Below are 144,179 nucleotides of genomic sequence, written 5' to 3' on the forward strand. Positions count from 1 at the left end.
AAATTATTAAAGATTTCAAGCATTTCTTTATCACTTGGCATGAATATACAGTAAAATTGAGACAAAGGAAAAATTGGTGTTCTGTATTGCAATGATTTCGCAATATTTGGACAGCAACTGGCAGATCAGATGAATGAAATAAGTTATCTCAGAACGACAAGTTGCATTAACACAGATTTATAGTGCCTAGATGAAAGAGCTCCTAAAAGTGATCCAAAATAGCCATGTATATTAAAATTTGAAATCTTACCATCTGACTTACTCTGTATTTTAACTCTGGAAATGCAAAACAAAACTTTTCACACGCACATACACAATAATTGTGAATTTACGACACAATGTTATGTCATTGCATGGTCACAATAAGAAGCTTCCATTAAGAACAACTTACATGTTTCTAAATTGTATTTAATTATCCAAAACGAAGAAAGAACAACTACCAACATCACTGTACCCTTCAGTCTTCACATTCTATATCGTATCCATCATTAAATTAAAATATTCAACGCCTGGTATAAGTTCACTATTATTACTGTTTATTTTTTCTGCAAAGAATAAGATAACATGTGAATGCGTTTCATAACCTTCACATATTATGTAAAAAGTATGATTTAAAATGCATACTAACAATCAATTTATTAATAATGCCTTTTGAAACGTGAACGAAATTCTTTATTTATGATCAAATTGTGAAATGTGAACTTAAAACAATTATCTCTGCTTTCTGATTATGTATTCATTTTTTCAAATACTTGTAACTTCTGCTCTCATGGATTATAATAATTATAGTCTTTCTCTAATAAATCCTAGTTTAAGATAAGGTTCCCTCATTTCCCTAAACAGTCGACATTGAATTTATTGTTACTCCTTCAAAACAAAACCACTAGAAATAAACACTGAAGAATATGATATGGACACTTTAAAATTTATACAATATATGAAATCTAATAATACATCACAAATTTGTTTAAATCCATTCTAACAACATTAATTTGATTAATTTTTATAATTAAATTGCGTTATTTGATTGTAGTGTAAATTTTACATCACAAAATGTCAGCATTGAGATCCGGTCTCCCCCAAAAATACAAATACTGTTGTGTTAGCAGTGAATATGTTCCAAAAATTTTGTTGCTGAACATAAATCTTCCAAGAAGCAACCAGAAATTCTATGTGGAAATGAGAGCAGGAAATGTCATTTTATTGGTCTTTCTTTGCTGTTGCTGCCTGGTATGTCGGGGGGGACTCCTGAAAGAAATCATAATATTTACGTTAAATTACATACAAGCATTACTGAATTCAAATAACATCTTTAGTCTCAAAAGTAAGCAAAATAGTGGAATGAAATTACAGCATCAGAATACTTAAACACAGTACCTACATTATATGTAGAAGAAAGCACTATGAAGATTATCTAGCTTAAGACTGAGCAACACACTAGGTATACTTCTGTACAGTGAGGTCACAAAGTGGGCGTACCCTCATGTATAGTCCGGATCAGCTTACTTCATACCCTAAGGGTGAAACCTATCCATTTTCCCCCCATTACTACATATGTTAGTGGATTGTGGTGATTTCCTAGTTTGCAGGTTGAATTTTCTTTTGCAAACTTCGTTTCGAATTTCGACACTGACGAATATTACAAATGGTAGTGATTTTGTAACTCGTATGTTGGCAGCTGAGACAAATGTCGACATTATTTGTCAGTACTGGAGTTCCACGAAATTAAAATTGTACTAGATTTCTGAGCCGATTACTGGAAGCTAGTGAAATTTGAACATACTAATAATTAATTAATATCAGTATTAATATTAATACGTAATAGTTATTTTATGTGTTGCGTTGTGGTTATAATTCAAGACTATAGTCAGGTAAGTTTTCGGAGTTAGTACTAATAATTTCATGTGGTCAAACAAAATACATTTTTAGGTTAGGTCTCGTGAGTCAATTGTTTAGTCAAACCAATGAATTTCGTACTGCCAGAAAAAATACTTGACATGTTGATTCCTTTCTCGTATAGTTTGCCTATGAAAATATGTTACAAATTATTACATTATTTAGAATAACCTTCCAACATAAAATACAGTAAGTAAATAAGTCATTTAGTACATAGGATCGTGTGATATCTGGTAACCGTTGGCAACACTGACAAGATGGCAGTATTTGCTGTTTAGGAACTGTTCTTATGTGACCCTCACTATATTACAATACTACGATGGGTATGGTTGATTGGATGATATGGACATGTACCTGGTAGTTTATTGATACAAGACATCAGTATGAAGATCTTCATTTTCACAGCACAGTTGAATTCTGCGCCATATCCTGGCAGATGTTTTGCGGACATAATCAAGGGTCACTTCGTTCAAGGCATCTTCCACAGCTGCTCGTAATTGTGCCGTTGGGTTATAGCGGTGATTTCGCACTTTGTCTTTAATGAACCCCCGGAGAGCATTATCAGGTGTTGTGAGGTCGGGACTTCGTGAAGGCCAGGCAAAAGGAGCTTGATCATCTCCAGATCCTCTTTCAATCCACCAGTTGGGAAAGGTCGTATTCAGGTATTGGCACACTTGCAATGCGAAGTGTGCTGGCGCTCCGTCTTGTTGCAGAATCACAGTGTCTTCGATACCAGCTTGTTGCAATTGTGGTAGAGCCAGGACAAGAAGTTATGGCACCGGCGCGAGGGACGCATTTTAGTTCGTTTGCTTGGACTCGCCCTCACACTCAACTGGAGGGGTGTTGGGTTAGTTGGTTACTAGCATTCCGAGTGTTCAGATCGTTCTGCTACTACCGCTATTGCTAATACTGAAAACATTGTCCTTCTGACCACCCTCATTATGGCATTGTCTAAGGTGTAAAATCATAGAGCAATTCATAATCAAGGACATGAAATAGCATACAATGTATGGAAATTCATGTCAGAAGAGGCTGTAAATGGAATACCAATTCCATTGAAAAGCGTGTGTGCAAGAGTACTGGCTGCCACTGGTATTTCAAAGCGAAACTTGGCAAGAATCAGGAAAGAAGGGAAAAATATTGAGACAGGAACAGCAGATTCTTTCTCCAGTCCGGAAAAATCACAGCCGAAGAAGAAGATTGTTGCAGCTGTAGACAGTTTTGATGAGGAAGTCATAAGAAGACTCCTCTATTATTTCTACGCTACGCATAAGCAGAGGCCGACTCTGCAATCGCTTCTTCCAAAAATGGATATCAGTGTATGATTATGTGAAGAAAGTAGAGAACAATTACATTGAAAGTGAGCACGTGATGGACAGTATTTTGGAGAACATTTCCATAAACTTAGGGACATCTGATTCCAGCACAGATCAGTCGTCTGATTTGGACGGAGAATAAGAATATAAAGCTGGAATAGCGGGCGTAATTCCATTAGGTACCTTCATACTCTTGAGTAGGAAAGTGGTGATACTAAGGTAAGACGAATGTTTTTAGAAAGAGATGAAACGCATATGCCTGCTGCTCTGAGCTTGAGAACCGTAACCCAAACAACCCCCACTCCTCTACCCTGCTGGCCGGCAATTTGAAACTTCACGCAGGTTGGTGCCATAACATCTCGTGTCAGCTCTAGCAACCATTCACTAAACATCTCCTGGTAGGCTGACTCATTAACAGAACCTTGAAAGAAGAAAGGGCCTTGTTGTCGGCCTTCCATTTATGGAACAGTCTTCCACAATACCCGTTGCAAATGCTCGTTTTTCCCACCCCAACACTGTTCCACACCAAAGCAGTCACGAAATTTCATCTTCACCGTTTCCATGGTGTCACTGGTATGACGTCCTTCATGAAGCAAAACCGCTGTCACTAATCTTTGTTCGATTGTAAATGGACTATGGGCAGCCATGTTTGTTTATAACTGTATGGTTACCAACATAAACATGGGGGTACCAACATTCACAAAGTGAAATAAGCACACATGGAGGGGTACACCCACTTTGCGATCTCCCAGTACTGCGAAATACCGGTATTACACTACAGTGTATACTTACATAATATGCTGGAGGTGGCACATAGGCGCACTGAGGTCGATTCGGATCGTAATATGCACTTTGAGCTGCTTCAGCTGCTTTTGCATCTGAAATATGCACCAGTAACTGTCATATCTAAAGAACACTAATATGTATTAGTTAGTAAACAAAAGCGGAGGTATTCAGAAGGAAAAAATTTAACAAAAAAATTGAGAATATAACTGTAACTACATTTGTTTCATTCCATTTATTTGGCATTCACTCTTGAGCCAAGGCCATAATTTTTCCATTCTTGTTACCATGTGGAAAAAATGTTGCAATGCTGCAAAAATCATTTTCCAGATAAAGTTTTTTAGCATCATTTAGTATTAAATATTGCATATTACAAGATGCACATCCATTTGTCCATCTGTTAGTCCACACATACGTACATAAGTAAAAAAAAAAATGACAAGTAGAATAAAAATAATGGTATTTATGCTCGACCATGCCGAAATGTAGTAATTATACACCTGGTAGCAGCCCTTTAATGGACCTCATTAAAGTACACCTATTCATTAAAGTTCAGGTCTTCCACCAATCAGAATTGTAGAAATATGAAAGCGCAAGTATCGATTTCACCAATTGCACAATAAATGACCTACATTTGAAATAAAGTCAGTTCTGTTACTATAATAATTAGCGTTAATTGTAAATAATATTAAAATAAATTCATTTTGTCATCTCGTTTTTCAATGTCGAATTCAATTTCAAGGTTATATCAAGATTAATGTTTATCTTACTCTCTAGATTATATCAAGGTCGTCGACATTCGTTTCTCGGAAAAAATCAATACTTTCGCGTCTGCGCACATCTCACAATTTATGAGGTAGGCTAATGCACAAGGTCAGTTCCGCTCCTCACTCACATAACAATAACATGAATACTTATGAATAATTTCAAGTTAGAAATATGGTCGAGCATAAAAAAATCGTATGAAATTTGCCTATAATGGTAATTAAGACGCTTGTATGAAAATTATGAAACTCTCTTGCGCTCGTTTCATAAACATACTCGCATCTTAATTACTACCATTACAGGCTCGTTGCATAATGTACTATTACGTAATTGAAACATTTATAAACACATTTTAACTGAATGCTTATCGTCGTACCTCAAAAAACCCCTATGTACACAAACCAAAACTTTTTAGGAGAAACAAAAAAACATTACAAATTTCCGAAGTGACTGTAGAAAGTGTTTTTTATTTTTCCATTATACAAGTGAAACCATTGAGCACTCACATTCGTGATTATAAACGATTCAGCTTTCTAATCTTTTATAACCACAAAACTCGTTTTTCATCAAAATGTCACAGTGGTTTTTTGAGGTGTAATGACGTTACGCTGCTGACAATACAATTTGGCAAACATTTTTGTTTTAATTGTCTTACCACTCTACAAAATGTATGGAGAATTAGCACAATTAACATTGTTCTGTTCAAGTAAAATTATGGAAAAGTACTTCATGCTGAAAACTGGATTTATTGTATCCCAACTCTCCCTGAAGGTAAAATTAGTAGTTGTTATTAACTAATGTTGAGTTCTTGGCAATAAAACCATGAATTCTCTCGTGCTCCAATATTTCTCACACACAGTGGGTTTAGAGGAAAGGGCTGGACAAAGCTGAAGATGATTCTGGTCCATTTCTTCCTGAAGACTGCACAATGGACAAAGTGGTGAAGAAATAAAGTAATTCCAATTTTGTTCATATGTTTTGACAAACAGTCATACCTTGTGAGTAAAGTATGTATGTGTGTGTATTTATTCACACTGCAAATGGGTATATACCCGGTGGCAGTGGTAACTAATTACACTCAATAGTGACAATTAATAATAAACACAACTAATAAAAAACAATAATAATAATAATAATAGTAATAATAATAATAATAATAATAATAATAATAATAATAATAATAATAATAATAACAACAACAACAACAATAACAACAACAACAACAACAACAACAACAACAACAACAAGGAGCATCCTAAATTAAATGAAGCATGATCACTTAAAACAACATTTAAAGTAAATCTAATTTGTATCTTAACCCTAAGTTCGAACTAAGACCCACGAGTGTGACAGGTTCATACCTGCACAAGTACCTTTCGGCACTACACTTATTTCGCTGTCAACTCACTCACTGCACCGATTCTACCTGATTTCACTAACACTTCTAACCATTTCATTGTTCAAATACTTTGCACAGCCACTTCACTGACACCAACACACTTCACTTACACAATAGACTTCACTGACACAACACACTTCCTCACTGATAGAACACTTCAAATAACAATATATCAATTACACCCTTTAAGTAGTGTGTATAATATACTACTGTCTATTAGTAAAGTCCTTAAGTAATCGAAAAGATGCAATTGCACTTTTCCTTGGATACTCAGAAATTATATTTTATTGCACAGACACTCCCATCTTCTATTATTTGAAATTTCGTGGAAATGGTATAATATTATATATCGATAAATTCTTTAATTCTTACACACTAACATAACAGAAATGGCTTAAATGGTTATATTTCTAAAAACGACGAAGTCTTCTGCAATCTTGCAGAATTACTGTTTCTTTTTTCTCCCCAGATAATAACAAGAATAGAAGAAAAAATGTCATGGCTGAAAAGTAAATATCAAACAAATGAAATTAAAACCGATGCAGTTACAGTTAAAACTCAATGTGTTCGAGCTCATAAAACAAGTGAAATGAAAATAAATTTTGTTTTGCTTTAAAAAATGCGTTTTTACATTAAAAACGTGACAAAAACAAAACGAAACAAAATGGTACACTATGCACAAAAGAATTTTTGACACATGGCAAACATTCCAAAAATCAGAGAACAGTTTCTTATTGGAGCAGTCAACCCTATGTCACTAGTATGTGGTTACTTGTAAACCCTTTCCATTCACAACTTAAGTAAATAAATAAATATGGAAATAATGCAATGATTTTTATTCCACGAAATTTATACAACTGTGTGTGGCATTGAAGTACCAGTTAATATTGCGGTCAGAAACTGGTACCTACGTTATTATCATTCCTAATAAAACTAATTTACACACCGGTATTAAATACACAAAATTATAGGCCTACTGTAAAAGCTTACAAGCGTCTTATAAATAAATACCAGTATGTCAAAACTACAAACAAGAAAAGCATGAAATCAGGATCATACTATTCTGCATTTATCTTATTCCAAAACTACCGAAGGAAGCACATCCTTGAAGCATAATATACCCTACTTCTGTTTATTCTTTTATATTCATTTAGTCTGTAGTAACTTATACATACTTGTGATATACTCGTAATATTATAATATGTAGCCTACACAAGTATTATTTTAGTAATAATACCGTAAATTGAATGAGTAAACATATTTCATTGTTTAGGGTAAGAATAATAATGAGTATATAGTATATGCTGGACTTTTTTTAGTATGTTAGTAAGAATAAAAACATTTGAGTACCTACTCATTTTTGATTACATATTCATAACCTGGAAGCATAGTAGAATATACTCAAATGTTCATCTTTTACAGAATATATACAATACTCATGCTTGATAAGAATAAAAGCTAGTATATTCTCATATTTATAAGTTCGTTCTCATGTTATTCTGAGTATGGTTTGTAGCAGGCTCAATTTTGATTATTGATTTGTGTTCAGTTTAAAGTTAAATAAAAAAAAGGCAGAATTTATGAACGATGTAGTACCTCATGGAAAAATATAGAAAAAGACGTGAACTTCAGAAGCCTTTAATGCTTCACAAAAGTGAACGTGAAAAAAGTTAAACACGTATTTGTTCTTCATAAAAAAACATAACCTATAACAATATGAATGGCTATCAAATTATAAGGTTAGATTGTACTGTTAAATATAATTAACAGGGAAAGGATTTATATGTAAATACATATTTACTTATAAAGCTAATATAATTTATATTTTGCATTATCTTTATGTTTCACAATGTGTAGGGTTGAAAAATCCTACTTTTATTTTCCATATTTTTCCATATTTTAGAGTTTAGTACATATTTTCGTTAATTTCCATATATTTTCCATATTTCATATAAAACAGTCCATATTATATTAGGTTTAACAATAAAACCAAACAAAATTCCATTAACTTTTAAAAATACATTTCAACAATAGAGATTTAAACACATGTTCAGTAATCCCTTTAACATCAGAGTTATTTGAAAATTAGCAGTCCTATCAACAATGGGAAAGTAAGTTACAAAACTGTATTAATTTAATTTAAAATTTTTAACAGACTTCAGTTGTGCAGCTCAACAGTTAAATGCCAGTCAGAGTACACATAGGTTCAGTTTTGTAAATCATACTATAAAGACGGTAAATATGCCAAAAGTACGTCATTCAGTCAATTTAAAATCAAAACTAACAAGTTACATTTCAGAATTTAAAGAAGATGGTTTATCAACTGACAATAAAATATTATTTTGTAATTTGTGTCAGTGTGCAGTATCATCTACACAAAAGTTCCTGGTGCAACAACACATTACAACTAGTAAACATCAGGCCAACAAACAACTAAATTCCAAGCAGAGACAATTGTTTTTAACACAACCAACAACATCGAATGTAAGATCTGAGTTTAACATCGACCTGTGCCGTTCTCTCATCTCTGCTGATATTCCTCTCTACAAACTAAAGAATAAGGTCTTCAGGGAATTCCTTGAAAAATATACTCAACATACAATCCCGGATGAGTCAACACTTAGGAAGACGTATGCTCCATCCATCTACGATGAGACAATACAGAAGATAAGAGATGAAATTAAAGATAGTTCAATTTGGGTTTCCATTGATGAGACTCCCGACAAAGAAGGTAGACTTGTTGGTAATGTAGTTATCGGTTTGTTAAGTGAACAATATTCTGAACGAATTCTTTTACATTGTGATGTTCTAGAAAAGTGCAATAACAAAACTATAGTTAAACTGTTCAACGAAGCTATGGGTATCCTGTGGCCAAAGGGTATTATGTACGATAATGTGTTATTCTTTATTAGCGATGCTGCCCCTTATATGGTCAAAGCTGGACAAGCATTATCTGTTGTATATCCTAAATTGACTCATTTTACTTGTGTGGCGCATGCATTTCATCGTGTGGCAGAAGTGGTCAGAGACAATTTCCCTAAAGTAGATTTGTTGATTTCATCAGTGAAAAAAGTATTTCTCAAAGCTCCCAGTAGAGTTAACGTGTTGAAAGAAATGTACCCTGAAATTCCATTGCCACCAAAGCCAATTTTAACTAGATGGGGTACATGGCTAGAAGCAGTTGAATATTATGCCGAACATATAGACTCTATTAACAATGTTCTCCTTGCATTGGACTCTGAAGATGCAGTCTCAATTGATACTGCGAAAACAGTTACCTGTGACATAAGTGTGAAGAATGACTTAGCTCACATTCAGCATACATTTTCATGCATCATAAAAACGCTCAAAAGTCTCCAAAATAGGCACCTTTCACTATCTGAAAGTTTTGAAATTATAAATAGTACTGTGGAACAACTGAATCGTGGTAGAGGTAAAGTTGCAGATGCAGTAAGAGCTAAGGTGGACACTGTACTTTCAAAAAACCCTGGATATGAAGAACTACAAAAGGTTGTTGCTGTGATGAGTGGTGAATCAACAGTGAAGATTAACTTGGACTTATCCCCAGCAGACATTGTGAAATTGAATTATGTACCAGTTACTTCTTGTGACGTCGAACGCTCTTTTAGTCAGTATAAATCTATCCTCAGAGACAATAGAAGAAGATTCACTTTTCAGCACTTGAAAGAAATGTTTGTAACCTATTGTTATGGTAACAGACAATAAAAATTGTGTTTTGTTGAAACTACATTGGAAGATAAGGTACGTCCATTATATTTTTTGTTTAGTTTGATTAAAATGTACCAATATTTAACGTACATAGTCATTTTTTTATAATTTTAAGTCCATATTTAATTCCATATTTTGGTAAAAATCCATATTTAATTCCATATTTTGGTAAAAATAACTACATATATATTTACATATTTCATATATTTTTAGTCCATATAAATCCGTTCCCTGATAATTAACAATTACAGTTTATTTTGTAAAATTTTAATTACAAAATGCAATTACTTGTAACTTTAAATTATATATATAACTCTCCATAATAAAAAATAGAATTAGCATAACTGGAATTCTAGAAATGGATTGTAATTTCTATCCAACATCCGGTAATGACGATTTCCCAGTGCTATTTTCTTGTTTCCTGTTTATTAACGTCACTTATCTGATCCACTCTCTCTTTCATGTTTATTTATTTATTCATTTACTTATTTATTTGTTTATTTAATTAATTTATTTAATTAATTAATTAGTTTATTTATTTATTTACTTATTTATTTATTTATAAAAAACAAAACACAAACCACTACAGCATGAGGATCAAGGCTTCTCATGTGGATAGCATGTGAAAGTCTATTAAAAAAAACTGAGCATCACGGTGCAATGTGGTCAAAGAGGATAGGTAACACAAGTACATACTAACTTTTAAACGATCAAGAAGGCTGTAGAGATGAGTTATTATATTCGCGTTAGGTAGAATGTCTTTATTCTTACGAAAATGAGTATGTTCCAGTGGTTACGAGTATATAATCACAGGAAGTGCTCATACTCAAAAGTATAAACCTTGAGAAAGTACTTAAGCTTTATTCTTACTTATTGCATGTATTCTATGAGAGCATATCAGAGGATAATGAGGAAGGGGTCTCGTGTTTCCATTATTCTGATACTAGATGAGGTAACAATCAACATCATGACTCACCTATTTAAATTGTCTTCCAAAATTTAGAACAGAAAACCGGTTTTTTTTGGGGGGGGGGAGGAAAGAGGGAAGGAAGTAAATCCTTTTAACAGAGATAATAAGATTTTGCTCACCAGCTGCAGACTGTGTTCCGGGTTGTGGGTGAGTGAAACCTACGGCTCCAGCTGGTGGTGCAGATGCAGCAGCGTAGCCATTGTAACCATTGATACCAGGATATGGAGGTGGCATGTCAGTCATGAACACTGAATTTGCTGTAATGAACAAAAATATATCAAACTCTGCAATTTACCAGTACGTTCTGGTTTACTGTTGCTAGAACTTTAACAGGACAGCTGTACTTACGAGGTGGCGCATCAGGAAATGCATGTGTTGGTGGTACCCAACCATAATAACCAGCTGGTGGTGGTGCATATGCTGGAGGTGGGGCAGCGTACCAAGGTCCCATTGGTGGGGCATATGGTGGAGGAGCGTCCCGTGGTGGGCCACTTCTGGATGCTGAAAAGAAAAGAAGTACAACAGTTTTACACATTGCCAAATTCGACAATACAAAGTATTGAATATGGTATACTATTTTTTTTTAACTGCCTCCCATTGGAGGTAGCCCAGAAGGACTCAGTATACTCTCCTACAAGAATTTTACAATATTAAATGTTTACATAAATTCTGTTGACAAAAATTTTAAAATAAACATATATGAATTATAAAGTGAAGGAAAAAAAATTAAACAGAGTGAATATGATGACTCAAAATTTGGCAAGAGCATTTCAAAACTGAAGTTATGATGTCAGTAGTAAGTGTCTGTGGTAGTTCAAAAGTCTTCCTGAAGCTTTCAAAGAACTTGGGAATCACACCACGAGCTCCAATAAGAAGACCAATCACCTCAATGTTTTCAAGCTGGCATTTTGCCTTGAAGTAATCAATAAATGTTGATCTTTTCTTGATTGACATCCTCCGGCTGGCTACTCCCCGTTTCAATCCTTATGGTAGGATCAATTATATATCCTTTCTTGGTAGTCTGGGAATACGCTATGATGTCAATACGTCTAGAGGAGCCATTAGTAGCAAGGCAAAAAACTTCCTCTTCTACAATCCAAGACTTTTTTCTTAAAGCAGTTGCAATTAAGGATCGAACATGATGGTGTCTGGCATTTCGGAGGAGTAAACCTCTGTTACACTGACCTTGGACATGGGCAAGGGTTTCAGTCTCGGGGCAGCCATGTTTGCACCGGGATCCGTCCAAAGAGCGACCAGGTACTCCTCTAACTGCTGCTAAATTGGCATTCATTTTGAGGCAGGTTACCCATTCAGATGTAGATAGTCCAGACTTATTAAAAATCCAGGCATTGGCTTTAGGTACTTGGCTGTACAATTCTACACCTCTGCCTCTTCCAGGGACAAGTTATAATAAAATGAAACTGATAACGGACTTGATACTTTTGTTTTCTTTATCAATAAATAACATACAATTCTTTTGCATAACGCATTATGACCATTAATTGAAACCTGATTAGTTTGTGATAGCAGTAGCATCAACAGGTTCTATTTTCGAGGACTTGGCCACTTTTCCCAGATTGTTGCCAGATGTATGATAGATATCGCAGTGGGGAATCTCAAAATGTTGCAGCCAGTTCAGCCACACTTGTAGACCCCCTAACCGACCACCCAACAAATCGTTCATAATCAAAATTACGTTTTATGCATCCTTAATTACAATCACGAATGGGCTTTTTCATAACTTTAAAAACAGTGAGTGGAAAAGAAGTATGTTAGTTGCTCTCAAATAAAACTAGTAACTTAATATAGAATCAACAACAATAATTACACTATGTCCACAAATTACTAGATGATTATATACAGAGCAAACCAGAAGTAATGTCATTTCAGGGGGTTATTCGGTAATTTCCTAGAAGACGGGCAAATCCAACATGGCTGACGAAAACTACCAAAACGTTCTGCCAACTATGAAGCTCAAATGTCACGAAACATGACAAAGTCAAAGATGGAAAATCAAACATATATTCATATTTTTAAGGAAGAACAAGCCTTTCAAAAAATGAAAACATGTTTAATTTTTCATCTTTGATTTTTATGGTGTTTGGTGGCATTCGAACTTCATAGTTGGTAGTACTTTTCTGGCAGTTTTCGTCCGCACTTTACCCCCACAAATCACTAAAACACAAAACAAAACAATAATTTATCACCTCATCAAACAAAATTCAATCCTCATTGAAGTCTTCAATGACAACCACTTCACTTGCATTATGACACAGGCTTCAAGGCAATCTAAACTTAAACCATGCAGCCAACAAAGAACTAAACCAACGCTTTGTCGTACAGTCAACTTCACATACTAAACCATGTATTTACACAAAATGAAATTCTCTTTGAACTCTTATTACACTTTAACTTGTACGGAAAATTCAGTAAATAATTCCTTGAAACCATAGGAACAGTTTCCTCGTCAACAATCGACACAATTTGTATTCACCAGCGATAGAATAAACCATAATCGACATAAAATCTAATACTCTGTTCTATGTTCACACATCTTTCACAAATATCATAAAATGACAAACTTTCAATAGCTTTACCCATCAGACACAATATAACACCACTCACGTCAAACAACCAAGAACAACTGACAACGTCATTACCCAATAAAAATTAACGAAAATTCTGGAACAAATGACAACTATAACCAATCAAATTGAAACAACATCACGGCGACACCTCGTATAAAAACCTAGAACTAAAGTCACTAAAAATCACTGACATTTAACTCTAAAGTAAAAAAGTTAGTCATACTTAGTACATCCAACCAGGTGCCCGTCTTCTATGAAATTACCGGTTATTCTTTGAGATATTTCAAACAAAAAAAAATTAATACAATTTTGCTAGTTTTTGCTTCCTTTTCAAGATAAGTCGGCCTCGTTGGCGCAGTTGGTATAGTGCTGGCCTTCTATGCTCGAGGTTGCAGGTTTGATTCAGGATGAGATCGATGGCATGTAAGTGTGCCTGAATGCGACAGGCTCATGTCAGTAGATTTACTGGCATGTAAAAGAACTCCTGCGGGACAAAATTCTGGCACACCGGGGACGCTGATATAACCTCGGCAGTTGCAAGTGTCGTTAAATAAAACATAACATTTTCGAGATAAAAATAGGCCTAGTTTTATATCAAACATTTCATAGCGTGTTTTGGATTTAATTCCCAATATGCTCAGCAATTTAAAAGAGCAGTGTATTAAAATATATGATTGAAAGAATTTTAGTTGTCCTTTAAATGTACAGAAACACAGATGCATTAGGGGTTATCACGCACAGAAAGATTCTTACCATTACAATATTAGTAACTTCACGTGGGAAAATTTACAGCAATTTCGGGATTCACCCTAAGTTATGGCCATATAAACCACCCCCATTTTCCGCCATGCTCTCTAATGATTAATCTGCTACTGATTATTGTATAATACTATTTATATCTCTGAAACTACCACTGAAATTCGTTTAAGTGAAATACAGACGACAATTTCCAAGTAAGTCCTAAATCTCTTATAATACACAATATCAAGCAACATTTTATCGTGTAACAATGGATATATAATAATGTTCCTGGAACTACCTTATAATCACAATAAAACTAAAAATTCAAGAAATATATATATGGTCTAAAATTTACGAACATAAATGTACCAAAAATCTTCAAACTACTGTTTCAGAGCAAAAGAACATGATCAAAATTTGCTCAGAATCAACAAAATCGAATTCTAAAGACTCTTCACTAAGGGTCTGAGGCTTATGAGTTTGATGATATCAATATTCATTCATTCGACCAGCCTCGTGTGCTAGTGGTCAGAGTTATTGACTACAGTTCATGAGGTCCCGGGTTCGATTCCCGGTCAGAATACAGGAATTTTTCCTCAAAGGGGAATGTTACTGTGTTCGTCCATGGTCTGGAAATTAGGTTAGGCTTAGATTTAAGATCCTGGCACTTCATCATCATCATCATCATCATCATCATCATCATCATCATCATCATCATCATCATCAGGGCAGCGTAATTCCGCCTTCTAGGTGCCCCAACCTCAGAAGTGGGTTATTAATAAGCCATTGCCAGGAGAGACCAGAAATATCAGATGACAACCAAGTGGCATTGGATAAAAAAAATATATATTCATTCATAGTGTTCTGCAACAGGACAGGTCTTTCACTGCAAATCCAGCATTCTTCAATCTTTTCTACTTTCTGCCCTCCTCTTTGTCTCCTCATATGACCCCTATATCTTAATGCCGTCTATCACCTGATATCTTCTTCTGCCCCAAACACTTCTCCCATTCACCATTCCTTCCAGTGCATCCTTCAAAAGACAGTTTCTTCTCAACCAGTCACCCAGCCAATTCCTTTTCCTCTTTCTTACCAGTTTTAGCATCATTCTTTCTTCATCCACTCTTTCCAACACAGCTTCGTTTCTTATTCTGTCTGTCCACTTCACACACTCCCTCCTTCTTCATATCCACATTTCAAATGCTTCTAGTCACTTCTCTTCACTACGTTGTAATGTCCATGTTTCTGTCCCCATACAATGTCACACTCCACATAAAGCACTTCACTAATCTCTTCCTTAGTTCTTTCTTCAGAGGTCTGCAGAAGATGCTCCTTTTTCTATTAAAAGCTTTCTTTGCCATTGCTATTCTCCTTTCGACTTCTTGGCAGCAGCTCATGTTACTGCTTATAGTACATCCCAAATATATCAATATTAACGCAATTAAATTCTTAAAATTAGGCATTTGAGTACAAATATTACTACCTAGATCTTCACAAAAATTCGTAAACGTAAGTATGGAGTCTAAAATTTGCTCAGTAACAATACAACACAGATCTTCAAGTTCAAAACTGGAGCAAAATATTATCTACCTACACCTTTAAAAGATTTGATTTTTTTTTTTTTTTGGAATACCTTTCAGAAGTATTGAGTACAGTATACTATATACTAATTTGATTCTATAAAGTAAGTTCAGAAACGGTTATATTACCGATAATAAAAGAAGAAATGCATTAGCGAACAATTAATAGCTGGCACAACTTTCGGGAACAATTAAGAAAAATTTAGTAGACATTACTACAGACGTGGACAAATTATTAACAAAATTCTTACAATTTTGCATATTTCTATCATTACAGTAGATATAAATTTGCAAAAATGTCAACTGTAGTCTAAATTGAAGAGTCAAATTTTGTAAAAATATATAATAAAAATCTTAAATTTTACTAATAAGTGTAAATATGCAAAATGTCAACTGTAGTCCAAATTAAAGACTCAAATTTTGTAAAAATATGTAATAAAAATCTTCAGTTTTGCTAATAATTTGTAAATGTGCAAAAATATAAATTGTAGTCTAAATTGAAGAGTCAAATTTTGTAAAAATATATAATAAAAATCTTCAATTTTACTAATATGTGTAAATATGCAAAATGTCAACTGTAGTCCAAATTGAAGAGTCAAATTTGTAAAAATATATAATAAAAATCTTCAATTTTGCTAATAATTTGTAAATATGCAAAATGTCAACTGTAGTCCAAATTGAAGAGTCTGATTTTGTAAAAATATATAATAAAAATCTTCAATTTTGCTAATAATTTGTAAATATGCAAAATGTCAACTGTAGTCCAAATTGAAGAGTCAAATTTTGTAAAAATATATAATAAAAATCTTCAATTTTGCTAATAATTTGTAAATATGCAAAATGTCAACTGTAGTCCAAATTGAAGAGTCTGATTTTGTAAAAATATATAATAAAAATCTTCAATTTTGCTAATAATTTGTAAATATGCAAAATGTCAACTGTAGTCCAAATTGAAGAGTCTAATTTTGTAAAAATATATAATAAAAATCTTCAATTTTACTAGTAAGTGTAAATATGCAAAATGTCAACTGTAGTCCAAATTGAAGAGTCTAATTTTGTAAAAACATGTAATAAAAAATCTTCACTTTTGCTAATAATTTGTCCACGTCTGTAGATATTCAATAAAAATAATGGATAACATAATATCTTTCTTCAGTTTAATATGCTGGCATGCACACAATCAAGAAAATAAGTTATAGCCTTCTTTTACACTTCAGAACTCAAGAGGAATATAAAATGACTTGACAGTAGTGTACATTTCTGGACTTTAATACCGACGTAAAATCACAACACACTTCCTCCAATCTCTGTTGAAGTCCCATGCTGACAGAGTTTAAATTAAGCTTTGTAACCCTCCACTTATAATTAGTGCTTACATTCCATATGCTAGACACAATAAGAAAATAACTACAATATTTCGCTTGGTAACATGCTCAAACGAAGTTCTGTTGCACAGACTTATACTTTCTCTCTGTGTGACTCAACAGGGAATGCTTCTCATGCACGACAGCCATCTCCTTACTGAACAAACATCAGAGAAAGTGAAAGTTCCTCTTTCCGGCTTGTTTTTAGCAATGACTGGCAACATTTATAAAGCCAGTTCATTATACTGGATGTACCATTATACTAGGTTTTTAGAGGGGAAAAAAAGTTGCTTACTATAATAAAAACCTGTAAGATGAGAAAGTAGACTTGACTTTACACGGAATACAATATAAGAACCAAAAAAAAGGAATTAGAAGGATATGTAAGATTTTACATACATCAAATGATGGCTATTCAAATAACTATACTCCAATCTTTAATATATTTTCACAAGGTAATGTTTTATTAACCATCAACCAGTGGTCCCCAAACATTGGAGCGTGGTCCAATTGAGGGGTTTGCCGGAAAAAGAGCATATACTTCAATATGGCGAATTGAGATGCATGAAATCTAAGATTTTAAAACGCACCTGAATAAAATGTTATACACGCACGCAGCCCTGTCCTACAGGTATATACAGTACAATCAAAACAAAATTTCACTACTATAATTATTCACTACATTTTAAACAGTTTTCCCGAAGAAGGGTGTATAGGTCTATCCGCCTTTCTTCCGGCAAAGCCCTCAATTGCTGATCATGGGGCTTTTCTGACCTTACAATATAAAGATACAAGATAGCTTACACAGAGAAATAAAAAACAACATTTACAAAGGATAAATAATACAACTACGCGAAATTAAATAACAATTAGTTCTCGGGTCCCTTCTTCTTTACGTCTTTCTTTGCCCTACAGACGAACATATTAATCCAAATAGCTACCACTAATATCACAAATTTCTAACGCAAGGATCGGATCGCAAGATGTGGAGAGAGACGACAATCATAAACATGAGCTTTTAGGCTTTCTTCACAACCGAATGTATACGTTACACCTAACAGGTCCCTAATCAGCTGATATACTTCGTTGGATGGATGTAGTGAGTGTCTGACTTACGCCGTTCATAAATTATTTTAGGCATCACGCACAACACGACTAAGGGTGGATACTTTTCGTCATTGAAATTCTCTAATTCACAGAGCTTGCATTTTAGTTTCAATAATGACTGAAAACAGCTAAAATAACAAATAAACATAGACGGGTGGACTGATTAATATATTGATTCATATGATGCGTTTGAGTAAAGAGACACTAATTTCTAATACGCGGATCTCTCAACGTAAGTTCATGGCTCTCAGCTAGAGTAATGGGTTCGATCCCCGATTATTCTTTTCGTACTTTATAATTTCGAACTCCGATTCCAGGTGATATAGAATGTTCTAGTTAAAACTACTTTGAAACGGAAATATGTAATCGATCGAATCATTACATGAACGAGAATGTCCAACAGAAATACCTATAAACCTCTAATCCTGCCTTCGGTAATCATTCACGGTTCGAATCTCTGAAACAGCAAAAGTGAAAAATAGCGAGAGAAGAATGAATATAACATGTTCCAACAAGCAGAATACATTAATATGACCCAACTCCACGCGGGTTAGCGATCTGGTTAATCTTAGACCATATGGTCCGTCATGGACTGAATCCATCATTTTTAGTCTGCCCAGGTTGTGACGTTCTCATGACAGTATCCTAAGAAGAAGTGACATACTCGTATCTTTAAATGAATTAATTATGTTACAGCTCTACACTGTCTCATTAACTTTTTATTTTTACTTATTAATGGAGAAAAATACGTTTTGGGACCGGGAATCGAACCCAGGACCCACATCTTGGCGCGCTGAGTGCTCTTTCCATCTTAACTACGCTGAGACCCGATTCCCAGCACCAGCCGAACTCTATATGCTGTCATTGGCATACTATAGCTCGCGCAAGGAACGATTACCGAAAAGCAATGGTGGCGTTGCTGTTTTGACGTGTGTATGTAGACACGCCGATGGGGCGAGAGATCGGGCCGATGGAAGTACCGTCCCTTCAAAGAAGATGAACAAATAAGGACATCGCTGTGGAAATAAAGAACGTAGCAAGAGAAAAATTCGAAGCTAATTAAAAGCGCAACATATGTTTACGAATGAAATAATAATAATACCGCGCGATACAAGACACGTATTCACATGCAATGGAACAAACTAAAGTCGTAATGTAACTATCACAACGCAAGACTGATTCTATTGATGTCATTTCGCTTCCGACTGTACTCTTGAATATCATTCAAGCTATCTCGTGACCTTTCCTGTCGCCCTCTCTTCCTTATCGCATTGTTTCATTCGAATTCCTTCCGTCGGTATTCCCTGCTTGCGAGACCTATAATATATGTGTGTGTGTGTGTGTATATATATATATATATATATATATATATATATATATATAGTGAATTTTATTTCCACTCAACAATAGGATTTTATTCTTCCAACAATAATTCCTTTCTACAATTCACCTTAACGCTCTCGTCAACAATAGGATTTTCACTTAACACAGTATTCGTTATGGCACTCCACTGACGGCAATGTCAATTTACTTGGACTATTACGAACAATGAACTGTTAATCTTAACTAATATTTACAAAGCACTATTTACAAATCAGAACTATCAGTTCTCAGTTCACAGTTCTTCTATCTAAGTCACTCGAGTTCACAGTATCTCGAACCAAAGACCTTCAGAGACAGTTCACTGTACTCGAACTCAGGTCCCTCCAACTGCGGTCCACTGCACTCGAACTCAGGCCTTCGGATGCTGGCACAGTTGCGGACGCACACTCGAGTCGAACTCCGGTACACAAGACTGGCTTGCTTGCTCTGGCTTATTCACTGACTGAATAACTGAAAACTGCCTCGCGTTCACTTGCGCGCGCAATTTATACTCACACCACAGTTTCTGGAAAGTACGACTTCTGGATAGATCGCGATATTTCGACGCGTGCCTCCATTCTCGAATCATCTCGCATGCTGCTGCTCCCCTCCTTCACCGCGCGTAGCCATGCCCCAGGAGGCAGATGCGCGCGCACCCCGCCCAACACAAGGCCGACTTAGCCTCTCCTCCGTCGGTCGTGAGATCGAATCTCATGTGGGCGTCACTATATATATTTTGTATGCAGGAGTGCATATTTTAATGACTTTATGGCCATTTCAATCACAGTTCTAGAGAACCGTTAACACTGATATACGTATGTGTATTATATTCTAATCAGAGGACCTCGCCATCCTCTATTGAATACGTTATAATCAGTGACTAAGTGTAGTATTACGTAGATACTTATTATGGAGAAAAAATAGTATATATTATTATGTTACAGTATATTTATTTACATTATATTCAAGCATTTCAAGATGTGGAGAAAAAGTGAGCAATATGCAGCTGAATGACACTCTAAAGAAATAATATGGAATAAAACTGAATAGAAAGTCAAAGAAACGTGGAGTGCAATTCAATATGAGGTTATTAGCGAAGAAGAAGAGTGCTAAAAAGTGAGTGCAAGAAAGTTAGGAGTGGCAAAAGTGTAAGGAAAGGAACAGAGAAGAAAGTGTTAAGTGTAAGAAGATAAGATTATCAAACAGTGAATACAAGAGAATTAAAGTGAAAAAAAAAAAAAGATCTGAACAAATGAGAAGTGGAATGAGAGAGAAATTGCAAGTGTAATTAAGTGAATTAGATATTTCATGTTTTTCAATGTTATGGGTTGGGAGTAGTATCAGGGGTACTACAACTGTAGGAGTATGATAGAAATAAATTTATGGAAAGAGATAATAAAATAGGAAATTTAGGAGTGAGGCGAAAAGAATGGGATCAATACATAAATAAACAGAGGATAGAAAAAAAAATAAGTGATTTAAGTGTTGTAAAATAGAGTAAACGGAAAAGTTAGCAAGTAATGTAGGAGAAAATAGCTGGAAAATAATGATTAAGAGTAGGCAGGATGTGAGGGTAGAGAAGAAAATAAATAAAAAATGCAAATTATTAAGGAAGGAATATGCAATATTTAATAGGTGAGCGAGAAATGGAAAGGAGACAGTCTAGGTAGGAGGGAGAGGATAGAGAGGGAAGGACATAGAGCAATTCAGTTATAACAGAACATTAGAAAGTAATCAAGAAATACTCGGCAAAGAATACATTAATAGAAAAGAGTTGTATGTATAAAGGGATGGTGGATCGAAAAACAGAAATGTGAAGGTCCACCATAACTGTGAATTGTAAAGTTGACTGACAAATAAATATATATCATATATCATATATAATTCAATATGAAACATTCATACAACGAGGCAATATAGACACTGCCCCATTATGTAAAACGTGTGTACGGAAATGTGCCGAATAAGAAATGCCTATGGACTGAATGCTTTGCACACTTGAAGGGTGGTTGGTGGGCAGGTCGGAATTCGATATGCAGCCACTTTCCCGTGGTGAGTTCTGGGTTGTTTCAGTTCACAGTGACAGAAACAAGCGAAAAGCTCCATAAAAACAATTTACTATGCTATCAGTTTTAAAAGAATTTCAAATAATATATTTTATCATCACTCATATTGATTATTTACAATGAATGCAAGTCGCACATCACTAACACTGCTTTTAATTTTCGAAACTCGCCGTAAGTGTATGTGTTTGTCCATTATAAACATGACATAATTTTGTTGTCTTCAGCCTCATGGAGACCTTGCATCTGGAGTGTTCTGCCATGGTTTCGTCTAGTTTAATGTACAAAAAAACAACACGGCAAAGAATGTAAAGAATCTTTATTGATATGTTGGATTCGATGTTACTGATTAAAGCTGATAAACGTTTTGTTAGAACCGTCTATAACTTATCACACACGTTAGAAACATAATATCGTGATGGAGCTCAATCTTGCCAATAACCTTTCCTCAATGACGACGCGGTTTCTACCCCTATTTGAGTGAAAATTGCAAATTATGATGAATATGGCAGGTGCTGCAATGTTTTCATCTGAGTTCTCCCCTTTTCCTTCACCATTATGATTTTATCAACATTCCATAATCACAGCACTCTGCGAGTTGTCTAATTTCCGGCAGCCAATTACGTTGCAGGTCGGCTACATTTAAACGTGTGCGTCTTGCGATTCGCTGATGACGTTATGAAGTTCCTAAGGCTCGATAAATACTTAATATAATCGCCCGCCATTTTGGCTCTTTCGTTGGCGTTCGCAGAAAGCATACGAGGACGTTATTTGCCGCTTAATTATTTGCTGAATTACAGTGTGTTTGATTTATTATCATAGGACCTACGACATGATAATGTTTAACGGTGTGGCAAACAGATTCCTCGTATGGTAGCTGCGCAACGAAAGAACAAAAATGGCGAACGATACTATCTACTTAGACCTTACAGAGCCTTCACTTCCTAAGACGTAAGCAAAGAGAAGGAGTCACGCCGGGAATAACAGCGTCGCGACTATAGTACCACAGTTTAGTACAGTAGAACCTCTATTATCCGTGGTAATGAAGGGGGTGGAGTGAACGGTTAATCGAAAAAATCGGATAATCCGTACCATAAACAGTTTTCATAAACTAACTACATAATATTTTCCTAATTTCCTCCATGGTCTTTTCTTTTAATACGCTAGGTAGTGGATCAAAAGTTCAATAATTTAAGTCTTTTATTTTTTTTTTATTTTTTACAATTCATGTTTGATTTTCCGATAAGTCAGTTATTAAAATATTATTTTATTTATTGTACATAAGTCTGGTTGTCAACGACGGGTTTTTAATGGCTAAGGAAACTCCTTATGACGACTGTCTGTGGAAACATAGGAATAGTAGAGGTCTCATGTTGTAGATTTACAAATTTTATACAGTTTATATTTTATTTTTCATTAGCCTAAATCGTGTACAGTTGTAATTCCTATTTCGTATTGTGATGTGAAATGAACCAAATTTTCTCTTTTCCCAAACCACTCAATTACTTGCAATTTTTGCCGTAGTGCAACACGTTTTCTTTTGCCGCTTGTAGAAGATATTTTGCATAAACGTTAAACAGTACGGCCATAATGCGTAAGGGTAAAGATTTATAAAAAAACACTCTGTAGGAAAAATTCGTACTAATATAATGTACAGTACTTCATATTTTTTCTACGAGCGAGAAAGACAGTCGGATAATCCACCAATTGGTTAATAGGGTAATGGATAATCGGGGTTTTACTGTATATACAGTCACGAAGCTTGAGTTGTGAGGGTGCTAGGAAGAACAATAGACTGTGCCGGTACTATTTTGCATTGCCTGTAATGAGGCAATATTAGCGATCCTAGTAGTTAGCAACTATCTATGGACGCATATTTACTATGTATTGAGCTTCGTGACTGTATATACTAGACTGTGCTAGTACCATTAAGTAGGATTTTAAGAATAAGTTCCAACATACATCATTTCCCCACAAAAATAACCGATAAAAAAACAGTGCCTTACAGTTCCATGATTAGCTCGTCAGTTGGGACAGTTTTGCCAGATTGAACACTATCCAAATGCATATAGATGTACACCAGTACACGTAAGAGCACTGAGTGAGACATCATTATATCGAGATGTGTTCTCCCAAACACCAAGCGATCGACATCGTTACATCAGTTGTCTACAGACATCGAATGATGCTAGATATTCATTTTGCCTTGAAGTCCCCATCCGACGACATAGTTACAAGTGATATTTCGAGATTGTTCGTGAAATATAGTCAATTCTGGATATGTTGTTGTTTTCTAATGCCAGGCCATTTGACCTCTTGCACTCCAATATTTTTTCAAATATATTATCATGGTCAGCCACTGAAGCACAGATTTTGAGGTGTTCCAAATCCATTTCTTGGTTTGAGTTGCACAATGGGCAGTTAGGGGACTGATATATTCCAATTCTATGCAGGTGTTTTGCCAAACAATTATGGCCTGTTGCCAATCTAAATGCAGCTACAGACGATTTTCGTGGTAAATCGGGAATTAACTGTGGATTTTGATGCAGAGAGTTCCATTTTTTCCCCTTGAGATTGTGTTATCAAATTTTGTTTGTTGAAGTCTAAGTATGTAGATTTAATAAATCTATTCACAGATTAATATGTAGATTTAGTAACAGGTCTGTAAGTAGCAGTGCTGCCCTTCTTTGCTAAAGCATCCGCATTCTCATTTCCCAGGATTCCACAATGGGATGGTATCCATTGGAATACAATTCTTTTATTGAGTGATATTAATTGAGAGAGCATTTTAGTTATTTCTACTGTTTGAGATGAAGGTGTGTGTTTAGAGACGATTGATAGAATAGCTGCTTTGGAGTCTGACAATATAACTGCATTCTTAAATTTATTGATGTGGCATAGAAGATTCCTGAGACTTTCCCTTATTGCAATGATTTCTCCATCAAAACTTGTTGTTCCATATCCAAGAGATCTATAAAATGAGAAGAGACAGCACGTAACACCTGCACCGGCACCTTGTTCCCTGGAGATCAAGGATCCGTCGGTGTATAAATTAAGCCAGTTTTGCGGAGGGTACCTAATATTAATTGTCTCTAAAGACAATTGTTTCATTATTTCAGTGTTTACTTCTGATTTCAGTATTTCTTCTGTTAAATTTAGATTATATTCTATATTTAATAGAGTTAAAGGGTTTGGTCAACTTTGGATATAGTGAACTCTGTTACAGTGAACATTCAGCTATAGTGAACCTAAATCGTTGGTCCCAACTCATATACATTAAAAAGTACATTAATATTTCCGTTTATAATGAACCCTCGCTTTGGTTATAGTAAACCTTGTATCCTGACAAATTCTTATTTGAAGTCAGATCTTCTTGTATAAAATTGAAAGAATGTGTTGAGAACAACATTCTAAGTTTCTTATTCCTTTAGTCAAAGAACAAAGGTAGGATTAGTGATTCCTAGACAATGAGCTGTACTGTAAATCCAGGCAACGTGTGATGACCTTGCCTCACTCCACCATAGAAGGGTTATGCTCAGAAACATTTCCATTATGATGGACAGCATCGAAACAATGGAAAATGAAATTGCCTTCTTTTATTAAAAGGAGACGGACATAATGTCCAGAGCATAAATGAAGGTAAGATTCCAATGGCTTTTAAACTCCATCAACTCCCTCCCAGTTTCCATTAAGTGACCCAGGAAATTCCAAGGCTGAGTCACACCATAACGTTTGTCATATCTACGTGGCCAGTCTGTTTCTAGTGTTCCAACAGTGAATGTGTTGTATAAAAATGTTGAAGCATAAAATGTTTTCTTTGGAAGATAAGGCGAATATTATATATATTTATAAGTGACACTGAACTTGGTCTTTTGCAAGCGGACATGGGTCGACAGCATAGTTTAAGTAAATCAACTGTGAGTAACAGTATACAGTGTAATCCATTCTACAAAAATGAACTATTTTATTTTCTTGTTCACAATTTCATTCATTTCTTCTGTTATTTAAGGTTAGGAGAGAGACACTTCAGATTTAGTGAACCTTGGATATAGTGAACGAAATATGCAAGTCCGCAGAGGTTCACTATATCCGGAGTTGACTGTATTGCTACATAGAGTTGGGTTGGAGATGCCCTGTCACAGACCTTGCAACGAGCAGTGAGTTACTACCCACCTCCCTTGTAGAACATCAGTGTTTGCTTTGGGACTTAGTGGTGCAACCAGCGACAGAGGACGTGTCACTGGTGGTGAAGTTGTTTGTATTTTTCATGGTGTCCACCTTTCCCGTCAAGTATTATTTTGAATATCTACACTAAGGAATCATGCAAACAATCTTGTATGCATGTATGGTGTACTTTGCTGGGCCCTTCAGATGGACATGAATTTTGTATGGTGAGCATAGTTTGTCAGCGACTGGCCATGATACAGACTGTTTTGAATGTCTATGGGAATTGTGACAGATTATTGAAGGACACGCATATGGCGTGATGGGTGTAAACCATGGGTGTTTTCAGAGTGCTTGTATTCCAGTTTTATTGTAACAGTTGAGAGTTATATGCTCATTTTAAAATATTTATTGTAGATGACATTATTGGGGATCATCAGTGTGGTTTTAGGCGTCTATTGATCAGATATTTTGTATTCGACAGATAACGGAGAAAAAATGGGAGTATAAGGGTACAGTGCATCAGTTATTCATAGATTTCAAAAAGGCATATGGCTCGGTTCAGAGAGAAGTTTTATATGATATTCTTATTGAATTTGGTATTCCCAAGAAACTAGTTCGATTAATTGAAATGTGTCTCAGTGAAACGTACAGCAGAGTCAGTATAGGTCAATTTCTGTCAGATGCGTTTCCAATTCACTGTGGGCTAAAGCAAGGAGATGCACTATCACCTTTATTTTTTAACTCTGCTCTAGAGTATGCCATTAGGAAAGTCCAGGATAACAGAGTGGGTTTGGAATTGAACGGGTTACATCAGCTGCTTGTCTATGCGGATGACGTGAATATATTAGGAGAAAATCCACCAACGATTAGGGAAAACATGGGAATTTTACTTGAAACAAGTAAAGAGATAGGTTTGGAAGTAAATCCCGAAAAGACAATGTATATCGTCGGTTTCTTGGTAAAAGTGACCAAGTCCAAAATTGAAAATTGTTGGGAAAAGGCATTTAAAGGTTTAATGATCCATCCAAAGATAACTGTTCTTGTTTAGATGTTAGTAACAAGTTATTTTGAAGGTAAATGTGCTATATTATTAGTTTTTAATATATAATTATGTCTTAAATTTTCATAAAGGTTGGATGCCTTGGAATGTGACTTGGTCACTTTTACCAAGAAACCAACGATATGATTATGTCTCGTGACCAGAATATTGTACGAGATGGAAATGTAAAAATTGGAAATTTACCTTTTGAAGAGGTGGAAAAATTCAAATACCTGGTATTTGTTACAAAGTAACAAATATAAATGATACTCAGGAGGAAATTAAACACAGAATAAATATGGGAAATGCGAGTTATTATTCGGTTGAGAAGCTTTTATCATCCAGTCTGCTGTCAAAAAATCTGAAGGTTAGAATTTATAAAACAGTTACATTACCGGTTGTTCTTTATGGTTGTGAAACTTGGACTCTCATTTTGAGAAAGGAACATAGGTTAAGGGTGTTTGAGAATAAGGTGCTTAGGAAAATATTTGAGGCTAAGAGGGATGAAGTTACAGGAGAATGGAGAAAGTTACACAACACAGAACTGCACGCATTGTATTCTTCACCTGACATAATTGGGAACATTAAATCCAGACGTTTGAGATGGGCAGGGCATATAGCACATATGGGCGAATCCAGAAATGCATATAGAGTGTTAGTTGGGAGGCCGGAGGGAAAAAGACCTTTGGGGAGGCCGAGATGTAGATGGGAAGATAATATTAAAATGGATTTGAGGGAGATGGGATATGATAGAGACTGGATTAATCTTGCTCAAGATAGGGACCAATGGCGGGCTTATGTGAGGGCGGCAATGAACCTCCGGGTTCCTTAAAAGCCAGTAAGTATTAAACTTAAATGTTCATAGTGAAAGTATTATATCTCATGTTTTGTTCTAATGAGATAACCAGATGGTCATTACTAAAAGATCCATTGAAAGATCCGAAAAAGGATTGGAACACAGCAGCCTTAACAATATACAGAAACAAAAATAACATTTGTCTACCCTACCAAGTGGTTCACATATTGTGGTTTGTTAACAATAACAGTGTATTAGTGTTATGAAGTTCCTCTTCAGCCTCAAAAGTAGATGTGTGGTTTGCCATTGCCCATTACTGATTACTGCATACAGGGTAATAGGCCCCATTTATTTTATGATACAGTCAAGTCACAAAGTTTTGTCCAAGATATACTGCTAGATTTGTTTTGTTTTTAATTTTTTTTAATATTGACTGAAGGTGAAAAACAGTATGCTTACTTCCAGGAGGAAAACTCCACTGCATATACAGTGCTATATCATTAGAAGCATTAGAAAATTCTCGTGTAATTAGTCGTGGATGTTTGCAAGCTCATTCCCCGGATTTAAATGTTTGTGATTTTTATATGTGGGGGAATTTAAAACAGGAAGTTTATGTGAATAATCCAACACACTTAAAAAGCTAGAGAATGAAATCAGGCAAGTCAGTAGCGGCCGGTGATCGAAATCCTCGGTGAGGCCAGATGCAACTAGTTTAAGTGCCTCCGATAGGAAATGTTTGTTTATGATATTAATTATTATTGTTATTATATTATTAACTAGCCACACCCGTGCGCTCCGCTGCACCCATTAGAAATAAAAATAAAGTAATTACATAATTAAAATAGGACATTTGATCCAGGGAACATTCGTGTTTGATATAAGGATAAATCGTTTATTATGTTACTTAATTTAAATTGTATTTGCATAATTAAAATGCGATAATTTTTATCCAGAGACCACTCATTTGGTCATAAAAATTATTTTAGGAAATACAGGAAACGAATGTACAGAATAGCCTATCAAGTTTTCTGTGCATAAGAAGCTATTTTAATCTTACCTGTCCTCGATTCACTCAGAAGTTACTGTAATAACATTATAGCATTATGTCCATCTAGAGAAACTACACTTTCCAATGGTGAATTAATAATTAATTATACAAATCGGTTAATTTAGCTTCTGATATTACTTCATACAAACACAGAAACATTATCTGTAGGCTATCTTTCATAGCTTTCGATTGTTGCTGTCCAAGGCCCCTTATAGACGAAGTCATTTGTTTTTTAATTCATTACACGACCTTAGATGGCAGTTATTTTAATTTTAAAACTCATTTATCTCATTAAATATCAGTCCTATCAAACTTTTTCAAAGAATAAACCTTATAGCAAATTATTTTTAAAGAAACTTTTGTTATGTAACATTTTTCACAAAAATCAATAATAAGCGAGATATTTCGATTTATTTAATTCAGGCCCCCTAATAACCCCCCCTTTTAAATAATGTATTTTGAATGCCATATAGCCTAAAATCTAAGTTACAACGAACTTAATTTATATTCCAATTTTCATCGAAATCCGTTCAGCCATTATCGCATGACAAGGTAAGAACAGACAGACAGACATACAAACAAAAATTTCAAAAAAGCGATTTTCGGTTTCAGGGTGATTAATTGTATATGTTAGGACCAATTATTTTTGGAAAATAGAAAATTACCAGAAAAATTTCGGCTACAGATTTATTATTAGCAGGGAAAGGATTTATATGTAAATATATATTTACTTATAAAGCTAATATAATTTATATTTTGCATTATCTTTATGTTTCACAATGTGTAGGGTTGAAAAATCCTACTTTTATTTTCCATATTTTTCCATATTTTAGAGTTTAGTACATATTTTCGTTAATTTCCATATATTTTCCATATTTCATATAAAACAGTCCATATTATATTAGGTTTAACAATAAAACAAAACAAAATTCCATTAACTTTTAAAAATACATTATTTCAACAATAGAGATTTAAACACATGTTCAGTAATCCCTTTAACATCAGAGTTATTTGAAAATTAGCAGTCCTATCAACAATGGGAAAGTAAGTTACAAAACTGTATTAATTTAATTTAAAATTTTTAACAGACTTCAGTTGTGCAGCTCAACAGTTAAATGCCAGTCAGAGTACACATAGGTTCAGTTTTGTAAATCATACTATAAAGACGGTAAATATGCCAAAAGTACGTCATTCAGTCAATTTAAAATCAAAACTAACAAGTTACATTTCAGAATTTAAAGAAGATGGTTTATCAACTGACAATAAAATATTATTTTGTAATTTGTGTCAGTGTGCAGTATCATCTACACAAAAGTTCCTGGTGCAACAACACATTACAACTAGTAAACATCAGGCCAACAAACAACTAAATTCCAAGCAGAGACAATTGTTTTTAACACAACCAACAACATCGAATGTAAGATCTGAGTTTAACATCGACCTGTGCCGTTCTCTCATCTCTGCTGATATTCCTCTCTACAAACTAAAGAATAAGGTCTTCAGGGAATTCCTTGAAAAATATACTCAACATACAATCCCGGATGAGTCAACACTTAGGAAGACGTATGCTCCATCCATCTACGATGAGACAATACAGAAGATAAGAGATGAAATTAAAGATAGTTCAATTTGGGTTTCCATTGATGAGACTCCCGACAAAGAAGGTAGACTTGTTGGTAATGTAGTTATCGGTTTGTTAAGTGAACAATATTCTGAACGAATTCTTTTACATTGTGATGTTCTAGAAAAGTGCAATAACAAAACTATAGTTAAACTGTTCAACGAAGCTATGGGTATCCTGTGGCCAAAGGGTATTATGTACGATAATGTGTTATTCTTTATTAGCGATGCTGCCCCTTATATGGTCAAAGCTGGACAAGCATTATCTGTTGTATATCCTAAATTGACTCATTTTACTTGTGTGGCGCATGCATTTCATCGTGTGGCAGAAGTGGTCAGAGACAATTTCCCTAAAGTAGATTTGTTGATTTCATCAGTGAAAAAAGTATTTCTCAAAGCTCCCAGTAGAGTTAACGTGTTGAAAGAAATGTACCCTGAAATTCCATTGCCACCAAAGCCAATTTTAACTAGATGGGGTACATGGCTAGAAGCAGTTGAATATTATGCCGAACATATAGACTCTATTAACAATGTTCTCCTTGCATTGGACTCTGAAGATGCAGTCTCAATTGATACTGCGAAAACAGTTACCTGTGACATAAGTGTGAAGAATGACTTAGCTCACATTCAGCATACATTTTCATGCATCATAAAAACGCTCAAAAGTCTCCAAAATAGGCACCTTTCACTATCTGAAAGTTTTGAAATTATAAATAGTACTGTGGAACAACTGAATCGTGGTAGAGGTAAAGTTGCAGATGCAGTAAGAGCTAAGGTGGACACTGTACTTTCAAAAAACCCTGGATATGAAGAACTACAAAAGGTTGTTGCTGTGATGAGTGGTGAATCAACAGTGAAGATTAACTTGGACTTATCCCCAGCAGACATTGTGAAATTGAATTATGTACCAGTTACTTCTTGTGACGTCGAACGCTCTTTTAGTCAGTATAAATCTATCCTCAGAGACAATAGAAGAAGATTCACTTTTCAGCACTTGAAAGAAATGTTTGTAACCTATTGTTATGGTAACAGACAATAAAAATTGTGTTTTGTTGAAACTACATTGGAAGATAAGGTACGTCCATTATATTTTTTGTTTAGTTTGATTAAAATGTACCAATATTTAACGTACATAGTCATTTTTTTATAATTTTAAGTCCATATTTAATTCCATATTTTGGTAAAAATCCATATTTAATTCCATATTTTGGTAAAAATAACTACATATATATTTACATATTTCATATATTTTTAGTCCATATAAATCCGTTCCCTGATTATTAGTATAGATATCATTATTACTGTATTATTATTATTATTATTATTATTATTATTATTATTACTATTACTATTATTAGTCTATTCTTATTACTATCAAGAAAAATAATAATTTCACTCACCAAATAAGCTGTTATGCTCTGAGTTTCAGTGATTGTTTCAGTGTGATGAAGCAACCCATATTATGTGTTGAAATTCCCCTTTCTTTCTTTTCTTTTTATTTTTTTCCTTTGACAGCAACAAACAAGGTCAAGAGAAGTTTATTTTGCATCACATTACCACATAACCATTTATGTTGCCCATACCAGGATGCAATAGAAACTCGCGTTTTAAGATTATGTGTCAGAAAAATTATCTGCGATGTCGCAGGTAGTCTCTCTCTTTATTTAAAACTTCCTTTCTTTCAGTATTATTTCTTCTCGAAAAAGGACACTCTAACAATGAATTAACTTCTCCAGCATTATTTCTCTCATTTGTTTCTGTTTATATTTTCCCAAAATACATAACAACATTGGCCCAGATTCACTACTGTACTACGAATTACAATAGTACAACACCCTCACTTAAGTCATAAACTGAGACATAAGGGGAGAGAATCGAGACTCTGCCTGCCAAAGAGCTGGAATTTTGTTATTTATGGCCTAGTTAGGAAAACAAGTCACCACTGCTATTCCCACCCCACTCTACCCTTGAGGCCGGCCCATGGATGGGAAGAGTGAAACATGACCAGGCCAGACGAATTGTGCCTCAGCTACAACGTTTTAAGCGTAAACTCAAAGCCTGCGAAAGGACATGAAATGCATTAAGCCAGACCCGGCATGAACGATCCCAGCCGTAGGAACAAATTTTACTGCAAAACAGGTCTATATACATCACAAGCCAGACCCGGCACGAGCGATCCCGGCCTCAGGAACAAATTTTACTGCAAAACAGGTCTACAGACATCAAAGTTTTCAAATGCTTCTACAGCGATATATGCTTCATTCAAATAACTAATATATTATATAAAAACACAAAATTTGATTTCAGTTAAGCCAAGTGACTGAGGCCCGGCCTCACTTGCCTCAGTCAATCAGCCGCCACTGAGGCAAGTGCTGGGTGAAATTACAAACAGGCTTAGAGAGTTGGAGAAGGTGTTTCAGAATTTTCTACACTGATATTATTCCTCCATCCAGAAAAGTAAACATCATTTTCAACATATGGTTTGCTAAAAAGTAAGATCAACGTAACATTTTCTTATTACCTCTTACTGGTGCATTATTTATATAACCCTAATTAACCACCATTCACGGTCAATTAGCTTTCCTCCCGTGTGAGAGTGTATTTAGATCTCCCTACTAAACACTAGTGGTGGGCAAAGTTGTTTTTTCCCAAAATAGTTCCGGTTCCAGAAAAATACTACCGGTATGTTTTAAATAACATTTCTGAAAACAACTGCAAACTAGTAATGTGGAAACATGTCATGCACAACTTTCATACTAATTTCTAAAATATAATTATTATAGGCCTACATACTAATGGTTAATGAGCGCTTTCCTTGCACAAATGCAACTGTGTTATTTATTACCACATATCAATTAAAGTTTACATACTTACAAATGGCTTTTAAGAAACCCGGAGGCACAAGAGCTCTTTACCAGAACTATTTTGGAATGCCGATGAGCTGCTTACTGTCCCCAAATGTAACAATGATTGGGAGTCTTTCTTCTTTTGGGTCTCTGACATTTAATGCGGGCAACAGTTTACCATCCCAATGAACAGTAAGAATTGCAGACATATTATTTTAAAAGTGGATTTAATTATTTCAGAAAGTTCTCTTCTCATCTTCTGTCTGATTCGATGAATAGAAGAATAGGAATATCCTGAACTAGCACCAACAGATAGCGCACGTGTACTTTGAGGGATGCACTTTGCGTGTGCATTTGTTTTTCGGTATATAAACATTGAGTATATACATAGTGTATTAGTATATTAAATACTCTTAAAAACAACTAAAAATGGCAAATTTTTGTTATGCTCCTATATGTAAAAACCAGGGAAAGCTTTTTGTCTTCAATCAGGTCCCGAAATATTCTGAATATATGCTTTAAACCTTAAAAATATATAAGTAATTAAATTGAGCCTCGAAAGTAACTACTTCAAATAAGGAATTGTTGACTACAGTTTCATTTTGGAAGAGGAAAAAGAAAAATTAATAAAAACATATGCAACCTCGACAGCGAACTATGTTAGCTTAGATTATATGCAGTAGTTGTAGAAGTTTACACCTGTAGTAAACTCTCGATAAACTGGGATGTTTATTATCCAGGACGATCTATAGTGAAATCCATTTCGTGAATAATATTTTAAATGTACTGTACCCTAATTATTAAAACCATGTTTTAACTTCGAATTTACAAAATCATCCCAAAATTGTATGTATTCAAAACTACATGTCCTTGACCTACAAAACGCACTACTAATCGTGATACTACTGCGATCATATTATATCATCCTATTAAAAATTGCATTTGATCTTTCTGCAACTACAGAAAAAAATACAAGGAATTCAATTTCCATAGTCCCATCCCTATATAAAAAAAACACATTGGTGGCTGCATATCCTGTTTTTAGCGTACGGTTCTTAATTTACTCGTACCCATAGTATATTCTGCATACTGCAGATTTCCCCACCCATCTCATGGAATCACTCAATATTATACAGGCTTACAGTATTATTTATCATCATCATCATCTGCATTACGGTATGGACCATAAGATCCGTTCCACTCCAATCAAATCAAAACTGGTCCCGCCATCTTTTTGTGGGTCTTCCTGGGTTTCTTCTCCCACGGGGGTCGTGACTGTATATTGTTCTGGTAATTGAAGTTTCTGGCATGCGCTGTATATGCTCCCTCCAATTGTTTTGATGTCTTCTTATTATTTATTATTATTATTATTATTTATTTATTATTTATTATTTATTGTAAATTTAATTAAATTATGAGGTAAGAAAATTAAATTATACCAGGTTATACAAATTAAGTGTAAATATAATTCTGACATGCACAGAAAACCAACAAGCAGGGAAAATGTAATCAACTGTAGCATAAAACATAACATCAAACAAAATTTGATAACACAATCCCATGGGAAAAAATGGAACTCTCTGCATCAAAATCCACAGTTAATTCCCGATTTACCACGAAAATCGTCTGTAGCTGCATTTAGATTGGCAACAGGCCATGATTGTTTGGCCAAACACCTGCATAGAATTGGAATATATCAGTCACCTAACTGTCCATTGTGCAACTCAAACCAAGAAATGGATTCGGAACACCTCAAAATCTGTGCTTCAGTGGCTGACCATGATAATATCTTTGAAAAATATTGGAGTGCAAGAGGTCAAACGCCTGGCATTAGAAAACAACAACATAACATAGCCCTACAACATGTTGCGCCGCATGGAACGCTCCTGCCATCTAGCGGTAAAACATTACATAAGATATCCCTATTATTAATAGGGAACTCTTCAATATTGTGACCAAGTGCCTTTGCTATCGCCTGAAGGATGTATACAGAATCTCTTACACTCAGGTGACATCTATCCAAAGCAGCCACTAATTTTGTAGTGATAAAATTTTTTGGTATCTCGCCTTGTAGTACTCTGCATTAATTTACTCTCAGAAGTCTCTTCTAAAAATTGACCAACATCGATTTCATCTAAACTTGGAAGTGCCTTATCTGAATCTTCAGATGATGAAAAAGGAGGTAATTACAACACAAGATTTAGAAATAGATGCTGCACACTGTTGTCTCGTTTTCCTTTTCTCTTCTTCTAATTTTCTTTGCTTCACCCTTTTTTCTTTATCCGCGAGTTTTCTATCTAGTCCTGCTAGATAGATTTTAGATCCTGCCTCTTGCTATTGAAGTAAAAACATGTTGTCTTCTTCCAACTTGGTTGTTTGTAGAACAATGGCATATGAGATATGTTGTTGTTTTCTAATGCCAGGCATTTGACAATAAAGTCATTTGACCTCTTTCAATATTTTTCAAAGATATTATCATGGTCAGCCACTGAAGCACAGATTTTGAGGTGTTTCGAATCCATTTCTTGGTTTGAGTTGCACAATGGGCAGTTAGGGGAGTGATATATTTCAATTCTATGCAGGTGTTTGGCCAAACAATCATGGCCTGTTGCCAATCTAAATGCAGCTACAGACGATTTTCGTGGTAAATCGGGAATTAACTCTGTGGATTATGATGCAGAGAGTTACATTTTTTCCCTTGAGATTGTGTTATCAAATTTTGTTTGTTGAAGTCTAAATATGTAGATTTAATAAATCTTTTCACTAGATTCAGTAACAGGTCTGTAAGTAGCAGTGCTGCCCTTCTTTGCTAATGCATCCGCATTCTTGTTTCCCAGGATTCCACAATGGGATGGTATTCATTGGAATACAATTCTTTTATTGAGGGATATTAATTGAGAGAGCATTTTAGTTATTTCTGCTGTTTGAGATGAAGGTGTGTGTTAGAGACTATTGATAGAATACCTGCTTTGGAGTCTGACAACAAAACTGCATTCTTAAATTTATTGATGTGAAATAGAAGATTCCTGAGATATTAAATAGATTGTCCAAATTATTTATAAAGTCCTCTTCACGGCGCTTAAAAATGTCTGCATACTTCTTTGAGTTTTTTTTTTTTTTTGCAATTCTCTCCACTTCTAATGCAAGTTTATAAGTTTTTGTGAACAATGCTAAATAGCTCTTGTCGGAATTTTGCTTCCTCCCAAATTATAACGCACTCACGAACCACAAGATTAGCACTTTAACTAAAGAGTTAATTTTACCTCCCATATGTTATAAAATAAAACTTTCAGCAATTGTGTATTTGATGATAATTTGTGTCCAGTTATTTGGTGTTTTATATCACCTATTAAAAACACGTTCCCTAGCAATGAATAATTGATTGACATTATGTTAGAGTAGCGACCCGAAGACACATACGACACAATTGGTAGGCCTAATAGATGAAGAACTGCCTGTACTGCACATACTGACTCAGCATGAGAAGTCCAGAGTCATGCGAGTTCACGCTCCAGTCGGCATGGATTACAATGCTTCAATCATAACAGAATTTTGTGTAGACATATTTTAGAGTCATTCGAACAAAACTGGAGGGTGGGCGTTCAAAAATGTTGAAGTCGGAAAGTATTATTGTTGTTGTTGTTTTCTAATGCCAGGCGTTTGACAATAAAGTCATTTGACCTCTTGCACTCCAATATTTTTCAAAGATATTATCATGACCAGCCACTGAAGCACAGATTTTGAGATGTTCCGAATCCATTTCTTGGTTTGAGTTGCACAATGGACAGTTAGGGGACTGATATATTCCAATTCTATGCAGGTGTTTGGCCAAACAATCATAGCCTGTTGCAAATCTAAATGCAGCTACAGACGATTTTCGTGGTAAATCGGGAATTAACTCTGTGGATTATGATGCAGAGAGTTCCATTTTTTCCCTTGAGATTGTGTTATCAACTTTGTTTGTTGAAGTCTAAGTATGTAGATTTAATAAATCTTTTTACAGAGTAATATGTAGATTTAATAACAGGTCTGTAAGTAGCAGTGCTGCCCTTCTTTGCTAAAGCATCCGCATTCTCGTTTCCCAGGATTCCACAATGGGATGGTATCCATTTGAATACAATTCTTTTATTGAGTGATATTAATTGAGAGAGCATTTTAGTTATTTCTGCTGTTTGAGATGAAGGTGTGTGTTTAGAGACTATTGATAGAATAGCTGCTTTGGAGTCTGACAATATAACTGCATTCCTAAATTTATTGATGTGGCATAGAAGATTCCAGAGACTTTCCCTTATTGCAATGATTTCACCATCAAAACTTGTTGTTCCACATCCAAGAGATCTATAAAGTGAGAAGAGAAAGCACGTAACACCTGCACCGGCACTTTGTTCTCTGGAGATCAAGGATCCGTCAGTGTATCAATGAAGCCAGTTTTGTGGAGGGTACCTAATATTAATCGTCTCTAAAGACAATTGTTTCAGTATTTCAGTGTTTACTTCTGATTTCAGTATTTCTTCTGTTAAATTTAGATTATATTCTATATTTAATAGAGTTAAAGGGTTTGGTTTAATTTGTAAGTTTTCTTTTAAATTCGGGATATTGATTTTCTGTTTTAATTCTTGAACAATGGACATGAAACTTTGAGTTTTCAATCTACAGAGAGGACTGTATGAATGCCAATTATTTCCTGGTAATCTGATAAGTTTTTCATATTGAATCAGTGCTTTTTCTTCTATTGTCATTTTGATGCTGTTAATATTAGTGAGGAATCTCATAGAAGAAGTCGGAAAATAAGGGACACCCTAGTGTATATGTACAATATGTATATAAAAGGCAGAAGATTGTGTGCAAAACAAGATGTAATAATTTGTGGGCTCCATAAAGCCCAGATCTAACACCCTGCGATTTTTATTTATGAGAAACACTAAAGGGTAGGGTTTATAGGAAAAATAGGTAATTTCCTAGAAGACGGGCAAAATCCAACATGGCCGACGAAAACTACCAAAACGTTCTGCCAACTATGAAGTTCAAATGTCACCAAACAACACAAAATCAAAGATGAAAATCAAACATATATTCATATTTTTAAAGAAGAACAAGCCCTTCAAAAAATGAAAATATGTTTAATTTTCCATCATTGATTTTTATGGAGTTTGGTGGCATTCGAACATTATAATTGGTAGTACTTTTCTGGCAGTTTTCGTTCGCACTTTATCCCCACAAATCACTAAAACACAAAACAAAACAATAATTTATCACCTCATCAAACAAAATTCCTCATTGACGTCTTCAATGACAACCACTTACTTCACTTCCATTATGACACAGGCTTGAATGCAATTTAAACTTAAACCATGCAGCCAACAAAGAACTAAATCAACACTTTGTCGTACAGTCAACTTCACATAACTAAACCATGTATTTACAAAAAATGAAATTCTCTTTCAACTCTTATTACACCTTAACTTGTACGGAAAATTCAGTAAATAATTCCTTGGAACCTTAGGAACAGTTTTCTCCTCAACATTCAACACAATTCTTATTCACCAGCGAAAGAATAAACCAAAATCGACACAAAATTTAATACTCTGTTCTATGTTCATACATCTTTCACAGATGTCATAAAATGACAAACTTTCAATAGCTTTAGCCATCAGAAACACAATATAACACCACTCACGTCAAACAACCAAGAACAACTTACTGACGTCATTATCCATTCAAAATTAACGAAAATTCTAGGACAAATGATGACAACTATAACAAATCAAATCGAAGGAAAATCATAAAATGACAAACTTCCAATAGCATTAGCCAGCAAAACAGTATAACACCACTCACGCCAAACAACCAAGAACAAATGACGTCATTACCCATTCAAAATTAGCGAAAATTCTAGAATAAATGATGACAACTATAACAAATCAAATCGAAGGAAAATCATAAAATGACAAACTTCCAATAGCACTAGCCAGCAAAACAGTATAACACCACTCACGCCAAACAACCAAGAACAACTGACGTCATTACCCATTCAAAATTAGCGAAAATTCTAGAACAAATGATGACAACTATAACAAATCAAATCGAAGGAAAATCATAAAATGACAAACTTCCAATAGCATTAGCCAGCAAAACAGTATAACACCACTCACGCCAAACAACCAAGAACAACTGACGTCATTACCCATTCAAAATTAGCGAAAATTCTAGAATAAATGATGACAACTATAACAAATCAAATCGATGGAAAATCATAAAATGACAAACTTCCAATAGCATTAGCCAGCAAAACACAATAACACCACTAACGCCAAACAACCAAGAACAACTGACGTCATTACCCATTCAAAATTAGCGAAAATTCTAGAATAAATGATGACAACTATAACAAATCAAATCGATGGAAAATCGTAAAATGACAAACTTCCAATAGCATTAGCCAGCAAAACAGTATAACACCACTCACTCCAAACAACCAAGAACAACTGACGTCATTACCCATTCAAAATTAGCGAAAATTCTAGAACAAATGATGACAACTATAACAAATCAAATCGATGGAAAATCATAAAATGACAAACTTCCAATAGCATTAGCCAGCAAAACACAATAACACCACTAACGCCAAACAACCAAGAACAACTGACGTCATTACCCATTCAAAATTAGCGAAAATTCTAGAACAAATGATGACAACTATAACAAATCAAATCGATGGAAAATCATAAAATGACAAACTTCCAATAGCATTAGCCAGCAAAACACAATAACACCACTAACGCCAAACAACCAAGAACAACTGACGTCATTACCCATTCAAAATTAGCGAAAATTCTAGAATAAATGATGACAACTATAACAAATCAAATCGATGGAAAATCATAAAATGACAAACTTCCAATAGCATTAGCCAGCAAAACAGTATAACACCACTCACTCCAAACAACCAAGAACAACTGACGTCATTACCCATTCAAAATTAGCGAAAATTCTAGAACAAATGATGACAACTATAACAAATCAAATCGATGGAAAATCATAAAATGACAAACTTCCAATAGCATTAGCCAGCAAAACAGTGTAACACCACTCACGCCAAACAACCAAGAACAACTGACGTCATTATCCATTCAAAATTAGCGAAAATTCTAGAACAAATGATGACAACTATAACAAATCAAATCGAAGGAAAATCATAAAATGACAAACTTCCAATAGCATTAGCCAGCAAAACACAATAACACCACTAACGCCAAACAACCAAGAACAACTGACGTCATTACCCATTCAAAATTAGCGAAAATTTTAGAACAAATGATGACAACAAATCAAATGGATGGAAAATCATAAAATGACAAACTTCCAATAGCATTAACCAGCAAAACAGTATAACACCACTCACGCCAAGAACAACTGACGTCATTACCCATTCAAAATTAGCGAAAATTTTAGAACATATAATGACAACTATAACAAATCAAATGGATGGAAAATCATAAAATGACAAACTTCCAATAGCATTAGCCAGCAAAACAGTATAACACCACTCAAAGCCAAACAACCAAGAACTGACATCATTACCCATTCAAAATTAGCGAAATTCTAGAACAAATAACAACTAGGCCTAATAACCAATTAAATTGAAACAACATCACGGCGACACCTCGTATAAAAACCTAGAACTAACATATAAAAGTCACTAAAAATCACTAACATTTAACTCTGAAGTAAAAAAGTTGGTAATACTTAGTACATCCAACCAGGTGCCCGTCTTCTATGAAATTACCGAAAAATCATTCTATAGATGAACTAAAAGCCTATATACGAGAAGAACTCGAGGCTATCAATGATGTGGAACTTCAGTTATTCGTTTCAGAAGATGTCAGTTGTGTGTGATGTCAAATGGGGACCATTTTCATCAGCAACTGTGAGCATGGTAAGTCCAAATTATTGAACTTATTGTTAGTTCTGTTATGTACTGTAGAAGTGCCAGAAAAATGGTTATGCGCTCTCTGAAAATCATGCTAGCAGTGGGCCACGAGTCACTTGCAGTTTCTCGCTCACGTCATAATAAACCCTGTATAACATGTCTGATCGAGCTATGTTTGAATAAGGTTGCATAGGCGTAAGTTTGGTTCGCAGTGCTGTATTTCTCAAAATGGAAAATAATTTCGAATCAGACCTATGTTCATAGAAACTTTTTACTTAAAATGACTTCAGGAATAAGCCTCAAAGTTCTAGTCTAGCTTTGTGAAACATATTTTGCATTCACTATAACATACACATTTTTCAGAAACAGAACTCAACTCACCCATTTGTGCAGCTTTCAGCATTGCCTGTCCAAAGTCAATGGCACCTCCAGACTTGAACATCAACTTGAACTTTGCTTCCCCGACCCAATTTCCATTTGGCTGAGCTCGAACTTTGCCTTTTATGTAGTTTGCTCCAAACACCGGTTGCTCTAGCTCAACCTAAGAGACACAATAACGAGATTCACAACATTAATCTACTAATATATTACTTAATACCAGGGGCGAATGCTAGTTATGAAAGTTAGGCTTGCTCTTTTATTCATAGGGGAAGATGGGAGGATATAATTCATAATTAATAAAAATAATCAGACCCACATAAATAATTTATTTTATAATTATGAAATCATTATGAGCCATGGATCATATTCGCTTATCAGATGTAGAAGTTCGATATAATACAACAAACATGGCCGACAAAACAGTTTATTTAGTTTTTTCGACCCTGCTAACCAATGCATATTGTTGTATTGAGCTGCACTGAACGAGCGCACATATTCTCTATTTTTGTCTTCTCTTGAATAGTTCTTCGGGAAAATGGATTTAATAATAAGGTTTCAATAACACACAATTCCGAAGTCATTGCAATACTTCAAATTAAAGTTTAAGAATTAATAATACATGCAGCAGTTAACACATGCATTCCGCTCATACAATTACATTGCACTCGCGCACATTCCCGCTGTCAATACTGGTCTGTGTAACGTTAAATAGTCGTTGGTGTAGCTCTCGGACCAGAGCTTCAAACAACACATAACAGAAGCATGTGCGCCTAGGACGGACCAAGGAGGAAGGCACTTGCGCACGCATCATGTTCTCGCTATTTCTATGTCTTTCCTGTAGCTCTGAGAAACGAGCAAGCGCTGTGATACTTGCGGTATGCAACCTGCGGATGGTATTACGCCTATACAGTATTCCAAAAATCAAAATAAATTTTAATGTAGCCTACGTAACGCCATTTTGAGAAATACACATTCTACGAAAATATTGAGCTTGCGCAGCAAGCATAGCATGCCCGGAGAAATCGCCCCTCTTAATACTGACATATTGTGCTAGACAAAGTTCATAAATATCGAAAACTATAGTTGTCATCCTATGTGGTCTAACTGTTACTGTACTAGCCTTTGGATCATCCAAGGCGATAGAATTTTTGGGCAAATCAAATGTGTTATCAATATTACAATGACAGCCATTCAATTGCTATAATTAATTCTGATTTTAAACTAAACAAACTAATTCTAAAACACAAAGTTCAATATCTCTTTCTTCACAATGCATCTTACTTACATCAGTCAAAGTAACAAATGGAAAACTGAATGACTGCATTTTATCTCTTGCTTCCTTTGCATTGAAAATCATGCGGTGAGTGGTTAAGTAGAGGCGTCCATGTTTGGTGCCTTTGAATTCTGGTTGGTCTTGACCATGAAACTCCATTGTTACATTGTCACAGAAGAGAAGAATGCTGAAATTAATAACAGAACAAATTACAGTCATGTCTTACAAAAACTGAAATAGGCTACAAGATTTATTTACAAAAACTTCAATCAGCTATTTCTTTGTTTAGTCAACTATCCGAAGACAGATTTGAATCTCATAAGCGACACCAATAAGGAATCACTCATAAGGCAACTAAGGCACGAGATAATGGAATAAGGTGGGCAGTTCCTTTCCCCTTCCAATGCATACGTCACTGACTAGTAATATATTACTCTAATCAGACTTCAGACATATACAAACAATACTGTTCTTTCTCCGGCACATATTAAACTGTCCCCTCAAAAAAAAAAAAAAAAAAGTGAATTCGGTGGTTATTTTTTTTCCCCCCGTTGCGTAAATGTGGTGTATACAATGTATAAGAAATTCCAACCATTTGACGTTCTTATAAACATAGCCCACAGTAAATTATATTGGGCAGCTTCTTTTTCTCGTGTACCTAGGTAGGGCTCAATATTTTTAGGGCACACAAAAGTCATTTTGGATATTAGGACCAAGAAACAGATATTATTACGGACTTATTTCTGTGTTCACATCTGATGTAACAGAATCTAATAACTCGTTTTTAGTGTAATCTATGAAACCGCATAGACCTAATCAAGGGCCGAAATAACTTTTAACACGCACCTTACAATGAATCCGATACACCACAAAACTAATTAAATTCAATTCTTTTGATCAGTGAAGGTTTTATTATACTGTAATATTCTGAATTCGTTCACTTGTCACTTGAATATGTAACGCAATAACGTAAAATTATAAACGAGTTAGCCTAAGTACTCGAATAGGCTACATTCTGCCAATTTACGGAGGTCATGTGCAAGATTAACCCTCCAATTTAAATAATATCGTCTAAGGATTCCCCTCCCTAAATCGTAATGTATAACATCTTACAACAAATGGTTATCAACGAAATAATACAGTATTTTAAATATTATAGGTTAGATCTAATGACAGATCTAGAAAATTCCAAACATTTCATTCGTATCCATGTTATTTTAAAATACCAATAAACAATATGTTACTAACCATTCTCCTGCATATATTAAAACTCCTCCATTTGCATGTGCTGTATTTAAAGACATTCTGAATGATTTAACGCCAAATGAAACGAATAAATATACACTATACTTTACTCTTCCACAACTTCAGCAAATTCATCTACGTGATAAGTCTCCCACTTCTACATCTGTTCCGTGTCACATGATGATGACGTTCCCTGTGACGTAACGCGAAGACCGCCATACTGCGCAAGGAATTTTTGAGCAGAAATCAATGCGAATATTTCGATGACATGCGTGTGGAAGATGTAATTTTATTTCTGTTACCCTATTTCATCTTCCTTGCGTACTCCAAACTGTCGCTGACACATCTCTTGTCGTTTTTACAAAGTGAAAAGTAAAGTAGAGAATGTGTCGTTTCACAACCGCTTAAATAAACAATTAAATAGTATCGCAATCAAATATACGGCAACAATACATTCGGCATTTGCTGTGTTTAATATCACTTCTTCCTTGCTTTTAATTCGTGTGAAGTAAAAGATGGCAAAGATATATTGAAGGAAAGCAACATGTCATTTTATTTATTGTAATATAAAACTCGTATAGAGTTGTTGATTTATAATTTTTCCGATCTGTGATAATGGATGAAAATCTCAGCAGAGGCTATATTCAACTGGGCAAAGCCCGAGCAGCGAACGATTTTCGTTTTACGAATGGTTTTAGTCATCTTTCACCACCGGTTGATAAATGCAATTGTATATATTTTGCATTAGTTTTAGCAGGTGTTGGTTTTCTTCTACCGTATAACAGGTAAAATATAGTAAATTTATATGTTACTATTATAGCTACGGTACATCTTTGGAAGGCAATATGCAAAATTATTATTACGCAACTTAAACGACTTTTACTGGAAATTCATTTACTATGTACGACTTTTACTGGCAATTCATTTGTTATGTATTTTTCACAGTTTCATCATTGCTGTTGACTACTTCCAAGGAAAGTACCCTGGGACCACCATTGTATTCGACATGTCACTTGTCTATATAGTGATGGCATTCTTTGCTGTACTTGCCAACAATGTTTTAGTGGAGACATTATCCCTGAATACCCGCATAACTTTCGGTAGGAGTCAAATAATTTAATACATTGTTGCATGAATTCTAGTATGTCGTATTTTATTTTTCTTTTACTTTGTTATTTGCACTTTTTATTAATTATCACAAATTATACATGAATTTTTATGTTAATTTTCATGTTTTCAGACCATTATACATTAAGGAAGTTCTTCTCACGAAAATTACGGAATATTACGGAATTAATTTCTTATCAGGCTTCTTCTTCAAAGCCAATTTGATAACAGATCACAACTTTGAACAATACCAGTAGTTAAGTTACAAAATTTACTGAAGGTAAATGTTTTAGCTTTATACAATCGCAATCTTATTACCCAGGATATAAATAATTCGTGTCATACTATACAGATTGTTCAATTTTCTGGCAGAATGTATTTGGTATGTTATACAACTTAGCCATTGGATATTAGTCTTATGGATCTTGTGATTGTTAAATCTTAGAAAAGCTTTAAAATGTAGGTTACCATGACTGGACTGTTAAACTGAGAAAAGGAAATGTCTGTTACTTTTATTTTAACATTATGTTCTTTTACTAGAATTGTATAATTTCTCTGAAATAGTCCACACATAAAATATAGCAGTACCTACATTTATTTTCTTATTATTTAATTTAACGTAATTCTAATTAAAAATAAGACATTTATTGATTGAGTAAAAGATGTTACAGATTTTATACTAACACTTAAGTTTACTTAAATCTTTACTCTTTCTTAAGTTCTTAATTTAAAATAGAAGTTTATGTAAAAAGGCCTATGTGCATAGCCTATACATATTAAAAAGGCTAGCAACGGATTTATATAAGTAACATCTGAATTCGATACTAATTAAGTGATGAGTAGGTATCCAAAATCTTTGAAATGAGTATTCCATACATGTAACATTATCATGTCATCATTTACAAGCCTGTGAAGTTCTACCTGATGGATCCACCACAGAGAGCAAGAACGCTAATGACTTCGTTGCCAAAGCCCAGCATTAGATAACAACAACAACATTATCATGTCCGTATAAAAAAGTTTGGAAAGCTTGAAATAATTGCCACCAGTCTTGCATTTCAATTATATGTGAGAAATTGTTATAAAAATAATATGTATCTTCTAAATTTATAGTAATGGCATGTTCGAATGTTAGAATTTTGAAAATGCTTATGTGAATAAACTTTTGCATCTGTAATTTTGCCTTGGACACTTGCAGCATATCGTTGGTACTTTTAAAACCCGCTAACTGCATTTGAGAAAATTGTACAAACAAGCAGAATAACATCTTATTCTTTTTACACCTTGGCTAACAACTGTTATGCATTTGTTACCGGTATTTATAAAATATAGAAGCATTTGCACACTTACAAGGTAGTGTCAACAGACGCATTTTAAAAATGTACACAGATTTCGATATTCTGTAAAAATTGGACTTATGATGTTTTGGAAGTAAGCCAACAATATTAAAGAGTGCATAGAGGTAATAACAAAATAGAGAAAGGTTTATAGACAAGTCATTAAGGCAGCAACGGATTTACTGGTAATTATCTCGAAAGCCAGTACAATGTTACAGAAATTGCAGTATTTCTTGATATTTGCGAATATAAAACTGATCTAGAATACCAAAAATCATTTCGAACAGGTAAATTAAAAGTGCAATACAGTAGATTACAATATTAAATAAATATTAAATCAATGTTACTGTTTTTCGTAAAAAAATCTCTATTTCATCCATCTATATGTAAAACATACCAGTACCGTATTAAAAAAACCTTAGCCAGTCTTCTCTATTTGAGTGCACCAAGAGACTATTTCAACTTCGGAAAGTTCATTAGCTTTTTTTTAGTTATTTATTCTGTAATGGCTGAGGCTGACAAATCATTTTCTCTCTAGCCTCCCAGTACAAACTGATGGTGATTTTCGGTTTAAAGTCGAGCAGTGCAGGAGATGTTGACTGTCCATACCTTCTTCTGGGTCGTTGCACAGGACACATCGGTTGGCCTTATAGATTCCTACCTTATGGAGGTGAAGAAATGGATATGAACCATACATTGATTCCAATCTGAATCTTGCAACTGCCTCTTTACGCCCTTTTACAATTGTTGTGGTTGTTTAGTCAACTGTCCGAAGACAGGTCCGAACCTCAAATGATACCAAGAAGGCACCACTTATGAGGCAACTAGGCCAGGAGATAATGGGGTAGGGTGGCCAGTTTCTTTCCCCCCTCCATTGCATTCATCGCCGACTAGCTACATATTATACTATAGTCAAACTTCAGATGTATACAAACAAATTGGCTGCAAAAGGGTAACTGTCGGATTCAGGGGGAGAGCCATTAATCCTTCCCTTTGAAGGCTTTAAGGAACCAACCTGGACAAATATCCAATGTCCCATCCCTACCTTCCCGTGGTGCAGCTGTTAGTAAGCATAATTTTACAAGCTGAACTAAAGGGAGGGGCTACTCATCCATTAGCACTGGTCAGCTTGATGAGTTTATGACTGAATTTGGTATAATTTTCCTCTATTCAATACCTAATTCTCTCTTTACCCTTTCCTACCCAGTACTCTGACTGAACTCTTACTTTCTTCGATCCCGGCGGCATTAGAGCATTCGAGACCTAGGGGTTCATTTCACTTTCCTTCCTCCTCTTTCTACTTTTCTGTTCCTTGTGCTGACCTGCTATGGCACTAAAATCGTCCTCCAGTGGCTTAAGGAGGGAAAGCTGGTGATCAACAAGATCTCCCAGCTAGGTCCAGCGGACCCGTCGACCAACAGCAGGTGTGGTCCTCCAGACATTTTGGTGTTGTGTATGAATGAAGTAGCCACCAAAACGTTAAAATATGTTGTTCACTTAAATCGGCTACAACTTGCCATTTTCTATCTCAAAATCTGTGCTTCAGTGGCTGACCATGATAATATCTTTGAAAAATATTGGAGTGCAAGAGGTCAAATGACTTTATTGTCAAACGCCTGGCATTAGAAAACAACAACAAATTGTTTTTCCTCTGACACATATCGTCAAGTGAGGTGTACTGCCTGATAACAGAGGCTTTTATAATAATAATTATTGTTGCTCAAATTTTGTATTATCTACTAATCTCTTTTACCCGGCTCTTCTCTGAGTTCAATACTATCCTCTTTTTGTCATAACAAAAACAAAAAATATTTTTAATTTCTAAAATAGTAGACCTATATTTCTGATACTGTACTGCAAGAATAGGTAGGTATCTAATGCTCTTGATTTGACAATAGAATTATTTTCTCTCACACACATATATGTCCAGCTTCACAGCGAGAAGGGTCGCCTTCCGGATCCTAGTTGCCATCTTCTTCTGCCCTCCCAATCACCGTCTTGTAACTCTCTGTGTGACATAGCATTATTAGCTCCTTTAATCCATGTATCTCGCGGTCGCCCTCCTTCTTCTCCCATTTGGAACCCATTTCAAGATAAGTTAGTTTTCGGCAGTCTTTCGTTTTCCATCCGCTGAACATGTCCGTACCAAATTAACTGTCTTCTTTGTATTTCTTCGATGACTGTTTTCTCTTTATGCACAAGTCTTCTAACATCTTCGTTCTTAACCCTATCTATCTCTCTTGCCTTCCAGTATTTAGATGTTTTGTTGAAGTGCTTGTTAAATAGTTCATATCCATTTCTTCTTCTTGAGATCACAATAAGCAATTTGGAGTAGACAGGATTCCAATTCCATATCCGTAACAATATTAGTGATACATGGGAATAAAATGCGATTTAGATGGTTTTTATATTAATTTTTTTTTTGTAGTAGTTAAACAAATTCGACTAGTAGGCCTATACAACAGAACTACATAATACAGTTTAGGTACATCTATAGTGTAATTTCTCCCTCAATTCTGCTGTCGATATAAAACTTTTTTTCATCATAATCTGTCACATTTCTAAAAATTAACTCTATTAGCAACAAAAAACAATTTATCGGTATTTCTCCAGCATACATAATACATTTTGTATGTGAGATTCTCGAATATACTGTACTTTTACTATATACATTTTGATTACAAAACTTTTAACACTGTATCACTTCGGAATATGTAGCCTATTATATAACAGAAAATGTAAATTTAAAAAAATGAATAATTGCATCTAGACATTTCCACAACCATGTAAGTGACCTTAATTTTTGTCCTCTTCCATGAAATTTTCTTTCGCTGGAAACACCGGGTACTTTCTTTATGCTTAGGCTTACTATCAGCGAAGGATTAAAATCAAGTTAGGTCAGTGGATCTTTAGAGTTCATAAAATTGGAATAAAATACAAATTCCTTCGAACGGAAGGTAAAATAGGAGCATGTGAATTTGTGTTACAACCAAATACTCTCCAATGATAATACTGGAAAGTTCACGGTAAAAGTGGCGAATGACTCGCCAGTGCGATCTAGCGGCAGGGATTGTAGGCAGCGAGGATGACGTGACGATTAGTGCGATGAACTGTGATATGAGTTTTGTTCCTCAACAAACACGTGATGTCGTAAGGATTATTCTGATTATAGTTGCACACCATGTCAGTTAAATGTGGAATTGTTTGTTTTTAGAAACTATGCTTAGCAAAAGCTGCTAGATCTTTCATCAGATTTTCAAAAGATAGATATAGGGTGTAGTCATGTAAACAACAGTAGAATGTTACTTTTCAATTACAAGATTATTATTATTATTATTATTATTATTATTATTATTATTATTATTATTATTTTACTACTAATACTGCTTCTACTACTACAGTTATTTGCTTTTTTCGTTTAGGTGTGCCATGCCCATATAGGTAAATAAATGCAAAGGACAAGGACTAAAGTCCTAGACGTTAGTGACGTTTAATAGGACGCATCAGCTACTATCGCTATTTGCGGTCTTATCTAAAATTCTTTAAAAAACAAAACACAAGCAATAGAGAATGTAAAAGGGAAAGTTTAGCATAAACAGTTCAATGGGCTAAAAGAGTGGAATATCACCACAGAATAGTCCTATCTAAGAGGTCACGGGTAATATGGGGCTGCTGCCATGAGTGGCCTAACTATTCACCTCGCGCTCAGCGTTGCAAGTGCTTTTAGTCAAAATATAATAAGGCTGCCAATACTCAAAGACTGCTAAATTATAAATATCACAAAGGCATCACTAAAATCGCCTACAGAAATGAAAGTATGGGAACTTAGCGTGAGAATGAACATTTTTTTCCGTTTTCTGGTTCTGGAGGGGTTGAGCCCACTTAACCCCCACCCGCTGTGGGTGCGCCACTGGCCTGAATTGTAAAGTAAGTTCGTTCACTACTTATAATCTGTATTGTATTAAATGTGTGAACTTATTTAATAAACTTATATATATGTTATAAATTGTGATATTATGGTACAAGTTGCCTACTACAGTTTCGGTCTTTTATTACTATTTCAACTTACAGCTAAATCATGTCAAAGTGAAATCTTCAGAGACTGTGAAATGAAATTAATTACAACATAATAATGTTCCACAACTGTGTAGTTATTATTTACATCAAACGTGTTTAAAACCAAGCTCTCAGGTTCATTATTGGCGGAATCAAAACAACTCCAATGGATTCTATGAGATTCCTCACTAATATTAACAGCATCAAAATGACAATAGAAGAAAAAGCACTGATCCAATATGAAAAACTTATCAGATTACCAGGAAACAATTGGCATTCATACAGTCCTCTCTGTAGATTAAAAACTCAAAAAAGTTTCATAACCATGGTTCAAGAATTAAAACAGAAAATCAACATTCCGAATTTAAAAGAACATTTACAAATTAAACCAAACTCTTTAACTCTATTAAATGTAGAGTATAATTTAAATTTAACACAAATACTGAAATCACAAGCAAACACTGAAATAATGAAACAATTGTCTTTAGAGACAATTAATATTAGGTACCCTCTATAAAACTGGCTTCATTTATACACCGATGGATCCTTGATCTCCAGGGAACAAGGTGCAGGTACAGGTGTTACGTGCTGTCTCTTCTCACTTTATAGATCTCTTGGTTATGTAACAACAAGTTTTGATGGAGAAATCATTGCAACAAGTGAAAGTCTCAGGAATCTTCTATGCCACATCAGTAAATTTAAAAATGCAATTATATTGTCAGACTCCAAAGCAGCTATTCTATCAATAGTCTGCAGACACACACCTTCATCTCAAACAGCAGAAATAACTAAAATGCTCTCTCAATTAATATCACTCAATAAAAGAATTGTATTCCAATGGATACCATCCCATTGTGGAATCCTGGGAAACGAGAATGCGGATGCTTTAGCAAAGAAGGGCAGCACTGCTCTTACAGACCTGTTACTAAATTTACGTGAAAAGATTTATTAAATCTACATACTTAGACTTCAACAAACAAAATTTGAGAATACAATCTCAAGGGAAAAAATGGAACTCTCTACGTCATAATCCACAGTTAATTCCCGATTTACCACGAAAATTGTCTGTAGCTGCTTTTAGATTGGCAATAGACCATGAATGTTTGGCCAATCACCTGCATAGAATTGGAATACATCAGTCCCCTAACTCTCATTGTGCAACTCATACCAAGAAATGGATTCGGAACACCTCAAAATCTGTGTTTCAGTGGCTGACCATGATAATATCTTTGAAAAATATTGGAGTGCAAGAGGTCAAATGACTTTGTCAAACACCTGGCATTAGAAAACAACAGCATTATTTACATCAAGGAACATAGTCTATCGAAACTCCATTACAGTTGAGGAAAGGATATGGTTATGGGTAGGCCTACATGAATGACGTAAACAGTAACACAGCTTGAAGGAAGTGTTTTATTATCCATCAAAAGAACAACAGAACATTTCGTACAGGAAAAGAAGGTTAACTGATTCAAGAAGCAAGAAAACAATAATGAAAATGAAGAAATATTTTGATATATTATTCACCCAAAAGATCTGTGTGAATATTTTCTGCAAAATGGCCGCCACTGTGGTCTAGTGGTTAGAGTGCTGGACTTATAATCCTGTGGATCCGGGTTCGATCCCTGGTGTACCCCCAATTTATAACTTGTGTTAAGCAAGCCCGTGGCCCAGGTAACACAGGGGTTTTCTCCAGGAGCTCCAGTTCCCTTGTGTCATTCCAACAAATCTCCACCATCTCATTGCTGGTGTAGTGTAGATCAGCCTCCTACGGGGCATCCTGGACAACAACTCTGTCGGTAGATTGGTCTACATAACTGACTTCTTATGGGTGAATGACGTAAGTCAAGTGCTCGCCATTAGTAAAACAAGGAAAAAAAAACTTTTTTGCAGAAGTTAGATTTTCAAAGTTACACACGGAAATATAGATTTTATTTTACATTTCAGCTGATATAATATGTTCTTTAAAATACAGGAATGTCTCCTTTTCGTTGATGTGTCCTTTTGTCCCGAAAGAGGCCTTCAGGATATGTTTTTATCTCATACCGGTATTTAAAAATTATTTACTGACTGAAAAAAAAACAACGCTATTTTACTATAAATATCAATATCCATCACTGTCTGTGACATAGGAATTCGGTACTGGAGGTGGCACTGAATGTATACATTGTCCTTAGTTCTTAGAACAGCTGGGCCTAAAGTCATGAGCAAGTAAGGTCGTCTGTGATGATGGTTGGCCTCCCATTGTGCTCCTCGTCATGCACATTTTGGCGTCCTGCTGAAAATTGTCTACAGTAGCAACGCACAATCTGCTTGCCCACAGACCTGGCACCAGTGGCGTAGCATGAAATTTTGAGCAGGGAAAGCTAACTCAAATTGACTTTCATGTATGAGGAAATGTATTGCAAAAATATAGTCTTAAAATAAATAGTAGTCAAGTCAGCAGTCCAAAGATTGGTTGGAACCTCATAAGTAACACCAATAAGGCATGATCTCAAATGGTAGTAAGATATGATTTGATTTATACATGTCTCTATCAAATAGACACATATATGTAGGCTATAATTTAACATTAGCTCACTCCCTGTCATATTTAGAAAAACCACAATATTAACGGTCGATAGATATACATAGTGCTAGTAAAATTACATCAATCAACGTTAAAAGCCACCGGCGTAGCTCTGTCGGGCGCTTGCCTGCCGATCTGGAGTTGCGTTCGGGCGCGGGTTCGATTCTCGCTTGGGCTGATTACCTGGTTGGGTTTCTTCCGAGGTTTTCCCCAAACGTAAGGCAAATGTCAGGTAATCTATGACGAATCCTCGGCCTCATCTCGCCAAATACCATCTTGCTATACCAATCCCGTCGACGCTCAATAACCTCGTAGTTGATACAGCGTCGTTAAATAACCAAGTAAAAAAATCAACGTTAAAATCTTTATCAGAAGATTATTTTTGACTACATAAATTAGTGTCAGAAACTGTTATTTCACTCATTATTTATTATATCAGCCACAGTGCACACTAACACTTCAACTGAACACAACTCGCGAAAGGCATAACTCGGAAGCTTATTCTTTCCAATGCTAAAGCTAGCTTCTTGCGAGCCTTGTGACCAGGGTAGTTTAGTTAGAACAGGATGGAAAATCTGCGGGGTGCGTTACACAGAAGAATGTGTGAAAGAAACGAGTCTGTAGAGGGGATTGAAAGCTGGTGTGTGCAGGCTTCATGTTTACTGCTGCATCACAAATCATCCTGAGCTGCCGCATCACAGCATTTAAGGCGTACATATAAATTGTATTAAAATTAATAAATAACTTTGTTCATAAACTGCAGTTTATTATGGAGTTATTAACTGGGGAAGCTGAGCTTTCTAGCTTACATTGACGCTACACCACTGCCTGGCACAGCTGACGATCAATTTCAATTGGTGCTATGCCCTGTGTATTCAAAAACTTTATTACTGACCACACTTCACGCCGTGGGAGCTGGAATGGGAACGTCCATCTTTAACAATGTAACGAAGCTACTGAGAGCACTTGGGAAGTTCCGCTAGTGCATGCACCATGCCAGGACATTACTCTATCACGTACACGCAGTCGCTTCGCGCAACATATGGTTTACTAGCTGTGGGACGAGTGGGAAAGTTACTTTATGGACGCGCCTCGTATGTTAGGCTGAGTTTACGTATTTATTAATACATTTTAATTATTTCCTTTACTTCTATATAGCATTTGCGGAAAATGGAGGGAATTAGTGTGTTTAATTTAAATATTGATCATAATCCAATGATTACTTGTACCGATACCTCAGCTAATAAACTTGCATGTGTTCTTCGTGCACTCAAGAACTCAAAACTTTTCATGAATTATAGTGGTGTTTGGTGATCTTGCATCATATTGGAGATATGACATGCATTAATACACATAGGAAATTTCATCACAGAATGTTGGATAGTTTTTGAGTTATGTGGGAAATGCTTCATCACTGCACAGTGAACTGAATTTAAAAAAAAAAAAATGTAAATAATTTTTTTAAATCGTAAAAATATTTTTTCCATATAGCAGAAGGACAGTGCTTTACACATATTAATTTTCATTGTTGTGCAAAATACAGTAATAGAGGAAAAAATGTTGAATATTTCCAAAATTTTACTGCTGTAAGCAGTACCTAACCCCTTAAAATCTCATCGAAAGTAAAAACAAACTGCTGATTGCTCTGTTGCTCACAACAACAAATGCACCATAAAAAACAGGTCGTCCTGAAGTACATGGATATAATGTCTGAAAAATACTATATTATTAATAGTACATCAGGAGTGTTTTTGTTTTGGGCATGTAGGTAATTTCCATACTAATAAGACACAATATGGATAGAATATTACGACAGAAATAGTGGAATAAAATTAATATCACGTGAAAATTCAAACTTAAAAAAATGAAGGAAATATGCGGGATTTGAACACTAACTTTTGTTTCGTAGGTAGTCAATAACCATTGAGCTACCACACACTCCGACAACAAGCCTTTGCCAATGTCCTTTCCACATGTATGCGCAGTGAACATCATCAGGCACCTGGAAAATTTTTTGTTGTTAAATTTGTATAGGCCTAGGCCTATTTAGAAGTTTTGTGAGTTAGGCTATATCATTACCTATCTGAATTATAAATACCAGTAGATAATGGCAGAATAGTGTTGTATTGTATTGTATTTATTAACATTCCATGGTATTCATACATGCTTACAGCTAGAATATGGAACAAGTCAAAAAACTTAATACTATTATAAAATCTTAATTTATAGTCACAGTCTAGATGAAATATATACAGACGAGATTTACAATATAGTCTACTAGTACAACACATAGTTTTAGTATCAATTTCATGAAGTGTTATTGAATGTCATGAATTCACCTACAGAATAGAAGGCGTGAGAAATTAGGTACTTCTTTAATTTGGCCCTAAATAATTTTATGTTTTGAGTTTCATTTTTTATATCGATAGGGAGGCTATTAAAAATTTTTACTGCCATATAACGCACTCCTTTTTGATAGCACGATAGACTTGCCGATGGAGTATGAAAGTCATTTTTTTGACGTCTATTTATGCTATGAACTGTTGAATTAGTTACAAAGTTTTCACGATTACACACGAGGAAGACTATTAATGAAAAGATATACTGACAAGCCATGGGCATTATTTGTAGTTTTTTGAAAATAGTCCTACACGATTCCCTAGATTTGGCACCTACTATTATTCTAATTACTCTTTTTTGTAATGGAAATATATTGTTGCTATCTATGGAATTTCCCCAGAATATTATTCCAAAACTCATTACCGAGTGGAAGTATGCAAAGTATATTGTTTTTAAGGTATTGCTATTTACTATCTTTTGCATAGATCTAATAGCAAAACAAGCTGAATTTATATAGCTTTGCTCTAAAGAGTGGGAGGGAAAACAGTGAGTGGAATCATATGGATAGTATGATGCAAAATTTTGGTATAGCTGTACTGCGTGGCCACCATGAAGACATTTCTAAGACTGTCATTTTTCTTTCCGTAAGTATATGTATACATCGATAAAGACAAAAACAAAAGTGTATACTGCATACACCTACATTTATAATTTGCAAAAAAAAAAAAAAAAAATTATATATACTCCCACGAGCCACGAAATTTCCTCTGCCTGAGTATTATGGTGCAGAGGGGGGGGGGTCATTCTGCTAGCAGGTAGCATTGTGACTGGGTGACAGATACACAAGTCTGTATTTTATATCTTCAGTTGATTTCTGTCGTGCTTCTTTACTTTATTTCTGTCGTGTCAAGAGTGTTGTAGATGGTTGCTTTCTGAGTGAATGGACTGGAGTGTGACGTCATGCCTCACCCATAATTCTGTTCAGATATCTCATGGGTGGTGAACTATAATGCAGGTCTACTATAGATATTCTTCCTTTGTTATTGTGTTCCATTATCAGCAATGGAAAAAGTTCAGTCTACATCTTTTCTTTTTTATAATTTCTTTCTCCTAATATTCAGATCAATGTTTTTAGTAGCATTGTGTATTTTGCTGTAAAAAAGTTGCTTTCTTCACAAGTTTAGGAAAGTAACATCTGTGAAACAATATAAACCACTTCATCAAAACAGTTTACATTCTTTATTTGTATTGTATTGTACAGTATTTATCAACATTCCATGGTATTCATACATTGCTTTACAGCTAGAATATGGAACAAGTCAAAAAACTTAATACCCGGTACTATTATAAAGTCTTAATTTATAGTCACGGTCTAGATGATATATACAGACGAGATTTACAATATAGTCTACTAGTACAACATACAGTTTTAGTATCAATTTCATGAAGTGTTATTGAATGTCATGAATTCACCTACAGAATAGAAGGTGTGAGAAATGAAGTACGAGGCGCATCCAGAAAGTAAGTTTCCCTATTTAAAAAAAAAAAAGAGAACACACACTTTCAGGAAAACATTTATTGGCAATAGGTACAGCAATGTTTCAGCTATTTTTGAGACACTTGTCATATTGTGGGATCAACTTTTGTATCCCTCTGTCGTAGAACTCTGCCACCTGGGAATAGAATCACGTGTGACAGACGTCTTCAGCTCTTCGTCGTTGCCAAAACGCTCACGATAGAGAGATAGAGAGATATAGAGATAGAGAGATATAGAGAGATAGAGAGAGATATATAGAGATAGAGAGATATAGAGATAGAGAGAGATATAGAGATAGATAGAGATAGAGAGAGATATAGAGAGAGATAGAGAGAGATGTAGAGAGGTAGAGAGATATAGAGATAGAGATAGAGAGATAGATAGATAGAGAGAGAGAGAGAGAGAGTGTGTGTGTCCGGCTGGCATATGATTGATACGTCATAGATCTGTTATGCATGCGCAATTGACATGGCTAATTACGTTTACTTTCAAGGGGAAAAAATCGGGAAACTTACTTTCTGGTTGCGCCTCGTACTTCTTTAATTTGGCCCTAAATAATCTTATGTTTTGAGTTTAATTTTTTATATCGATAAGGAGGCTATTAAAAATTTGTACTGCCATATAACGCACTCCTTTTTGATAGCATGATAGACTTGCCGATGGAGTATGAAAGTCAATTTTTTGACGTGTATTTATGATATGAACTGTTGAATTAGTTACAAAGTTTTCACGATTACATAAGAGGAAGATTATTAATGAAAAGATATACTGACAAGCCATGGCTTATTTGTAGGTTTTTGAAAATAGTCCTACACAATTCCCTAGATTTGGCACCTACTATTATTCTAATTACTCTTTTTTGTAATAGAAATAGGCTATACTGTTACTATCTGTGGAATTTCCCCAGAATTATTTACGCACATAGGCTCGCAGTTGCACAGCAGAATAATAATTCCTGTTTGATATAGACAGAATTTTGTAGAAATTTATTGTACAAGTGATAAAAGGGACAAATAATCGTGAAAGGAAGGTTTTTTTTATATATACAAACAATACAAGTTGTATACCGGTATTCCATACCATCTTAAATTGTCTAGAATGCTTGTAGTATCTCCATTTGTATGATAATTTAGCGTACAATAAATGAATGAACAAACTATTTTATTATTGTTGATGTTGCTGCTATTATTATTAATGAAGTATTCATGTTCATTATAACACTTATGATGAATATTATGATTTCAGGATATTTGGTATCTTTCTTCACATTGTTTTTTGTGGCTATATGTGAAATCGGACTGGATATATTCGAGACTAGTACTTCCTATACCATCAACCTTATAGCAGTCGCTATCGTCGCATTAGGATGTACTGGTAAGGCACTAATGATATTAGAGATTACTGCATGTGAATTGCTTCAGGAATGTCTAACCACCGCCACCACTGCCACTGCCGCCGTCACCGCCATCACCACCACCATGTTTAGAGTAATGAATGACACAAATTATGAAGAGTTCAGCTAAATAACTGAGATGTTGATACAGCGTTGCAAAATAACCTAACCTAATTAACTAATCTACATCTCGGCTTCCCCAAAGGTCTTTTTTCCCCTTAGGTCTCCCAACTAACACTCTATACGCATTTTTATAATAAAATAATAATAATAATAATAATAATAATAATAAAGATAATGATAATAATAAATATAATGATAATAATAATAAAGATAATGATAATAATAATAAAGATAATAATAATAATAATAATAATAATAATAATAATAATAATAAAGATAATAATAATAATAATAATAATAATAAAGATAATAATAATAATAAAGATAATAATAATAATAAAGATAATAATAATAATAATAATAATAATAATAATAATAATAATAATAATAATGGTGATAATGATGATAACAGTACGTGAGGTGGTGGCGGCATCAGCAATGGTGGTGGTGGTCATTCAATATTTACCACATTTATGTTATATAGCCTACAGGCTGCAGGCGACAATGATGACATTGCAAATCAAGATTTCAGGTATAACTCCCTGCAAAGTTGATTTGAATAATTTCGAGGGAAAAATTGTTCCGGGGCCGAGCATCGAACCCTAAACCAAAGGTCCCGGGTTCAATGCCCGGCCCCGGAACAATTTTTCCCTCGAAATTATTCAATGATGACATTGATGATAATGATTATGATTGTGTTGAGGAAACTGAAATGAACGAGTAGACAATGTATTATGCAAATTTTCTTTTTAGCAATAGCCTATTTGCCCCAAAATTACATTCCATACAAAAAGTTAGAAAAAAAATATTACAGCGTAATGACAGGTACAGTAGAACCTCGATTATCCGTCACCCTATTAACCGATTAGCGGATTATCTGACTGTCTATTTCTCGCTCTTTTTTCCTTCAGAAATAAATAACTTAAATGAAGTACTGTTTTGTACATCATATTAGTAGGTTCTACATATATTTTTACTAGAGAGTGATATTACAAGCCTTTATCGTTACACAGCATTGTCTACTGTTCCAATTGCCATTCCATAATATATAAAATGTCTTCCACAGGTATTAACAAAAAACGTGTTGAGCCAAGTATAAAAAATGGAAATAATTGAATGGTTTGAGAAAGAGAAACTGTGGCTCATCTCGCATCAGAATACGAGATTGGAGTTACAACTGCGCGATTTAATAAAAGAAACAAGGATAAAGTGTAAAAAGTATGTAAATCTACAACATGAGACTTCCGGTATTCCTATCTTACCTGAGACAGTCATTACAAAGGGTTTCCTTGCCCCTTAAAAACCCGTTGTTGACAACCAGACTTAAATTAGTGAACTTCTGATCTACTATCTAGCGAGTTAAATACAAGACCATGGAGGAAATTACAAATCTTTCATGGTACGGATTATCCGATTTTTTCGATCAACCGTTCAGTCCATCCCCTTCATTACCACGGATAATAGAGGTTCTACTGTAGTTTCTTTCAAAAACATGTCATCTAGAGATACATTGAATAACTACCAGCATTATAAACAGTGCAGATAGCAACAGAAAGGTATTGAAGTGCATCGTACGTAACTTTATTCACGACACCAATATCATGAATTTTCTGGGACTGAGTAATGATCGAGGATTCCTGGAATGAAAACGAATGCTGGTAGAAAACGAAAGTGTTCTTTATAGTTCTGTGTAATGAAATGGAAAGGAGTTTTTCGGCGAACTGTAAACATAAGTATTTTTAATTTTCTCAGAAGTATGGATCAATAATCAGTTGTACTTATGTGTTTCAGTGCAACAGTCCAGTTTCTATGGCTATACCAGCATGTTGCCAAGTCGCTACACTCAGGCTGTTATGGCTGGAGAGAGTAAGTATGTCATTTTATAATTTTCGACATGATTTTATTTGAAAGATTCACATCAGTGCAATAAAATTGAATTTAATTAAATAATTATTTATCACGTTGGGCAAGTATTAGATACCAGGCCTACTGCAGTGACTTTCAACTAGAGATCTAGTGAGAAGACCCATAGTGGAATAATTGGAGGCAACACGAAGTCTAAATTTGAGAAAAATGTTTAATGAAATGTAAACATTATTAAAATATCCTATCACCTTTATTTTTCAGTGTAAATGTAATATCTTAAAAAAATCACTTTAATTCCGAATTTCCATAAATTATTACGACTAACACAATCCACTGCCTTATTATTAAGACGACGATGGTCGCATCCTATAGGAATTCCTTCTCTTCATCTTTCCTTATTTGTAATTCATAACTAGAGTCTCTTTTAAGCCTGGATTCTTGTACTTTAAGATCTGGACTTTGCAAGGAAGACAGTTTGGTTTTGTATTTGAACATAAATCGAAATTATCATGATCACTATTACCATTACCATTTAAACTACCTATTAGTTTAATTGCTACTTCTGTTGCAGCAACAATAACAATAAGTTATATTTAGATTCTACATCGTATTTTCAGCTGATAGTATATAAAAATACAGTCACAGAAATGAGCTACTACGGATTAGTGGCGAAGCTTTTAAGAGGCTTTTGAGGCTTAGCCTACCGAAAAAATTTGAGTTATTAAATTAAAATTATGGTTTATTTAACGATGCTCACAACTGCAGAGGTTATATCAGCGTCGCTGGTGTGCCGGAATTTTTGTCCCACAGGAGTTCTTTTACATGCCAGTAAATCTACTGACATGAGCCTGTCGCATTTAAACACATTTAAATGCCATCGACCTGGGCCGTGACCGAACCTGCAACCTCGAGTACAGAAGGCAGCGTTATACCGACTACACTACCAAATTTACTAAAGATGATTATTTTTTTGGTCCTACAGAATATATCTGTTATGGTAACAATTAATATTAGAAGAGAAAAATTTGCTCCAGTACCGGGGATTGAACCCTGGTCCTTGGTTCTATGTACCAAGCGCTCTCACCATTGAGCTATGCTGAAGTCCAATCCACAGCACTGGATCGAACTCCTCTCCTCTACTGTTTTACCTCTTTGTGGCCTGACTCCAAGTTGGACATTTATGTTAACATTTTACTAAGTCAACTGCCATTATACAAGGAGCACACTCAGGTGAGTGACTTGGTGGCCGCGATTCCACAGTAATATACACAGTAATCTGTTCAGTAATATGCACTGTTGCTAGAAGAATTTACTAAAGATTATTATTTTTTTTTTTTGGTCCTACAGACTACATCTGTGCGGAACGAATTTTTCTCCTCTAATATTAATATGCTACCAAAGCCGACTTCAGTTATTATTCCTAGTAACAGCAGGCCTATAAGTTCGTAATAACGATATATTGTAACACTTGGTTGTATTCCGTACCTTCCATATATTAAGTTCACTGTTGGCAGTCATTTCAGTATGGAGAGAGCAGTACGAGCAGCGAGGCTTAAGGCAAAAAGCCTCTAAAAGCATGGCTACGACCCTGTATCTCAAGCTTGACGAGGGAACGGGGAGGGGTATCAATTCACTGCATCTCTGTACGGGACAACACTAGCCTTCTGTCACAATATTACGTGATGCTATATTGATATTCTCTGAAAGTGCTGCGTTGTTGAGTTTAGTTTAATTAAAAGTGCATGTGTGTGTGTGTGTGTGTGTTACATATTAATTTGATGTAAAATGGCTCATGTCCTGCACCGTGGCATTGTGGTCTAAGGCATCCCGCCTAGGACTCGCGTTACGGAATGCGCACTGGTTCGAGTCCTCATGGGGGAAGAAATTTTCTCATGAAATTTCGGCAAGTGTATGGGAATGGTGCCCACCCAGCATCGTGATGCACTTGGGGAGCTACGATATAGGTAGCGAAATCCGGTTGAGAATACCAGCTATAATGGCTGGGGGGATCATCGTGCTAACCACACGATACCCCCATTCTGGTTGGATGATCGTCCACCTCTGCTTCGGCATGTGGGCGTGAGGCCAGCAGCCGGCTGGTCGGTCTAGGCCCTTCACGGGCTGTAGCGCCACGGATTATTATTAAAATGGCTCATACTGAGAGAACGCTGAGGTAATTATTTGTAGAATTAAAAGAGAAACAGTCGGCCTAGCTAGCATAGTTGGTATAGCGCTGGCCTTCTATGCTCGAGGTTGCCCAGGTTGATGGCATTTAAGTGTGTTTAAATGCGACAGGCTCATGTGAGTAGATTTACTGGCATGTAAATCCTTCGGGACAAAATTCCGGCACATCGGCGACGCTGATATAACCTCTGCTGTTGCGAGCGTCGTTAAATAAACCATAATTTAGAAAAGAGAAACATTTTGAGCAGGTGGAGGAAGACAAAACAGAAATTTTCAGTTTTCATGGTATAAGAAATATCCATGGCTAACAGGGTGCTCTGAGACAAATAAATTATATTGTTATACCTGTATTCTGTTTAGGAGTGAAAATGAGTGGTCATCATTTTCTTGTGGGGTCTGTGTCACAAAAAATTTTAATATAAAAGCCGATAAATATCTGCTCTGTAAAAGATACAAGGTAAGCAAATTTTTTCAGGGTACCCAGTATTTACACCTTAGCTTTGCTACTGCTACGGACATTGAATATATGTAAGTGCTCCCTATGTAGTTGAACATTATTGTAAAGCATATGTAATACGTTTGGTTTATTTGGCTATAGTTGAATCTGTTATCAAATGTGGTATAACTGGATGGGGAGGCATTACAAAAACTGCTCTTTTTCCTCTAATTATGTTGCAAAAACGTATAATCAAAATTTGCTTGAAAAGATTACTGGATTATCCAACAAATCTGATCCATTCCGAATTGAATGTTTTTAGAATTGACCAAATTTATAAATACTCTAATGAAATTCTACCATAAAAATAGAATGAAATTTGTAGCTTAGCCACATGATCATAATACAAGACGAAATTAAATTCTTAATTTAGTTGAACCTAAATGTTTCACATCTGCTGCTTTACTACACAGTACAAATTATGGTCCACGTCTATATAATTCGATAATAAAATTTCATCCAGAATTGAATACTTTAAGGAATGAAATTTTCAGATCCAGAATTAAAAAAATTTATATGACATACTTCCCTGTAATTATATTATGTACCATGTATTGTAAAACAAGTTTATTTCTATTCTAAGTATATTTTTTATATCTTATCTTGGTTACTATATCAACATGACCTGTACTAATTATACTACTACTAATAATTTAATATTAATCCACCAATCTCAACATCGTCTCTTTTTTCACTCAGTTATTATTAGTATTATTATTACTAACTTTATTATCATCTTTATGTGACCTTTTTTCTTAAGTATTTTGTTGTATATTTATGCAACGGAACTGTCCCCGAAAACGAGCTTTGTTCTTTCGGGGTAACTTACTTTAATGTGACGTTTTTATGTATATGTTATTATTAAATAAATCTAAATCTAAATATGCTTTGTTGTAATGTTAGTATGCCATTTAAACTTTAAGAAAGTGACAGGAAATCAAATTAGATATTGTTGATTTCTTGAAAGATAAAGTTTCTTACTTTCTTTTACGTTTGCAGGTGCTGCAGGTTTCTTAGTTTCTGGTAATCGTATCTTAACAAAACTTCTGCTGGATGATCCAAAGATCAACACTATTATATTCTTCGTGATGTCTATTGGAATTGTGGCTTTGTGCTTTTGTCTGCATCAAGTTGTACGGAGAACTGATTTCGTTCAGTTTTATATTACATTGTGTCGTGAATCACGGAAGATTGTACTGGAACCTACAGAAGACGTTGGCCTGGTGAGAATTACAGTATATTCTTTCATTATTAAGCCCATTTTTGTAGTGAAAAATTCATACCGATATATTTTGTGTGATTTAGTATAGGACAGAGTTTCCCAAACTATGGTCCGCGGACCACCTGTGTCCTCGAGTTCTGCCCTTGTGGTCCTTAAAAAAAAAACAGAAGAAAAAATAAAATTCAAACGAATTGCATATCACACTGTAACTACAGATCTCAGAGTTTGGAAATGGCACATGGCAATCGCCTTTCACTTTTTCTCCCAGTACTAATATTTTATGAAATTTCTTACCCTACCCGTCTACCCACTTCCCACTCTACTCTCAGCAACAAAAGAGGGATTTAAAGCACTATGAACATTGTGTTTTTCGCCACCTTTTCCCTGCATATCTGACGCCGAACCTCTAACCCGCCAGGGACCACCCGAATTCATAACAGAGGACGAAAGTACCGAACCTTTTCATGTATTGATAACTTTCTTAATAGTTTTGCCGACATCCAGTCTGCACATTGAAATGGGCACGTACTGTACATCTTACAACAATAATAGAATGTGCCTAATTGCATCTTTACTTGTTGAAAATTGCGCATGTTTCTGCGTTTATTTTTTTATTTGTTTTTCCAGATGACAATATAAGAAATTTTAGACTCCGCCTATTTTAAAATCCGACAGGTTTATTTTTTGCACTTGCGTGTTTCGTCTCTACCGCACCGTTTCAGTTTTGCGGGTTTCATACACTCGTTTGAAAGCACTTTGTAACAAACAACGCACCGAGGTTTTGGTTTACTCTCATTGCCACACCAAGTAAATCCAAGATCCAAATAACTCGTGTCATATTTACGAAAATATTTTTTCTTTGAATAGCTACCACTAGGACTAGATATTTCTTTAATGGCACTGTAATTAATATATTTCTTCACATACACTTTCTGAACTATTAGCACTGCCTAAATGAAGCATATCATCATGTTCCTCTCTTTTCAAAGATCCATATCGAAGCCAGTTTTCCATTATTTATAATGGGCACTATTTAACAGAGACGTGGACAACTACTAGCGTGTACCACATAAGAAGGATTTCAAACAACTGGCTGCTAACAGGCAAGCGATGAATCAGCAATGCACAGAATTTGTTATAAGTTACTTGTGATTGGCTACAAAAAATATAATTACAAAAGTATTATAATTAATTAATTCTATTTTAAAATATAAGTGTACTGGTATTAAAATATGCTACAAAAATGATAAATTTGCTTTCAAAGGGAACAAGAGTAAGGTGATCTGCGGAACTGTTCTGACTTAAAAAATGGTCCCCATTTCAAAAAAGTTTGAGAAACGCTGGTATAGGATATACAATAGACCTAGTACTGTAATATATTGTAGATTTATATTTAACTTGTTTATTTTATTTTACATACGAAGATATATTAATCATTTTATAGATAATACTAATTTGAAAAGAAGAAAGGGAAATTAAAATTTAGCTGGTTCATGTTTCAAACATATGAACTCATTTATATGCTACTTTTCAATTTTGATTGAAGAAAATAACTATCAGGTTACTAATAAGTAGAAATATCTTTTGTGAGTCAAGAAGTGTTCGTGAAGTACTTAAAAAGTATATGCTTTTTCTAAAAATATGAATGAAACTGAAAGTAATGTACGCATTATACACCGTGTTCCGCTTATAAGTATAATAAAAGAAATAGTTATAATTTCATAACAATGCATGCAAATGGGTTAAGATTGGTACCATTGTAAAGAGGAAATTGGGAAGTTTTAATCCATTGTTGTTACTTATTTTTAGAAGACTCACGCATGCGCAGATCATTAAATAAGAGAATTCGTATCGTATCTTTAGTCAGTCAGCATGTGGACGCCACAGCAGAAAGCCTTTTGTGTGCTGTCATTAGCAGAACATAGATCCATAATTCGTGTACAGCGCTTGTTTCGCCGTCAGTACAATCTTAGACCGAGGGAAGCTGTACCGACGTACGTCTCAATAATGAAATGGGATAGGCAGCTCAGAGAAACAGGAAGTTTGTTGTCTAATGCAGGTAAACATTCCAAGCGTAAAGTGTCTGACGAAAATGTCGAACGCATTCGCGAGGCATTTCAGAGAAGCCCGCGGAAATCCATTCGACAGGCTAGTGTGCAGTTGAACATCCCACCAACAACAGTGCATACAGTGCTCCATAAAAGATTGCGTTTGCGAGCGTACAAGCTGCAACTTCATCAGATGATTACGCCGAATGATAAACTGGAACGAAAACGCTTTGCAGAAACAATGTTGGATAAAGTGGACGATGACGACACATTTCTAACTCGAGTCTGTTTCTCAGATGAGGCAACCTTCCACGTCAGTGGAAAAGTAAACCGACACAATTGTCGCATCTGGGGGTCGGAAAATCCAAGTGTCGTAATTGAACACCAACGGGATTCCCCTAAATGGAATGTTTGGTGTGGGATCATGCGTGACAGAATCATTGGTCCCTATTTCTTTGCTGAAAAGACAGTCACTGCAAACACGTACCTGGATATGTTGCAACTGTATGCTGTGCCACAACTCCCAGATGGAGCAATTTTCCAGCAAGATGGGGCTCCACCACACTTTGCCAACATGGTTCGCACATTCTTAGACGAACAATTCCCTGCAAGATGGATCGGAAGAGGATCACCGTACATCACATGGCCTGCCAGATCACCAGATCTAACACCACCTGATTTTTTCCTGTGGGGGTTTGTTAAGGACCAGGTCTACAGGACGCCAGTACGTGATTTGGCAGACTTACAAGAAAGAATTTATGCTGCTGTCAACAATGTTACACCACAGATGCTTCATAACACTTGGGTCGAAGTTGAATACCGGTTGGATATTTCCCGTGCCACCAATGGAAGCCATGTTGAGGTTTATGGAACATAAGGTAACAAAAATTCCCAGTTTTCATTCTTTGTAGCAGTTGGTTTCAACTATATACTTGTATTAATTCAGAAGTTATAGCTATTTCTTTTGTTATACTTATAAGCGGAACACGGTGTATATTACAGTTCTCTGTAAATGTCGCTGAGATTTACATATATGGAAAGTATGCTTATGAAACTACTTATTTTTTCAGATGGATCCATTGGATCAGGCTGATGGTATGATGAAGAGTCAATATGGAGTACTTAAACTACAGCAGAGTCCTCTAGCTACAGATTCTGGCACGAGTAGTTCAGACAATGCAGCAGCTGCCGCAGCGGCTGCCGGTACCGGCCAGTATTCACCATTCAGCTTCTCCAATCCAGTGTACGAGCCTACAGCAGCTAATGCACCAGGCTCTGGAGCAGCTGGTGGGCCTACGTATAAAGTTGAAGATGTTGTCATTCGTATGAGGAGTGTATATGGATCTAGTCAGGGAAAAGCCTGGGGAGGATTAAAAAGTAAGCATTTCACGTTACGATTTCAAAGTTACAATTGTTACGTGTAGGCTACTATTCACTGTGAAAGTTGTACAGGATGTCTTGTTACATAGTATATGATTGCATTTGCTGATGACTAGGTAACTGCAGTTAGAAGTGAGGCTGATCTGCAAAGAATAGTCAACAATGTACAGAACATCACTTCATAATTTGACATGCATCTATCTCCTACCAAAATCAGAATTTTTTGCATTTAGAGAAAAAGAATCAATTAAAAGTAAAATGTACATTAATGATTTTATAAAATTGACATCAGTTATTTGCGATGAAAGAGTAGTGGAACAGAGAAAAATTCTCTCCGGCACCAGGATTTCAACCCAGGTTTTCAGCTCTACATGCTGATGCTTTATCCACTAATATATTATTTTAATGTACCGAAATACATATGATATTTCCATGCAGATATTCTGCGTCATCATACGATGACAGAGTAATGGAACGGAGAAAAATTCTCTCCGGCACCGCGATTTGAACCCAGGTTTTCAGCTCTACGTGCTGATGCTTTATCCACTAAGCCACACCGGATACCCATCTCGGTGTCGGACAGAATCGTCTTAGTTTAAGTTCCAACTCTTGGGTTCCCTCTAGTGGCCGCCCTCTGCACTACGTCATAGATGTCTATGAACCTAGGACCGAAGTCCACACATGTGCTGAGGTGCACTCGTTATGAGTGACTAGTTGGCGGGGATCTGATGGAATAAGCGCCGTGTTACATTAAAATAATATATATGATATGCGTAAATCACTTCGTGATTTAAGATGGCGCTTATTCCGTCGGATCCCGCCAACTAGTCACTCATAACGAGTGCACCTCAGCACATGTGTGGACTTCAGTCCTACGTTCATAGACATCTATGACATAGTGCAGAGGGCGGCCACTAGAGGGATCCCAAGAGTTGGAACTTAAACTGAGACGATTCTGTCCGACACCGAGATGGGTATCCGATGTGGCTTAGTGGATAAAGCATCAGCACATAGAGCTGAAAACCCGGGTTCAAAACCCGGTGCCGGAGAGAATTTTTCTCCGTTCCATTACTCTTTCATTGTTTATTCACTAAGCCACACCGGATTCCCATCCCGGTGTTGGATAGAATCGTCTCAGTTTAAGTTCCACCTCTTGGGTTCCCTCTAGTGGCCGCCCTCTGCACTACGTCATAGATGTCTATGAACGTAGGACAATGTCCACATATGTGAGGAGGTGTACTCGTATGATTGATGATTGGCCGGGATCCGACGGAATGAGCGCCGTCTTAAATCACAAAGTGATTTACGCATGTCATATATATTATTTTAATTTACCGAAGTACATATGAAGTTTCCATGCAGATATTCTGCGTCATTGTACGATGAAAGAGTAGTGGAACGGCGCTTATTCCGTCGGATCCCAGCCAATCAGTCAGACCATGTCTATGCATATATTATGCCTTCGACAATATAGTTCTATCTATCTGTCTGTCTGTCTCCCTACCTACCTACCTATCTATCATGCACAGAATCACATAGCAATGAACTAACTTTGAAATTTGAAGATAGACAATTTTGATATATTTTAATCGTATTTTATAACTACGTTTTTATCGATTTTTCTTTTGTTTCTCAACAGGAGGCTTCATGGCACGCTGGGAAGTAGCGAAGACCATTTGGCCATACATGCTGTCAATTGGACTGGCTTACTTTGTTACACTCTGTCTGTATCCAGGCATTGAAAGTGAGATAATAAGCTGTAAATTTGGCAATTGGATGCCTGTAATCTTAATGGCAGTGTTCAATGCCGCAGATCTTGTTGGAAAGGTATATCCTACTGTTATTACTGAGCACGTGGTATGCATGCTAGGTCGTACTTGATATAAAGTGCGGCAAACAAAAATTGGCCCTGGTGATGTGTTCACTAGATTATGCAAATCTGGCTTTCAGGTAATAGCTCCCTGTAAAGCAGGTTTGAATAATTTCAAGGAAAAATTGTTCCGGGGCCGGTTATCAATCCTGGGACCCTTTGCTTAGCGCACGAATGCTCTCCCCAACTGAGCTACCCAGGAACTATACACTACACCGTCACAATTTTTCCTTTATATCCACACAACTCAAATGGGCTGACAAGACGCCAGAACCCAACTTTGAGTGCACACAAATTCTGTGTGACTTAAATTGTGGCTTCCTGTTAACGTACCTCCAGTAATGAATGTATTATGAAAACCTGGCTTTCAGGTAGTAGTGTAAGTGCCAATACCTCTGAAAATGTTAAAAAAAAAAAAAAAAAAGGTGTACCGGTATGTCCCTTGTTCAATTCATAAAGAAAAATAAGTCCTACTGCAGTAGTGGCCCGCGGTTACAAAGGTTGGCAGTTCTGCATGAAAAATAGTGTATTTAGCAAACACATGCTGTTTATTGCATCTAAATCGAATGGCGCGTGTAATTACAGCCCCTTCTCGAAGTTGACTGTGCACCCGAAATTCTACTTCAACCATCCGTGTGCTACACCTCTCCCACCTGGTACAACTAAATCCTTCACTCCGGTGTGTGTCCATGTATTTCCTCCTCTAAACAGAATACATGGGTGGGGGAGAAAGCGTTTTCATGAGTGGAGCAAAAAACCAATCGTTTCCATTACACATTTCGGTATTAAAATGACTAGTAGGCTACATGATTTCCTCGACTTTTTTTCAGAAATTTTAATATTTAAATTTTGTGTAGGACGTCCTAATTTTTTAAGTTAACATGCAATTTCTCTTATAATTTCGAAAAGGGTTGGTTCATTTCATTCATCTTTAATATAAAATATTTCCTTAGACACACTGACTAATCACATCACACCACCCACAGTACTATAACACACTGGAGCTGTAATGGTATACAGTAGTCCAGAAGCCTATGTGTTCTAACGCAGGTCATAAAGATATGAGGGTGTTGACGGTTCTTTTGTATATTCGGAGAGAGCTCCTTCAATTGCAGCTCTAATGCAGTCTTATGGGACGGTGAAGAAAACCAGTTTTCTGCTGCCGACTATCCTACGTTGAGCTTCAGGAACTGCCGATCACAGATCCGAAAAGTACACTACTGCTAAAATATTCGAGCAGTTCAAGGCTCCTACAGACAGTAAAATCTCGAATCGAAGGAGAATGAATTGGAAAAATAAATGAAACAGTGAACTAGATTACATAAAAGCACGTTTTACATTTTTAATTTTTTTTCAGGTCCATTTAAATGGCGGTTCTGCAGCTCTGCAGTTCTTATTGTAGAGCCGCCCCTGTCCCACTGTAATTTTATTTAGATCCTAGCTTCTCCCACAGATGTACAAAACGTATGATATTACATTGCACATTGGAAAGTAATAGATGTAATAATATTAATACAGTAATATGTATGATTATTGTTGGTTTTTAAGGTGTTCACGTGCTCCTGTGCTCATATAGAAGAACCAGCGAATAGGGATTATAAAGAATGGACACTGAGCGAATTTTCCTGTGTTTTGTTTCTCTGTGCGCCAGCGGCTAGTTCCACTTTCAAGCGCTAGAGGTAGTGTAATCGAGCATAGGCTGAGCTAATAATTGAGAATAGAATTAAGGCACAGGATCCAAACATCGCCTACCTTATTGCATAATCCAGTAACGCTTTGCTTCAAATAAATTCAAGTTAACAGCTTTTCCTTATTTCTCAGTGACAAACTAGTTGTAATAATAATATTTTATATTTCAGATATCATAAATTATATTATAAAATAATATAATACATTATAAAATTAAGTATCGAATTCGTTTAATATTTGTATATAATATAATATAGGTATATGGTTTTACTTCTCGTAAGAGTTTTGTTTTTCCATTTTCAGCGCTATCAAATCATTACATATTTTAATTGTTGTTGGGGTCAACGTCTGAACTCTCATTATAAAGGAACTCTAGAGTCTAGACATTACAGTTAATGAAGGATTTATTATTTTATGGATCCAATTTATTTTATTTGAGTACATAATGTACCTAGATGTATTAATTGTATGTGTTATATTTCCGCTGTGTCGACTGCTAGCTGGTGTGATGTCAGCGCCAACTCTAGGGAGAAAGCAGAATCTGACGCTCTAGCTGACTTGAAGGTCATTGAAATCGGTCCGGCTACATCAAAGGTACCGACGCGAAGTGTCCATTCTTTATAATCCCTATTCGCTGGAGGAACCACTGCTGCTTGTATTTCACTTGCTTTTGTCATTCCGTCATTTCTCCATTGGCACCATGTTTAAGGGTTGTTATTTCTTTGATATATTTATATTACAAATTACAATGCAGATTTAATTTGTTGTTTTTTGAGTCTTCTTGTCTTGATGTTGACAGGTGTTAGCATCAGTACCATACGACTGGTCACGGACGCAGCTTATTGTGTTTGCCTGGTTGCGTACTTTGTTGGTACCTTTGCTACTCCTCTGTGCAACACCACGTGGTAATCCTCTAATACCTGGAGAGGGATACCCTATGTTATTCTCTTTACTTCTTGGAGTTACCAACGGGCTTGTAGGAAGTGTACCTATGATCCAAGCTCCAAGCAGAGTGTCAGAGGAGCATAGAGAACTTACAGGTAAAGTAACGTTGTAATATTTCATGTTTCATCATTTCAGAACATACCATACGTGAAGATAATACAATATTTGAAGAAATTTTTTCATCTGCATCAGGACTTAAGGGGAGAGGATGGTATTTTTTGGTGAAAAATGAGTAAATTAAAAAAAAAAAATTCTTTAAAATACTCTGTGATATGTGTGGAATGCATAGCATAACATTTTGTGGGTATTTGTGCCCTTATTGGATATTGAGTCGCCATTTTCAAACTTCCTGCGTTATGGACTTTTAAATCACTCGCCCACTTTTATTGTTGTTTCTGGTAAATTAAATTTTCAAAAACATTTTTTTTTCTTTAAAATACCCTTTGATATGTGTGGAATGCATTACATAACATTTTGTGGGTATTTGTGCCCTTATTGGATGTTGAGTCGCCATTTTCAAACTTCATGCATGGTGGAATTTTAAATCACTCGCCCACTTTTATTGTTGTTTCTGGTAAATTGAATTTTCAAAAACATTTTTTTTTTCTTTAAAATACCCTTTGATATGTGTGGAATGCATTACATAACATTTTGTGGGTATTTGTGCCCTTATTGGATGTTGAGTCGCCATTTTCAAACTTCATGCATGGTGGAATTTTAAATCACTCGCCCACTTTTATTGTTGTTTCTGGTAAATTAAATTTTCAAAAACATTTTTTTTTCTTTAAAATACCCTTTGATATGTGTGGAATGCATTACATAACATTTTGTGGGTGTTTGTGCCCTTATCGGATGTTGAGACGTCATTTTCAAACTTCCTGCGTTATGGATTTTTAAATCACTCACCCACTTTTAGTTGTTGTTTCCGGTAAATTAAATAAAAAGAAAAATTGTTTTTCTTTAAAATACCCTTTGATATGTGTGGAATGCATAGCATAACATTTTGTGGGTATTTGTGCCCTTATCGGATGTTGAGTCGCCATTTTCAAACTTCCTGCGTTATAGATTTTTAAATCACTCACCCACTTTTTTAGTTGTTGTTTCCGGTAAATTAAATAAAAAGAAAAATTGTTTTTCTTTAAAATACTCCTTGATATGTGTGAAATGCATTGCATAACATTTTGTGGGTATTTGTGCCCTTATCGGATGTTGATACGTCATTTTTAAACTTCCTGCGCTATGGATTTTTAAACCACACGCCCGCTTTTATCGGTTTCCAGTAACTTAATTTTTTTTGCTACATTGCCAGACAAAAATGGATATAATTTCTGAACTATTAAAGATACATGCATGAAATTTAGTACATACATTCTTTAGACTATTACGGAACTTTTCTGTGTAACAAAATTTTGTTAATTGATTTCATTTTAAAAATACGTCCGTTTGTTTGCAAGAAAGGAAATCAGAAAATTGTTATTAAATTTTAATTGTTTATTTTACAAACGTAGGGTCTAATATCAAAATTCTGTTACAGACAGTTTGTAGAACATGCTTTTGCAAATACATTGCAAAAAACTGCTTGAATCTATCTTTAAAAACAGTTTAGATTTATCGGTTTTAGTACAATCCTGCATTGGGTATATTTTTTTCAAATTTGGGTCCCCAAATAATTTTTTTTCAAAATATTTTTATTTGGTTGAGTTGCCACAGCTATGAGCTCTCTATATAAAAAAAAATAATATTTTACACCAAATAGGAAAAAAGTTTTAAAAAATACCATCCTCTCCCCTCAATTCCCGTGAAATACTACTATTCAATACATTGACCCTGGAATCAGTTACAAAATCTATAATCTTCGAAGATTTTTCTTCAGAAAAGGAAAATGACTCTTAGCTGAAAAATGAAATGAATCTGTTGAAAAATAAAGTAATAAACTCTACAGAACAGCTGTTTTCACGAATCTTTCTTCAAGTATATGCTTTACAAGGTACTATTTTAACACGAAAAATAAATGTATCTATTAAGGAATGTGAATTACAGCCTAGATTGCGATTTATTTTCAGTTTTGTTTGCGCAAGGTTCATAATATAATTTTTTTCTTAAATACAGCGCCAATTTTTGTACTTGTAAGATATTCAGAAATATAATTCTGATACTCACTTAAAATTTAAATAGTTGCTATGTTCAATTTCTACAGGAATATAAAAGTTGGACACAAACTTAGAAGTGACAATTTACTATATAGATGATATAGTGATTATTGATTGCTACATGTAATTATGCATTTTTTAAATACTAGAAGGCCATCAGTGTAGCTCAGTTGGCTGAGGCACTTGCCTGCTGGTCCAGAGTTGCGCTCGGACATGGGTTCGATCCCCGTTTGGGCTGATTACCTGGTTGGGTTTTTTCCGAGGTTTTCCCTAACCATAAGACGAATATCAGGTAATCTATGGCGAATCCTCGGCCTCATCTCTCCAAATGCCATCTCGCTATCACCAATCCCATCGATGCTAAATAACTTAGTAGTTGATACAGTGTCGTTAAATAACCAAGTAAAAAAATGCTAGAAGAATAATATCGGACAATAGTTCATTATAATTGCTGATTAAATTGTAAAACTTCTTTACAGTATTAATATTTAGTATTTACCTTGCTTGACTACTGGGCTTTGGGCAATGAAGCACAAGACTTCGAAACTAGTCAAGCAAGGTAAATACTAAATACAGTCAACTCCGGATATAGTGAAACTCTGTGGACTTGGATATTTCGTTCACTATATCCGAAGTTCACTATACCTGAAGTGTCTCTCCCCAAACCTTAAATGTCAGAAATGAATGAAATTGTGAACAAGAAAATAAAATATTTCATTTTTGTGGAATGGATTACACTGTATACTGTATACTGTTACTCACAGTTGATTTACTTCAACTATGCTGTCGACCTACGTCCGCTTGCGAAAGACCACGTTCGATGTCACTTATAATATTCGCCTTATCTTCCAAAGAAAACACTTTGCCTCAGTTGCCTCAGGTACGCCGAGAAGAGTCTTGCGACCTCGGATACCACTCCACTGAAGATGTCTGCCGCAGTTGCAGACGAAACGTCTGGTATAAAACCAACTAATAGACCACGGCCTCTCAGCCCGGAAAATGAATCTACATCTATAAAACACTTTACGCTTCGACATTTTTATATAGTACATTCACTGTTGGAACACTAGGTAGAAATAACAAATGCTGTTATGGTGTGACTGCATACTCAGCCTTGGAATTTCCCGTGTCACTTAATGGAAACTGGGAGAGGGTTGATGGAGTTTGAAAGCCATCGAGATCTTACCTTCATTTATGCTCTGGACATAATGTCCACCCCCTTTTAATAAAAGAAGATGATTTCATTTTCCGTTGTTTCGATGCTGTCACAATGAAAATGTTTCTGAGAACAAAAGGCAACCTTTTGATGGTGGAGGTTTAGAAATAACAGTAGAGTGCCTGAGAACAGAATGTCAACCTTTCGACAGTGGAGTGAGGCAAGGTCGTCACACGTTGCCTGGATTTAAAGTACAGCTCATTGTCTAGGAATCACTAATCCTACCTTTGTCCTTCGATTAAAGGAGTAAGAAACTTAGAATGTTGTTCTCAACACATTCTTTCAATTTTATACAAGAAGGTCTGACTTCAAATAAGAATTTGTCAGGATACAAGGTTCATATAACCAAAGCGAGGGTTCACTATAAACGGAAATATTAATGTACTTTTTAATGTATGTGGGTCGGGACCAACGATTTAGGTTCACTATAACCGAATGTTCACTATAGCCAAGTTCACTATATCCAGAGTTGACTGTATTAACACAGTAAAGAAGTTTGAAATTTAATCAGTGTTAAAAGTGTATATAGAAAAATGAAGAACCATTGTTATATTTCTTATCTCCAGAGGTCATCCCTTCAATTCGCAATGTAATCAAACTCATTAGTTGTCATGGGTCGATTATCTTACTCAGTACTTACTTCAAAATAGAATCGTAACAACACATCAGCTAACCTCAAATACAGTTGTGGAGGCAGCAGAATGGTTCAGAGCAAATAAGTTAATTTTAAACGAGTAGAAGATTCAAAAATTAATTTTGACATTGAAAAAAGAAGAAGGGTCTGAAGAAAAGGCAGTAAAATTACTTGGTATCCACCTTCATACAAAACTAACCTGGGATTGCCACATTGAATACATCTCTCGGAGACTGTCCAGAGTCCTGTACCTCTTAAGAGTAATTAGAGATAAAATACCCGGGCAGTACCTAAGAAGTGTTTATTTTGCTTTTTTCCATAGCATATTGAAGTATGGAATCCTGGTGTAGGGAAACAGCAATAAACTTATTGAAGTCCTACTGATTCAGAAGAAAGCAATAAGAATTATCACACAAGTACCGAGCAAAGCACACTGTAAACCACTGTTCATACAGGAGTCCATCTTAACAGTTGTTAATGAATATATTCTGGAACTCCTTCTTTACATCAAGAAAAATCTTTATGGCTTCACCAGTAGGATGGATAAACATGAGTATAATACTCGGAATAAAGAAAAACTGGACATACCATTTTGCAGACTATCCAAAGTTAAAAGTAGTCCTAACATGTTGGGCTGTAGGATGTTCAACATGTTACCACAAGAAGCACAGGAAGTGTACTAGACATATTCAAAGTCAAAGTGAAAACGTGGCTTCTTAGAAACCCATTCTATTCGGTGCAAGAATATTTTGAGTTCGAAAATCAAGCTGTAGACATTTTTTAGGTTTCTTTCTCTGAATGTTATTATTATTTTGTAATATATTAGGAAATTCTCATAAATTGTTAAGTTAATTTAATTCTTGTTTTATTGTATACTAGCCGTACCCGTGCGCTCCACTGCACCCATTAGAAATAAATATAAAGTAATTACATAATTAAAATAGAACGTTTGATCCAGGGAACAACTTTTACAACAGCGCAAGATAATCTGCTCCGCTCATTACTCAATTTTTTTTTGCATTGCATTTATTACATATATATTTTATGTATTTTAACACGATTCAATTGAGCATAGTTAAAATTTGAATTATAAAATAATGGATTGCTAAGCTAACGTACTATTACTGCATACTAAATCAATACACTCTCGTTGTTTGTTAATTCTCCGAGATTAAAATGAGTGTACATAAATATTATTTTAAGAAATACAGAAAAAGAATGTACAAAATAGCATATCAAATTTTCTGTGCATAAGAAGCTATTTTAATCTTACCTGTCCTCGATTTACTCAGACATTACTGTAATAACATTATAGCATTATGTCCATATAGAAAAACTACACTTTCCAATAGTGAAATAATAATTAATTATACAAATTGGTTAATTTGGCTTCTGACATTACTTCATACAAACACAGAAACATTCTCTGTAGGCTATGTTTAATAGCTTTCGATTGTTGATGTCCAAGGCCCCTGTTTCGATTGTTGTTGTCCAAGTCATTTGTTCTTAATTCATTGCACCATCTTAGATGGCGTTATTTTAATTTTAAAACTCATTTATCTCATTAAATATCAGTACTATCAATATTTTGTAAAGAATAAAACTTATCGGAAATCATTTTTAAAGAAACTTTTGTTATGTAACATTTTTCACAAAAATCAATAATAAGCGAGATATTTCGATTTATTTAATTCAGGCCCCCTTATAACCCCCCTTTTAAATAAAGTATTTTGAATGCCATATAGCCTAAAATCTAAGTTACAACGAACTTAATTTATATTCCAATTTTCATATAAATCGGTTCAGCCATTATCGCGTGAAAAGGTAACAAACATACAGACAGACATACAAACAAAAATTTCAAAAATGCGATTTTCGGTTTCAGGGTGGTTATATGTTAGGACCAATTATTTTTGGAAAATCGAAAATTACCAGAAAAATTTCGGCTACAGATTTATTATTAGTATAGGTAAACGGAGCATATGAAATAATATTTGTGATCAGTGTGTTACAATTTTCATCTAGATATTAGCCTATTTTTGATAATATTGACTCTCAATTGTAAACTCTAAGGAGTATTTGTGATCATTTTGTTTTATCTTTAGTGTTATAATAGAATAATTTTCATTTTTGCACGATAATTTCACACGTGTAATTTGACAATGTTGTTAGCTTTTGCTATAACGACAGCTAATAAATACTATACTATAGTAGTATAGTATAGTATTATACTATACTATACTTATTGCCACATAAAATTCAACACATTGTATCTCATAAGATGTAATTATTTCAGGTAATATTATGACTCTGTCATATAACATCGGTCTCACAGCAGGATCGCTAGTAGCATATGTGCTCGATGCGCTCTTGGGAACGCCCCTTCCTGACGCTTGTGCACCGGGTGGATCATCATTACAGAGGCCCATGGGAGGCACAAAACTCCCACCAGTTATAAGTAGTGTAGCAGCTACATCTCTGATGACAAATTTGTCATCCACTTTACCCACAGAAGTTGTATCTAGTCTTGCAACAAACCAACTTGTGGAACCTGTCAATGCTACAATTGCTGCCTCAACGACAGCTCTGATAGCCACCAATGCTACCACAACAGCTACCGTCCTCGCCACAGTCCTGGGGCTCTCTACAAATGCATTTATCCCCGAACAACTAACGTCAACAGTAGCTACAATTTTCAATGGTACATCTAATTCTCTTAACGCAAGTTTCACCAAATAGGTAAATATTGTACTTAGTGTGTAAATACTGGACATACAATAGACTCATGGATTATCTTGGAAATAGACTGATAGTAAGACTTGGGATAGGAGGGTCAGGTAATATGCAAAGTCATTCTTAAAGCATAAGCTTAAAGCTCGTTAAATAACATTCACACAAACATACAAGGAACTTTTTTTTTTTTTTGTTTTTAAGCCTTCCTTGAGTTGATAATTTGCCATTTTTATCAATATTTCTGTGAAGAAAATTTTTAGTTTTTCAATACAGTAAAACCCCAATAAGACGCTGTTCAAGGGACCGGGTGTAAAACGTGTATTAACCGGGACCGCGTATTAGGCAGGTATACTAATTTTGACTTATATATAGTATCTATTAGCATTTTTCTTTATTGAAATACATGATTCATGAAAGGTAATACAGCATTACTCCATTATGTAATTACTGTACTGTACGTCAAAGACATTTGAAGAGTCCACTGCAAGAATGATGGATGTCACTTTCTTGTCGAAAATGAACCAAGACTGTCAATGCGTAGCTTAAGACATATAGAATGTACATAGAGAGTTATATGACATTAACACTGATAGTCATTGTCCAGTAATGATCGGAAAATCTCAGTTAAGCTTTGAGCGCTAAGCATTTCAAACTTTCAATTGCGTCTCTTGCAAAATGTGTTCCAAATGATATCCATCATTCTTGCAGTGGACTCTTCATTTACAATATGTACTGCACTTAATACTTTCGAAAAAAAAAAGCCATTTATAGTTGTTTGCCGTGTGTGTGTTCTCCAAGTCCTTATGTTTACCACACTTCAGTTTCTGCGCTTACACCCTCCCGACATCGCAGCTGTAGTGATTGAGTCGCGATTTTTTATTATTGTTCTTAATATTGATGATGGGATTCCTAATGAATCAGAGAGTTGTTTCTGAGTAAGAGTACTGTTTTCATCGTACTTTCGTAAGATTTCCAATTTTTCCGACACAGAAACGGCTTTTCGTGTAACACTTATTATAATCACACTCACAGACACTTCAATACACAAAAGGACAACAAACTGCCGAGCAAAAATTTCCAGAATTTTATTACGGCCGAGTGACGAATGTTGTTTGAGAGAGGGTTAGCAAGAGGGTGAGGTATTGCAACTGTATGTAGGCTTTAACCACGCAGATAAGGAGAGTGTAACAAGAGGGTGGGGTATACTAAGATATGAAGTATGAAGGTTTAAATGCGCAGGTAAAGGGTCGAATACCAATACTTTTCAAGTTAATGGTACCATTGAATTCAATGACCAAGATGTTTCATTGCTGTTACAGTACTGAAAATTACATCGAAAATATTCCACAAAATCACCGTATTATGTGGGACTAGAGTGCAACAAACGGGGTATTTTATAAAGGTGTTATATATGAAATGTGCAGGGACCGGACAAAAAAAGCGTATTACACGGGATAGTGTAATAAGCGGGCGCGTCTTATCGAGGTTTTACTGTAATGTATTCAGAGTTATTTTCTTCGACATTTTTGAACTGCTGAGAGATTCATTTGTAATTTAAAAGTGGTTACAGTAAGAATCGATGTAATAAATATCAGTCGGTACAATATTGAGCAGAGAATTTTTTAGTGGAAACTTGCTTACAGATTAAAAACTCTGTAAAACGTATTAAAGCTATCGGTATAGCTCGGTCGTTGAGGTACTTGCCTGTCGATTCGGAGTTGCGCTTGGGCATGGGTTCGATTCCCGCTTGGGCTGATTACCTGGGCTGGGTTCTTTCCGAGATTTTCCTTAACTGTAAGGCGAATATCAGGTAATATATGAAAAGTAAGCCTTCAATTGAAAGATCATGTTTATTACGTATATTTAAACTTTTTTTAAAGAATATGGTGTGAACTTATTTAATAATTATACGATAACATTGGGTAAGTTTGGAAGATTGTTTACTGTTGACACGTAAAAGAATTGTATTCCTGCCTAGGAAGATACCAGTTATTTCTCACTCTTAAAAAAGTCTCTTCCCTATCATCATATCATCAACTGAAAGTATGTCTATCTTATAGAGTCTCTACTGTAGAGAGAGAGAGAGAGAGTTATTTAAACATTGCCATATTGATATTATCAGAGAAAAGTTAAATTGAGTTCGTAACCACAGTTCTCTCAATTTCTCTCTCTCTCTCTCTCTCTCTTTGGTAAATATTGAGTAGGTGCCCTCTGATTAATTGGATAATAGACTGTTATAGGTCAATTTCACATGCCTTTACGTTTTGTTGTGTTAACATTAAACAAAATATCATTGATAGGTCGGATTGAATTTGTTACCGTAAAGTGGGGTGACTTTGAACGCTGAAGTGACTTTGAACAGTAATTTATCTCCTTTCTAAATTAAATGCTGTACCCAATTGCAGTTCAGTTTTTTCGCAATAGGGTACAGCATTTAGTTTAGAAGGCCGCTAAATTACTGTTCAAAGTCACCTCAGCGTTCAAAGTCACCCCACTTCACGGTAGTCAATATCATTTTTATAATTTTCTTTGTACATCACAGCATCTAAATAATGTCAGCAACTAAGAGAGTTTTGAAGCAGGGTTATTCTGTATTCTAATCTTGAGATAAATTTGCCATTTGTGATACTCTTATTCAAATTAGATGTAGTTTCTATTAAGGCATATATTGTAAATACAATTATATCGCAAAACTGTGGATGTTGCTAATAGTTACCAGTTTAGGACCTGTATTTCTCAGACTTCAATGTAATAAACATACCCACTGTATAATATCTTATTTGGTATAAACATTCCACTTTAAAAAAGTATTTCCAAAAACAAAATAACTTTTTATTCATTCAGTACAGTAAGTGCCAGAAACTTATATAATTGTTTAATGAGCTTTTCATAAATTTTATTTAAAACAATTTGTGTGAACAATATTAAGAATTTACTTATATACAGAGATTCTTGGATGTATTTATTTATTTATTTATTTACTTATTTATATCCACTCACACACTGACCCTCTTTTACTCTTTCGTAATTGATGAAAAATTGAAATACACGACATTAAATTTTTATTTCAATGGGCTATTTTCAAGAATTCTTAAATTAATTAACATTATTACTGTATATAATTCGTTAAGAAATATCAATAAATAAAAATTGATTCCAGATAAACAAGAGTCTATTGTAGTAATAGTCATAATTTTTGCATTGCAAATGTGATTAAAGTGTTATATACTATAAAGGTAAATTAATTACCTGATGTGTAACTATATCTTTTTGGTTTATGCCCAGGATAGTGCCATTTATAAAGTCATTTAGATCTGGAAATTTGGTCCTCGATTATTCGTTTCAGCTATATTTCCATAAATATCTAATAAGGCATTACTATTACAATAAAGATTCTTAACCTTCATCAGTAATATTTTTTTCTTCCCAGAAAATCAATCTTACTCATGGAAATGTTATAAAAATGCTTAAACATTATAGATAATATTTATACTGTACTTAGTACCTATGTATTTTCCGATCAACTGACAATATAACACCAGTAATAGTCTACTAAATAATTTTTATTTATATTCCTGTAAATAGCTGTCTGAGATAAAATTACATCAGAATTGAATATGAAGTTCTTATCTTTGTTGAACACTGAAAAAAAAAAAAAGAGTTGTGTAAACATTTATACAAACCGTAACATTGCAGAAGAATATGGGAGTAATTGGTGAAAGAAACGGCAGTTGTTTATACAGAAAGAGGCAGTGAAAAGTTACCGCATAATGCAGGGGAAGTTGGGGAATAGATTGCTTGCAACCATTGCTCGACTCACCGGTAAGCTGTAGCAGCACGGGCGGGTGTTGAATTTCATTACGGTAGGTCTAAAATTCCCGAGTGGTGGGGATGGAGTGCACAGACAGCTGGGAGCATACGGAGTGTTTAGTTGATAGTGCAGTGTTTGTTGAGCGCACGTTATTACGTAGTGTTGCATTACTACACTTGTTATTGTACATTATTTGTGTTATTTGTGTTTGCTATCAATATGGTGATGTATAGTATTGAAATGAAATGAAATGAAATGAAATGAAATGAAATGAAGTGAAATGAAATAGCCCAATATGTCCCATGAAGGGCAAAGGCCTCTTACTCTTGGGTAGGGTTAGCTCAGTTTTCCTAACTTGGCGAGCTACTCCATGTTAGGTTCAATGCTGTTCGTTAGGTATAATGTTGTTTGACACTACAATTTTCACTCTTCACTATTAAACTTCCCTCAAACAATGCTGCTTGCATGTTGCTGTTCTAGTCGTTGCTCAGATGTCTGCCTAGCGACTTCCACTCTTCTCTGTCCCTTGCTATCCGTGTCCATTGGTGCCCTGCGTGATCTTTGAAGATGTCCTCCCATCTGCATCTTGGTCTGCCTTGCGTCCTTTGCCCAATCCGTGTGTCCCAAACAGTACTTTTGTAGGTCCATCTGTCGTCTTGTAGTCTGGCAATGTGTCCTCCCCACTTCCATTTGCTTTGTGTGGCTGTTTGTGCGACGTCTGTTGTCTGTGCTAGTTGTTGGATTGTGGTGTTTGGTATCCTGTCTCGCAGGGATATTCCTAAGATTTTGCGCTGCATTTTACGTTGACATATTTGAAGTTTGTTCTTTTGCTGTGATCTTAGCGACCATGTTTGACATCCGTATAATAGCACAGGATATACACATGTTTCTAGGGTGTGAAATTTTATTTTCCGGCTTATCTTTCTGTCTAGGAGTATGAACTTGAGGCCCCAGAATGCTTTCCAGGCTAGGCAGATTCTCCGTCTCAGCTCCTTTTCCATTTTGTCTTGAAATGAAATCAGTTGCCCCAGATATGTATATTCGTTCACATATGCTAGTGTCTCTCCATCTATTAGTATGGCTGTTTGTGGACCATTGTATAGTATTGCACAATGGATATTTCGGTGAATTTTTATTACTGTACTGCCAGTATAGGAAATTAAAAACAAACACTGAAAATACCTTAGTTTTGTAGTGTGGAGTAGTAGAAACTCGATGTGATCACTGGGAGAGCTGTAGTCCCACCCAACCCGCCCTAAATAGGTTCCTTACTTATATAGGAAAATCGTCGTACTTGAAGGAAGAAAGCGGCGATATTCCGTCGTTGTGACGTTATTTGAGGTGGAGTGGGAGAACGATTGCACTGTCGCCAACTGTGGTAACCATTCATATTATCTTACACACCTAACAAAACCTAATCTAACCTAACCTAACCTAACGTGCTACACACTTATTGCAACATTCCTAATGTTTAGCACACCTGTTGCAACATTCCTCACAGTTTCATTTCGTTTGCCGATATTGGCATCCCTGCTACGCCTCTGCTGGAACTCAAGAGTCATCTAGTGGAAGTGAAGTGAAACTGCTATTCTGTTAATAACGTTTCCGAAGTTGTTTCTGTGTTATCTGCAAGAATTATTGTGTCATTGTAGTGATAATTGCATTTATATTGTGCAATAAAAATTGAAATGTGTCGTGACTGAGATAAAAGTGTTCTAAATTGATTTCCAGCGCCACAATCCCAGTGATAAACGTGTGAATATTCGTTAGGAGTCCGTTGGAAGTGGCAGTAGAGTAATAAAAATTGACCGATATTTCTAGTTAAGACATTTCTCCTAAAGAAGAAATCGTATGCCAGTACCACTCGCAAGTTTCTACGTCAGTTCCGTGACTCTGCAATGCCTTCGAGACAATACATAACCAAGTTATTAAAAAATTGGCGAGATACAGGGTCTGTTTTAAACAAAAAGAAAAAACCACAGAAGAGGGTATTAACAGAGGAGGAGCTTGCAGATATTCAAGCAGAAATTGTACGAGAAGAATCCACATATTCTTGAAGACCTGGAGAATGAAATTAGACGAATGATATCTGAAATTTCAGAGATGGAGATACAACGAGCATTTCGGAATTTTTGAAGACGATGCAACATTGTGTTGTAATAATTCATCATTAAAATGGGACACACTCACGGACTGGAGAACGCGAATTCGATTATGCGCAATGTTCAAAACATACAGAGGTGAGCCTGCCTGGAGAGAAATAAAAAATAGGTTGCAGCCGTCAAATTACTCTTCAAGGAACGACCACTCATATAAATTGAGGGAAAGAAGACAGAGGACGGACACTGGAAAGTTTTCTTTTCTCAATCGTACTATCAGGGACTGGAATGCTTTACCTACAGACTTACTAAAAGCTTTACCAATAACCAAAAATGTATTTAAAAATAGGCTTAAGGACTTTACTAATAGACGGTAGTATATTATACACACTACTTAAAGGGTGTAATTGATATCTTGTTATTTGAAGTGTTCTATCAGTGAGGAAATGTGTTGTGTCAGTGAAGTGTGTAGTGCCAGTAAAGTCTATTGTGTAAGTGAAATGTGTTGGTGTCAGTGAAGTGGCTGTGCAATGTATTTGAACAGTGAAATGTTTAGAAGTGTTAGTAAAGTCAGGTAGAATCAGTGCAGTGAGTGAGTTGACAGCGAAATAAGTGTAGTACCGAAAGGTACTTGTGTAGGTATGAACCTGTCACATTCGTGGGTCTTAGTTCGAACTTAGGGTTAAGATACAAATTAGATTTGTTTTCTTTAAATGTTATTTTAAGTGACCATGCTTCATTTAATTTAGGATGCTCCTTGTTATTATTATTATTATTATTATTATTATTATTATTATTATTATTATATTATTATTATTATTATTATTATTATTATTATTATTATTATTATTATTATTATTATTAATATTATTGTTTTTTATTAGTTGTGTTTATTATTAATTGTCAGTATTGAGTGTAATTAGTTACCACTGCCACCAGGTCTATACCCATTTGCAGTATGAATAAATAAATACATACATACATACATACATACATACATACATACATACATACATACATACATACATACATACATACATACATACATACATACATACATATATACATACATACATACAACATTTGAGTACCTCAGTGGAAAAACGGCAGATCCCAACCCGCCGTCAAAATGCATTTTTCACTAGAATTGTACACTGCTATGATCTAGTAACATATTGAGAAACGAGTTGTTGTGTTGAGATATGTCGTTTGGCTGTAATCTGTATTCTTTGCTTCTGCAAAACTGCTTGCCGCGCTCTAGCCTAGTGGAAGTTCGGCATATCCCAACCAGTCTCAGAATGGCGTCTGTAACTAGTGGAGTGGCTAAGTTGCTGCTGTGAAAGCTAGAAAACGATCACGAACTTCCCCAATATTGGGTAAAGAATAAACGAAAAATATGTAGAAATAGAGGGGAGGAATATATAAGTTCATCGCACAAGCACGTGTTAAAAGTGTAGGGTGAATTTGGTCTCGTGTTATCGAATGCCCGAGTCAGTATGCCAATACAGTTGCCTTACCACCGAACAAAAAGACACGCTCTTTATGGAGTTCTATGATATGGGGTACTACAACAGACAGATCACCTGCCTTTTTGGCCTTATTGAAAAATATATGAAGAGGAAGGCTTATAAAAAATACAGAGTGAATCCAGACTATCTGCAAAGAAACTGGACTTACAAGTACTGTGTTCCTATTAACAATCGGCGAGTTTCTGTGTGCCAGAAAGCCCTGTTGTCAATATTTTGTGTGACAGTACGGAGACTGCGAACAGTACGAAGTACGCCTATTATTATTATTATTATTATTATTATTATTATTATTATTATTATTATTATTATTATTATTATAATATATTTTGTGTGACAGTACGGAGACTGCGAACAGTACGAGGTACGCCTATTATTATTATTATTATTATTATTATTATTATTATTATTATTATTATTATTATTATTATTATTATTATTATTATGGTACGGGTTTTCTGTGTGAGTTTTACGCGGACTCAGTTACATGTATGGCCATCAAGATGAGTGGATAAAAGTAAACGCAAAAAGCAGGGGTCGACTTTCAACCTCAGGTACCCAAGTGGCCACTGCATCAAGCTGTCCAAGTATAATGACCTAATGAAACTCTTACCACTGATTCCTCCTGTTTATTAGGACTTTTACAGGATTATTAAGACTGCAAATGACACGAGTATGGGTGAAAACATCGAATTTATTGATGATGAGACAGAGTTTGAGTAGTCATATATATGCCTGTAATGCTATCTTCAATTTTGAGTAAATACTGATAAACTATGTTTATATCTATGGCACTACCGATTTGCAGTCGTATTTGTACATCTGTTTTCTTTCCTCTAAATCAGGTTTGATATAAGTATGTCCTATACATCAGTAGTAATTTACAATAAACTTTATCTCACAATTGCTTTGAGTTGGGATCTGCCGTTTTTCCACTGAGGTACTCATTTGTATCGAGAACACTGGACATCATTTTCAACAACTGCTTTGATGAAAGGAAAGATGTACCGGTACATCAATTTTCAACTTCATTCACTAGGTAACTCGTACCTAATAATTTAGTCCTACCATAATGAAACTGAATGCCTGCCTGTGCTGCTACAGCTTATGGTGAGTCGAGCAGTGGATTGCGGACAATCTGTCCCCGGATGTCCCCTGCATAGTGCTGTAACTTTTCACTGCCTCTCTCTGTGTATGACGTGTCGGGTATTGTATGAATTATTTTTCAAATGTTAGATGTTTTAATTCAATGAACACTTCAAGTCTACACATTTTATTCTATAAATATTTCATTTTCCCGTGCTTCCATCTTCTTCAGTGCTGAACCGATCACACAGCACTGGGTATAACATTATCCATTTTAGAAATTATTATTCTGATAAAAGCTTGCGTCCATATTAAATTATATTTTTCCACCGTAAGGTATAGAGAATAACATCATTTAATATGATTTCAAAAAATGTTAAAAAAAAAGGAGGAATAATTGATTAAATGTCGATCTTACTCGTGTTAATTATGTAAGCATGTGCGGCTTACAGCTGTTTCGGTGCTACTTCACACCATCCTCAGAGCCTTCTGTGTCTCAGCGTCATCTCAACTTCGCTGCCTGCTGTGTGGGAGCGTTCGTGTGATGAAGAGTTGTGTCAAATAGTGTGTGTGTTCTGAAATTGATCTGTGTGTTGAGTATTTGATTAGGGTGTGTTTTAGTGTGTGTATATTTCATATTGTTCTAGTGTGTTGAGACACACTAGAACACACCCTATTCAAATACTCAACACACGGATCAATTTCAGAACACACACACTATTTGACACAACTCTTCATCATACGAATGCACCCACACAACAGGCGCGAAGTTGAGATGACGCCGAGACACAGAAGGTTCTGAGGATGGTGTGAAGTAGCACCAAAACAGCTGTGAGCCGCACATGCTTACATAATTAACATGAGTAAGATCGCCATTTAATCAATTATTTATATTCAAGTGTTAAAAGTAGTGTACGAAAGATTCAAAATGGAAAAGGAGGAAGTTTTAAATTATATTCGGGAGAATTTATCTCAATTAATATATACGGTGTAAACAGAAGTAGAAAATTAAAAGAATTCAGAGGACAGTATTTTCATTATTTCTATGATGAAGGTTATGAATCTATACTCCCATCAGAATACAACTCTTTTTAATTAAATAATACTTATCATGTGTTAAATATACATGGTTTATACATTTTTTAAAGTTGAACTGCATGACCTATTTCCATTTTTGCTCATCTACTTGAAGATTTAGAGAAATAAAGACAAGTTATGTAGAAGTTTTTATATGAACATGGAAAGAAGTATCTATATTCTGTAAAAGAGAACTATGCTATACAATATGAAATGTTTTATCTCACCGGTATCTTTTTTTTTATATTTATTTTGGAAATATTGCATATTCGTGTACTGTATTAACTGACATGTCATACTTCGTCAGATTGTATATAATGAATATGGAAGTGATTGCATTACAATTATTTGAATTTATAGTGTTATCCAGATTCTCTCATTTGTAACCAGCCCACTGATCCACGTCAGCTGCTTGTTTATATTTATGGACGACGACTTATAGATTGTGGACGTTATCAGTCACTCTTTGTGATCATTATGATTTGTTACTTTTAAATGATTGATTAAGTGGCAAACTTACTAGTGTTAATTATATAAGCACGTATGGCTTACAGCTGTTTCGGTATATACTGTACACCATAGATGGGCATCGTGCCACACTTGAGAAATAATGCCTCACTGACCTTCACAGAGCTTATCGCTCTGAGTGACATCCAGGGGCGGCTTTCGAAGAGGGGCTGCGGAGCTGCAGCACCCCAAGACATTTGTGGCTCTTGTCTCGTTTTATAGTGTGAAATACATTTATTATACAGTCTTTATTTAGTGGCTCGAATTTAAAAAAAAATTCGCTCTCAATGACATGCACGCAATTGTTAGTGAAGTCACTTCCTCCCCTGGTGCTGCCAGAGCAAAACCAGAAACAAGGACTATAGGTGAAGCCACTTCCTCCCCTGGAGCTGCCAGTCCCGTCTCGGATGCTTTGCGTGTTAGTTTTACCCCTCCTCCCTACTGCCCCTTGCCGTGAATCCAGAGTTTCCAGGCGCTGCAAAATTTGCAGCAGTTTGTCAGTAGCGCGCAGTTTTAAATACATTTTCTTTAATGTTGTGAGTATAACAAGTGCAACAATGTTTAATTCTGTACAATATTTACAGTCTATTCAGTTCAGTACCTTAACAATTCAGGAGAAATGTGGAATTAAGTGCCCATTAGTTGAATCTCATAATGAAAAGAGCCGCTAAACAAAATACAAAGGCCCGCATATTTTTTGCTAATTTATCCAGTATCCCTGCTTTCTTCTCTCGATCTCCTCACAGTCTGTATTAGATTAATGTGTTTCAAAGACAATTCCATCAGCTGGAGCAACAAGATGGATTGAAAATATGAACAGTAAATGTTGTTCATGAGAAGAAGGAGCCATTGCTAGAATGTTTTCAAACCATAATGGAATCTGAAACATCTAACATCACAATAAATGAGGCAAGCGCCCTGGTTCGTACTCTTGAATATCCTGAATTCAATTTCTGGCTCAGTTATTTTTTTCCTTTATTGATGTATCATGTAGGCCTATATATATTATACAACCAACTACAACATCGCCAGTTAGATATTTCTAAGGTTCAAATCTGCATATAAAAAATTAAATTATGGTTTATTTAACGACACTCGCAACTGCAGCGTCGCCGGTGTGCCGGAATTTTGTCCGCAGGATTCTTTTAAATGCCAGTAAATCTACTAACATGAGCTTGTCTCATTTAAACACAAGTTACAAGATAAGGCGCATGGAACTAATCTTTAAATAAAGTAAGTTGCTTGGTTTATTTTTGTATGCAGCCCCCCTTAATTCAATACTCACGAGCCGCCACTGGTGACATCACCTTCACAGTCCCTGTTTCTCCCTCACGCAGCTCCTAGGCATGGGCAGGTTCTATATCAGTTTCATAAGCAATATCAGAGGTGGCATAATGGCATTATCAAAGCACTGTGTACGCGTTAGAAAACGATTATTTCATGAGAAATGGGAGGAAGAGTTTTTTTGCTGTTTAGAAGGAGAGAACATACGATGAATGTTATGCTCGAAAATCCTATTAGGCATTAATAAATTTAATATACAACGACATTATTCCTTATGTCATAAAGAACATGCTGAATTAGAAGTTAAGACAAATTAAATGTTATTTTTCGTACTATCCCGAAGAAAATTTATGATCTTAACATTTGAATAATGTACTAAATACGACATTATACCTTAAACACGCTGCATTAAAAGGTACGAGGAATGAAATTTGTTTGTACATATTATTTCCAAAAGAAATTTAAAATATATATATTAAATGTGCGTAGGAAACAAAATATGATTTTCTGAAATTATTTTAGGTCGAGAATGTGCAGATCCATTAAATAATCTTGATAAACGCCAGAATATTCAAGAAAATAAACGTAGACAACGTGATGGAATATTATTGGCTAGTTACGCAATTTCTCGCCTGTGATTTAAATCAATTCAATGATGGAGAAATAGTAAAGAGGTTTATGATTAAAACTGCCGAATTAATTTGCCAAATTGAATAAAAGTTTTCGAGTCTCTCACGTTAACCAAGCGCTTTCCTAATAATTCGCCACTGACCGCCTTAGCGATTACGATAAGGTGACGCAGGTCACAGCAGTTTATATTTCCCATCCTACTCTGCAGTCTCCTCTCTTAGTAAACAAACTATTTCAAATCGAGTGCCTCACATAACCGAAAATTGTACCCATGTATGGTTTACAGGTCTCATTGCACTTTCCCTGTTTAATATGTAACCTGAATTGATACATAACTTAGTATATATCAACGTGAAAATCTCAATTTAAAAAAATGGCACTTAGCACCTTTGATATTTCAAGGTCTCAATTCGAGATCTTGTTAAGAAAATGTTAATGAACAGTACATAGCCTACCGACACTAACCATGTAATGTGGGTCAGTTATAAATGAGGGACTCTGTTATAATAACAGTAGTTATTCAACATTGATCATCATGTACAGATAAATGCCATTGATCAAATAGTGTTCCTATGTCTTTATTTTATGGCTCTAGATGTTTGTTACTGAGTGTTGTCTTTTAAGAAATATATTAATGTACTATTTATGTTCTTAATTTATTATCCTACTTAAAATTGTTTTAATACCAGTCCAATATAATTTGTCATTCTAGTCAAGTTTAACATTCTTTAATGGCTGAGAGAAGTTCAGTAGGTATATGAAAATTAAAATATAGATAAAATAACTATTTTGGGTAGGTGATCAACTGACCATATGTTCCATTTTGAACATGATTGTCTTATTTTATAATGTTGTTCCAGCCTTCACTCTGAACTGAGAATACATTTTGCCCTGTTTTCATTAAAATATTTTTAAAATGTAATTGGAACTATTGTGACTCTATGAAGATGGCATTTCATCATTAAGTGAAACTGAGAACTGTGCTTGAGCACTCGGTTTACAGGGTAAACCATAAGTAATTAATTTCAAGGAATATCTTTGAGATATTTCAAACAAAAATGTTTAATACAATTTTGCTCGTTTTTGCTTCCCTTTCGAAATAAAAATTAAAACAATATGAAACATTTCATAGTGTTATCATGATTATTAATGATAAAAATTCGCTCCGGCGCTGGGGATCGAACCCAGGATCCACAGCACCGGGAAAAGGGAAAATACCAAAGAAGAAAGATTCTATCTAGTGCTGTGGATTGAGCCTTGGCGTAGCTCAGTGATTGGAGCACCTAGTGCGTAGAATTGGGGGTCCCTGTTTCGATCTTCGATGCCAAAGCTAATTTTTCTCCACTAATAACCAATGGTAAACATAACAGATAATTATGTAGGGCCAAAATTAATCTTTATGCATTTCATAGTGTGTTTTGGGAAAGCCATTGATTTAATTTCCAATATTTTCAGTAAATTCAAGAGAGCATTGTGTTATGATAATAAATGATTGAAAGAATTTTAGTCTTGTCCTTTAAATGTGAAGAAATTTGATCCAAACAAATGTAATTTTTCGTTCTAGAAAGAAATTTTAAAATATTACATTTGTTCGGACCAAATTTCTGCAGCACACAACTAAAATTCCTTCAATCATTTATTATCATAATACACAGCTCTCTTAAATTGATTGAACTCACTAAATTATATCCGCTCCTCAACAAGATATCGTCTCTAAAGCTACAAAATTGCATGCTACTTTACACATCTCTATTACGACCTCTACTGCTTTATGCCTGTCCTGTCTGGGGAGGAGCTGCAATAAGTGAAATTAAACCCATCCAGTCATTTCAAAATAAAGTCCTACGAATTTCACTCAATTCTCCTTGGTTTGTCCGTAACAGCCAACTACAAAGAGAAACTGTTATTGACACAATCAAACAGTTTATTCATTCACAAGCTAAGAAGTTCTATAAAACCTAGAAAATGTTCCAGGCGCCATCCACTACTCTCTCGGAAGGAAGTCCACATTTCCCACCAGAATCAAGAGCCGACTTCCAATGGACCTCATATTATAATCAAAATTTATCATCACACCAACCTATGTAAATAATTATTTATTAACAATTATTTTTGTTCATTGAGGAGCCCAATCTAGGCTGCCCTCAATTCAGTGTCATATATTATATTTATAATTTTTAGAAATGATCTATATAGCGCTAAATGCGCTGATAGATCAATAAATTATTAAAAAAATTGATTGAGCATATTGGTAATGAAATCAATAGCTTTCCGAAAATACGCTATGAAATATTTCTCATAAAAGAATTTATTTCTCGAAAAGGAAGCAAACACGAGCAAAATTGCGTTAAACTCTTTTGTTTGAAATATCTCAAAGAATAATCCCTTGAAATTAATGATATTACTTACGGTTCACTCTTTATAGGCTACATAATTATTCATAGTTTATAGGAGTTACTTAATTTGCTGTTCATTACTAAATTTAATTTATTTCGCTTTGAATAACAGTACATTATATGAAGGGAGATTTTTTGCAATGAACAGAAGCTGTACACCCACCCTATTGTCTACCGGCATTGTTTTCTGAACTCGGCCAGATAACAAGCTAAATTGTTGTTTGTTGGAAACAGGCAATTGGTTCTCAGTTTACAGCTGTAACCAGTCTCCATTTGATGTTGTTTGGTTGTGAATAGTCATTTTTACAATATTTAGTGGAGACATGTAGAGAAATTTCGTGCTTATTTAAATGCTGCGTTTGTGTGTGAAGAAGAAAGTGGCTGCAACTGCAATTGTGTTACTCGATATATCATTATAATATCTATAATATTATGGCACTCTTAAGTTTGTAACCTTATTTTTCAAAATACAACTGTCTTGTTTTTAGTTAAACTAATACAGGGCTATTCAAAAAGAAGGAGCAGATTTCAAATATTTATTTCTTCCACACTACAAAAGATAGAAACAGAATTCCAACGTTCCTGGACAGACGAAAGTTTAAATTTTGAACAGTGCGGGTAGAAGTTCCCATCATGGCCGCATTGGCGCTGTTGCTTGTCATGCGCGGCCGCATTGGAGCTGTTGATTGCAGTGTTAAGGCCAATGTCAGGCATAGGGGGGATAAAAATACGGTCTTTTACGTAACCCTACAGATAAAAATCTGGAGACCTGAGAGGCCACCGGCGATGAAGTTGATCTTCTCCTCCTCCTCTTCCAATCCAACATCCTGGAATGGTGTCATTCAGGTAACGTCAGACGTGGTTATAGAAATGAGGCGGGGCATCATCTTGCATGAAGATGAAGTCATCTGAATCATCTTCAAGTTGAGGAAATAACCAGTTTTGAAGCATGTCTAGATAGGTTATTCCTGTCATAGTTTTCTCCATGAAGACGAAAGGTCCATAAACTTTGTTTACAGAGATGGCACAGAAGACGTTAATCTTTGGTGAATCTCTTTCATGTTCGATAACTGACACAGGATTTTCACTTGCCCAAATTCTAACGTTATGGCGATTAACTTTACCGGAAAGATGAACTTGAAGATGATTCAGATGACTTCATCTTCATGCAAGATGGTGCCCCGCCTCATTTCTCTAACCACGTCCGTCGTTACCTGAATGACACCATTCCAGGACGTTGGATTGGAAGAGGAGGAGAAGCTCAACTTCATCGCCGGTGGCCTCCCAGGTCTCCAGACCTCACTCCTTGTGATTTTTATCTGTGGGGTTACGTAAAAGACCGTGTTTTTATCCCCCCTATGCCTGACATTGGCCTTAACACTGCAATCAACAGCACCAATGCGGCCGCGCATGACAAGCAACAGCGCCAATTCGGCCGTGATTGGAACTTGTACCCGGACTGTTCAAAATTTAAACTTTCGTCTGTCCAGGAACGTTGGAATTGTGTTTCTATCTTTTGTAGTTCGGAGGAAATAAATATTTGAAATCTGCTCCTTCTTTTTGAATAGCCCTGTAGTTGTCACGCCCTATTTTGACTTATAGTACTATGGTGACCCTAATTTTAGGGTAAAATGTTAGAAATAAAAAGGCCATATCTGGTTATGAGTTGTGCATAATTTTCCACGGGCATTCTTGCATAATGAAATGTAACGTTTAATTATGAAAAGTATTGCGTTATGTAATTGATTTTCAATTTCGCTGTATTACAGGTATTCCCATCACTTTATGAGCTATCATGCATATGTGCTAATTTCATTTTCTTCTTATTGCTTACGTACTGGTAGCTTTTATGAAATGAAATGCTGTCCAGAGTTTTAGAATCCATATTTTGGTGTCATATTTTCTTATTTAATTGAATATCCATAATACTTTATGTTTTCCGTGTTTGGGGTTAAAATATATAGCACTGAAATTAATCTTAATTGATATGACTGATTGGGAAATTAATGAAGTACCGGTATTAATTTCTAATCAGAAAAGTTACTATTTCAGTTTCAATGGGATAGGACACTTTATTGGTATGATACATACAATTTAATAAATGATTGAGTGTCATATATCTGGGCCAAATGATTTCCTTTATGTGTTATATTACTCTCTGGACATGTGTGAACATTAAAGCATAGTTCACCTATCACAGACATACTCAATGTGGGAATTTCTAGTCTTTAAATGAGGTGCAACATTAACGTAGAATATCTTTCAAGTGTGTGTCTACATGCAATTCTGAGATACTACGTGACTGTGGCATCTCATTTAAAGGCTAGAATTGCCCGTGATTAACATACTTGATCCTATCAGAACACTGAAGTGTTTTGTAGCCATTTTAGGGGAAAGATAGTTGCATCCAGACCTGCAATGCATTGCGCAGTTGTGATAAAAGACAGAATATTATTGTGATACTTTTTATGCCTCAAGTGGTAGCTACTATTTATGTAATCTTGCGTGACATATCAAACTTATTTCATAACAATTTGGGCATTATTTGTAAGAGAGACTAGGGCACTTACTGATGGAAGTTTGAGTTTCTATTGATAATCGGTGGTCAGTAATCAATACTTGCTTTACCTTATGATTTGTTTGAAAGGACGTGTCATGTTTTTTTTAATGGGTGTGTTCTCTGCTTCTCTTACTTGTGACAGTAGAATCTTTTGGTTTAATTGGCGAATTATTGTAATTATTTTATGTATATGTTATAGACAGGATATTCATGTAAACATACTTTTGGATTGGAAAGACTGAAGTACAACAAAAAGTATTATAGCATTTAAATAAATAGGATTAATATTCCTTAACCCATTGATTTTTATTGTAGGTTACTAATAATAATAATAATAATAATAATAATAATAATAATAATAATAATAATAATAATAATAATAGGCCTAATGATGATGATGATAAATACGTTACTTTTTCTTGGCTCTTCCAATTTCTATGACAGACACTCTATGTTAATCCATAAAAATTCAGTCAAAATTTACAGTCAATTTTGAGAACATTCTTGTGAAGTGACATGTTTGTAATATTATTATTCTGACATTTTCAGTAGAACAGTTGTGAAACGTAATTTTGACAATTATTATTACCTATGTTTGAACTGACTTCAACCTTACCCCGTGTAGCAGATAAAATTATTGGAGGTACAGAAATTTCTTTGTGTTATGATTATTATTATTATTATTATTATTATTATTATTATTATTATTATTATTATTATTATTTCTATCAGAATTACAATATTGCTGGTTAAATACGTGTTCACGTTTCTTTGGCTTTTCAGTCACTAGTCAGTTTTATTCCAAAGAAATAGTATTGTATTTCAGATTTCTCCTATGATACTAAGTAAGGCATGTAAGACTGTTATATTTTCCATTTCAATAAGTATGTAAATGATATGTTTTTGAATAAGTTTCTTTAGTAATTATATTTATTTAATGAACATAGGAGTGTTGTGTGTTACAGTAATATAAGTAAAATTATTATTATTATTATTATTATTATTATTATTATTATTATTATTATTATTATTATTATTATTATTATTGCTATGTATTTAGATAATTTTTAACATATCAGCTTCAGTTTTGTAAAATACTGCATCAGTCACAGAGTATGTTCTGTTGTTATAACCTTACAAATTCTCGCAAAAAAAAAAGAATATTAAAATTATTATTATTATTATTATTATTATTATTATTATTATTATTATTATTATTATTATTATTATTATTATTATTATTATACGATCATGTAACGCAATTACGAGTAATCTTGGACTTTTCATGTAGGTATTAAATTCACGGAAGCAGTAATTAAATTTGTTTGAGAACTGATGTGAGATGTGATATATTTGCTACTTTTATTTCTGTCCATATCAAATACAATTCAATTTTTTTTATTGTAATGTAATTGTGAGTATTTGTGATGTAATAATTGTGATGGAAAAGAAACACTTCATATATTCACGGGATTCAGAACTTATCTTCATTGAACACACCTGTCCATAAATGCATATATGCTATTTTGGGAATAAAAGGAAGTTAAAACAAACGCAACAGGATTACTAGAAACTAGATCAAGAAAATCCGACTTTCACTCTCTAAATTCTTGAGTTCTGCAGAAGTTCGCAAAAATTGTATGAATTAACTTCACTAATGGCGATTCTGAGCGATTTATGGTGTAATTGCGTTTGTGGCACATGAAAAAGTGTTTTATATCTTGATTATGACCTTTCCGTTCTTCCTTCTCCCCATCTATTCGTCTATCATACAACTAATCTTGCAAATTTTAACCAAAATATGATTTTGCATTGTAATTGTAAGTTTCATTGACGAAATTAAAGTTTAATAATTATAATTATTGTTAACTCTCCACTCTCTAATCATCTATTCATATTACAAATATGTATACCTAGACTTTCAGTTGAAGTGGTTGATTTTCATCAACATAGAAACTTTTTAGGTTGGCATGTACCATAGAAGAGGGTAAAGTCGATCAAAATTTTGCAATTTTTTTATGATATTGAGTTTATGCAATGGAGCGAAGTTCCTCAGAAAATAGCATTTTGTCGTCTTATCCTTCACTTATTAAGGCATGTTACAAGAACTGAATTACAATCTATCAAAAACTGATTTTTTTATTTGACTTGTGATCGAAGTTACCTGCTTAAATAGGGTAAAGTCGATCAACATTGAATTTTTAGTTTAAGATCGATTTTAAAATATTGCGGAGTAAAGTCGATCACTGTTTATGTTTTTAAAAAACAAATTAAGTGTATTACATATATTTTATTTGTTGTAAGGGGTGTAAAAAACAATAATAATCTACACTATATGCCTGTAGCATTATATAGTGTATCTTTTGTTACTGTGATCATACTGTTCGATACAATTAGGCCTATAGGTCTCCACTGTACAAACGTGACTATGATTGCCAACTTATAAAACATAAAAGCACATTTCAATACTTTACATACCAACAAATAAAGATTTAAGAATTCAAAATTTACATTGAAATACCACACTTCAATTATAATCTAAAATGCAATTCAACATTGCTTAGGTTTATATCAGATGTTATTTGAAATCTTCCCCTCCTCATGTCACTTTAGAAACTACGTTGTTCCCATAGTCAGGTACAGAGAGGTGTACAAAATATGTTCCTTTGCCTGCTTCTCTTACGCAAGGAATTCACCATAATTTCGTCTTCCTCTTTCCCCACTATCCCATCAATATAAGCTATACTATGACACTTTTCTGTTTATAAGTGTTAGTTGGAGGTATTTCGGTGAACAATTTATTCTTCCTGCTGGTCCTATCTGCTTCGAATAGGTCGATGGCATGATCGACTTAACCCTACAAAGGTACAAGTTTTCTTAAAATAATAAGTTTGAATACTTACATTTACGAACTGCAAAACTATTATTTCAGGATACAATCTCAACGAAAAGTACTTACGTATACTTCTTGTCTCCTTTCACTGCTGATGATAATTTACAGTTTGTAAGACTTTGTTTTCATTTAAAATAAAAAGTTGAAAATAACAATTTTCACTTCAACGGTAATTACACTGTGTTCCCATTGTTGGCATGCGCAGGCTTTTTGTTGTCCCTCTCGCTTACATTTACAATGTGAGGCAATGAAGTTAGCATAACAAAATTTAAAAAAATAACTGAGAAAATATACAATTTTCAATAAAATCGCAAATGATCGATTTTACACCCACTGATTGACTTTACCCACTTCTACGGTAGTCATCAGTAAGTACAGTAATCTTTGCATAAAGATTTTACATCAGTTCAGTTTCTGTAAATCACTACTGTACATAACTTTCATATGACTCCATAGTATTAAGTGTTCATTCATGTACCGGTACACAATTCGTCTGTAAAAGCATAAAATGCAACAGTATTAGTGTATATTGTACAAGTACAGATCCAGTTAAAGTATTAAAATCATTGAATGTGCTTTTGTTTACCAATAAATGTACTTATAGATGGAAGTTGTGCGCTATTTTGTTATATATTATGAAGATTACTGTAGTGTTCCACAATAAATTACAGTAAATTTTCTTTGGTGAATATTTATTATGATAATTTACAGAGAAAATGTTAGTCATAGTGTAGGATTCCATAAAAAGAATGGTGCTTACCTACAAACGTAGATAAAATTCCAAGACGTGAAATAAATTATAAAGCAAGATATTAACACTGAAATTTAAGGTGCTTCAATCTATGTCACCAGTTTACCATTAGTTTGTCATGCTAATGTGCTTATTTAAATATTGACTCTGAATGTAGATGTTAATTTTTTTGGACTGTGAAAAATCTAGCATTTAAATGTAAGTGAACTAAAGTTACCAGTACTGTTTTTTCATAAATTTAGAACATTATTTTCATACTTTCTCAGTGGAACAGAAATATTCTTGCAAAATATAAAATAGATTCATAACTCTGTACTAATGGAATAAAAGTGAGTTATTAAAAATTGCTTTCATACTTGTACTGTTATCATCAGGGCCGCCGACAGAATTTATGGGCCCCTATGCAATACTGTACTCGGACCCCCATTGAAAAAAGTAACACTTACAAGTTACCAGTTATTCTAACCATAATAATTATTTGCAAAATAAATAAAAGATAACCCCATACACAGATACGAACTTAAAGTATACCGTAAAGTGGGGTGACTTTGAACAGTAATTTAGCGCCTTTCTAAATTAAATGCTACACCCAATTGCGAAAAAACTGTTTAAGTTGTCAATAAATTAGTTAAGTTTTTTCGCAATAGGGTGCAGCATTTAATTTAGAAAGGAGCTAAATTACAGTTCAAAGTCACCTCGGCGTTCAAAGTCACCCCACTTTACGGTACACCTTTATTACTTTGAAAACTTTTAGCAAAACTTCACATTAGCGCAATAGATTATATTCATAAAACATTATTCTTAAAAACCTGTATTTTCTAACTTGCAGTCCAACATCAACAAATAACTCTCCTTGACTTCATTGATGCAAAACCATCAATTATATCATAAAAATTTAAAGGCCTAGCAAGATCGCTCTCCAGACTAAGGAGCCAAGAAGGATTTTTCAACATCAACAACTGTCACAGGAACTGTATAGAATATTCTAATGACTATACAAATATTTGGAAATAAAGTATCCAATTTTAATTCCCTTGAACTATTAGGAGATTCATAGGTTTCAGTGTGGTTGGCCCTAAATTAGAGGCATGAATTGATTTTAAATATTTCGGCTCATCACTGATCTCTTTGTTAATATCTTCATAATATTTTTCACGCAGTCTAGCACCCATATTAATATCTTCCAATTTTTTCTGTCTCACCTTGTGCTTCTCAGCTTCCGACTTATGCCTGTATTTGTCCATTGTGCAGTTAAACTATAACCAGTAACACTAATGCACAGAATTTACTAGACAAATGACAACGAAAAGACGAAAGTTTCGACACGAAACATACAATGTACTGAAAAAGAAATGTATCCTGCGACTTCGGTTTGAGAGAGTCCACTAGCATATTGCGGTGGGCCAGTGGGGGATTGGTGGTTAAAAAGGACAAGCCAATAAATAATTGAACGTGTTCAGTACAAGCGACGGGAACATAGTTCAGGCAAATGCCGGGGCCCTAAATTATTGTGTCAGTGAACGTTAAGGCGAGAAACCTATATTCTATTATATAAAAGTCAAATATTTACATATGAAGTGGTAATTTGTATTAATTCCACTATTGTTGAGTTAATATGTCAAATGTATGTAACAAATATTCTTACAAAATTTTATAGTACCCGTATGTATCTACGAATAATTATTCATTATAATAAAAAGTAATCAGACTCACTTAATCTGATGGGCCCTTATTGCTCACGGGCCCATATGCACTCGCCCCCTTTGCCCCCCCCCCCCTTCTCAGCGGCCCTGGTTATCATAATATCTTTATTTGGTAGCTATGTGCTCTTTCTTGCTTTAGACCCTTTTACTATTAGCAGATTCGTGGGTTCAAACCCGACTGAGGGCAATGAATTTTAAACAGTGGTAAAATCCCTAAGTGTGCTTGCCTCTGGCAGGGAAGTAAAGCTGTGGATTCTACGTCATAGCATTAACAGCATGTGAAAGAACTCTGTTTCCGAGATAGAGAGCTCCAGACTAAATTTGTCTACCATTTCATGTTAAATTTGGATGTTAAATAGTAACCTCTGCAGCTGAAAGTATTAATAAAGAAATAACTACCAGTACTTCTTCTAATGTTTGAGTCGAACAAGAGATCCTCTGTCAGCTACCTTATTCAACTTAGTACAGTAAGTGATTTTATTAGGGCCCTGATGTTTATGACCTAAACATTAAAAAAAAAAGACTTATAAAATTCTCCGAAAATTCTCTTAAAATGACCTAAAAGATTAAAAAAATAAATAATTGATTAAATGGCGATCTTACTCGTGTTAATTGTGTAAGCATGTGCGGCTTACAGCTGTTTCGGTGCTTCTTCACACCATCCTCAGAGCCTACTAGATCTCGGCGTCATCTCGAACTTCGCTGCCTGTTGTGTGGGTGCGTTCGATTGTTGAAAAGTGTTGAAATGTGGTGTCAAATAGTGTGTGTTCTGAAATTGATCTGTGTGTTGAGAATTTGATTAGGGTGTGTTTCAGTGTGTCTGTATATTTCATATTGTTCTAGTGTGTTGAGTTTTTGGTTTTTGAGTTGTATGTGTAGGATTTCCATGTCTGTATTTATGTTATTGTATGTGTGGTTAGCATTAGTTATGTGTTCGGCAAATGTAGATGAATTGTGTCCTCTGGTTATTGCTTTAATGTGTTCTTTGTATCGAGTTTGGAATGATCTGTCTATCTGTCCAATGTAGAAACTGTCGCAACTATTGCATGTGAGTTTGTATACGCCTGTATGGTTGTATTTATTTGTTTGTGTGTTGAGATATCTTTGTAGTGTGTTTTCTGTTCTGTATGCTATGTTGTATTTCTGTTTTCTGAATGAGGATGCTAATCACACATACAATAACATAAATACAGACATGGAAATCCTACACATACAACCCAAAAATCAAAAACTCAACACTAGAACAATATGAAATATACACACACACTAAAACACACACTGATCAAATTCTCAACACACAGATCAATTTCAGAACACACACACTATTTGACACCACATTTCAACACTTTTCAACAATCGAACGCACCCACACAACAGGCAGCGAAGTTCGGGATGACGCCGAGATCTAGTAGGCTCTGACGATGATGTAAAGAAGCACCGAAACAGTTGTAAGCCGCATATGCTTACATAATTAACACGAGTAAGATCGCCATTTAATCAATTTTTTATATTTAAGTGTTAAAAGTAGTGTACTACAGATTCAATATGCATTTTATTAGTTAAATTTCTAGTTGTTTAGTACTGAACATACCTATTTCTCAAAGTTCTCTGGTTTGAAAATTGAATTTCTGACTGAAAATTACGGTATAAAATTGCTGGGGTTTAATGCTGCATTAGGCGGAAACCATCAATACTTATCATTAATCCCTAATATAACTAATTGGATGAACCTACTAGTTATGATATTTTTTTCTATTGTATTTGTCGGTGAAAGTAGTTTGTACTGTGGAATGCTGTCTGTTAGCCATTTTTGAATACCGGTAACAATATTGATATGAAATTCTTGAGTGAATGACCAAATCTTTGTATTAATATTGTTTCTTTCGTTTAAATAGCAATATTACGAAATGTAAGCAGATTGTGGAAGAAGAAGGCGGGAAAGATGATGATAGATATATTCACAAGTTGAAGAATGTAATTTCTGCCACTTGTTTATTTTCGAAATTATTGGAAACTGAAATACTTTATGTAAAAGTATTGCCAATGTTTGCAAAGAAATCTGTTTAAGGCAGAATAAATGTTTTATTGTATGAATGCTTATACTGTTCGGCATAAAATGGACTAAATTATGCTAGAACACTGCAAGGGGCGAGGAACTAAAAGTTATGATTTATTCGAACGATATCAATAATTTAAATGGACCGGAAAGAGTAACTTAACGAAAAATTTCTATCACTGTCATTACAAATACAAACTTTCACATGTACTTTGAAAGTACAAAATACATTTTATATCAACATTCCTACCTGTGCTATTGTCAGACGATATGAATGAATTCAAGTTTGCTGCTGTTGTATGATTGCTTGTTGAATGATCAAGTCATTAGAAAGAATAATAGGAAAATGTATAATAAATGTAGTTGTTATTGTCAGCACAGATGAAAACATTTGGAAATAAAGGGATATTATATTGACATGATTTTATTTTCGATTTTTGAAATCTGAATTAGTATAACATTTATTTAGAAATTTAAAATAAAAATTTGACTGAAAATATATCATCATAGACAAGTCTGTAATAAATCTTGCATTCTCGCTACGAATTGTCTATGTAGTATAAGTTAATATTCATATGGAAAGTGAACTCAAAATATAGCGAACTCGAATGACTTAACATTAAAAATTCTTCATTTGATCAAATGTATAATAAAAAGTAACATACAAAACCAAACAAGGGACTCAATGTTTGTTTGAATATAGCTATACAATGTACGATATTTATAAGTACGGTATAATGTCTATTTTATTTAAGTTCGTTAGTTTCCCAACTCCTACCTTTTTCTTTTAATGTAGATTAAAAATAACAAAATGAAGGCTAAAAATAAACCTGACATTGGTTTTGTCGTTGACTAAAACTTGCGTTGTATTGAGTTTTTTATAATACTGGTAATGCATATGGTTATAACATTTGCTTAAAATTTTATTTAAATGTTTGAATCTTATTCGAATAAAAGCTGAATGTAATGTAGATTTCATTCAAAATAACTGTGAAGATAAAGGAACACTTCTGACTATAATGCAGATTATAACTGAAGATGGAACAATAATTTGCTATTGCTACACAAAGTTACAATATATTACCACATCTATGAAATTTATGTAATAGAAAATTGTGTTCAACGTAATAAAGTTAATCTCTCATAATATAATGCTCTAATTTTACATATAATATTAGTTATAACTCAGTATATTTGTTTAGGAGCATTAATAGATGTCATAATTTCTAGAGTTAAGACTTTGAAGCATTTATGTTACCAATAACCAAACTCACATCATCCACGTAATTCAATACATTGTATTTGTATTCTTTCTTATGTTTTTGGAAAACAGAATACTTCTGAATACTAATTTTTCTAGATCTGTAAATGTTCCTAACCTTCATCACTGCTAGATCGAGGCAATCCAATCAGTATGAATAATATTAATGTTACACAGTGATTTAGTTGGAAAAATTATTTACAGGAACTCACTTTATCAATTTAACAATCGACAAATATCAAGTTTGGCATCATCATATTTCGATATGCATAAATGTTTATTTTTCCGAAATAGCGTTCTAGTCCAACTAAACCACTGATGTTACAACATTTTTCAATAAAGCAAGACTTTTCTACTTGTGTATGTATTTGCAATGGGCTAATACTCAAAGCAAAATATAATTGCTTATTAAAATAAGGTTGTGAATATTATTTTATAATGTTTTGGAAGTTCAATGTTAATTTACGAAATGTCTAGGTAGTTAATTTAAGAAATTCACTTTTTACATGAAATATTGTATTTTTCAAATCAAATAATTTAAGTCTAAATACTTAACGAATGCTCATAATAATCTGAGAATAATGTTAAAAGTAGTACAATGGTGCCATACGTACATTTTTAATATATCAGAATTTTTTAAAATTAATCATTATATAATCTTGTAAATTTTGCACCATTTAAGAAGTAGGATATGTAAGGTATGTTTCATTAAACTTTTAGTGTGTAATAATATTTTAGTCATTGGGATAAGAAATTTGTAACATTTTCATACATCCCTTGAGAAGTGATTGAAACAAAGAAAGAAACAAACAAACAAAAAACGTACTGTTAGATTTGCCAGTAAATTAAATATATCGAACACATGTTTATGGGAATGTAATACATTAGTTTGATTGGCATGTACCGGTATTTTATCAATAGGCATAATATTACTTATATGTGAACAACTAATTCCTGAAATGGTAAATTTTCTTTAAATTTGCATATGGTATTGATTTGCGATTTGAAAGAACACAATATTCACATTACTTATTCAACAGCAAAGAAGTATCATTATAAAAATAAGTTTAAATGAATGGAATTTTATAGGAAATTGGAAGTGTTCAAGGTTTTCATTACCGCATATACGTGAATACTCCGCACATATTTTTTTTCCGGAATTTAGCTAAGAAAAACTGGAGTGCGCACATTATTTGAAACACAAATTACAGCCAATTTTTTTTCTCTCTCTCCTAAAGTTAGGGTGCGCGGATTATTCGATGGCGTAGAATATTCGCATATGTATGGCATTTTTGTTTTCATAGGAAACTGATACAAAGATTATGAAAAATAACAATTTAATATTTTGACTTTTGTTTCCAACTTATATAAATACTTAAACTCAATCCGAAATAAAGGAAAAAATCGGAAGTATTAATACAGCAGGAGAGCGATCTGAAAACTCTAGAAATGTATAGAACACTCCAGGATCAATAATATTTTTTTTCTGATTCTGAACAAATAGTAGTGTACAGTACTTATAATAAGAGCATTCTCAAGTAATCATCAGTGAGAACATTGACAGTTTACTGATTTAAAAAAAAGTAAATAAACAATATGACAGGTGCCAAATGTTGTGGAAGTAATTATTTACAAGACAGGTTATCCATCATTTCATCAACTTATATGAGGCCTGAAATAGATTGATTTAAGTTTATTTGGACACTGGTAGTGCACGGTATTGTGCATGTAATAGTAAAAAGGAATGAATAAATCAGAAGCTACCATAACAAAAGAGAAGAAAAACAGTAAGTTATACAGTATATATTTTGTTATCATCATGGTGAATTTTATTGTTGTGGTAATTTCTGGTAACTACTTAATTTTATTTCTTTTGTAATTAAAATTTCTCTCAAATAATTGTGCTAATTAGTCCTTTATAAGTTTTTACGCTTTCCCAATGACTGATCAGAATTAGACTTTTGCGTACTCCATCGTGTCCTGCGACCCGACATTTCCAACATTTATAACTACTTAGAGGTTCCATGATGGAACCTGTAAGTGGTTCCAAAACTTTTGAAATGCCATGATGGAACCTGTAAGTGGTTCCAAAATTTTGAAATGTCATAATGGAACCTGTAAGTGGTTCCAAAACTTTTGAAATGTCATAATGGAACCTGTAAGTGGCTCCAAAACTTTTGAAATGTCATGATGGAACCTGTAAGTGGCTCCAAAACTTTTGAAATGTCATGATGGAACCTGTAAGTGGCTCCAAAACTTTTGAAATGTCATAATGGAACCTGTAAGTGGCTCCAAAACTTTTGAAATGTCATGATGGAACCTGTAAGTGGTTCCAAAACTTTGGAAATGTCAGGTTTCAGGACATAATGGAATACCCAAAAGCCTAATTCTGATCTGTGATGATTATTCATGAGCTTTTGAAATATTTACGCATTTACTCAAACAGAAACAGTTGAGTGAGATTATTCGACTTCAGATTTGAAACGGTGAAATATTAGTTACCATAAAATAACGGAGTTATGTGCTGTATATTGTGCTTGTATAACAAACAATCTGGTTTATGTTGTACATCTAAATTTATAAAATATTTTAACTTAATGACATTTTTCCATCCATACTTCCCCCAAATGTTAATCAGTTGTTGGTGTCAACAGTCATATTGTTGTATGAATAGCTAAATCCGTGATATATTTTGTTTTATTTATGTGTTAAAATTCACTTGTTTTCATGTGCAGATAAGTTCGGTGGATATTCATTTAAGCAATTTATGGTTGTCTTAAACATTCAATAAGATTGAAGTATGATCTCATTGAACTTTTATTGATTATGTCTGGGAACGTTCTATATAGACTATGACATTTCTTGAAGTTTATATAGAAAGGAAATAAATTTTATTTTAGTTTTGATAGTTACAAAACTGTTTATTCTATTAGCCATTTGAAAACACAGTGAATTTATCTAACTGCTTATGCAATATGATCTTATTTCTTGCAAATTGACCCTGTTCAACATATTTAGTTGCTTTTAATCGTCGTATCAATGAACTGAAGGTGATAGTCCTAAAACAGTACTTAATAGTAAGATGTCAAATTTCTGATCTCAATGATGTAATATGATTTAACTTTTTAGTAGACAAACTGTTGAATATGTGTTCAGTACAAAGGTTCAATATCACGTATGGAACCTTTTCAAACAAAACTATGCAAGACAATGAAATGCAATGCTGTATATACCTGTACATGTCGATATAACTATAAACATTTAATTGTATTAGATGTAAATTGTGCATAGTTACTTTTAAAACTTTCAACTGTTGATGTTAGAAAAATGAAATTATATAATTGTTTTGAAAATATAGCCCAAAAATTAAATAATGACTTATAACAAAAAAAATAATGTAATACATCAATTGTAAAAAATAAAATTACTTGAAAAATAGATATCTTGTTATGATATTAGGTAAACTGATAATGTCGTTAATATCGTTTAGGAAGAAGAGTTTGTAACTGCAAGCATTTAAGATTTTCGAATATTTTGTTATTGTATTTTCACGTGATTGAAGGCACCATACCAGCAAATAATTTTATTAAGTGGGGCTGAGTTTTGTTTAAAAGTGCCTATGGTGTAAAGAAACTCCTCTTGCTAGGCAATCTGCTGCTGTATTTTAAACAGGACTTATCGAGTAATCTTTTTAACCTAGAACGTTTAACTTGGCATCTATTCGGGAAAAATGTCAATTACCATTTTTCCAACACTCAAAGCGCATCTTGCTCCTTAACAGGATGTGCTGATGCAACCCACAAATTATCATTGCTCCTTAGCAGCAGCAGATCGATGCAACCCGCAACATATATTGGAAAAATAAATTAATTTTGAAAATCATCGTATATGTGAGTGATAGTAGGAGGAGGAAAAATAAAGTGCATAAGATTTGCTGATGATATGGCGTTGTTAGCAGAGGAGGAAATGAGGTCAAGTTTTAGTTTCCTACTGCCACTTCCAACGGACTCCTAATGAATATTCACACGTTTATCACTGGGATTGTGGCGCTGGAAATCAATTTAGAACACTTTTATCTCAGCCACGACACATTTCAATTTTTATTGTACAATATAAATGCAATTATCACTACAATGACACAATAATTCTTGCAGATAACACAGAAACAACTTCGGAAACGTAATTAACAGAGTCGCAGTTTCACTTCACTTCCACTAGATGACTCGGAATTCCAGCAGACGATATGGTACAGGTGTAGCAGAGATGCCAATATCGGCAAACAAAATGAAACTGTGAGGAATGTTATAACAGGTGTGCTAAACATTAGGAATGTTACAATAGGTGTGTAGCACGTTAGGTTAGGTTTTGTTAGGCGTGTAAGATAATATGAATGGTTACCACAGTTGGCGACACTGCAATCATTCTCCCACTCCACCTCAAATAACGTCATAACGACGAAATATGGCCGCCTTCTTCCTTCAAGTACGACGATTTTCCTATATAAGTAAGGAACCTATTTAGGGCGTGTTTGGTGGGACCACAGCTCTCCCAGTGATCACATCGAGTTTCTACTACTCCACACTACAAAACTAAGGTATTTTCAGTGTTTTAATTCCCTATACTGGCAATACCAAACTAAAACTTCACCAGAAATGATACTAAAGAATATGCTACTGAAGCTAAATGACAGTTGTGAGCAGTATGGGATGAAAATAAATGCAAATAAGACGAAGAGCATGGTCATAGGAAAAAAAATACAGAAGATTTATTTTATTTTATTGGGTTATTTTACGATGGTGTATCAACATCTAGGTTATTTAGCGTCTGAATGAAATGAAGGTGATAATGCCGGTGAAATGAGTCCGGGGTCCAGCATCGAAAGTTACCCAGCATTTACTCGTATTGGGTTGAGGGAAAACCCCGGAAAAAACCTCAACCAGGTAACTTGTCCCAACCAGGATTCGAACCCAGGTCACCTGGTTTCGCGGCCAGACGCGCTGACCGTTACTCCACAGGTGTGGACTAATACAGAAGATAAACTTGCAAATTCTACCCTGCCACCCTACCCTATTATCTTTTGGCTTAGTTGCCTCATAAGTTGTGTCTTCTTGATATTAATTTTGAGGTTCAGACTTGTCTTTGGACAGTTGACTAAACAAACAAAAAACATAATATGCCTTATTATGCAGTGGCGAAGCTAATGTGTAAATACTGGGTAGGCGGAAAAAAAAATCTGCTTACCTTATATCTTCTTTATAGACCAGATTTTTTTTCGGCTTTTCTATCAACATTTTTTGTGACACACAGACCTCACACAAGAAGATAACCATTCATTTTCACCCCCAAACAGAATACAGGTATAACAATACTGTAACTTATTTGTATCAGAGTAGGCCTACCCTGTTGGCCAAGGATATTTCTTATACCATGACAATTGAAAATTTATATTTTGTCTTCCTCTATCTGCTATTTTAATAATATGTAAATGTATGTCGATCTTCTGTCTTTGTAAACTCATTTTGTTTGATACGCCCAACTTGAAAATGGTTTCTCTTTTAATCTGCAAATAATGACCTCAATGTTTCTTCAGTATGCGCAATTTTACACAAAATTAATATGTAACACGCACACGCATGCACGTTTCATTAAATTAACACCCAACAACGGAGCACATTCACAGAACACCAATACAACGCGACGTATTATTGTGACTGAGAGGCTTGCCGCTTTTCGCACTGCGCTGTAGCGAATCGATACCTCCCTTCCTGTTTTACCCTCACGCTTACAAGTCAAGGTCGTAGCCGTCGTAGCAGAGGCTTCTGCCACAAGCCTCGCACTGAACTCTCCATCCTGGAATGACTCCTAACAATTAACTTAATATATGGAAGGATCAGAGTGGAACCAAGTATTACGAAACAACGTTATTACGAACTTATAGCTTGCTGTCACTAAGTATAATAAGTAGGCCTATAATAATTCAAATTTTTTGAATAGGCTAAGCCTCAAAAGCCTCTTAAGAGCTTTGCCACTGATCTTATGCAACGTTAGTATATGAATAGTAGCATTTCTACTGCAAGCTATTTAACGTCCAATTATACTTGTTTTTTTTTTTTAAAGATGGGACATGGCAGTTAAGCAGCTGAGCTTGGAACTACAGTGCCATGTTGCCAATATGGACTACCATGCTGCCAGCTGATGGAAGCTAGCAATTGACGTTAAGATGGCTGACGTTAAAACATTCATTGACAATTGACGCGAAGGTAAGAAAACAATACAAAAATCGACAGAGAATCAAACACGAAACGTGCCAATGCTAACATTGTGTGCACAATAAATGTCGCCAAGAGAGCTATTAAGCACTCGCCACGTGGAAATGGTAAGTTTGGAAACTCAACCGTTGTTACCATAGCAACAGGCCTACCACGCTGTGTGACATTCAGTTGTTTTTCCGATCGCAACGCTCCTGTCATGTCCCATCTTAAAAAAAAAAAAAAACAAGTATAGCTACATTTAGACACTCCTGATAGTTTCAGAAATTACTTTAAATCCTAATAACATATTGTTTCATAGGTAAAGTAGGATTAAAGTAATTCATTAGATTTAAGTTAATATGAGATTGTGTGACACATTTTTAAGAATGTCTTCACTCTCCTTAGACATAGTGTTCCGTTTATCGCTGGAGGACGAGTTGAAGAGGAAGTAGCGGCAACGTAGTCTCCAGTTCCCGCGCTTGAAAGTAGGTCAGACGCGATGATTGTCAGTTCGAGTTTCGATTATCGTTGAACGGGGAGCCATAGAGACATGGGACGAGGCGCTAAATCACGACCCGCTTCTGCGGTGAAAATTGCTAATGAAAACTTTGCAAAAACTTACTTTATGCTGAAAAACAATATTCAAAATGAAACGATTTTACCTTACTGTTTTCCAAACTATGCAGCGGCGGATTTTCAGGAGGCAAGGGAGGATGTGCCTCCTAGAGATGAACAGTGATCGAGAAAGCAAGAGTAACAGCTCCAGAAAGGCCGAAAACCCGCACGACAATGTTGTATACGTCGCCGCGTCGTTGACGTAAAGATTGGTTGTAAGTGTTTCGAGACGTCGACATTCACACCCGAAGTCCCGAACATCAAGCAGCCGTGAATCGTCACAGTTGTTTATACCTGACTGAACTTTAATCTACTTTGGTAACTGTTATATATGTATAAACAATATAGTAGCCTATTTGAAACATCATGTCTACCTTTCAGTGTATAATAATCCGTTCCCCAGTCTTTATTTAATTACTAGGCCTTATTAAAAGGCTAGGAATTTTCTTTCCATATGTTTGAGATCAAGTGTACAATCTCAAGTAAAAAAAAAAAAAAAAACATTAACGTTATTTTTATGTTTCTTAGAAATGCAAAATTATTCGAGAATTATTTTTTTTCTATTTATATAACCATAGGTAATATATAATAGAACCAGAACATTTTGATAACTAAGATACTGTTCTGTTTTGTCATTTTGTCTCATTTAAACATTTATAATGCTATTTATTTCAATGATGTATGTTATTCAAAGTTACGAAATCTTTCCACGCCGACCAAATGCTATTTCGAGAATGATGAGCGAGACTCGAAGCTCACGAGAATAACGAGAAGAGACTCGAAAGACAAAACGAATACAGCAAGCGAGAGCGGCAGTTAGTTTTGTTCATCTCTAGTGCCTCCCCTGCTATTTTACCGCCAGAATACAATATGACAGTATTCATTCCAGCTGAATTAAGATCATAGACAAGTTATAGCAAATGACGGACATTTCTCCTTTTATATTTTGAACCACATCAACTCAAATCAAGGCATTCCTTCGATGTGATTTGATCCAATCCGACACGACCCAACGAAAGTGTTGTATTAAAAAAATAATCACAAAATCCTGCTGCGGAAGATTTAGATTTATTATTGAGCATAATATCTGGACCAGCATGTATAAAAGATTGAGTTTTAACTTCACTTGTACTTATTACTGTCGATTCTCGGACATTTTCTCGAATACCTTTTCTCCCGAAAGACTCCCTCCCGAATCCAATTTCCCGAATGACTTTCCCCGAAATAAAATTTTCAGAAACAAAAATAATCCCGAAAAAAATGCCTATTATTGTGAATAATTGTGTAAATATATTGAAACTTATCTTGAACGTTTCATCGAGAAACCAAATGTCACTTTTGAATAATATATATATATATATATATATATATAATTTTAATACTTGTTCAACGAAGTTTATTTGAATAAAAAGCCCTACATTATATAATTAACAAATTCATAAAATAAGAGTATAAATTAACACTTCGAATTTTTGTCTATGACTAAACTTTTAGTATTGGTATTTATTTTAAAGTTAATAAACAAAAAATATAAACGTAAAGTTCAAGAAATCACGTGTCAGAAATTTTCAGGCATTAAATTTTAATCTAGTCACTTTCCGATTTTAGTACTTTCATTTTGTTACATACGTACGAGTATATCAAAAGGAATATTAAAGAAGATAATTGCTGATAAAGAATTCCGTTGGAAACCAGTGAATCGAGAGTTACCTTTCATTTTCGTTTCCTTCAGTCATAGGGTTACCTTTCTTCTCTATTTTACTGACTCGAAAATTTACCTGCCGATCTGAATCTCTACAGTTAAAAATAAAGAGAAATTCGATACCGTACTCTGTGGATAAGCGAAATACAACACTTAATCAACAATGTCGGATAATGACGAAAATTCGAAAAATCGAGAGAAAATAAAACAATATAACCTAAGATTTCATTTAATAGGCTTTCGTTTAGCAGGATTGTTGCCATTGATAATAATATTCTCAGAAGTCTCTGGAAATCAACATTGTACATCTATATCTGTTTCAGTTTGTTCTGGCTTATCAATGGTAGCAGAATTGAACAATAATTATATAGATAGCCTTGAGAGAGCTATTCTTATCATTTTACAAATTTCTACTTTCTTTTTAACTGCAATTTCGGGAACATATTTCGCATTCAACAGCAAATCGGTGTTGGAATTGAATATATTAGAAAATGATTTGAAACTTTATATGAAGAAACTAATGTTATTCTAGAAAAAAGTTGATGACTATAGGAAAAAGGCACTTAAAACAGCAAAACTATTACAAATTTATTTATCGATGGATTTTGCCTAACGGTATTGGTATGTATGACTTGAGGCTTTCCTGGCGTTTGATGTAGAATAACTCTTCTCGGGTTCTCAGCCAGGTGAGTTGGAGATTAGCTTCCAAGCTTTCGACGGCTAGCAGGTATATATCCGGCTAGACATGGTCCCACATCACTTCATTCCCTGAAGAAGATGGCAGAGCTAGCCGTCGAAAGCTTGGAAGCTAATCTCCAACTCACCTGGCTGAGAACCCGAGAAGAGTTATTCTCTATCGGTATTGGTATGGGCAATGGTCCCGCCAGTCAGAGGGCATGTTGAATATGTTTTTCAAAAAAATCAGGAGAACGTGGAGTAGCTATAATCGAGGGAAATATTTGGATTAGTTATATGGCTTACGTAAAATGTAAATAAGCCTCCTAGTTTTGAACGTGCATAAATTTTCCATGCAACAATGATATATACAGGAGTAATTACATGAGCAGGAAGTTACTTAGTAATAATAGGCCTTATATATCAAGTATCATCGTATTTCAAAATGTTGGTAGATTTATTTGAAGATATTTAAGTAATATTTCCTGAAAATGAGAAATCGCAACATGAAACTACGCCAAAGAATGGGAAAGAGGACAATTCCGACGTTGAATATTTTCCTACCAGTAGAAAAAGACAATTGCCTCACAATAGGAAACAGCAGACAAGAGTCTACTTGGTAACGTGCATCAAATATCATCAAGAATTTCTTAAGTGAGTATGTTAAATACACCACACTACTAAAAAGATTACATGCTTAGTATAGGAACATCTTAGAAGGGTTTACATACAGGGGTTTAGACGTGCTAGGGCAGTACTTTTTCTGCAACCTGGGAGCGCCCTGCTTCTTACTAAACTTTGTAATTTATAAATAAAGGTTAGTCTTAAATAGAAGCAGAATCACTAATAAGTAATAATTACAAATGGATTTTTAGGAACCCGCAGGTTCATTGCCGCCCTCACATAAGCCCGCCATCGGTCCCTGTCCTGAGCAAGATTAATCCAGTTCCTAGCATCATATCCCAACTCCATCAAATCCATTTTAAAATTATCTTCCCATCTACGTCTCGGCCTCCCCAAAGGTCTTTTTCCCCCACACGTCTTCCAACTAACACTCTATATACATTTCTGGATTCACCCACACGTGCTACATGATCTGCCCATCTCAAACGTCTGGATTTAATGCTCCTAATTGAGGCGAAGAATGCAATGCATACAGTTCTGCGTTATTTAACTTTCTCCATTCTCCTGCAACTTCATCTCTCTTAGTCCCAAATATTTTCCTAAGCATCTTATTCTTGAACACGCTTAACCTTTGTTCCTCTCTCAAAGTGAGAGTCCAAGTTTCAAAACTATATAGAACAACCGGTGTATAGTAATAATAATAATAATAATAATAATAATAATAATAATAATAATAATAATAATAATAATAAATACCCCCAAACAAAATTCAGCATGTTTTGCTATTAGATCTATGCAAGGGATTGTAAACATCAATACCTTAAAACAACATACTTTGCATACTTCCACTCGTAATGAGTTTTGGAATAATATTCTGGGGAAATTCTACAGTTAGTAACAGTATATTCGTACTACAAAAAAGAGCAATTAAAATAACAGTAGCTGCCAAATCCAAAAAAATCGTGTAGGATCATTAAAAAAAAACTACAAATAACTTAATGTCCATGGCTCGTCAATGTATTTTTCATTAATAAACTTCCTCATATGTAATCGTGAAAACTTTGTAACTAATTCAACAGTTCATAGCATAAATACTCGTCGAAAATGACTTTCATACCCTATCGGCAAATGTGCCGTCCTATCAACAAGGAGTGCGTTATATGGCAGTAAAATTTTTTATTAGCCTCCCTATGGATATGAAAAAATGGAACTCAAAACATATTATTTGGGGCCAAATTAAAGAAGTACCTAATTTTTCACGCCATCTATTCTGTAAATGAATTTATGACATTCAACAACAGTGCATGAATATTTCTGGCTTGTATTAAGTAAGCCTATCGATACTAACCTCTTGTATTGTAATAATTAGAAATACACTCTTTCAGCTTTCCCAATAACGGAACTGCCTCATTGGACAAAGATCTACTGTAAGTATATTGTAAAACCCTACGGTATACAGGCTATTTCAACTACAGTGTGACTATGAATTAATATTTTGTAGTACTATTAAAGTTTTTTTGATATGTTCCATATTCTAGCTGTGAAGCGATGTATGAATACCATGAAATGTATATAAATACAATGCAATACAATACAATACAATACAATACAATAGAAGCCTGAATCGGTTACATAATTAAGAAATATAGGCAGGGAACATCTAGAACACATCGGGAAATGTTTCGGATGTCAGTGCTCAACACAAGCAATGCTCAACTTTTTAAATTCTTATTTTTTCCGTTCATAAAATATAATTTGTGTGATAAATTTAAAGAACTCTATTAAAATATTAATAGATTGAACCATTGTATAGCTATTGGATGTGAACTAAGTGACTAATATTTCAAATTTTCTACTTTCAGAGTGTGTTATAAGCTGGACGAGCTCTTGAGCCTTGTGATGGTAATAATCTTTTTCTTCAGCGAATGTCAGATGTATTGTTCAATCTTCCGGCTTGCATACATATGTACGTATATTAGCAAAGTGTAAGTATATAGTAGAAAATAGTGAAAATTAACGCGTGAAATACTTTGTGCATATGTTCTTAATTACTTAAATGAAGCCACTTACTGATGTAGTTATGGGAGTTGAACTTAGATCGTAAGTGGGATGATACTTAAAAGTAGAAATAAGCGATCTATTATTAGCATAGGTGTCCGACAAGGGTGTTCCTTTTCACCCACTCTTTTCAACCTCCATATCGACGATGTCATCAGAAATTGACAACGAATTTTAATATGTAATTTCAAAATAGAAAATAAAAGTTTAGGAACATTACCCATCGCAGACGAACAAGCAGTTATAGCATCTTACTTACTTACTGGCTTTTAAGGAACCCGGAGGTTCATTGCCGCCCTCACATAAGCCCGCCATTGGTCCCTATCCTGAGCAAGATTAATCCAGTCTCTACCATCATATCCTACCTCCCTCAAATCCATTTTAATATTATCTTCCCATCTGCGTCTCGGTCTCCCCAAAGGTCTTTTGCCCTCCGGTCTCCCAACTAACACTCTATATGCATTTCTTGATTCGCTCATACGTGCTACATGTCCTGCCCATCTCAAACGTCTGGATTTTAAGGTCCTAATTATGTCAGGTGAAGTATACAATGCGTGCAGCTCTGTGTTGTGTAACTTTCTCCATTCTCCTGTAACTTCATCCCTCTTAGCCCCAAATATTTTCCTAAGAACCTTATTGTCAAACACCCTTAATCTCTGTTCCTCTCTCAAAGTGAGAGTCCAAGTTTCACAACCATACAGAACAACCGGTAATATAACTGTTTCATAAATTCTAACTTTCAGATTTTTTGACAGAAGACTAGCTGACAAGAGCTTCTCAACCGAATAATAACAGGCATTTCCCATATTTATTCTGCGTTTAATTTCCTCCCGAGTGTCATTTATGTTTGTTACTGTTGCTCCAAGATATTTCAATTTTTCCACCTCTTCGAAGGATAAATCTCCAATTTTTATAGTTCCATTTCGTACTCTATTCTGGTCACGAGACATAATCATATACTTAGTCTTTTCGGGATTTACTTCCAACCCAATCGCTTTACTTGCTTCAACTAGAATTTCCGCGTTTTCCCTAATCGTTTGTGGATTTTCTGCTAGCATATTCACGTCATCCGCATAGACAAGAAGCTGATGTAACCCGTTCAATTCCAAACCCTCTGTGTTATCCTGAACTTTCCTAATGGCATATTCTAGAGCGAAGTTAAAGTAAAGGTGATAGTGCATCTCCCTGCTTTAGCCCGCAGTGAATTGGAAAAGCATCAGATAGAAACTGGCCTATACGGACTCTGCTGTAAGTTTCACTAAGACACATTTTAATTAATCGAACTAGTTTCTTGGGAATACCAAATTCAATAAGAATATTATATAAAACTTCTCTCTTAACAGAGTCATACGCCTTTTTGAAATCTTTGAATAACTGATGTACTGTGCCCTTATACTCCCATTTTTTTTCCAATATCTGTCGAATACAAAAAATCTGATCAATAGTCGATCTATTACGCCTAAAACTACACTGATGATCCCCAATAATTATAGTTATAGCATCTACGAAGATAATTTGCAAAGAGCTATCCATCCTGCTAGTAGAGAAGCTGCTGAATATAATTAGGAAATATCGTCAGATAAAACTGGAGTATGACATTATATGGAAACGAACCTGTTAGAACAAAAATAAATTATTAATAACATCGCTATTGGATTTTAATTATTTAGGAGTTTATATACCATGTATTGTGGGTCCCTATCACCACGGCATGGCGCGTCCTCAGGTTGCGGATAGAGGAAACGGCCTCCAGATGTGGAGGGTAGCTGCGATTATATTGAATAAGCAGTCGTGGACAGCCGATAAGGGGTGGTCCTCCAGCTTGGGGGTTGGACGAAGGGCTAACAACCCATCACCGTAAAAAAACAGCTTGTTACGAATTCATACAATCAGGCTAGGAATGGGATTGATTCTCTGGCACGACCACAGCAAAGGAATAAGGTTATGTTATGAGATTTGGTACTTGGAACGTAACTAGTTTTTATAGAACAGGAGGGGTAACATTAGTAGCAAAAGAACTAGCTAGATATAGAATAGACTTTGTGGAAGTACAAGAGGTTAGGTTAGATGGGAATGGCATATCACAAATAGGAGATTATTTGTTGTATTATGGGGAAGGAAACGATAATTACCAATTAGGAACAGGAATAAAATCAGCAGTAAAAAAGGTCGAATTTATCAGTGACAGGTTATCATATTTAGTACTTAAAAAGAGAATAAGGTGCTTAGGAAATATTTGGGACTAAGAGGGATGAAGTTACAGGAGAATGGAGAAAGTTACACAACGCAGAACTACACGTATTGTATTCTTCACCTGACATAATTAGGAATATTAAATCCAGACGTTTGAGATGGGCAGGGCATGTAGCACGTATTGGCGAATCCAGAAATGCATATAGAGTGTTAATTGGGATGCCGGAGGGAAAAAGACCTTTGTGGAGGCCAAGACTAAGATGGGAGGATAATATTAAAATGGATTTGGGGGAGGTGGGATATGGTGATAGAGATTGGATTAATCTTGCTCAGGATAGGGACCGATAGTGGGCTTATGTGAGGGCGGCAATGAACCTGCGGGTTCCTTAAAAGCCATTTGTAAGTAAGTAAGTAAGTAAGTAAGTAAGTAAGTAAGTAAGTAAATAAGTAAGTAAGTAAGTAAATAAGTAAGTAAGTAAGTAAGTGAGTAAGTGAGTTTATATAGGCAATGACAGAACTAAGGATAACCTATAATTAGAAAAATAAAACGTATTCCAACACACAACTCATGTGGCGCAATAGAGAGAAAAATAGCGAGGAATGTACCAAAAGAAACAATACATTGTATAATGTTTAGCTCTAACTGTATTGCTATATGAATCAGATTGGTGGACTCTGAATAAGGATGCAGTAAGAAGATTGGAGGTGGCAGAGATTACATTCTTGGGACTTGTGGCAGGTTACACCCTGATTGATAAACGAAGAAATGAAGATATTCGCGAAAACTAGGAATGTTTAAATCCATCAATTAAATTGACGACTATAGAAGAAAATAAATAATTGGTACCTTAGGTGAGGCCGAGACGTAGATGGGAGGATAATGTAAAATAGATTTGAGGGAGGTGGGATATGATGGTAGAGACTGGATTAATCTTGCTCAGATGGCGGGTTCCTTAAAAGCCATCTGTAAGTAAGTATAGAAGAAATTGGTATGAACAGATTTGCAGAATGATTGAAGATGGAATACTCTATATTCATTAGGCCGATTTCGCGTTTCTTTTACGCGTTCGATCGGTATTCCAGGCGGTCGTGGCATCCAATTAGGAAACAACAGAAATAAAAGAAAGCAAAATGAAATGAAATACGTAGGCAATAAGAAGAGAAACAGTAGTAAATTATAGTACAAGTAAAGTATTATATAAAATAACAGCAGTTAGAAAAAAACCATTCTAATACCAACAGATTGCCCTTCGGCATTCCAGGCCTCCCCTCCTGACAGTCGCTTGGGTATAATCTACTTCTGACAATAATAATAATAATAATAATAATAATAATAATAATAATAATAATAATAATAATAATAATAATAATAATCACGTAGCTGCCATGATGGTCTATAACAATTTTTCTAATGCTACCAGGTTGTTTTCGACTTTCTAGGCCTTCTATCGTGGCAGTGGCTTGGGTATAACCCACTTCTGATAATAATAATAATAATAATAATAATAATAATAATAATAATAATAATAATAATAATAATAATAACAATAATAATAATAACAACAATAATAATAATAACAACAATAACAACAACAGCAATAATAATAATAATAATAATAATAATAATAATAATAATAATAATAATAATAATAATAATCACATAGCTGCCATGATGGTCTATAACAATTTTTCTAATGCTACCAGGTTGTTTTCGACTTTCTAGGCCTTCTATCGTGGCAGTGGCTTGGGTATAACCCACTTCTGAGAATAATAATAATAATAATAATAATAATAATAATAATAATAATAATAATAATAATAATAACAACAACAACAATAATAATAACAACAATAACAACAGCAATAATAATAATAATAATAATAATAATAATAATAATAATAATCACGTAGCTGAAATGATGGTCTATAACAATTTTTCTAATGCTACCAGGTTGTTTTCGACTTTCTAGGCCTTCTCTCCTGGCAGTTGCTTAGGTGTAACCCACTTCTGAGGATAATGATAATAATAATAATAATAATAATAATAATAATAATAATAATAATAATAATAATGCCACCAAGTTGCCTTTCGGCATTCCAGGCCTTCCCTTCGGGCAGTTGCTTAGGTGTAACCACTTCTGATGATGATGATGATGATGATAATAATATTAATAATAACAATAATTCTAATGCCAGCAGGTGGCCTTTCGACATTCCAGGCCTTCTCTCCTGGCAGTGGCTTAGGTGTAACCAAATATTCATTGTTAGAGAGTATTTGGTGTAACCCACTTCTGAGGATGATGATAATGATAATGATAATAATAATAATAATAATAATAATAATAATAATGATAATAATTATAATTTGCTTTGATTATGGTTCACTGTGTATACAAATGAAATATTTAAAACGGACGTTGTTTTGGAGTTGGGGTTAATTCATTTTTACTCGTATTAAAACAGGGTGTTGAATTAATTAAAATCAAACACATTATATAAGTAAATATTGCCACACATTCCGATAATGTAATTCTAATTACTAACCTCGTAGTATGAATTAACTGTTAACATCATAATTTAAACTCATTTCCGCGTCTGTAGATATTATCAAATATCAAATATTAACATAACCTCGTTCGACTTAATTTGGCTCAAATGATGAGTGATTTCCTGCGTATAATTTTACAGTTAGTTTCAAGATACAATGAAGAATTTGCATTTCGAAACAGTTGTCTTAAAACTTTTGTACCCCAAGTATCACACAATTTCTTGTGGAACTTTCGTTAACTTATACCTAATGGAACTGTAAATGAGTAAGCCATGATTACGAAGATTCAAGTTAGGACGTGTATAACGTGAAAGTTGAGAAATGATACAAAAATAAAAACTGAACATAAATAATTACCTTTCACTGCAATAGAAAGTACACATTTCACTTCAGTTCATATCTCACAAGAACAAAATAAGTAGTATAAAATCTCAAGTAATCGTATTATCAAATGTTACGCAACTCATTTCATTCATACTTTTCTGCCCAAAGGCAGGTCTTCCACTGCAAATCCAGCATTATCCAATCTTTGGTACTTTCTGTTTCTTCTTAGCCTCCTCATACATTCTTCTCCATATCCACATTTCAAATGTTTCTAATCGCTTCTCTTCACTTCGCCGTAATATCCATTTTTCTGCCCCCATACAATGCCACACTCCATATAAAGCATTTCACTAGTCTCTTCCTCAGTTATTTTTCCGTAGGTCCGTAAAACATGCTCCTTTTTATATTAAAAGCTTCCTTCTTCATTGATATCCTTCTTTTGACTTCCTGGCATGTTACTGCTTATAGTACATCGCAAGTATTTGAAGCTGTCCACTAGTTCTAGTGCCTCATTTAAGATTCGCACGTTTACCTTCTTTATTTTTCTTCCGATACCATGGTCTTCGACTTGCTTACATTTATCTTCATCCTATACTGCGCATACCGTCATTTAGCTTCAGTAGCATAGCACTCGATGCACTGTCACCTTTAATTTTTAACTTTGCTCTAGATTTTGCCATTAGGAAAGTCCAGGGTAACAGAGAGGGTTTGGAATTGAACGGGTTACATCAGATTCTTGTCTATGCGGATGACGTGAATATATTGGGAGAAAATTCACAAACGATTAGGGAAAACATGGAAATTTTACTCGAAGCAAGTAAAGCGATAGGTTTGGAAGTAAATCTCGAAAAGACAAAGTATATGATTATGTCTCGTGACCAGAATATTATACGAAATGAAAATATAAAAAAATTGGATATTTATCCTTCGAAGAGGTGGAAAAATTCAAATATCTTGGAGCAACAATAACAAATATAAATGACATTCGGGAGGAAATTAAACACAGAATAAATATGAGAAATGCCTGCTATTATTCGGTTGAGAAGCTTTTGTCATCTAGTCTGCTGTAAAAAAATTTGAAAGTTAGAATTTATAAAACAGTTCTATTACCAGCTGTTCTGTATGGTTGTGAAACTTGGACTCTCATTTTGAGAGAGGAACAGAGATTAAGAGTGTTTGAGAATAAGGTTCTTAGGAAAATATTTGGGACTAACAGGGATGAAATCACAGGAGAGTGGAGAAAGTTACACAACGCAGAGCTGCACGTATTGTATTCCTCACCTGACAAGATTAGGAACATTAAATCCAGACGTTTGATATGGGCAGGGCATGTAGCACGTATGAGCGAATCCAGAAATGCTTATAGAGTGTTAGTTAGGAGACCGGAGGGAAAAATACCTTTGGGGAGGCCGAAACGTAGATGGGAAGATATCTCTTGTGCGTGTGTATGTATGTATATCTATTACAGACATACATACATACATACATACATACATACATACATACATACATACATACATACGTGTTCTGCCCATGGGCCGGTCTTTCACTGCAAACCCAGCATTCTCCAGTCTTTCCTATTTTCTGCCTTCCTCTTTGTCTCTGCATATGATCCATATATCTTTATGTCGTCTATCATCTGATATCTTCTTCTGCCCCGAACTCTTTTCGCGTTCACCTTCACCCACTCTTTCCAACACAACTTCGTTTCTTATTCTGTCTGTTTACTTCACACGCTCCCTCATTCTCTATATCTACAATTCAAATACTTCTATTCGTTTCTCTTTATTTTGTCGTAATGTCCATGTTTCTGCCCCATACAATGCTACACTCCACACAGAGCACTTACATTATATATGCATGATAATATTACTAAAACAATTTTGTTTTATTTTAAGAATTTAATAACTCTGAAGATTTGAATTTATGAAATACGAGCAATTCCGTTGCTGTCCTTGCCTTTTTCTTTGTCGAGGAGAAATTCAGGCGTCTTTGGTGAGTTGAGTGGGGATGGGGACGAGTATGAGTGGCTTGGAGTAGGTTTACGAAGGACAGAGAACGACACTACGCTCAGTTACGTGTTTCAGATCAGTTTGTTGTACAGTAAATTCAAACACATATAATAAATATTCTTTCTGACACATGTATCCTTGTTTATAATTTCGTAAGAACACTCTTAGCCACCGGTGTAGCCCAGTCGGCTAAGACGCTTGCCAATCCCATCTACGCTAAATAACCTCGTAGTTAAGTAATCAAGTAAAACAAAAGAAGAACACTCCTTCGTCAGGTACAATATTTGCAAAACTTGTTCAGTTTCAAGTCCTCTGCAACTCTACAAGGCTTGTGGAGGTAGTTTATAGACACTCTGTAGATTATTTTATATTATATTTATCTTTGAATTGTATAAATGTATTTTGATGTAAAATTAGCATTCTAAATTTCCATTTTGAGTATTTAATGCAGAATCTGAGTTCAGCTATTCCACCAAAGTTCTTTTAAACTACAGTAGCTGTATAGCTCAACTAAAATATTTTATTTGTTTTTTTTTTTTAATAAGTCATGTACAAAAAAAGCTGCCCTAAATAAGGGTTCGAATAGATCGGCCTACTAATCAATTCATAAAGAATAATCATGAAAACAAATTGTGTGACAATTTGAAAGGAGAAAGAAAACATTAAGATAAATGATACGAAAACATAGGAAATCATTTACAATAAAAGTTCGTTGGGTACAAATGATTACTAATTATAGCTAAGGATAATTTTAACACATGATATCCTATGGCATCAATCGTTGCATCAGAAATTTTAAATTGTTTAAGTTGATTTATAGTTTCTCGTGGGATCGTGCCACGGGCACCGAACATGAGTCCAAAAACTGTCCAATGTGTGATGTGGTATTGTGCTCCAAGACGCTGACAACAAAGCTCATAGATGACTTGTTTTTCACGACACACCTCTTTTGGCTGTTGAAGAGACGTAACCAACCTCCTCATAAACCTCATAGGAAGCATTCTGACGGATTGAAGATGCGATGAGAGAACGAACCGTATTATGTCTGTTGATTCGGAGCATTTCTCCATGATGGCAGAAACCCAAGACGTGAGGAAGCGTTTCTTGCTCGTCGCATCTTCTGCAACGGGTTGAGTCAAGAGTTCTACCAGGGAAAGTACGTACAGGTATTGTATTACAATTCATCTTAATGGCTTGCGTCCACTGACTGCTCGAAAGTCCCTTTTTGGTTGAGATCCACGAATTACCTTTCTTCCAGTGAGAATAGAAAACAACTCCCAAACCTTTACAAATTAAAATGATAAAACAAAAATGTTTCTAGCCACTACAGTAAGAGCCAGGCTCGTGTACGGTGTGGTCTTAGCCAATAATATAACATAAAATTTACAAGGACAGTTTACTAAATACAGTAAGTAACTTAATTCAAAGCAATAAATACAACACAAGAGCAAGAATAAAGAAGAAAGAGAAAAATATAAATTAACATTCCGACAGAAGCCAGTGATATTCAATAAAAACATGAATATAGTCGACAGAAATAAAAGGTAAACAAATACAACATTTGTTAATATTATATATCATGAATAATTTTATAAATTTCTTTTTTGAAAGCTTCAATTTTAAAATATTTTAAATTTGGAAAATGGCTTGTATTTTTGTTATAAAGTCTTGGGTCGAAACAATTGAATTAATCTGTTTACTACGTATATTTTTGTATAGCTTGATTGATGAATAATTATATATGCTGAAAACTGAATAGTAGTCTGTATAATTCAACTGATGAATTGTTTATGCTTATAAATTGAATTAACTTACTTGATATGTATTATATTTTATAGCTCAACTGATAAATAATTGTTTAGGTTTTTAATTTAATAATCTGATTGTTATGTACTGTATATTTTTTTGTAGAGTCATCAACGTAGCTTAATCGGCAGACTCGCTGGCCTGCTGATCGGGAGCTGCGCTCGGGCTTGGGTTCGATCCCCGTTTGTTCTGATTGCCTGGTTGTTTTTTTCTGAGGTTTTCTACAGCAGTGGGGCGGATGCCGGGTGGTCTATGGCGAGTCCTTGGTCTCACCTCACTTCATCTTGCTAAAAAATTGTAATCTTGTAAAATTTTGACTTGTTCCACATCTTAAAGCTTCAGTACTAATGTAAAATCAATGGAATACAATAAATAAAAGGTCACCGGCGTAGCTCAGTCGGCTAAGGCCGCTTTCCTGGCGATCCCGAATTGCACTCGGGCACGAGTTCGGTCCCCGCTTTGGCTGAGTACCTGGTTGGGCATTTTCCGAACTTTTACCTAACAGTAAGGCGAATTTCAGGTAATCTATGGCGAATCCTCGTCCTCACCTCGCCAAATATCATCTCGATATCACCAATTTCATCGACGCTAAATAGGCTAGTAGTTGATACAGCGTCGTTAAATAACCAAGTTAAAAATACAATAAATGAAATTAAAAATGAAAAATATTTGCTGACCAAAAAAGACAGAAAGTCTTGCAAAGAATATGTATTACGCAAACCATTGAAATATTCCTTAGTTATTGACTCATAAATACTAGAATAAACTCAAAAACCTGCTGTGACAATTCACACCCATTATTCAGCATGAATGTCTGAATAAGGGTTTTCTAAACAACTTGGAATTTTAGTCTAATGAATTCTATTTTATGTAAAGGGAATATGAATGAAATGATACCAACTGCAACTATTGATTCATAAACTTCTGCTTCAGGCTATCTATAATTTTAAGCACGAATGGATTGAAATATGGTAGAAATTATCAAGTAACTAAGGACAGACCGCTATCTAATTACAAACCCAATGCGAACTACCTGATTCAAAAGAAACCAATCTAAACTAAGCCGCTACTCAACCCTACCAATATTTTAAATGTGTTGTATGTAAGAAAAGTTAATAATTGCAAAATTTTGCTATGGATAATTCAGACTTATTCTTCAGCACTGACACCTGGACTGCAGGGTTGCCAGGCGTCCTGGATTTTAATGGTGGTAGTAGTAGTAGTAGTAGTAGTAGTAGCAGTAGTAGTAGTAGTAGTAGTAGTAGTAGTGGTAGTGGTGGTGGTGGTGGTGGTGGTAGTGGTAGTGGTAGTGGTAGTTGATATTGGACATATATCCACTCGTTTAGACGATTGAAGAATTTTCTACCCCTTTCCATGAAAAAAATGTTAGTGCAAACACTCGTGATGCCCCACTTCGATTACTGTGATATTCTGCTTACTGACCTAAGCGTTACTTCGGCGCAGAGACTGCAACGTGTTCATAATATGTGCGTCCGTTTCGTCTGCAATATTCGCCGGGCTGATCACGTAACACCATCCCTCGAAATGTTGTCCTGGCTCCGTCTAGAAGATCGTAGGAAAATCCACTGTCTTTCCCTTCTCTTTCACATATTGCATTTCTCCACTCCTGTCTATCTTGCGTCTCGTTTTCAAAATTTATCCACCCATCATAACCTAGACACACGATCACAACACTCCTCAATATTATCCATTCCCTCCCACCGAACATCCTCATATTCATCTTCTTTCACTGTGGCTGTTCCTCGACTTTGGAATTCCCTACCGAGTAATGTCAGGGACTGTCAGACATCAAATCAATTTAAGAATAGGTTAACGAGATATTTTTCTAACAATTATTGTCAACAATAATAGCTGTTTCAGGTTTCTCAGTGTTTAATGGTTATATATATCACAGATAAATACATAAATTATCTCATTATTATTATTATTATTATTATTATTACTATTATAATTACCATTATTATTATTATTATTATTATTATTATTATTATTATTATTATTATTATTATTATCATTATTATTATAACTATTTCTTACCAGTGTTTATTATTGTCACACTAACATTAGTTATCCAATTTTCATCATTTACTTTCATGTTGTTTTATGATCTAGATATTAATGTAATAACTATGTAAGCAAATGTATTTAATTAGAATTAGAGTCTGGCTGGGCGGAAGAGAAGGCCTACTGGCCTTAGCTCTGCCAGATTAAATAAATAAATTATTATTATTATTATATATGCCTAACTTGGAGTCAGGCCACAAAGGGAAATATTGAAGGAGGAGGATTCGGTCCGGTGCTGTGGATTGAATTCGGCGTAGCTCAGTGGTCAGAGCGCTTGGTACGTAGAACCAAGGACCCGGGTTCGATCTCCGGCGCCGGAGCGAATTTTTCTCCTCAAATATTAATTGTCAATTCACAGATATTATTCTGTAGGACAAATTAATAATATAAATCTATAATAGTCTCCTATCAGGTTGTATTGAAATAAAAATGGCAACGTTGTAGTATATATTAGGTATTATACAGAATCTTTATTATGTACTCTCTTTGGAAGTTGTTTGTAGGATTTAAACATTGTATCATGCGTTTTTCCTATATAGACCAGGCTGTACTATGATATTATTTTTTCGACTTTATCAAAAAATTAAAACGCAATTTCATGATCTTACAAAAAATGTGTGTGTGTGTGTATCTAATGCTTACCTACTTCATTTACGTGATTCGGGTTCCGCATATTGCGGATAGATGACAGAACTGTGACCCATTTTCAATTTGTACACCACTTCGGCGAGCCACGCTGTACATGATCTGTTATGTCATGTATAGGGTGAGTGTATGTGTAAGTGTTCGTGTAAGTGTAGTGTAGAGAATTGGTGAAGATGATGATGAAGATGAGGAAGGGAGAAGGGGAAACCCGGTGGTGGCACGTAGCTTACTCCTGTCGATTAGTACCAAAGGGGCTGCCAGGCTTAACGTCCCCATCGTACGGATGAATCACTATCAACAGTGACATATGCCTTCTCTTCATATGCACTGCGGAGAGGTTTGGGATTTAACTCAGGTATTGGGTATACCAGGGTAATTATAAACACTTTTCACTGATTTCAAATATATTTCAACATTACATAACCTTCAGTAACGGTAAGCATGACAAAGAAACATTGTGTTATTTTTAGAACTTTCTTTTCCCTGAAAATGGATTTAAAATAATAAGGTTGACTTTTTTCATCTTTTAATTGCTAGTTTACATTTACCTCACCTATTTACATTTACCCCTTTGAGAGGGGGCAATTGTAAACACCAATTTTCGCACGGGCTATCAGACACTGAACATTTTTTGTTCTGTTTCCAACTCCAATTTTGGTCACTGGTACATTTCGTACCTTTAACCTATGATATATGACGATATAGGAACTCAGTACCTCTCCTGAGCTTCACGATAACTGTAGTTACTATTTTTCACATCTGTGACAACCCTCTCTAAATCCTCTACAGTGTAGTTGGGTGGGGGTCTCTTTGATTACTGAAAAGTACGAAATGTAACCATAGTAAAACATGTTTACAATTACTCCAAGCAATTAAAACTATGAGGCAAATATAAACACGTCATAATTTAATGAACTGAGGTTATGGGAGATCTCAAAACAATTGTAATAAATATTAACTACTATACATTACTCATAAAAACAACATATTTTAAAAAAATAGCACTGTACGTTTACTTACAACGCCAAAAATGGAGGTGAAGCAAAATTATTTCTCATCTTTTTTTTTTTTGTAGACTCTTACAAAACATTCGTTCACAACTAAGCAATTACTATTTGGCGCCAAACTGCTTTGTAGGTTAGCCAACATGTTAATTTAAATATTCCTCAAATTAAAATTTTTATATTGACAGTTTTGTATTTCTCACAGCATTTGTTTACAATTACCCCCTGTATACAATTACCCTCATCTATCCTATTGTAACAAGCTTAAAAATTTAGGCCCTGTATAAACAGTTGAAATATATAAAACGAAAAAAAAATCACTTATATTCCAAATTGAGTTAATTAAAATATGCAGTTACGTTAAAGTATTGCAGTATCATCACCTGTCCTGGATTTCTGATGGAAAATCTGGCAACCCTGCTGGACCGGCATATATAGAAAGAGTCTGAGATTGAGCTTCATCAATATTTGATAAATGTTATAGGCTACCTAACAATTTAACACTTATACAACTAAGTTCATTCAAATAATGGATTCTACACTAAATGACAAACAAGGTAAGAAAAGAACAAAGAGTGTAAATTAACACAATGAATTGTGTTCCAATAAGTAAAGTTGTAATAATTGCACAGACTTGAAAGTTAATAAAATGTCAAGCATTAAACTTTAATCTAGTAATTTTCCGGTTTTAGAACTTAGATTTGTTATATCAAAAGGAATAATGAAGAACATAATTGATGATAAAGAATTCCTTATAGAACCAGTGCATTGTGTGTTACTTTAAATTTTCCTTTACTGCAGTCGCAAGGTTGCTTTCCTTCTGCATTTTACACATTCTAAAATTTGGATTTATATTTCGAATCTTTGTCTGTCGATTTCAACAATCAAAGTTAAAAAATATAGACATTAGATACCTTATTCAGCTAGGCAAGCAAAATACAGTAAAATTAACAATGTCAGATACTGAAAAAATTACGAAAAATCGAGAGAAAATAAACAGTTATAGTCTCCGTAACTATTTAATAGGTGCTCATTTAACTGGAGTGTTGCCACCTGAAAATTTTCATGGAAGTCTCTGGAAATCAACATTGTACAACATCTTTGCCTGTTTAAATTTGGTCTGGCTCATCCTTGGTATTACATCAATGACAGTAGAATTGAAGAATAATTATATGGATAGCCTTGAGAGCGCTATTCCTGTAGTTTTCCAAATTTCTGCTTTCATTTTAAGTGCAATATTGGGAATATATTTTGTATTCAACAGACAATCGGTGTTGGAATTATTCAACAAGTTAGAAAAAGATTTCAAGCCTTATATGGAGAAATTAATACTATCCTCAAAAAAGTTAAGCACTATGGAAGAAGCACTTAAGAACGGCAAAACTGTTACAAATGTGTTCGTGTTTGGAGCTTTGGTTACGTCACTGACGTGGACAGTGGTTCCTGCAGTCAAGGGATATGCCGAATATGTTTTGCAAATAAATCAGGAGGATTTGGATTATAATCGAGGGAAATATTTTGGGTTGATAATGTGGTTGCCACCAAATGTAAATAAATATCCAATTTATGAAATTGCACAAATTTTCCATGCGGTTGCCATATTTGCATGTGCTTTTACGATCACAGGATGTTACTTAATAATATTAGGCCTTGTGTACCATATATCGTCGCAATTCAAAATGCTGGTTGATTTAATTGAAGATATTGAAGTAATGTTTCCTGAAAATGAGAATCCGGAACATGAAACTTCACACGAAATGTCTGGGACTGGAGAATATTCCTATTGTTTTCCTACCGAAAGCAGAAATCAACTGACTCAAAATGGGAAACAATGGATTAGTGACTACTTAGTAACTTGCATCAAATATCATCAAGAGATTCTTGAGTGAGTATGTTTAACACAAGGATTACACTCAAGTTGTATGACTTGAGGCTTTCCCGGAGTTTTATATAGAATAACTCTTCTCGGGTTCTCAGCCAGGTGAGTTGGAGATTAGATTCCAAGCTTTCGACGGCTAGCTCTGCTATCTTCTTCATCCCTGAAGAAGATGGCAGAGCTAGCCGTCGAAAGCTTGGAATCTAATCTCCAACTTACCTGGCTGAGAACCCGAGAAGAGTTATTCTACAGTCAAGTTATTACATGTTTTGATATAATTTTAAGGATTTACTCATTAAGGTATACAGGATGAACCATAAGTGGTATCATTAATTTCAGGTAATTATTCTTTAGGATAGTTCAAACAAAATAGTTCCATACAATTTTATTCGTTTTCGCTTCTTTCTCGAGATAAAAATTGAAGACATTACAAAAACAGCCCTTGTCATTTTTAATGAAATTGATTAAGGACACATTTGCTACTAATTCAAATGTTTATAGACTCCAAAAACGACCCATGTCAGGTGCAATAGCCACAACGATAAACACTAGTTGTACAGGAACAGCTGACATGCGTTGTTATATTTATCAATAAGAAAACACTCTTTCAGCTTTCCCAATAACGGGACTGCCTCATTATTTATTATTACTATTATTATTATTAATTTATTTATTTATTCTGGTGTAGTTAAGGCCATCAGGTCCTCTCTTCCACAACACCAGGAATACAAATACAATAATAGAAATAAACAGAAAACAATATACTATATACAAAGTAAAGCTACACAAGAGATAAAGAGAGAGAGAAAAAACACTATAAGCAAAGTAAAGCCACACAAAAATATACACAGTTTCCAGTCACACAAACTTTAAATGATTAATTAACTGTATCCTAACTAATTAACTAACATAAACAAGAAACTTGCAATTTTAATCTAGATTAAAAAAGAAACAGAAAAAAAACACAAATCAATACTTCTAGCAATACCTAAAAACATTGACTAAGACAAAGCATAACACACAGAGTGAAAACAAAAACAGACCACAAAAGAGAAATTTGGGGAACGAACAAAACAGGGAAATTGAGTACAGGAAGGATAGTGGCATACATATAACAGGCTTAAACATAATAGACAAACGGATTAGACGTTCAAACAAAAGTTATTCCTTCTTAGGAAACAAAGTACAGGTGGTATTTTAAAATGGTAAGTGAACCTCTGATAGCAGTAAGGGAAACATCACGAATGAAGTCGTTGTTCAGCTGGAACTTCTTGCAGAAACTGACAAAGAGGCGAGGTGATATTTCTCCAAATAGAATAGAACTGTGGGCTCATAAATTCGGCATTTTTCTGCGTGGACTTCAGCGGGCTGTTGTTTCTGTGCCTCGAACCTGACTATCGGGTCGATAATGTAGGCGGATGTAGAGCCTGGTGGAATGGCAAGCATGTCAATTCGCCGACAGGATCCCTCTTGAGAGATGCCATGGACTTCTTCGTGTACAGTGAGACCTTTCTTTCTCAAGGCTTCGGCAATCATGGACCTGATTCTGTGATTCTAGAGTTCCGCAGTGTCTCGCTGAAAGGACAGGCACCCAAAACGTGGCCAAGAGTTTCAATCTCACTGGCGCAACGACGACAGTGGTTCCCGTCTCGGGACCTTCCTTATTGTTCTCCTGAAAAACAGCAATTTTGACAAGGGTTGTTTTTGTAATAATGTCTTCAATTGTTTTATATGAAACATTTCATAGCGTGGTTTGAGAAAGTCATTGGCTTAATTCTCAATAGCCTCTGTTAATTTAAAATAGAAATATCTATACTAATAATAAATCTGTAGCCAAAATTTTTCTGGTAATTTTCGATTTTCCAAAAATAATTGGTCCTAACATATATAATTAACCACCCTGAAACCGAAAATCGCTTTTTTGAAATTTTTGTTTGTATGTCTGTCTGTCTGTCTGTCTGTCTGTATGTTTGTTACCTTTTCACGCGATAATGGCTGAACGGATTTCGATGAAAATTGGAATATAAATTATGTTCGTTGCAACTTAGATTTTAGGCTATATGGCATTCAAAATACATTATTTAAAAGGGGGGTTATAAGGGGGCCGGAATTAAATAAATCGAAATATCTCGTTTATTAATGATTTTTGTGAAAAATGTTACATAACTAAAGTATCTTTAAAAATAATTTTCGATAAGTTTTATTCCTTGAAAAATTTTGATAGGACTGATATTTAATGAGATAAATTAGTTTTAAAATTAAAATAACTGCCATCTAAGGCCGTATAATGAAATAAAAAACAAATGACTTCGTCTATAAGGGGCCTTGGATAGCAACAATCGAAAGCTATGAAAGATAGCCTACAGCGAATGTTTCTGTGTTTGTATGAAGTAATATCGAAAGCTAATTAATTGTTTAATTATTATTTCACCAATGGAAAGTGTAGTTTCTCTAGATGGACATAATTCTACAATGTTATTACAGTAACTTCTAAAACATATAGCAAGTAATATAAAGTATACACATTAAAACTAAATGAAATGTCAATCTTCATTAAACTATGGTTGCATGTAATAACAATTAAGAAACATGTTAAAGGAATTGTCTTTGCACCAAATGATTGATCTCTGGACCCAAATGACCGCTTTTAATTATTTAAATATAGTTTAAATTAAGTAACATATTAAACGATTTATCTTTCTATCAAACACGAATGTTCCCTGGATCAAACGTCCTATTTTAATTATGCAATTACTTTATATTTATTTCTAACAGGTGCCGCGGAGCGCACGGGTACGGCTAGTATTATAATAAGTATATGATTGAAAGAATTTTAGTTTTGTTCTTTAAATTTGCAGAAATTTGATCCGAACAAATGAATGAGCATTATTAACTTATTTTTTCGCTGTGCAGTATGTATACATATTTCTGGTAGCGTGGAAGAGAAGGCCTGATGGCTTTAACACCACTATTATTTTGTATTTAAATATATAGGATGAATCGTAAGTAATGTAATTAAAAAGGTTCATACAATCTTTCTCCTTTTTGCGTTCTTTCTGAGATAAAAATTGTCACATGAAACATTTCATAGAGTATTATTATGATGTACCGAAGTACATATGCAGGAATTCTACGTTACCATACGATGATGGGTAGAACAGAGAAAAACTCTCTCCGGTACGGGACTCGAACCCCGGTTTTCAGCTCTACGTGCTGACGCTTTAGTCACTAATCCACACCGGGTTCCAGTTCCGATGCCGGATCGAATCCTCTCAGCTTAAGTTCTATCTCACAGTTTTCCCTTTGCTGGCCCACCCTCATGTACTGTGTCACAGAATATGTGACAATGGCAAAATGTCCAACGCACTATGTACAGAGGTACACTCATTAAGAGTGACTAAGTGGCCGGGATCCGACGGTATGAGCGCCGTCTTGAATCACTACGTGATTACTTATACATATCATATTATTATGATGTACCGAAGTACATATGATATTTCCGAGCAGTAATTCTGCGTTACCATCCTTCATCACATGGTACCTACATCGATTTAACCTGATATATCTATGTCCGAAGTCCGAAAGTTGGGAAAAAATTAAGGGGAGAAATACTGAAACATCTTGCGGTTCCGTGTACCATGCTTCACGTGTTACGCCAGATTCTTTGCACACGGCAGCATCTGAGCACCGCAACGCCAGTGCAAAACACACAACTGAATACACACTCATTTGATATTTAATACCTTTTAATAAAGGCCTAGTAAGTAAATAAAGATTGGGGAACGGATTATTATACACTGAAAGGTAGAGTTGATGTTTCAAATAGGCTACTTGATTGTTTATACATATATAACAGTTGCCAAAACAGATAAAATTCAGTCTGGTTTGTGAGTATAAATAACTGACGATTCAAGGTTGCTTGACGTTCGAGAGTTGACCACTCCCGATGTCTTGAACGTTCGCTTGATTGACTCACAAGCAGTCTTTGCATCAACGACGTAGGAAATATTGTCGTGCGGGTTTTCGGCTTTGCGGGCGCTGTTAGTCTTGCTTTCTCGATCGTTGTTCATCTCTAGTGTTTACTGTGTCAAGAAGTAAATTTCATAAAATAGAATGTTGACCTGTTCCAGAATTCTGCTGTAATATGTTTATTTTTTTTACTGTCAAACAGCGATAGAATATTCCAAAAAAGTTAAATGGATGCACGAGACTATTTTATTCCAAAGCTGGAACTAATATGTACCGTTTGTAGCAATTTTTGCTGTTTACAAAAGTAAGTTTGATTCCAACGGTCACTTTTAAGACAAGATTTTAGTGTTTAGAGGGCGTTCTGAAGTCAAATCATGACAGCTGTATGCAAAGTAATATTTGAAGAATGCATGGGCACAGAATAGTAATATACGTTACAAGAGCGGTATGTTGACGTTTTCATGGTTCCGAGAACATGAAAACAAACATACCGCTCGTGTATCGTACATTATTTTGTGCGAAGATCGTTTATTACATACCTGAAAGACGAATTTCTAATTAGTTGCAATGAAATCTCCATGTAGGTTTCTGTTTAATGACGGCAACTTCGGAAAACCAAAATATCTTTCTTCAACATTGTTGCTATAAAATGTTTTCTGTGTTTACTATACTCCAGCAGGCCGTGATATACGTCTGTCTTTTTTTTTCCCCCAGTCTATAAATGCGAACTTAAAACAAACGGTAAGGTTATGTAATGATTTATTTTTCATTTTAATATTTTAACAATATTATTTATATAACATATTGCAGTAATAACATCGGCATCTGGAATCTTGTTAATTTTTTCACGGCTTCCTTAATGTTACTTGTATCAAGAATGCAATAAGTTTCGTGGAGTAGTAGACTTTACTTAATTTTTGCAAATATTTAAAAACAATAATTAACATTGCAATTTAGGTGAAATTGCAGTGGTAAGTTTCCAATTTATAATTATTACTATGTTAAACGTCTCTAAAAATAATATGTTAAAAGCCTAAAGCAGTAAAATGAATGTCGCGCTTAAGCGGTAAGAAGAGGGAAATTGTTATGTGTGTCACGTTGGGAATACTGAATGTGGTATTTCACACTTACCGCGTATTGGTTCAGTGCGGAAAACAAGCAAATACGCACGATCTCGCACAAAACTCATTTTCATTATCAGGTGAACAAGATATGTTTTGAAAACGAGTTCCTCACTTGCAACTTACATCTATCTAAGAAACATGTTACAGAGCAAGGCATTCACAACAAAATATGTGTGTATCCGTTGCCTAACTACTTCACTTACGTGATTCGGGCTCAGAATATTGCGGGTAGATGGCAGGACTGTGACCCATTTCCAAGTTGCACACCAATTCGGCGGATCACGCTGTGCACGATGTGTATCTGTGGAAAGTCATATGAGGAGCATCGTTTCAAAACGTATTAAGTCCAACAGTGGACGAAATTAAATTTGTTACTTTCTATTCATTTATCTTTCATGCTGTGAAGTCTGATGGTTCCAAGTCGTCATATTTGTAAACTGTGAAACAAGTACTTCAAAATGGTTTTGTGTAGTGTTTTGAAAATTTGTCCGGTTTACGAGCAATTCAGTTCTTCGTCAGTATAAAAAAAATTGTAAATTGGACATAATACGATTTGAAACGATGCTCCTCCGTGTACTAGGGTGAGTGTAGGCCTATATGTAAGTGTAGTCTAGGGATTGGGTGAAGATGATGAAGATGAGAAAGGGAGAAGGCCAAACTCGGTGCTGGCACGTAGCTTACTCCTGTCGAATAGCACCAAGGCGGCAGCCAGATTTAGGATTTAACCCAGGCATAGTGGTGCACAACTTCCAATCACTACTTTCTGTTCCCCATTTCTTCTATTCCCGAGGTAGAAATTTTACACGAAAATCTCTGACCCCGCCGGGAATCAAACCTGGGCCGACTAGTCTGGAGGCAGACTCGCTACCACAGAGCTAACTCGATGGACTTTACAACAAAATGTTTATCATTGGAAATGCACCTTAGCAAAAAGATCAGTAGCTTGAGCATATTTCATCTTGATTTCATTACAAAATATTTTTGACAATAATGCTTAAACATGTGCAATGCTTTATTTTGGAATTATTTGTCATTCAGTCTAACTATTGAACAATACAAAAGAACTAATTATAACATTTGCAATTTCTTTCTTTCAGTTTCTGTTACAAAATGGACGCTCTCTTGAGTCCCTTGATGCTAATAATCTTCTTCTTCAGCGAATGTCTGATGTGTTTGTCAACCTTTCGCTTTGCATCTGTAAGTAGAAGTATCGTCGTGTTTGTTCCTAAAACGTAACATGGTATTTATATTTTAGGGGAAATAGCAGTAGCATATTCAAGATTCTCATTCTACAAAAAAAGCTTCACGTATTTTAATAGGCTCTGCATATGACGCTACTGTAGACAATTATTTATTCAAGAAAAATTTTACTGTCATATATATGTATGACAGTTAAAATATATATATATATATATATATATATATATATATATATATATATATATATATATTTCAATGTCTAATAAAAATTAAGAAAACCTTCAACCTTCACCCTTATCACCCTAAAACAGAAGTTCACCACTATAATACAAGGTACAATATTGTCTCTCGGAACCCAGAGTTAGAATAAGTAATAGTAATATACGTTACAAGAGCGGTATGTTGACGTTTTCATGTTCGAGGAAAAGATTGAAAAAGCGAAACGTAGTTGAGCTTTTTTAATTTCCGAGAACATGAAAACAAACATACCGCTCGTGTATCGTACATTATTTTGTGCGAAGATCGTTTATTACATACCTGAAAGACGAATTTCTAATTAGTTGCAATGAAATCTCCATGTTGGTTTCTGTTTAATGACGGCAACTTCGGAAAACCAAAATATCTTTCTTCAACATTGTTGCTATAAAATGTTTTCTGTGTTTACTATACTCCAGCAGGCCGTGATATACGTCTGTCTTTTTTTTCCCCCCAGTCTAACAAACGGTAAGGTTATGTAATGATTTATTTTTTCATTTTAATATTTTAACAATATTATTTATATAACATATGGTAGTAATAACATCGGCATCTGGAATCTTGTTGATTTTTTCACGGCTTCCTTAATGTTACTTGTATCAGGAATGCAATAAATTTCGTGGAGTAGTAGACTTTACTTAATTTTTGCAAATATTTAAAAACAATAATTGACATTGCAATTTAGGTGAAATTGCAGTGGTAAGTTTCCAATTTATAATTATTACTATGTTAAACGTCTCTAAAATAATATGTTAAAAGCCTAAAGCAGTAAAATGAATGTCGCGCTTAAGCGGTAAGAAGAGGGAAATTGTTATGTGTGTTACGTTGGGAATACTGAATGTGATATTTCACACTTACTGCGTATTGGTTTTGTGCGGAAAGCAAGCAAATACGTACGATCTCGCACAAAAATTCTGTTTAAAGTTTTTTATTTAACGACCCTGTATCAACTACGAGGTTATTTAACGTCGATAAAATTGGTGGTAGCGAGATGGTATGTGGCGAGATGAGGCCGAGGATTCGCCATAGAATACCTGACATTCACCTTGCGGTTGGGGAAAACCTCGGAAAGAACCAAACCAGGTAAACAGCCCAGGCGGGGATCGAACCCGCGCCCGAGAGCAACTTCAGATCGGGAGGCAAGCGCCTTAACAGACTGAGTCCCGCCGGTGGCCCAAAAAAATGTTTAATTTTTTTTCTATTGCTATAACAATGTTTAATAAGTTACCACAACAGGCGCATGGTGCAAGTCATATACAATTTAAATCTAGTTTCTATAACTGGTTAATCAACCATCCATTCTATAGTATTAGTGAATTTCTTGACTTCACTGTAAATGCATTCTAAATTTCTAAGCTGCATTGCTCCGTATTATTACGATTATTATTAGTAGACTTCGTGGAATTGCCACGAGAATCGTAAGGTTTACTACGCACGCGGTATAGACTGTATGAGAAGGGGCCGTGCACCGGGTGAAGTATGCCTCTAATGTAAACACTGAGCAGTATACTGCGGTTACAATAAAACTTGTATTCTGCATTCAAGAAATATAATGAATGATCATTGAAGTAGAAAATGTCTAAACATGTAAATATACAATTATTTTGTAGTGAGATATATTAACTCTTAAAATTTAATGTAAGATACTCACATCATCCTTGAATATGTGCATTGCAGTGAAGAGTCACGTACATTTTGAGCGACTGCCAAAGTGAACCTCCTCCGATGGTCACTCAAACAGTTTTTATATTGGGAAAATGTACGTTCAACATCACACGATGTAATAGGAGCATATTTGAAGAACGGAAAGTCACTCTTACTTTTTAGTACACCAATTTCAGACGTCTTGTCGTGACCTGATAGTACATCATTTATAATACGAAGTTGTAAATAGGCAGAATTTTTAGCAATAATGTTTCTCAACTTACATTTCACTTTTTCTGAAATTAGTTAATTGTTATTTTGGATAACGATTTTTGTGAAACTTTATACACTATATTAGGGGCTTCTGAGAGTTGTAGTTTAGACGATTCTAACAGGGTGACGCTTTTGGACACGATTTTAAAATTAGAATCAATGAACAAAATATCTTCCAATAGCTGTTCAGAAGGGAATGATTTTACAGCTGCAACAGCGGAACTGTCTGTGCTATCCAATGCATCACTTACCTCCATTATTTTTCCGTAATATTCTGCATAATAATTAACAGCATCCAACCACGTTTTCCAACGGGTCAAGACTGGCTGCGGGGGTCAGGAGAAAATATTATTTGGAACAGCAACACTCTCATTGTAGCATGTTTGATTGAATTCTTGTCTGCACTGAACAAATGTTAAGCTTTGACTGTTTCAACCACAGTAATGCAAAAACAAGTGCTTACATAGGTATACATTAGCTGTAGCTGCTCTATCTATTTGGACCGGTCACAACTCTTAACATGAACTGCTTATACTGTACTACGAGACCGGGCGGTCGCTCACCTCTTCTATACTCCCGTACATCGGCAACCTGATTGCAAGCTGCGTGTGGCAATTCAACGAAGTCTAATTATTAGTATTATTATTATTACTATTATTATTATTATTATTATTATTATTATTATTATTACCAGTATTGATATTTCATTAGTGTTGTTTTTCTTCATCCGTTTTTCCATTTTCTGTCAAATATCATTTTAGGGCCTATATCTCTTGTAATTTAGAACATTTTATGTCTATTGCAACAAACTGTTGCTAATGACTTTCATAAACGATTGATTAACAAGTGTTTTTATTTAGACGTTAAATTGATCGATTTAGTTACTCAATGAAAGAAAGGCCAATAGAATTCCAATTTTAAGTTTAGCCACTCAGTAAAAAATATTCACACGCATTACAACAAATTAAAGTATAGGCTAACATAAGTCGTCTTGAATTCTGAAAATCTTTCTGTAGCTTCCATCTTCAATTCTTCCTTATTTTCGAAGACTAATTTCTGTGAAAACTCATCAAGTGTTACTAAATGACCATCAATTAACAAAGTAACAATTTTGATCCATTCCGAATTGAATGTTTTTAGAATTGACTAAATTTATAAATACTCTTTAATGAAATTCTATCATAAAAATAGAATGAAATTTGTAGCTCAGCCACATGCTCATAATACAAGACGAAATGAAATTCTTAAATTAGTTGAACCTAAATGTTTCACATCTGCTGCTTTACTACACAGTACAAATTATGGTCCACGTCTATATAATTCGATAACAAAATTTCATCCAGAATTGACTACTTTAAGCAATGAAATTTTCAGATCCAGAATTAAAAAATTTATATGACAGACTTCCCTGTATATATATATTATGTACCATGTATTGTAAAACAAGTTTATTTCTATCCTAAGTATATTGTTTCTCTCTTATCTTGGTTACTATATCAACATGACCTGCACTAATTATACTACTAATAATAATAATTTAATATTAATCCATCAATCTCAACATCGTCTCTTTTTCATTCAGTTATTACTAGTATTATTATTTACTAATTTTATTATCATCTTTATGTGAGCTTTTTTATTAAGTATTTTGTCTACAAAGTATGTATATCTATGTAACGGAACTGTCCCCGAACACGAGCTTTGCTCTTTCGGGGTATTTTAATGTAACGTTTTTATGTATATGTTATTATTAAATAAAATCTAAATCTAAATAGTATTCGTAAAGCAGGGCTGTTCTTGAATACTTTCAAGGGAAAAAGGTTTTTCCGGGGCCGGGTATCGAACTCGGGACCTTTAGCTGAGCGCGCCAACGCTCTACCGACTGAGCTACTCAGGAAGTCTATCAGATCCAGGCTCAATTATTCCCTTTATATCCACATACCTCAACTGGGTTAACAAGAAGTCAGAATCCCAGCATTGAGTGCACACCAAGCTCTGGGATTTAAATTTGTGGTTTCCTGGTAACGAACAGTGACGTGTATTCTGCAAATCTGGTTTTCAGATATAGCTCCCTTTGAAGCTGATTTGAATAATTTCACGGGAAAAATTGTTCCGGGACCGGGTATCGAACCGCTGCGCTATTGAGGTTATTGAATCATTTTATGGCAGGATTGTAATAGTAACACGCAGCTCAAAAATATTAATTCACTTATCAGTTCAAGAATTAGGCAAATACCTGATAATAAAAATAGTGTTTAATTTGTTTCAGGGATCTGTAGATCATGGAACTGTAAAATTTGCCATTGGTGGTAGTATGTTCTATACTTGGCTATTCATTTTCTGCTGGAACGGAGACTATCTCATTGAACAGGTATCAAATGTTTCGTCCATCTTAGTGATGCCATCTAGTACTGGGAATTTAAATCCCAATCCTTGGATTAAGGGTTTTATTCATATTTTTATGCTCGACCATGCCGAAATGTAGTAATTATACACCTGGTAGCAGTCCTTTAATGCATGTCATTAAAGTACACCTATTCATTAAAGTTCAGGTTTTCGATTATTCTCGGATATGCAATCGAAAGACAACTAGGGAAATATCACGGAGGCTGGAAATCCAATACTGTCGCAGAAGGTTATGTTCTGTTACTATAATAGTTAGCGTTAATTGTAAATAATATTCAAATAAATTCAATTTGTCATCTCGTTTTTCAATTCTAAATCAATTTTCAGGTTTTATCAAGACTAATGTTCTCTAGGTTATATCAAGGTCAATGATATTCGTCCCTCGGAAAAAATCAATACTTTCGCGTCTGCGCACATCTCACAATTTACAAGATTGCACTAGGTCAGTTCGCTCCCCAGTCACATAAGAATAATATGAATACTTATGAATAATTTCAAGTTAGAAATATGGTCGAGCATAAAAAGTCGTATGAAACTTGCCTATAATGGTAATTAAGACGCTAGTATGAAAATTATGAAACGAGCACAAGCGAGTTTCATAAACAAACATACTTGCGTCTTAATTACTACCATTATAGGCTCGTTGCATGATGCACTATTAAGACATGCGTGATGCAACTGAACGTTGTTACAGAGTCTGGCAGTTCAGCGGGCGATATATGGTTGTCCTTGGTATAACCACATAAAGGAAATGAGCGATGTGAGATTTATCATCATGCGAGCCCAGAAGCCGATGACGTTAACAGCTGGACGATTCTACACCGTGACCTTGGAGACGTATCTTGAGGTGATGATATGGGATCGCTTTAACAATCATAACCAATCATATTTTCATTCAGCGATGCTTTGATTTGCTGATATTGCATGTTAATAAGATGTGATTTTAAATTTAAAAACAGCGAAAAGAAAAATATTGTGAAACGTTCTAATTGAATTTTATTGAACATTTAAGGACAGCAGACCGGGATGCCCATATGCGGCCCAGAATCGGATTTCTAGTCCAGACATTGGGGGGGGGGGAGAACCTTGCATCAATCGCGACATAATTTTCCATGAAAGTAACTGGAGGGAAGGTGTTATATGGTCAAATTTACGATTCATCTGCAATACTCGTAAATTTAACCATATAACACCTTCCCTCCAGTTACTTTCATGGGTGCGTCTGAAGGAACGAAGAACAATATATTCACTGTCTCTTCTGTTTAGAATCATGCATACTTCTACTCCGAATTATCTGTTACCGCGCTTTCAATTTTTTACAACTCTTCGAAACCGACATCAAGCACTTCTTTCTATCCCTCATCATAGAACGTCTTTATACTCACTTTCCTCTACTGTAGAAATACCTCGCCTCTGGAATTCGTTACCTAATGACGTCAGGGACTGCCGGACTTTATCAAAATTCAAAATTAAATTGGAAAATTTTGTCTTAGTTAATGTTTTTAGGTATTGCTAGAAGTATTGATTTGTGTTTTTTTTCTTTTTCTTTTTTAATCTAGATTAAAATTGCAAGTTTTTTGTTTATGTTAGTCAATTAGTTAGGATACAATTAATTACGATACTTAATCACTCATTTAAAGTTTGTGTGACTTCAACCTGTGTATATTTTTGTGTGGCTTTACTTTGTTTATAGTGTTTTTTTCTCTCTCTATTTATTTCTTGTGTAGCTTTATTTTGTATATAGTGTATTTTTTCTGTTTATTTCTATTATTGCATTTGTATTCCTGGTATTGTGGAAGAGAAGACCTGATGGCCTTAACTACACCAGAATAAATAAATAAATAAATAAATAAATAAATAAATAAATAAATAAATAAATAAATAAATAAATACATAAATAAATAAATAAATAAATAAATAAATAAATAAATAAATAAATAAATGAATGAATGAATGAATAAGTAAGTAAGTAAATAAATAAATAAATAAGTAAATAAATAAATAAATAAATAAATAAATAAATAAATAAATAAATAAATAAATAAATAAATAAATAAATAAATAAATAAATAAATTAATTAATCTGGATTCAAAATCAATATAAATGCGTACCATCGCTATGAGAATGGTGAGGGGTAGCTGAAACAAAGAAATGAAGATCTGGTCGCACATGGACTATGTAATAAAATATCCTGGACCGCATTTGGACATGTATGTCTGGTCTACTTTTCGTCTGGGGCGCAACTGGACGTTTCCCAAAACAGGAACAATTTCCCGACATATGATGTAATAATATTAATAGTAATAATAGTATGAATTTTAGTCCATTAATATATTATTTTATTTG

At 34.8% G+C, this 144,179-nt stretch overlaps 2 protein-coding genes across 2 annotated transcripts; one reads left to right on the top strand and one right to left on the bottom strand.

Moving 5' to 3' along the window:
* Positions 1–387: 387 nt before the first annotated feature.
* Wbp2 (WW domain binding protein 2) lies at positions 388–44,181 on the bottom strand. Its single transcript, XM_069831717.1, has 7 exons — positions 44,012–44,181; positions 42,776–42,950; positions 41,491–41,650; positions 11,207–11,359; positions 10,978–11,115; positions 4,005–4,090; positions 388–1,248 (listed from the first exon to the last, which is right to left on the bottom strand). The coding sequence occupies exons 1-7, from the start codon at positions 44,065–44,067 to the stop codon at positions 1,201–1,203; spliced, it is 816 nt and encodes a 271-aa protein (XP_069687818.1). The 5' UTR covers positions 44,068–44,181; the 3' UTR covers positions 388–1,200.
* A 341-nt stretch (positions 44,182–44,522) lies between these two features.
* On the top strand, positions 44,523–79,031 carry Ent3 (equilibrative nucleoside transporter 3). Its single transcript, XM_069831718.1, has 9 exons — positions 44,523–44,793; positions 44,954–45,108; positions 58,200–58,328; positions 60,262–60,336; positions 64,016–64,239; positions 67,357–67,663; positions 69,306–69,493; positions 72,025–72,265; positions 78,467–79,031. Exons 1-9 carry the CDS (start codon positions 44,624–44,626, stop codon positions 78,907–78,909), a joined length of 1,932 nt encoding a protein of 643 aa, XP_069687819.1. The 5' UTR covers positions 44,523–44,623; the 3' UTR covers positions 78,910–79,031.
* Positions 79,032–144,179: the final 65,148 nt, after the last annotated feature.

Source organism: Periplaneta americana, chromosome 7, assembly GCF_040183065.1.
Source record: "Periplaneta americana isolate PAMFEO1 chromosome 7, P.americana_PAMFEO1_priV1, whole genome shotgun sequence".
Classification (NCBI taxonomy): Eukaryota; Metazoa; Arthropoda; class Insecta; order Blattodea; family Blattidae; genus Periplaneta; species Periplaneta americana.

Bases quoted from the DNA above. Each gene is read 5' to 3' on its own strand.
- Wbp2 (XM_069831717.1), bottom strand. From the start codon at position 44,067: ATGTCTTTAAATACAGCACATGCAAATGGAGGAGTTTTAATATATGCA. The intron at 41,651-42,775 runs GTAAGTAAGATG...TGTGTCTCTTAG, and splicing joins CATTTGTTACTTTGACTGAT to GTTGAGCTAGAGCAACCGGT. The intron at 1,249-4,004 runs GTAAGTATACAC...GATTTCTTTCAG, and splicing joins TGCCACCTCCAGCATATTAT to GAGTCCCCCCCGACATACCA.
- Ent3 (XM_069831718.1), top strand. From the start codon at position 44,624: ATGGATGAAAATCTCAGCAGAGGCTATATTCAACTGGGCAAAGCCCGA. The intron at 44,794-44,953 runs GTAAAATATAGT...TATTTTTCACAG, and splicing joins TTTCTTCTACCGTATAACAG to TTTCATCATTGCTGTTGACT. The intron at 72,266-78,466 runs GTAAAGTAACGT...TAATTATTTCAG, and splicing joins GGAGCATAGAGAACTTACAG to GTAATATTATGACTCTGTCA.